The following is a 115464-nucleotide window of genomic DNA, read 5'->3' on the forward strand; positions in this document are numbered from 1 at the left end:
AGCTGGCCTGGTGTCGGGGGCTCTGCTTGAGGGCTTCAAACACAAAGTAAGTACCTTCCGCACCTTCACGGCCAACTAGTCCAGGTGATGCAGACCGATCACAGTGTGAACGGGTCACGCACAGCGTCCCGGGGCCCCTGAGGTGCTGCAGCAGCCGAGGGGGGAGGGCAGGGCAGCCTTGACCTTGTTCACAGCCCTGCTATCTTCTCATTACTCATTTCTAAACCACCCCTCCCCACCATGGTTCCATTCATCTTGGCATTCACCGAGGAAATACGAGATTTTAAGAGGCCTGCAGAAAATTGGAGTGGAGCCAGTGACCAAGTGGCCCAATTGTTTGGACTGAAGCTCAGTTCCCTGAAGGTCGAGAAATCAACCTTCAGTGTTTCAGCAACAAAATCCAAGCTTTGGAGCTCTAAGCCACAAGGTCTGAGAACTGGGAAGTTGCCCCATGTATAATAGGAAGTTGTTGCAGTTTCATTTCTGTGCCAAGTTGCTATTTGGATTGTAGAAGGTAGACAAAGCACCTCTTGGTTAACGTACTGCCATTCTCAACGGCCGTTCCCAAAGTGACAAGCGAGTTCTTACCACCCTGGCCAGTTTCTACCAGGGCAGTGGATTAAAATGTCACAAAAGACAGCAAGGTGGAGATTCCCATATGGGCATCTGGGCACCTGCCAGAAACCACCCCCCCTTGTAGAGTGACCAGCCCATTGTTTGAACAGCCTTGTAACTGGTTCCTCTACCTCTGCCCGCCTGTTCCCTTTTTGCTTCCAGAGTGATGTTTTCTAGAACAGAATCTGTCAAGATCTCTGAGAGAGACACAAGTGGTTCCCCTCTTATCTCCAGCTCTTCAGCTTCCCTTAGGAGAGCCCCCTTGACTTGCCCCTTCCTCCCTCCCACCTGGTTCCTGTCTCCTCTCAGCCACTCATGTTGGCTCCAGCTTCAAAATACATCCATATTCCAGCTACTTCTCACACCGCTGCTGTAACCCTGCTAGTTCATGCCCCCATCGTCTCTGAAATGAACTGAGCTGCTTCTGTGTTCTCCAGAGAAACAGAGCTAATAAGATGTGTCCATATACATAGTGAGAGATTCATTATAAGAATGGGCTCACATGATTATGGAGGCCAAGTTCCCATATCTCCAGTCAGCCAACTGGAGACCCAGTGTTTCAGTTTGAGTCCAAAGGCAGCAAAAAACCAAGCTCAGAGGCAGTCAGGCAAGGAGTTCCCGCTTACTGAGCCTTTCTGTTCCAGTCTGGTCTTCAACTGATTGGATGAGGCCCACCCACTCACACTGGGCAGGGCAGTCTGCTTTCCTCAGTCCACCAGTTCAAATGTTCACCTCACCCAGAAACATCTTCACAGACACACCCAGAATAGCACTTGACCAAATTTCTAGGTACCCTGTGGCCCAGTCAAGTTGACACGTAAAAGTTAACCATCACATCTTCCAAACCAAGCTTCTTGTTGTCCCCTGCTTTAGTCTGTTCTCAACACAGCAGCCAGAGTAACCTCTTAAGGTATGAAAGCAGGGTTGGGTAAACAAAGGGCCACAGGCCAAATCCAGCCCACTGAAAGTTTCTGTACGGCCCACAAGCTAAGAAGAGCTTTTTTACATTTTGAAATGGCTGGAAAAAACCCAGTGACAAGTAAAAATTCCGTCAAATTCAAGTTTTAGTGTCCATAAATTTTATTGGGACATAGCCACGCCCATTTGTTTGAGCGGCATCTATGGCTGCTTTCACTGTACACCCTCAGAGTTGAGTAGTTACAATGAGACCCAATGGTCACAAAGCCTGAAATATTTACAATCTGGCCCTTTAGGAAAAAGTTGGCTGACTCCTGTTTTTAGGCCCCAAACCCTCCATTGGCTTTTCATCCCACTCAATAAGAGCTATAAGATCCTCACAGTAAGTTGAGGCTGGCCCTCGACTTCCTGACCTCGTCTCCTGATGTCCCCTTGTCACAAGGCCTCCTACCTCTGAGCTTTCACATGTGCTGTTCTCTCTGGACCACCCATCCTTCCCCCCACCCCCAGTGTCTGCAGGGCTCATAACACCTATCACCACCAGCTCTATCAACTCAATTGAGTTTCTGTCTCCCAAATTGAATGAGAACAGGACGGGAACTTGACTGTGGTATCCCTAGATTCTGGCATATGGTGTTAATAAATACTTGTTGAATGAGTGAATTGAAAATATAGACATTATTATCTGAGATGGGGATACCTATTGGATCATCTGGGCAACAGTGCTTTGCTTCCAGATTATGACCCTCCCCTGACCACAGTCCACCCCAGGCTGGACCAGCAAGCCCGCCACCTTCAGTGCCGGCAAATCTGAGTTCTCCTTTACAAAGGCCTGGGATTTGGGGGTGCAGGGAGCTAGCAGGCAGGCAGGACAGGTACCCAGTGATGGAGAAAGCGCTCTGGGTCCCTTCTGCTCCCTAAGTCCGTGCCCGAGATCCTGCTGCACGAGTGACCCCAGGAATCCTACTGCCACCTAAGCCGGTTTGAGTTGAGTTTGTCTGCGACCAAAACCGCTGCCTCGTGCAGCTCTGTCTCCCTCGTCAGAGCCCCTTGAGTTCCGAGGTCCAGAGTTCTACGTCTTCGTACCTTTAGGGCCAAGCCCAGGCCCAGTGCTTGGGGTGGCTCCTTGGAGGCATTGATTTCTTCAGCTGCTGTGCTCCTTGGAAAAATCATGGAGTCTGGAGCACTTTTTTAGATTTGACTGCCGTCTGGCCTTCTAGGCCTGGGACCAGCGCCTGCGCTGGCCACTGTCCACCCTAAGCTGACCCAGTGAGCCCTGGAGAGTCCCCGTCCACTCTGGAGGACTGGCTTACTTTGCAGGCTCCCATCCCAGCAGCCAGCTCCTGAGAGGCAGCCAGAATCAGGCTGAATGTGAACTCCTCAAAGTTCTGTTCCCATTTGAGAGGGGAATTGTTGCAGGAAGGGGGACCCCTTCCAGGGCCCAAGAGTGGACTCTTGTCTAACACTCAGAAATGAATTGTCCGAGGAGGCACACGTGCTGACAAAGCAAGAGACTTTATTGGGAAGGGGCGCCCGGGCCGAGAGCAGCAGGGTGAGGGAACCCAGGAGAACTCTGCCACGTGGCTCACAGTCTCGGGTTTAATGGTGATGGGGTTAGTTTCCAGGTTGTCTCTGGCCAATCATTCTGACTCATGGTCCTACCTGGTGGTACGTGTGTCACTCAGCCAAGATAGATTCCAGCGAGAAGGATTCTGGGAGGTTGGTAGGGACATAGGGACCGGCGTCTCCTGACCTTTCCCGAATTCTTCTGGTTGGTGGTAGCTTGTCAGTTCTGCATTCCTTGCCAGGAGGTCCTGTTGTCAGCTAACTCATGCAAGTGGTTACTATTGGGCCTTGCCAGGGAGGGCAGTTTGGGTCATTGGTTCCCCTAACAGAATGACGTCCTGGCTGTGGTGGCCCCCAAAGTGGCCGTTTCCCCTTCGGACACTCAAATCAACCAATGGCAGCCTGTGAGCCCTCCCTTGGGCCAAAGAGGGTGTGTGGGGAGGAGGAAGGGAAGGGCAGGCATTTGGGTTTGGTTCCCCTCTGCCTCTCCAGGGCTGGGCCTTTTTTTTTTTTTCTTGTGGGTACGCGGGCCTCTCACTGCTGTGGCCTCTCCCGTTGTGGAGCACAGGCTCCGGACGCTCAGGCTCAGCGGCCATGGCTCACGGGCCCAGCCGCTCCGCGGCATGTGGGATCTTCCCAGACCGGGGCACGAACCCGTGTCTCCTGCATCGGCAGGCGGACCCTCAACCACTGCGCCACCAGGGAAGCCCAGGGCTGGGCCTTTTATTAGAATATCTCTGTTCTCTGTTTCATGAGACCTTGGCTTTCACTTGAACAAAGGGTCCTGTGGGTAAATTTGAAAACTGCTGTGCTGCCAACTGGACTCCTGTTTGTCTGAGAGGAAGCCACAGGCTTTGCGGTCTGGCCTACCTGGGCCCTTCCCTGAGCCCCAGCTTCCTAGGAGGCATGATGGCCACTTAGGAAGGCAGGCATGATTCTATGGGGACGCCACCCCCGTTTTCCTGCAGTTTTTTCCATTTTCGGGGAAATGGGCATAGGGTCCTACAGGAAGTGGACATCTTGTGAGGGAGGGGCCCCGCGGGTCCCCAGCAAATTACAAAGATGATTGGATCTCAGCTACTCCTGGCCTGTCAGATACAGTCCTTGCCTATCCACATATTTCCAGAAGTCCACAAGTGTTTTTTTGTTTGTTTTTTCTCGTTTTCCTCAATAACTGACCAGCTTATGTCTGGTGAATACCACGATGGAGCTAAGCTCTGCTGGCTTTGGGCACCTAATGCTTCCTCTCTTTGTCTCTATGGTATTAAGTTTCATAAGAATGGTTTCCCACCGCACTCCACAACCAGAATCGACTAAGGAGCAACAACCAAATAGGCCTCTGCACAAGCAGAGCTGTACAGGCAGTGGTGAGGCCCACTGTGAGGCTGTGACCATCACCATGTGGCAGCTGCAGCACTTTCACCCATCAGCTGACGGAAGCACGACCGCATTTAGCGCACAAATGATCATCTAGGAGGGTCCGAGTATAAGGAGGTTGTGGACTGTTTGGATATCAAATCCTTAGTCGTCCAGTTGGTGCCCAAGGAGCCACGCCATTCCCTTTAAGATGAGGCTGCTCCAGCAGTAACAGGCTTTAGTTAATGCCCAGGACCACATTTTCCCAAAAGGCCCATAAGTGAACCTTTGTTCCCAGGCTAGCCCACCACCGGACTCTGATAGAGAAAGGAACTTAACACCCATTGGCTTTGCTGATTGTAAATCCTGCTCCACACCCCAGCTGCTCACTTCAGGTTAGAGGGTGGTGGGGAGCGTTGCATCCATTCCCTTGGACCAATCATCACAGGCAGGGCCAGCCAGGAAAAGCTGGAATTACTTACATATTTATTCAATAACCTTTTATCTGATTGAATGCAGGCTCTGTAATCAGACAGCCTGGGTTCAAACCCTGGTTCTGCCACTAACTAGCTGTGTGACCTTAGGCAAGTTACTTAAGCTCTCTAGGCCTTGATTTTTCTCATCTATAAAATGGGAATACTAATAGTACCTATCTCATGGGGCAATTGTGACGATGAAACAAATGAGCATATATCAAGAGCCTAGGACACTGTCTGGCACAGAGAAGCACCTGATAAATGTTAGCAGTCTTTATTCCTATGTGCCAGGCTCTGTGCTTGGCCCAGGATATGCCACAGTGAACAAAACAGACACGGTTTTCTCCTGGGGCTTCCGGGAAAATAGACATTGATTAGATAATCCCATGTACATTGGAGAGGGGCACAGGGACTGCAGAATGGGGCAGGGTGGGCAGGACAGGCTTTTCCTGAGGAGGGGGCACATGAACTGGGTCTGAAGAGTGAGGAGGGGTTACCCGGGTGATGACCAGTAAAGACTGCTCCAGGCAGAAGGAACTGCGCATGCAGAGACCCTGTGTCAGTGGGGGAAACATAAAAGGAGCTAAAAAAGAGCCGGAGAAGAGAACAAGGGGGCATGTGAATGAGATGAGGCCAGGGGTGAGGGGGGTGGTTAGGCATTGCCAGCCATGCTGGTGATTTGAGTCTTTATTCTAAAAACAATGGGGAGCCATTGAATCCTGCATAGGGAGAGAGTTCCTGCACTTGGAGCAAAGAAGGGGCTTCTGCTCTTATTCATTGAGGAATGGCATCCTGAACCCTATGGCAGGTTTTGCTCTTGAGTTTTAGGGTAAATGGACTCAGGGAGTCAAAGAGGTGAGGCAGTTAGCCTCTGCCCATATTGGCAGCCCCACCTGTTTACTCTCAGGCCTTAACTGAGTCCTTCCGTTGTTTTGCACTAAGCCTTCAAATCTCCATTTTCCAGATGAGCCAACCTCAGAGAGCTCGAGAGAATTCCCTAAAGCCACATAGAAAATGTGAAGCAAGGACCCAATTCTCCTGATTCTTAGGGCTGTGTCTTCTACCCGGCTGCATTCAGTGGCCCTACCTGGTAGCTTTTGGCCTGACCACTAACTAACCTGAAGGCCCCAAGAGGACAAGGACAGTGTATGTCCTGCTTGTGGCTTATCCCAGTGCCCGGCGCTTGTCAGGGCTCAATAAATGTGCCCTGTACTGAGAAAGCCAGCAGTGTAGTCTTAAGGGGACCAGTGTCTCTTTCTGCCCATCAGTGGGGACCAGGTGGGTCCCTTTTCCAATCTCGTTCTCCTCATAGCCAGTGACTCCCATTTTTCTAGGTCAGGAGTCAGCAAACTGCAGCCTGTGGGACAAATTCACCTGTTTTTGTAAATGAATTCCACCTGTTTTTGTAAATAAAATTTTGTTGGGACACAGCCATGCTCATTCATTTACATATGGACCATGGCTGTTTCCATGTTACAACTGCAGACTTGAATAGTTATTGACAAGATTCACAAAGCTGAAAAGATGTGCTCTCTGGCCCTTTACAGAAAAAGCTCCCTGATTCTATTCAAGGGAATGCGTTGTTCTCTGAGAGTTTAGTCTGTGATATGAGCAGGTTCCTAAACCCCTCCAGAGAATCTTCCATGGAGATCTTCCATAGTCAGGCTGAGGAGCATTTGGAGAAGTGATATCATTGGTCCCATCGCTGTGGCCAGGGGGCATTGGGAAACCGTGGCTGGCAGCCCCGAAAAACACAAGCTTAGGGGGTGGGAGGTGCTGTCCCCCAAAGACCCCATAAGGATAGAAACAGACAAAAGCAGCAGATTGTCTAGCCATCCTGAAATGTAGGGTGTCTGTAAAGTCCTCGTAGAATTTAAAATCTGTTTCCTGATAATAAAGCTGACATATGCATCATTATATACATTTTTCTATTGAAAATTATAGAAAAGGAAAATAGGAAGAAAGGGCCACTGTCATGCTTACAGGGCACTGTAAGCTTTTTTTTTTCAGTCCATCCTCTAAGTCCATCCCCTGAAGTATGGTGTTTATACATTCTTATACCCTGCTTTTACACCTAACAAGGTGTGAATGCTTTACAAGCATTCAGCATAAATGTGACTTTAACACCTGCGTCTTATCCCATTAAGGGACAGGTTTCCATTGTATGGGACTTGAATGTTTCTTCCCAATATTTCTTAGGTGAAATATCATTGCTTCAGTCTTTGAAGGCATTCTGGAGTACTTTTCTGGGTTCCTTTTGTGGAAGTGGAAACCTGCTCACTTTGAATGCTTGCATCTTACAGGTGTTTATGTGCCACGAGGTGTGCTGTGCTTTTATGGTCTTGGCACAGGCGCCAAGAACCAGCATCCTCTTAGCAATATTTCCTCCTCTACAAGGCAGATTTAGCGGCACAAGTCTTCCCTTGACATAGCTTTACCTGCTGCTAAGTTATTGCCTTCCCCCTTACATAGAGCACTTGCTGGTATAGAGAAGATTCACCAGCACTCAAATACTCAGCCAGCACGATCCCAGGCCAGGGGTGGAGGTTGGGGGCTTTTTTCTGGCTCCCTGGACTCTGCCGCTGACTCTGTGTGACCTTGAGCAAGGCACAGCCTCGCTCTGAGCCTCAGCATCCTCACCTCCAAAGGCTGCTGTGAGCCTACGAGAGGATAGATGCATAGCGTCTGGCGCATAGCAGAGGCCAAGGAAATGTTAAGCGTTTGTATTACGAGGCTTTGCAGGTGAGGAAACTGAGGCTCCAGAAAAGTGACTTGCCTAGGTCACGCAGCTTGTAAAAAGCCAGTTACGAGGCCCCTGGTCTTGAGAGTGGTCCCTTCCAGGGCACTGCTCCTGGATGGTTCTCACAGCTCACAGGGGCATAAGGGACTGGGGGCTGGACAGTGGCAGAATTAACTTTTCCCCAGGCTGTGCCCAAATCTTCTGAGAAGCAGCTTGTAGCTGCATGGGGGTCAGGGAGGAAAGGAGGCATCTGGGAGATGCGGGGCTCTGCATCTGCTTGCTCTGGACCCCCTGGCCAGTACCCCACCCCAGTGCCGCAGGTGAAGCTAACCAGCCTCTGATACCCCATTCAGAATAGAACAAATGACCAGGTCCCCTGGCCCTATGGCCTGGGAGGGGCTGGACCCTGCTCTAGGACAACCAACTCATCCCACTTTGCCTGGAGCTGACCCAGTTTTAGCACTGGAAGTCCCGTATCCCAGGAGCCCGCTCAGTCCCAGGCAGGCCGGGATGGTCAGTCACTCTCTGTGTAGACTGTCAGCCCAGAGCTGGACTCTCACTGGGTCTTGCCTGCTGCAAAGTCATGACTGTTCCCCTCTCCACCCCGACAGGTGGGCGATTGGCCCACTGGAAGTTCCTGTCAGAGCCGCCCTCGTGCCCCTCTGACTTGGCCATCAGCATCCTCCCCAGTTCTTGGAGAACCTGCCGTCTTTGGAGGTTTCCTATTTTATAGATAGAGAACTGGGACCTGGATGGGGGGAAGTCACCCCAGGGTCACACAGGTCCCTGACTCCTGGTCCGCTCGCTCTCCTTGACCGCTGCATCTTAGGGATCTTGCCCTCAGCTTCACACCTGCGGGTCTGGTGACGGGCTGTGGTTCAGGATGTGCTGGGATTCGGGGTGGACATCCAGGTCAGATCCTAGCAGAGAGACTGTCCCGCCCCCAAAGTGCTTTTGAACCCAGGCTAGAAGAGACGTACCTGGAATGCTTATGATCGGAGATGAGAGGAGTGGCCTTCCTCTCCTGGGTAAGGCTTTCAGAGTTTCTCAGCCCCTGCCCCTGAGGGCTGGCTCTTCCCCCACCTGCTGGGGAGGAGCGGGAAGCTCTGAGGGTCTCCCTTCCTCTTTGGGGACTTCAGTTTCCCTGTCTGTACAGACTGAGTTTTGGGCCCCTTCCAGCTGTAGCTTCCTAAAGTGATCAAGGTTCTGTCTGATTTTCAGTTTAAAACAACCTGTGTGCAAGGCAGGATGTGAACCTCTCTCTGCATGTGTCCTGAGCCACACCTTGTACAAAGCCACTGGCCAGACCCTGGGAGACAGCTCTTCCTCCTTGGCTTCCTTGAGAGTCCTTGAGAGTCTGTGCGTTCTCAGGCCTCCCAGCCTTGGCTTCTGCTCTGTGTTCTCCTTGGGCCGCTGCTTTCCCCCTGGGCTGCCCGCCCAGCCCTACTTGTCAGCTCAAGGGCCACTTCTCCTTGGAAGAGTCTCCTGACAACTCCCCGCCGACCCAGGGTGGGTTAGGGGCCCCTCCCTGGTTCACCCCGGGGTGACCTGACTACATACACTGTGTCCTAACGGTCTGTTTACTTGTTTACTTGCTGGCTTCCCCACCATCCTCCTTTGCATCTGGTCACTCCCTCCCTTCCAGGACGGGTGCCCTCTCACCTCCACACTCCATCCCCGTGGAGTAGTGCTGCGGCATTTCTCAGCTTGGGCCGCCCCCCTCCCCTACCAACTACCCCTCCCCTGTAAGTTTCCATGTGGTTCTAGGTGTTTCCGTGGTTACAGGAACCCAAGAGTGACCTTGGGCTCAGCAGAGCCCTTTCTCCTACTACCCACCCAAGCTTGATCAACGTCCCCAGAGCTGCAACAAACAAGGAGGTGTGGGCCGTCACGTGGCCTTGAGTAACCACACTTTTGCTTCCTTCTTTTACACACGGCCGTTGGGGGTTGGAGCGGTCTGAGACCACGGCAGAGGTGCCACAGCCGTGCTTGGCAGCACGGGCTGGGTCCTTATCGCTAAAGCAGAGACGCCGCTTCTCCTGGGCCCACGAGGCAGCCATCTCATGCTCTGCTGAGCACGGTAAGTGCCAGCTTGCAAAAACCACAGGGAGTGGCTGGGTGGCAGGGTCTCCGGGGACCAGCGGGCCTGCCTGACAGCCAAGGGCGGGTTGGGGGGGAGCCCCGGGCAGAGCCTGAGCTGCAGCCCCTGGAAAGGACACCCCAAAGCCCTGGGCACTCGGGATTGAGGTCTGCCTGGAGTTGGTAGCCTTATTCTGCTGTCTCTTCCGGATCCTGCTCCCCTCACTTCCACTCTGCCTTTCCTGTCAGGTTTGCCAGCAGCTGTCGGCTTGGGGGCTACTCTGAATTCAAAAAACTGGGGAAATCAGGAGCATGTCCCTAAAAATCATCCTCCTACTCCTTTCATGAGAGGTGAAGGGATTTGCTCAGGCTATGGATCCATAAAAATAGTGTTTCCAGGGCTTCCCTGGTGGCGCAGTGGTTGAGAGTCCGCCTGCCGATGCAGGGGACACGGGTTCGTGCCCCGGTCCGGGAGGATCCCACATGCCGCGGAGCGGCTGGACCCGTGAGCCATGGCCGCTGAGCCTGCGCGTCCGGAGCCTGTGCTCCGCAACGGGAGAGGCCACAGCAGTGAGAGGCCCGCGTACTGCAAAAAAAAAAAAAAAAAAAGTAGTGTTTCCAAAGTGTGTTCTTCACATTCTTATAGGATTGAGAAAGTGATGCTTGTCCACAGCAAATTATTAAAATATTAGTATTAAGATACTACTGCTAGCAAAGGAGAAAATAATAATGATTAGAATACTCATTACTTTTGTATCTGGGGTGCTTTAGGGGCATAAAAGACAATGGTGGGGGGCTCGTAGCTAAAGCAGTGTCCCCTTACACACACACACACACACACACACACACACACACACACACACACACACACACACACACACACACACACACACACCCATAGGCAAGGATCAGGGCCGGCAGGCTCTGGTCTCCTAGAATTCTTTTTTCCTCAGGAGGTGGCTCCCCAGCCTCCGGGCAGGCCACACCCTACGTGGTAGATGCCTCCCTCACTGGGCTTGGCCGGCAGACAGGGGAGATTGAAACTCAATGCAATGGGCTGGGATGCCAGGCTGAGCACTCCCTGGGAACCTAGGCCTTCAGAGGGGCCGGGGAATCATCTGAGAACCCTGCCCCCTTTTTACAAATGAGAAAACCAAGGCTCAGAGCGGGGAAGCAGCAGCCCATGGCAGCATGGCTGGGAGGTGGCCGAGCTTGGACTTGTGGTGGCCCCATCTGGCCGCAGGACCCTCATGGAGCCCACAAAGACCCAAGGCCTCTGTCTCTCAGTCTCCTTTGCTGAGCTGGAGCAGGAAGACAGTGGGGGTGGCCTCTGGCTAGAAGGAAATTTGATTGTTACCTGTTGTACTTCTTGCTGCAGGACAGGCCACTAAATCAAGAGACAAGGTGTTGGAGCAAGGAATAGCAACTTTATCTGGAAAGCCAGCAGACCGAGAAGATGGCCCACTAGTGTCCCAAAGAACCTTCTTACCTGAGTTAGAATTCAGGCTTCTTGTATACTAAAAGGGGAGGGGGTGTGGCTGGTTGTTGCAAACTTCTTGGTGCTGGAATCCTTTGTTCTTGCAACTGTCCACATAGTTCTGGTCGCAACGTTCCTGTAAACCTCCAACAGGACAGTTGTTATTTTCTGTTCTGCAACTTTTTAATCTCTAATAGAGTGGAAAAGTGTTATACCTTTAAAGGTCAAGCCCGGGAATATTTCAAGCTATAGGTGACATTCTTTTACAAAGGTGCAGAGCCAGTAGGACTAAGCAGAGGCAACAGAGCACAAAGGTTAGAGCTAAAGGAATAGATCCAACATGGAGTCAGCCTTGTTCTTCTCTGTTACAATTCCCTACTGTCAACGTCCATTCCACAATCTTGTGGGATAAGGGGTGATGACCACTCTGGCTATTTCCTGCTGAACGGGGGCAAGGAGGGGGTGATGGTGGAATGGAATTTATCAACTTGGAACTGGAAGTATTCCCGAGTCCTAGGCTGGATATAAGCAGTTTGCGTTATGAGGACACTGCTCCCCCTTTTCATGGCCCTGTCACAACACTTAGACAAGCACTTGAACATATATAGAAACTCCAGCACTTGGGATGAGGGCACCTAGGCTGCTCTGCCCTGAGCTGTCGTTGCATGTGTCCCCTGTTGGCCACACAGTTCGCTTTATTAAAGCATTTCCTTTCCAACAAGTACAAGTGAAATGGGGGAGTAGAGTCATTGTTACCTATCTGGTAGGAGGCTGGTAGGATCTTAACAGCAGCTTAAGATCTTCTGATGGCTTGCAAGTCCAAGTCTGCAGACCTATCGGCTACAGATTCTCCTGCCTGGGCAGACACCTGTAATGGCCTACCATCTAATATTTCAAAAGGGCTTAATTTAAGCTTGCTTCTGGGAGCCGCTCTAATCTGTCACAGGGCAACTGGCAAGGCCTTATCCCAAGGTAAATGAGTAGTTTACAATCAATATGATACCTGTTGGGTTATACTTGTAGACAAAAGCAAGCCCATTGTCACTTTGGTGTTAGGCAATCCAAATTGAGGAATAATTTGCCTTTCCTGGGGCACCATCAGCCCCCACTTCTCATCTTACCTTTCTGTAGACCTCAGGGGGATCAAGTTCTGTCTGTTTTTCTGAGTTTTCTAGGAGAGCCCTCTGTAGGTGTTAAAGCATGTTCTGGTGGGACTCTGATATCAAGTTGTCCTGGTGAAAAAGTCACTTGAGCATTTAGTTTACAGAGGCAATCTTGGCCCAGGTGGGGGATAGGGCATTCAGGTATGTACAAGAAACTGTTTTTGGTTTGTTTGTTTGTTTTTGCGGTACGCGGGCCTCTCACTCTTGTGGCCTCTCCCGTTGCGGAGCACAGGCTCCGGACGCGCAGGCTCAGCGGCCATGGCTCACGGGCTCAGCCGCTCCGCGGCATGTGGGATCTTCCCAGACCGGGGCACGAACCAGTGTCCCCTGCATCGGCAGGCGGACTCTCAACCACTGCGCCACCAGGGAAGCCTGGAAACTACGTTTTAATATCAGATTTCCTAATTGACGCTCCAGTGGTTTGAAAATGGTCGGCTCTGTACTTCCCCTGATACCCCAGTGACTGGAGTAGACTGGGATGTTCTCTGTGCCAACTTAGTGTTTAGCATGGAATACGTTGCCCCTGTGTCTACCAGAAAGTCAATCAGTTTGCTTCCCACTGCCAGTTTTACCCAGGGCTCCTGTGGGAATATTTGAATTGAGTGTCATAAATCCAGAGGAGCCCCTGGGCCTCTTCATTCATCATGTAAACATTCTTCCCTCTCTACCTAATCTGAGAGGCCCCACTCCTTTCCTTTTTTAGCCCTCCTTTTTAAAAAAATTTTTTTTTAATTGAAGTATAGTTGATTTACAATGTTGTGTTAGTTTCAGGTATACAACACAGTGATTCAGTTATACATATATTTATATCTATTCTTTTTCAGACTCTTTTCCCTTATATGTTATTACAAATTAGTGAGTATAGTTCCCTGTGCTATACAATAGGTTCTTGTTGTTTATCTACTTTATATATAGTAGTGTGAATATGTTAATCCCAAACTCTTAATTTATCCCTCCCCCACCCCTTTCCCCTTTGGTAACCATAAATCTGTTTTCTATGTCTGTGGGTCTATTTCTGTTTTGTAAATAAGTTATTTTGTATCTTTTTTTGAGATTCCACAAATAAATGATATATGATATTTGTCCTTCTCTGGCTGACTTCACTTAGTATGATAATCTATAGTTCCATCCATGTTGCTGCAAATAGTATTGCTTGGTTCTTTTTATGGCTGAGTAGTATTCCATTATGTGTATGTACCACATCTTCTTTACCTATTCGTCTGTTGTTGGACATTTACATTGCTTCCATGTCTTTAACCCTCTTGTTCTTTAATTTCAGGCATTCTCTTTCTCAGTGTCCTTTCTCTTTACAGTAAGTGCATTGTTCTTTACCTAGTGCTGGCTTCTCTTTCTCAGAGCCTCCTGTCTTCCAGGAATCCAATGCAACAGTTAGAAAAGTACATTTCACCTTGTGCCTTCTTTTTCTGTTTGTGTTCTCTGCTGTTGAATACCTTAAAAGCAAAGTCTACCAACTGAGAAAGACTCATTCCAAATGTACCATCTAATGTTTGTAACTTTCTCCTGATATCTGGGGCACTTTGGCCGATAAAGTTCATGTTTACCTTTCTAGTATTTTTAGGGCCCTTGGGATTGGCATCAGTATAATGTCTGTAGGTCTGATAAATCCTTTCAAAAAATTCAGAGTGGTCTTCATTCGATTTGTGCTGAATTTCTTGAATATTTTCAAACTCTTTTGTTTTAGGACCCCTTTTCGAAGCCCTGCCAAGATGCACTTAGGGCAATGCTCTAATAAGGGCATTGCTGCCTCACTGAGGATCCCAATTTGGTTCAACTGTGGGTGCTGCCAGGTGGGCTTTGGGTGTACCATTTGGGTCCATTAAGTGGAGCTGGTACGCTTCTTCCCTGGCCTTATCAGTGACCATTCTCCTTTCATCTCCTGTAAGGATCATGTTGAGAAGAACGTGTATGTCTGTCCAGGAAGGGTGATGGGTGGCAAAAATGGAAGCAAACAATTCTGTCATTCGGAAGGGACTCTCCCTATAAGGAGGATTGTCCAATTAAACAAGTCCAAGGTTGACAAGGGACTGTGCATCCATAGACACCCAGCCAGCTGGCCATTTTCATTTATGCACCCTATGGGATAATTGCCATGCTCTGGGATGGCTCCCAGTCCAAATTGGGTGCCCTGTTGGGTCTTAGATGGTGATACCAGACAAGGTCCCTGTGCCCAGGAAAATAATTGATCCCTATAAGGAGAGGGAGCCAGTCTGACCACTACCTGAGCCCCAGGGTTGGGAATTGGGGCTGGAGCAAGAAGAATGGGAGGCAGTGGAAGAGGTGGAGGTACTGGCATAGTGGCTGGAGTGGCTGGGACCCAGCTCAGCCAGGGGAGCGTTTAAGGTTTGGAGCAATGTATCCTCATTCTTGTTCCCTTCCTTTTCTTCCTGTGTGACAGCTCTTGCCTTGGGTTTCTTTTCAAGCCTTTATACCGTAAGGCGACAACTGTCTGACTTTTTCTCATCCTGATGTAATAACACAAATGCTTGCATGCAGGGGATTTTATCATTCTCCCCTGCTTCTTCGCAGAATAGCTCTAATTTCAGGATCGTATTGTAATTTAGAGAGCCATTCAAAGGCCACCATTCCTTAGATCCTAACAGGTACTGTGGCCACACACTGTTACAATAAAATATCATCTTCCTCTTACTCATGGGTTCATAGCTGTAATCAGACCACTTATCCAACATGCACCCCAGAGAACTTTCTTTAGGGATAGTTGAAACATTCCCCATCTTTTAAAGACAGAAATACAAGATGGAGTCAGGTTTGTTCTTCTCTGTTACAGATGGCTGGTGTGTGTCTGTGTGTTGGTCCCTCTGTCTACAGACAGACAGATATCCTCTGAAAATTGTCAGTCGTTATACTAAAACCAGGTGTAAGTCTCAGTGAATTCATTTGTGAAAGGACCTCACTTCCTCTGTACCAGGCCAGCAAATTTGGGTACGACAGTTGAGAGTTGGGTTATTTGGAGGGTGGGAGGGAAGGCAAAAGAAATCTTAGCTATCACTATGGTTTGTGTCCCTGTAAAGGGTCACAGAACATTCAACAGATATATCTGCAGTATTAAAATTTCATGGGGGCGGGTGGTAATTAGGGAAAGTAATGTCCGGAAAGGCTCCTTGATGGGGCTGGGGTAATTGATTAGAAAAGGTTGGGAAGTGCAGGATGCCAAATGTGAGGCCAGAATCCTGCAGATGGCACGTGCTGTGCAGCTGTATGCCTGTTTCCCTGCCTCACTCCTGTGTCCACTCCTGCAACTCGCCTTTAATGAGCCCCCAGGACGCCAGGCCTGTGAGGGCCAGGGATCCTGTGGAGACTTGTGGTCTGGTGGGGGCAGTAGAGCAGCCACAGTGCCTGTGCTCCAGTGGGCCAATGTCGCAGCGCCCACCAAGCACCTGCCTGTCTGCTAAGCCCTGGGTGTGTAGCGTGAGCCGTAAGGTGTCTGTGGTTCCTGTCCTCTTAGTGTTTATGAGCTGATGGGAGTGAATGTTTTGAAAGTAAACAAACATTTTTAAAAACAGGTTTAAACAACCGGACTAATGATGCCTGGGCAATCTGGGAAGGCTTCTTGGAGGAGGCAGCATTTGCTTCGGCTCCGGAGAATGGCCAGGTCATGTTCACAGGTGGTACAGAGCTGTGACTATGAGGTGGGCTCTGGAGCAAGACCAACCAGGTTTAAGTTCCTGCTCCTTCTCTTACTGGCCATGTGACTTTAAGCACCAAGTGGACCTCAGTTTCCCCATCTTTCATGTGGGGTTAATACGAGGAGGCTGTGGGGCCCAAGTGAGCTAATAGTTCATGCAGAGCTCTCAGAACAGTGTCCAGCACATTGTCTACACTTGATACACAAACCAGAGGAGGCCAAAGCTGTGTATGGCACCCAGGACTTACTGTGGAGACAGGTTTCTGGGGCTCCTGGCCCCAGCTGTCTCTGACTGACAAGGTCAGAAGTGTGTCAAAGCTGTCCCAGGGTTGTAGATTTTTCAGGGATGTGGCCTTACATGCAGAATGACAATGACAACACCTGGCCTTTATTGAGCACTTACTTTGCGCTAAACGCTCAACCTGGATCAGCTCGCTTCAACACATAACAATCCCACAAAGTGTAGGCGCTACTGGTATCTTGTGCTCCAAGTGAAGAACCTGTGGCTCAGAGAGGTGTGTTCAGTTGCCCAAGATCACACAGCTTGTAAGCGACAGAGCTGGGACTGGATCTGGTTTGTTACTGGATTTGATCCTGAGCTGGGCCAGGTCCTGTCTGTTACTAAACCAAAACTGGGGTCTGCTCGCTTGTGTGCAGTAAAGCCAATCTACTGACACCATGTTGTGGTGAAGGAAAGTGCAGTGTTTATTGCAGGGCGCCAGACAAGGAGTCCAGGACAGCTAGCGCTCAAAAAGCCCAAACTCCCCGATGAGCTTTAGCAAAGCAGTTTTAAACGCCAGGTGAGGGAGGGGAGTTCCAGGGACTGTGATCAGCTCGTGCACAATTCCCTGATTGGTTGATGGTGAGGTAACAGGGTGGCGTCACAGGGGTTAACATTATCAATCCTCATGCGCCAGGTCTGGGGTCATCAAGTAGTTAATTCCTTCCATCTGGTGGGGGTTTTAGCATCTGTAAAACAACTCAGGAAATGTGCATCAGATACTGTTATCTAGGTACTTCAGGAAGGAGCTAAAGCAGAGGAGATGGGGGAGGGGTCTGTCCTGGGAAGGCCCCACAGGGTCCTGCTGGGTTACATGTCCAGTGCAGCAGGACTCAGACCTGTGCTGCGATCTGGGGGGACACCTGGGCCTCCGCTGGATCCCCTCTCTCGAGGCTGCTCAACCCACACCCTGAGACGCTCAGTCTTTTGGATCCTGAGATTTCAAGCTCTTGAACGCTGGGACTCCTGGGATTCAGGATTCCAAATGGGAGGTCCCAAGCTTCTTGAGTCCTACAAGCACCTTTCCTGAGTGGTCCAGGGCAGCCATGTGGCGCGGTCTCCAGAGCTGGGGTGTGGCCCCTGGCAGCTCGCTCCTCCACACAGCCTGGGTGGGGCTTGGGGCAGAAGCACCCTGGTTTCGGGTGAAGACGAAACGGGCAGTGTCTGACCTCCTCCGTTAAGCAAGCAACAAGAAAGATAGGATGTGGCATCTCCTTGCCCCTCTCTCTGAGCCCTGCCCAACCCACTCCTGTGGTAAGTGACTGTTTTCCTGCCATCAGAGGAGAGAAGAGGTGAAAGGTGGGGCCTGAAGGAAGTGACTTCACCGCCCTGAGCCTTGCTTCCCTAATCTGTGTAATGGGAACCATAGCAGCCAGTGCTGGAGTGAAGATGAATGAGGCCCGCAGATGATGAGATGATGAAATGATCCATCCGCAGTGGGGGTTTTATAACGCATCATAAATGTGTCTTAGCAGAGCTTGAAGTGATTATCCTACCTGCCGTACACAGCGCTTACACTCTGCTCCTCTCCTTGTTACCTGCGTGGCTCTGTGGAGCCACAGAGCCTCTGGGAGCCATGTGGGTTTCAGTCACATGGGCTGAAGCCTGCCCAGCCACGGCCTGGCTAGAGGCTGCTGTGTCCCTGGTCCCTTCCCCTTGAAGCCCACAGTATGGCAGGTACTAGGCACCTGGATTGCCTGAGACTGACTGGGACGAGGGATTTTCAGTGCTAACACTGCGGATGTCTGGGATAAGCTGGTCGCCTTAGACAGGCCCAGGCAGGGAGATGCCGGTTTTCCCAGTGCTCACGGTTGCATCCCAAGCAGGAGGGGAGGTCTCTGCTCTCACACAGGTCTTTGCAGCTTCCCTAACTGCTTCCCTAATGTAGGGAGGTAGGGAGGTCGCCATCGCTGTACTCTCCCTGAGTTGGAGGCCCCCCTCTCCTCTGCGCCTCTGTCCACAGCGCCCCCTGCTGGATGCCAGCATCTGGGGATCTTCCCTGCAGCATCATTCCATTCTCATCTTTGAGATGGTATCGCCCATTTTACAGATGAGGAAACTGAGGCTCAGACTTGGTGAAGCGATCTGCTCAGGTTACACAGCGGCTAAGTGGTCTCTCCTCCATCCCAGGCTGCCTCTGTGTGCAGGGGACTGTGGGGATGGGTGCATGGGGAGAGCCCACATTGGGGAACACAACCTGGTCCCTTCCATAGTACCCTCCCAGCCTCCGTGACTCGCCTAGTTACCTCCCCGACACAGGAACTGGTGGGTTGCGTCTTTTGTTTTTGTTTCTCCCTCTCTGCTTCCAGGAAGTGACTGAGGGCTCTGCCTTCCAGGAACCGAGAACTGCCCAAGTGGGGGGGGTGGGTGTGAGTCTTCATAGTTACGAAATATGTCCCAGAGCTGGTGGCTTATTCCTAAAGTCCCCCACCTGCAGGAAAGTGGGGCAAGGTTAGGCCATATTCTCTTCCCCCAAGAAGGAACTCGACCCCCTGTGCAAAACAGTCTACCTCCCAAAGGCAAGTTCAGAGGCAAAGAGTGTGTGTGCGTGTGTGTGTGTGTGTGTATAACACACTTATTAAGCACCTACTGTGAGCCTGGAACTTTTGAATCCCTCATCTCATTGCATTCTCCCAACAGCCCTGTGAGATGGGTAGTGTTTGTTGTTCCCATTTTACAGATAAAACTGAGGCTCAGAAAGGCAAAGATCTGGGTCAAAGTCATTCCTCTTGTAATGGACAGAGCTGGGACCTGAACATCATTTTGTTAGACCCCACAATCTGTGCCCTCAATCTTGTGCCCTTCATAGCACCCAGTACAGAGGGGGCTGACCCTTCTGGATGATATGGCCTTCAAGGTCCTCCTTAGTCTTACTTTGCCCTCCATTCCCCAGCTGGGTCCCCAGTAGCAGCCACAAACCCATCAAGCTAAGCTGTTTTCCAAGCCTTTGCTCCTTCTGCCCCTCCAACTAGATCAGGTCTCTCCACAAAGCCTTCCTGAGTCCTCGCTGGCTTTGAATCTGATCTCTGCCGCTCGGCAGCTGTGTGGCTTTGGGCAAGTTGCTCTACCTCTCTGAGCCTCATCCCTCCTCAGTAAAGTGAGGACAACTGTGAGAGCCAGATGTGTCTGGTGCAAATATCATCAAGATTGGTTTAAGAAATGATTTTAAGATAAAATCAGACTGGCATTTTAGAAACCATCATAATTCTAACTAACGTGAGAGGTTGGATTGAGCCTAGAAGCTGAGGGATCTGTGAGTGAGTTACAGTCACTCAAAGAATGATGAACAATTGCTCTCTGCCCCGAATTACATGAAGTGCAAGGAAAGGTATTGAATAAATGGAAAAGAATTTGAAAAAGAATAGATATATGTATCAATATATGTATACCTGAATCACCTTGCTGTACACCTGAAACTAACACAACATTTAAATCAACTATACTCCAATTAAGAAAACAAACAAGGAAAGGTACTGGAAATTATCCAGGCTCTGCCCCAGACGCTGTGCCTGGGACTGCATATTGCTGAAGGGTGCTATGTCAGGGAATCGAGTGATATATGCATCCTGCCCCAGGACACAGCTGTTGGTCACCACAGGAGTCTCAGCTGCAAGATTTTGAATCCCACAGATACCAGCCAGTGCCAGGGGAGTGTAAGGGGAGAGAGGGAAATCCAGAAGGCATGAGCATTCACAAGGCCAAGTAGAAAGATCAATGAGATGTCCAAAGGGAGAGGCACTGCCCTTTCTGGCTACCTGTTCGGGAGACTGAGGGGTGATACCAGGATGGACAGTGGCCCTCCCTACTCACAGGCAAATGAGATGACTGTCAACTTGCTGAGGATAGCCTCTTCAGAAAAGATGTGAGTTTATCTCCTGGCCCCAGATAGAGCAGTTGATGGCTCTGGGTCCTTGAGGACTTATGGGATAGATTTACTGCAAGAACTGAAGTAGCTGCCCTTGGTGGGAGCTGGAGATGGGAGCAAAGTGCTGAGGGCTTTGCAGATCCCACCTCATGTTATCCTCACAATAGTCTCTGCATAGGTGCTGTCATTCCCATCATGTAAGTGAGAACCCGGCCAAAGGGAACTGGGCCAAGGCAAGACACCAATAAAGGATGAGAAATCTGAGAATCTGAGGGACAGGACAGGGCTGTGTGGGATGGGAGCCAAGATAAGGGAAAGTGGAACAGAACGATGTGGAGAGAGGAGTCAGGATCAGACTCTGAGAAGCCTCAAAGGGCCAAATGAACAGCTTTATCCTGCAAACCTGCAGCCACCAAACTCTTGCTCACAGACCCCATCAGTGGACAATATAGGAACATTGATCTCTTTAGTAATTGTATAAAGTACCACTGCATCCATGATATATTATAAATGTATACAAAAATAGAAATTAAGAAGTGACATAAAAGTTAATATAACTAGAAGATCTAATATTATCTTTCTGCACCCCAATAGATTGTCTTGCCCACAGATAAAAAGTTTTAATAAAAAAGAATAAGGAGGCAAACACATTTCTATGCACCATGTAGAGGGAGTTAAAGGGCTACCCGCCAGATGGATTCATTGATGTTGACAAGTAATAATAGCTGCTATTTGCTGAGGGTCTTCTGTGCACCAGGCATGTGCTGGATCACAAGGATGCCCCAGGCCAGATGAGCTCCCAGCTGTGGCCGTTGAGGGTGCTTGGCAGGTTCAGGGGTACAGCTATCCTGACATCCCTCTGTCCGTATCCCCCTCCAGGTGCCATGTTTCTGAAACTCCTACTGCTTCTGGCCCTGCTGGGCCCTGGCAGCAGCCTCCAGCTGTGGGAGACCTGGGAGGATGGAGCCGAGGAGGCCCCAGGCCCCCTGCTTGTCCGCGGCCGGAGAGAAGTGGATGAGGACGACTCCGACATATATGACTATGACATGCAGACGGACCCTCCAGAAATGCTTAACTATAGCACCGAGGCCCCCAAGCTTCTGCCTGTGATGGGAACATTGGAGCAGAGAGAGTCTGCAGGGCCTTTAACACCTGAGCCAATCACTCTGGAGGTGGCCACAAGGGACCCTGCTGTCCTGGATGCAGGAGGGGCAGCCACTGGGAATCTGAGCATGGAACTGGTCATACGGGTCACTCTGACCAAAGAACCAGCCACTGTAATCCCTCCCGTCATGGAGGATCCATCTACAGAATCAGCTGCAGTGGAGGCCCTGTCCACAGGGCCAGCAGGCAGAGTGGCACTGGCCACAGAACCTGCAGCCACAGAGGCTCTGTCCACAGAGACCCTGCCCACGGAGCCAGCAAGCACAATGGCACCAGCCACAGAACGCACAGCCATGGAGGCCCTGTCCACAGGGGCCCTGTCCACAGAACCCACTGCCACAGAGGCCCTATCCACAGAATCCACTGCCACGGAGGCCCTGACCACAGAACCCACTGCCACAGAGACCCTGTCCCCAGAGCCCCTGACCACAGAACCCACTGCCACAGAGGCCCTGTCCACGGAACCCACTGCCACGGAGGCCCTGTCCACAGAACCCACTGCCACGGAGGCCCTGTCCACAGAACCCACTGGCACGGAGGCTCTGTCCACAGAACTCACTGCCACAGAGCCCCTGTCCACAGAATCCACTGCCACAGAGGCCCTGTTCATGGAACCCACAGTCATAGAGGCTCTACCCACTGAACTGGCCGCCACAGCAGTTCTTTCCATGGAGCCCACTACCACAGGGGCCCTGCCCACAGATCCAGCCACTGTGAAGACCCTGCCCACAAGACCTGCTACCACAAGGGGCCTAACCACAGCCCTTGCTGTGCCCTCTGATCCTCCCAAGAGCACCATTGTGGCAGTTGGCAATTCATCTGATAAATTGATCTACAAATGGAAAAATGGTCAGAGTCTTTTCCCCCGGAGCTCCATGGCCCCAAGCCCCACAGAGGGCCTGCTTGACCCCAGCTCGGTGAAGCAGTGTCTGCTGGCCATCCTCATCCTGGCCCTGGTGGCCACCATCTTCCTCGTATGCACCGTGGTGCTGGCCATCCGCCTGTCCCGCAAGAACCACCTGTACCCCGTGCGCAATTACTCCCCCACCGAGATGGTCTGCATCTCGTCCCTGCTGCCCGAGGGGGGCGAGGGGCCACCTGCCATGGCCAACGGGGGCCTGCCCAAGGCCAAGAGCCAGGGCCTGAAGGCGGGGTCTGGGGAGGACCGCGAGGGGGATGACCTCACCCTGCACAGCTTCCTCCCTTAGCTCCCGGCCCGGCTGCCTGAGCAGGACAGCCCCCCAAGCGGCCTCCACAGCCTGCTGGGCCACCACCCATACCCAGGCTCTATGCCATGGGTCCAGGCTTCCTTGGAGCCCCCCTGGGGATGGGAATGTTTAGGGTGGGAACCCTGGCCGCCCTACACAGGACTGAGAGCAGCCAAGGTCCAGGCACCAAAGCAGGCCTGGCAAACGGAGCCCCCAGTGGAGGCTGGAGAGGCCGCCTCCACCTCCCTGCCTCCCATGTGTTCTTTTTTTTTTTTTTTTCTCCCATGTGTTCTTGGCCCCCTCTAATGCCTCCTACGGCTGCTGGAATCTCACCCCCATGTGCCCAGGAGGACTCAGGGTTCCCTGCCCACACCCCCACTGCCACTTTCTTCTGGTGGCCATGGTCTCTGCACAGGAAGGGGGCACTTTTGGGGGGGAGTACGCCATTCCTGAGTTCATTTCCTGTCACTCCCCGTTTGGGGTATCTCTCCCAGGAGCCCAGGGTGAGGGCTGGGCAGGCTTGGAAAACCCAAGACTACGGGCTTCTTTGGGACTTTGTGGACAAATGAACTTCCATCTGGTGACAGAGTGACCCCCGTCCCGCCCTCCCTCGCCTCCCTCTGTGGCCTTGTTTTAGGGTGGGCTCTGCCTTGTTCACCGAAGTCTCCCAGGGCCCAGCTCGGGGCGCGGGAGAGCAGACACTCAGTAAATGTTTGGTAAACAAGCGATGGCTGAACGAATGCTTCAAGGTACCAAGGTGCCTCCTTCAGGTGGGGAGTTGGTCCTTTGCTGTTCACGCCCAGCCCCAGGCCCCTCAGGAAGACCCCTGCACGGGCTGTTGCGGTTACTTCAGGGGGCATCTTGCTGTACCCTTGGGCAGCTGGGAGGCGGGGTTCAGGCTGTTGGAGGGCAGAGGGTGCTGGCCTCGGGAACCACTTTTTTCAGCGCCTCCTGTGACCCAGTTCAAGCCTACAGAATTTGGTTCCCCCCCACCAGATCTCAGCCAGATACCCCTCTAAACATCAGTGCCATCCTCCCCAGAAGCCCACCCTGACCCCTCTGTTCCACATGGGGCCCATCTCCCGTTAACACCCAGCGGCCCCTCCTCACAGGGGGAGCCTGGCTACACCCTCCAAGGCCTTCCTACAACTGACCACTTGTCATGTAGAGTTGGGGGCCAGTAAACTTTTTCTTAAAGGGCCAGACCATAAATATCTCAGGTTTGGCGGGCTGCGTGGTCTCTGTTGCAACTTCTCGACCCTGTCGTCATGGCATGAATGCAGCGATGGACTCTGTGTCATAAATGAATGGGTTTGGCTGAATTCTATTGAAACTTTGTTTACAAACAGGCAGCAGGCTGGGTTAGGCTCTATAAGTTAGCTTGTCCCCGACTTAAGTGTAGAGTGACCAGATGTCCCGGTTTGTTTGAGACTGCCCTGATTTTAGCACTGAAAGTCCTATATTATGGAATATAAGACTTTCAGCTCCAGCAATCAGGACAGTGGGTGGCCCTATTTAAGCACTGAAACCCACGTGGACACTGAGGGTCAGATCAGGAAGCCAAAGGCTTAAGAGAAGTGAAGAGCCTGGCTTACTTCCTGACAGTGGTTGAGCTGGGATTCAAACTCTTGATTTTTGCTTCCCAATGCCTTTTAGTCATTTTTGTACAGGGAGAAGGACAATACACACACACACACACACACACACACACACATTTCTACCTTCTAATACATTCATCTCAGGGGACTTTTTCTCTTCTAGAAAAATACCTCCAGGGGCCTCTTTGGGAATGCAGGACCCCTCCACTCCAGGGCATAACCTGCAGAGAGAGTTCAGAGAAAATGTTGAATCTGAGAGGTATTGGCTGCAGCTCGGAGAGGCAGGTTTGGGGAACCAGGAGAGACTGGGGAAAGGCAGTAGGAACACGAAAAGCATCAGGGCCGTGGGGGACAGATCAGGGATAAGTGGAGAATTGTCTGCTTCTACCCTACCCCACCCCACCCCTGAACCTCTAGAACAAGTGTGATACACAGGAAGTTGTGTTCAAGGTGCTTTGGCAGGGGCGCTGGTGGAGAGGGTTATCTACCGTGGGCGGGAACGGCTGACCCTGCAGAAGGCCGGTTCCTAAGGGAACAACAGGAGTTCACTTCGCCTTTGGCGGTGATCAGAAAAGTCGGGGGGGAGCTCCACATCACGGCGGTAGGGACCCAGAGGCTGAAGGACTTGGGGGCACATTTGGGCAGTCCCTCTGGGGTCTTGCTTCCCCGTCCACCTGGGCAGGGAGCAGGTCTCCGCGTTCCCCTGTGGGCTCCCGGAGCGCCTCTGCTCCAGGACGTCGGTTCTCCGTCTCTAGTGGAAGAGGACCACCCCTCTGCCGCCCTCTCTTCAAGGTGCAGGATTTGTCAGCAGCAGGGATGGTGGGTGCTTGGAGCAGCCACCAGGGGGCGCCCGACACCAGCTCTTGGAGCCAATGGCAGCCTGGAGCTCCGTTGGTCCAGTCTCTGAGGATGAAGGAGGGATGGTTCAAACAGGACGAGGCTCCAAACCCAGTGGAGTGCTGGTATATATTTAACAACTGGCTCCTCGGGTGGATTGGTGCCCAAGGTATGATTTGCAGTGCTTGCCAATTTCCTGCTGTAAATGCTCTCATGGCTGCTTTTGAGAAACCAACCATTTATATGGTAGATGATACAAAAAGGTAAATAATGCCAACAGGGTAGGTAATAGTAGGATGTAGTAAAATCATGAAGAAGTGATGAGTTTTGAGTATTGAGGACCTTGGTTTTTAATATAATGTAATTTAACTGTGAAACAACTGACTCACAAAATTCTGAAAATTTGACAGCTGGCTCTCAGAAACTGGTATAGGCTGCCAGTGTGTCCTTCCCCTTGTCCAGACCTCCCCTTGCCCTTGAACATCACCCCCTGAATCTCCCCATCCGTCCACTGAGCATGAGAATCTGCCACATCTCCATGGGTCCCCTCAAACAGCCTAGGAAGGAGGAACTAGGATTCTCCCCATTTTACAGAAGAGGAAACTGAGGCTCAGAGAGGTGAAGTCACCTGTCCCAGGTCTTACATGAGGATCTGAGATTGGAACCCAGACCTGTATTAGAAAGCCACGTTCTTACCACTAAGTTACTATCCTTGAGATCACAGCGGGGATCTGGGAGAATCCCATGCCCCAAACTCCCACCCCTGCAGACCTGTCCTGGCATCTGGAAGTCCCCCGTCAGTCACCCTTTGTGGCTCCTGGTAGCTGAGGGAAGGCATTGGGACTCGGGAGAGTGACAAAGCCGAACCCAGCTTGCAGAGAGCAATGACACAGCAGAGCTGGAACCCAGGACAGAGAGAGATGGCTGGGACAAGGAGCTGGAATTTACTGGGCACTGAGTCCATGCCCAGCCCCACGCCAAATGCTTTATCTGCCTGATCGTATTCAGGCCTCACAACAACCTGTGATGTTGAGACAATTATTATCCCACTTTACTTCTATGGAAGCTGAGGTTCAGAAAGCTGGACCGTTGGCTCTAGCAGGTCGCACTGCTAAGAAACCAGACTCTGCTGACTTCAGCTCTGGTGCAGGGAAGGAAGGAGGGTAGACAGGAAATGGGGGTCAGGAGGTGGCATGCTAAGTTTACTCCAGTCCCTTGTCCCTTTGGAGGGGGGACTGCCAGCCCTGCGGGTGGTTCATCTGGCAGCTGATCTGGGCGAAGGCTCCCCAAACCCTCCCTCCACATCCCACCCCCACCTGCCACTCAGCCAAGCCTTACCTGATGCCTGGGATGGGGTCAGTGCTCCATAAACCATAGCTATTAGGATTATAAAATGCAGAAAAAAGACTGGAAGGAAATACACCAAATTATTGAGAGATTAGCCATCGAGTGTGGGATTATAGGTGAATTTTATTTGCTTCTTTCGATGTTTTCCTAATATTTTTCAATGTATGGAACAAAACCGTAAGTGTTTAGGAAGCCTGGGGGTTCCGGGTCTCCCCAGCTAGTGAGTAAAGCCGTCGGTCTTTAGCTATTAATGCCCACACAGGAAGGCTCTGAGCTTGTGGTCCTCACCTGGGGGCAACTTTGCCACCCCAGGGGACATCTGGCGATATCTGGAGATACTTTTGATTGTCGCTACTTGGAGGAACATTGCTGGCATCTAGCAGGTGGTCAGGGACCCTGCTAAACATCCTGCAGTGCACAGGACAGCCCCACACAGCAAAGAAGTGTCTTGTCCGAATGTCAGTGGTGCTGAGGTGGAGAAACCTTGCTTTTCCCACTCGGCAGTGAGGGCCCCATGGAGCTCCCCTTCTCAGAAGTTTCTGGAAACCCAGAGGGGCCTCTGTGTAGCCATGAACTTGGTTGTTGAGCGTCGTTTTGGTGGCTGGAAGGCTGTAGCCCTAGATGCCCAGGCTCTTGCCACTTGGGGGGCCCGCAGAGCCAGTGCCCCATGCCTGAGGCTGGCAAAATAAGGATGCTGTCACTGAGCCTGGCAGGGGGACAGCCTTGGAACTGTTCTCCTAGGAAGGAAGGAGAGAGGAACAGGTCCAGTGCAGGAGACTGGAGAACCAAAGGGGCAAAGACTAGTCTCTTTTCCGGGCACATGAACCCTGCGGGGGGGCGGAGCATGGGCAGATGAATCAAGGTCCTCTCCTGTCTCAGCACTGCTTCTGGGCTGCCCCCTCCCTTGGGGAAGTCCTTCCAGGAGCCCCTGTTGTTCTGTCTTGTGTCTGGCCTCCAGGCCCCCTTGAGGGACAGGCTTCAAGGGATTTCCCCCAGAGTTTCAGTGGCCCCTCAGCACATCAGTGGATACAAATGAATCTGTAGGACAGTGGGGTACCTAATTCCACCTGCTGAAGCTCCTGGAACACGACTCCTGCCCTGCTTGGACCCCCATATCACCTGTTGACAAACGTGTTGGCTGAATGAGTGCAGGAAAGCCGTCACCTCTCATTTGCACTCTGCTCCGGCCCCATGAGACTTCTTGTTCTTTCTTCCTCACATGCTCCTGCCCCAGGACCTTTGCACTTGCTATTCCTCTGCCTGGTATCCTCTTCCCAGATGTCTGCGTGACTGGCATCTTCTCATCCTTTACGTCTCAGCTTGAATGTCACCTCTTCAGAGGGGCCCTCTCTGCATCCCTGCCCCCAGTTTTTCTTGAGGACACCTCCATTTTCCCCTTCCAGGTACAGGTGACCATCTGGAGAGACGTTATTGATATATGGATTTTTGCTGTGCAGGGGCGGGGCCCTCTGTCCCTCACGTTCACTCTCTCCTTTTCACTGCACAGTGCCTGGCACACAGCAGGGGTTCAGGAAACATTTACTGAATGAACAAATGGGCAAGGAAGGTTAGCGAGGGTGTGAGAATGGAAGAAAGGCCATGTGATTGGCAGAAATCAAGGGAAGCTTAGGTTTGAGGCGCAGAGTGAGGCAGACTGGGCTCGGATCCCCGCTCTGCTGTTTACAAGTTGCTGGATGTTGGGCAACTCTAACCTCTTGGAGCCTTAGCTTCCACACCTGAGAAATGGGGAGAACAGTCCTTGCTGTTCGTACGGCTCTGACATGGCTGGCACACTGCAGGGGCCCAGCTGGGGCCTACCCTGGAGGGATAGTCCCTGGCTATGGGGCAGTCGTGGACCCTCTGAGGGGAACTGTGGGGCCTCCACGTCCCCCCAGGCCTGTCCCCCGAGCCCCTGTGGTTTGCCTAGCAACCCCCACCCTGCTGAGCTTGCCGTCTTTTGGCCTAAAATTAGCTCACAAATTCCTTGGCTGCCTGGTTGGTGCTTCCAACCGACAATTCAAACCAGATGTTTCCAGCTGTCAGGGGCCCTTCCCCCATGGCCAGCGCCTGCGTGTGCCCCGGGGAGGTCGGACCCTACCCAGGAGAGATCAATCCGCTACACGCACTCAGGGCCCCGGCAGCGGGGCAGGTGCAGGAGCCAGCCTGGCCCTCTGGGCTCACCCCTCCGAGGATGGGGGCCTCCTCGCCGGCTGGCCTGCTGGTGGGTGAGGGCTGCGGTGAATAATTGCTCTGCCCTTTTCCGTCCAGGAAACTTATGGAGCACCTGCTGTATGCCAGGCCTCTGTATTCGCTGCTGTCCAATGCTGTGAGAAAGATTGTCAGTCCGAGGTGCCACCTGTGTTGCTGTTGTTATTATTAGTGTATGTATTTAGTGCCAGGTACCAAGGCTCATTGCATTCTCACAATAACCCAAGGAAGTGAGTGTTACTATTACCCCCATTTTACAGATGAAGGAACTGAGGCCCAGAGTGGTGGGATGACTTAGCCCAAGGTCAGCCAGCTCTGAAGCAGCAGAACCCAGAGGTCCCTGAAGGGCAGGTGGTCTCAGCTCACCCTGGGTGCGTTTTGCCTCCTTGCCGTCACCCCCATGTGGCCCTGTCCCTCCTGGTGGATGGATCTGGGGGTTGTGGAAGACCCTCTCTGTCAGGCTGTCCCTGGGCTCAGGTGCAGAAGGCTGACTCATGGCAGCTGCAGGAGAGCTGGTTCATTAGGGAGCCCCGGGAGCCAAGTTTCTGGTCCCAGCTGAGTCAGAAGCCAGTGGCCAGGGGAGAGCTGGGGATCTGCATGGGCTTCACAGGGGCTTTATGTGGAGCCCCTTCCCCTCCCCAGAGGTGGGACCCAGAGCCCTCTCTTGGTGAGGGTCCTCAAGAGAAAGGGTACGTGTGTGTGTGTGTATGTGTGTGTGTGTGGCATCGGGGATAAAGAGGAGAGGGGATTGATGCAGGGGGAGGAGAGGGTTTCACACACATGGGGAACCATGGTTGGCCTTCACTCATAGAGCCAAAGCCCCTGCAAATGCCCACAGAGGCCCTATCTGGCCCTGGTGCCCTCCGACCTCACTTCCTCCTACTCTCCCGCTCACTCACTCTGCTCCAGCTTCATTGGACACTTCTTTTCCACGCCTTGAAAATGCCAGGCGCCCCCTACCCCAGGACCTTTGCACTTGCTCTTCCCTCTGCCTGGACTGCTCTTCCCCTGATCATCTCCCTGACTCACTCTCTCACATCCTTCAGGTCTCTGCTTGAACATTACCCTTCCCCTGCTTTATTTTCCTCCATACCCCTTACCACCATCTTCCATACTTACTGTATATAATTACCAAGTTATCTTTTTTTTTTTTTTTTTTGAGGTACGCGGACCTCTCACCGCTGTGGCCTCTCCCTTTGCAGAGCACAGGCTCTGGACACGCAGGCTCAGTGGCCATGGCTCACGGGCCCAGCCGCTCCACGGCATGTGGGATCTTCCCAGACCGGGGCACGAACCCGTGTCCCCTGCATCGGCAGGCGGACTCTCAACCACTGCGCTACCAGGGAAGCCCCCAAGTTATCTTTTTAATCATTTTCCAGTCCCACTAGAATGCAAGCTCTGTGAGGACAGGGATTTTCATCTGTGTTGTTCTCTGCTGTAGCCCCAGTGATTGGCACATAGTATGTGCTCAATAAGGATTTGCTGAGAGAGAAGGAGGAATGAGAAGGGAAGGACAGGAAAGAAGAAAGGAAGGAGGGGAGAAGCGGAAAGATGGGAGAGAGGGAAGACGGGACAGACGATCTCAGTGTAAAGTGAGGGGACAGAGAGCAGGGGACTCATGAGACGATGTACTGAGTGTTTGGGGGACTTAGGGGCCCTGAAGTCCAGCTCCAAGCCCTCCCCACTTTGCCCCTCTGCTCAAAGACAGGCAGCCTCCCCCAACCCAGTTCCAACAGTGCTGCAAAGACAGTTCAGAAGAATCATCTCAATTCCTGCTCGTGATGGAGGGTGGGGATGGGCAGCGGGGGCTCCTGGGGAGTGCCCGCCCGAGGGCACCCTGTGGGCAGCTGGCAGAGCAGGAGAGCGAGGCCAGGTCTGCAGCCCCTGGTGCGTGTTTACATTCCTGCCCTCCGAGGTGGCTCCCATGTGGGGTGCACGGAGCTGCTCCGTGCAGAGAGCCCTGGGGAATGTAAATGTTTACAAGGCAGCTTGCAGCTGGCCAGGCCACCATGGCCACAGGAAGCCAAAGATCCTACTGGCTCTGGTGCCCCCCCCGCCCCCTAAAAAAGAGAGAGATGCAGTGTTCTTAATTTTTAAAGAAAACTTTGAGTCATAACCTACGTAAAGCACGACCATCTGAAGTGTGCAGCTTGATTTTTCTGTGTGCACGTGCCCACATAACCACCACCCAGACATTGTACATCTGCAGCCCCAGAAGTTTCCTTTGTGTCTCTTTCCAGTGAACACCCCCCAAGGGTAACTGCTTTTCTGACTCTGTCCCCATAGCTTAGTTTTGCCTTTGTTCTAGAACTTCCTGTAAATGGAATCACCCAGTCTGGGTTCGACTGGGTCCATTTCTTTTGCTTGGTGTGTCTATGAGATTCATCCAAATTGTCCACCTCCCATCTTTTCCTTCCACGGGGGGAAAGTGTCCACTGCATGGACCACAGTCTGTTCATCCATCCTCCTGTTGGTGGACATTTGGGTAGTTGCCAGGTTTTTTTGCTATTATGGATAAAACGACTATGGACATTTTTGTCTTCGTGTGAATGTGTGTTTTCATTTCTCTTGGGGAAATACCGAGAGAAGAGCTTTCTTCTTCTCTCATCTGGGAAGCACATGGTTAACTTGATAAAACCCACCAGACTGTTTTCCAAAGTGGCTGTGATATTTTTCTCCCCCCGTGGTGGTGGGTTGTTTGCTGGGGTGGGCAAACAAGTGGAAAATTCACTTAGAATCACAGAGAGAGAGGTTGGAGGGGCCTCCGCTGACCCTTCCTGGTGCAGGAAGGGAAACTGAGGCCCAGGTCACACAGTGCTTGAGGGGCAGAGCCCGGAGCGAAGAAGGCAGGTCTCTCAATTTCCAAGCTCGAACGACTCCTTGGTGAGAACCGATCCGTACCCCGTCTGGTTTCCCTGGAAGAGGCCTCATGCCAAGCCCTTTTCCACCACAGGGCCTTTGCATGTGCTGTTTGTTTCCTTGGCCCAGGAAGCTGTTCCTCCTGCTCCTTGAGCGCTTGATTCCTCTTATCCTGCAGATGTCAGTGCTGATACCTCTTCCAGGAAGCCAGCGCTGACCACAATTGCTAAAATAGCTGCCCGGACACCTGCCCCTGCCTCTTCCCAAGCTACTTCCTGTCTCCTCGGCCTTTTAATCTCCTTGATAGCATTTTGCAGGGTTAGGTTGTCTTTCTGAATTGCCAGCTGACTTGCTTCTCCACTGTCTCCCCTGATAGGAGCTCCCTGAGACAGAGCACAATTATGTCAGTGAATCCCCTCCCTGGGCCTCAGTTTCCCCATCTGTAACATGGTCAGGTTGGACTAGAGTCATTCAGCCAGTGGAGGGGCATTTACGGAGCACCTACTGTGTTCCAGGCACTGGTGCTGGGGATACAGTGACAGAAAAAGCCCTCGTTCTGGACCAGAGAAGCTGACAGTCTAGAGGCACATGGAAACAGGCCCTTACAGGCCAGTGTACTCTAGGCAGGGAACGGGGGTGCAGGAGCATAGAAAAAGCTGCCGATCTCCCTCCCCAGAGGCTGGGGTTCAGGGAGGGCTTCGTGGAGGTGGTGATGACTGAGCTACAAGATGTGCAGGTGGGTCAGGCACGGGGGCCCTTGGAGGGCAGCACTTCAGGCAGAGGGAAGAGCCCGAGCGGAGGTGCATCAGCATCTGTCTCATTCACAGCTCTCTCTGGGCCTGGCACAGTTCCTGGCACATGGAGACCTTGGGAAAGAGCTAGGGAATAAAAGAACATCTCTAGTTTACAGATGGGGAAACTGAGGCCTGGGGAGGTTTCACACACACTCAGCCTCTTTGGAGCCCCCGACTGGAGGCCTCTGCTCCATGGGTGTCCCTCCGAAGGCCAGGCCTGTGCTGTGATGGAGCTGCAGCCTGGGCCTCTCAGCCACATGAAAGGCTTGGGATATTTTTGCCCGGAGAGCAGGCCCCAGTGGCCTTGGGGGCTGTATAATTATAAGTGGCTCTGAGCCCACAAGAGGCTGGAGCTGGGGGCTGCGGTGGGCCAGGCGGCCCTCCCCAGGCTCAGCCCAGGGAGGACTCTGGCAGAGACTCAAGTCCGGGTGAGGTTTTCCCTCCTCGTCGGCCCTGGCTGTTCAGCGGTGGCGGGGGGGGGGCACGGTGGGCACAGGGTGGGGTCTCTGAATCGCTTCAAGGCTGGGCAGACGACCCATTGCTCTCTGCCTCTGAACATGCAGGTCGCAAGCAAGTGGCCTGGCCCCCTCCATGCCATAGGCCTGCCCTTGCCTTGGAGCCATGGTGCTGCGGACTATGGGGGTCACCCGGGCCAGACCCCACAACAGGTCCTGGAGCTGGAGAATGTGGACCGTGAGTCCCTCAGGACGGATGAGGAGTGGCTAGAGCCTGGGAATGTGGAGGGCAGAGTGGTCATTGACATGGCATCAAGCATTTACTGAGCACCTACTGCGTTCCAGGCACTATCCTAGATGCTGGAGTTACGGCGGTATTCAAAACAGGCAAAGTTCCTGGACCCCATACACCTAGTTCATCTATTCAATAATCTTCAGGAACTGCTCTGAAGGTGCTGGGTTCCCATCTACCTCAGGGCCTTTGCACATGCCATTCTCACCGCTAGGAATCCTGTCACACCCTTGCCTTCCTAAATACCTCCTCATCTTCATGAGTGACTCTACTTTTCACCTCCTCACGGAGGTCCCCAGGAGCTCCAGGACCAAACTAGTCCCCCCAGACTGGCCTCCCATAGCCCCAGAAATGCCCCATCCCAACTCTTAGCTCAGTTTGCAGTCAGATACTCATTTCTTTGTTTACTTGCTTATTGCAGGTCTCCTTTCTTGGTGCCTGTGTTTGCTCATCACTGATTCCAGGGCCTGACACTGGGCTGGGTGTAAAATCGATGCTCAGGAAATGTTTGTAGAATGAATAAAATTTAGAATGTTACAGCGTTGGAACCTTATCGCTGGCAGGCTTGTGGTGGGCATCTAGACTGACCCCACATTTAGCTGCAGCCCAGAGAGGGGCAGAGGTTTGCCCAGCCACCCACAGCTGATGCATGAGGGGGTTGGAACTCAGGGATCCTTCTTTCTCCCATCAGTGACTGACATTTCGCTCTTCTGTCCTCAGGTAGAAGGTTGAGATGTTTGGCTTAAGGAGATCATTTGTGTCTTTGTGTGTGTGTGTGTGTGTGTGTGTGTGTGTGTGTGTGTGAGAGAGAGAGAAACATGGTTTGATAGCACTTGAATGGGGTCACTAGCCTGGCAATTTCACTTCCAGCTAAGACACAGAGGGGATGGTGAGGAAGCAAGGGCTCTGATCCCCAACAGGCTGTTGGATCCCAAGTAGGTCACGCCGCCATGAACCTCAGTTTCCACATCTGTTGAATGGGCTTTACTTACTCATTCACCTCTCTCCCCCCAAGGTCTTCTGGAACCCGCTGGGTTTGACGCACAATGATAGGTTCTATGGGGGGAGGAAAACCCAGTGCTTTGGAGGGTGGAGGATTCCAGCCAGCTCTGCAGGGAACAAGTAATCACAGGCAACCGTGGTGTGAGAGGCAGAATAATGCCCTTCCCCCCAAAGATGTCCACATCCCAATCCCTCAAAACTGTAATATGAGTATATGTCACCTTACCTGGCAAAAGGGATTTGCAGGTGTGATTAAGTTAAGCCTTTTAGGGAGCTGATCCCGGATTATGTGGGTGGGTCCAGTATCATCACAAGGGTCCTTAAAAGTGGAAGAGGGATTGGAAGAGAGAACCAGAGAGGTGGCAGCGTGAGAACTCAGACCCTGCAGCTGATTCTGAAGATGGAGGAAGAGGACTGTGAGCTGAGGAATGCGGGCAGCTTCTAGAAGCTTGAAAAGGCAAAGGCTCAGCTTCTCCCTGTGAAGACTCTGGGATAAACAAAGCTCGGCCGACACCTTGATTTTAGCCCAGTGAGACCCCTTTCTGACTTCCAGCTGCCAGAACGCTAAGATAATAATGGTGTGTGGTTTTAAGTCACCAAGTTTGTGATAATTTGTTATAGCAGCTGTAGGAAACTTATACACTTGGCACCTGGCCAGTGGTTTTGTATTGTCCAGCACGTTTACACCCTCTGACTCCTGATTTTCCCAGCAGCCTTGTGAACAGAAGAAATTCTCTATCCTCATTTTACAGATGATGAAAGAGGCTCCCCGTGGGGCAGGACCTGGTGAAGGCAGACCTAGAACCTGGGTCTCTCTGTCTCCGGTCTGGGGCTGCTCTGGCCCCAAAGGAGGAACACAGAATGGGACCGCGACTTAGTCTGGGGCCTCTGGGCCACCCGTGCTGGAAGCAGGCCCTGTTCAGGTTGGTTGTACCTCTGCCCCTTGATCTCTTGGGATCCGATTCCCCTCAGCCCTCAGACTATTGGGGCAGGGGCTCCTCCCCAGGCGGTGGGCCCTGGGGCAGGCCTGGCCACTCCTGCTCACCTGCCATCTGGTCTAAGATGGGGCTGGGACACCCCCTGGCCGTCTTCAAGAGGGCTCAGCTGTTACAACATGGCTGTGGGCGGCCACTTGCCCCAGGGGGCCTGTGTGCACATGAGTGTGTGTGTGTGTGTGTCCATTGGTGGACGGTTCCCCATTCCCTTAGGATGCAAGGTTTGGGGTGATCTCAGAGGAGATGGGAAATTTTCTAGTTTTATTTTCCAAACAGCTGCCCCTTCTTTGAGCCAGTGAGTCGGGGCTGCTGGGATCATAGAAGGGAATAGCTGCAACCTAGGGCCCTGGTTCCTAAAGGGTGGTCATGATCTGTTCGTTCACATACTCCCCCTGCTCCAAACCTTCACTGGCTCCCTACTGCCTGGTGGATGAGTGCCATTCTGAGACTGTAATCCTGCCCTGGTGACTTCTCCCGCCCTAACCATCAGCTCCTCCCTTTCGTCCACTTCATGCTCCAGCCCAGTTTAATGACAGCCCCTTGTCCGTGCGTGGCGTTCCCAGCCACCTGCCTTTATCCACACTGGTCCTTCCTCCTGGGATGCCCTTCCTGGGTGGGTCTCCTCTTGCTGCGACTGTGCTCATTCACAGCCACATCCTCTAGGGCGACTTCCTTGCCTCTTTCTCTCAGGGGATCTCTCTCCGTCCTGGGGTTCCCCGAGCCCTTGACCTCTCTCCTGCCACAGACCCATTTCTGTTTTGTAAAAAAATAATTTACATACGTGTGCTTCTCCTTGGAAGTCTGCGAGCATCTTGAGGGCTGGGCTGTGTCTGATTTGTCTCTGAAATCTGCTCAGCACAGGGCCTGGTGCTGTACAGGTGTTCATTAAGCATTTGATAGATGAATGAATGAATGGTGCAGGAATGAATGAATGCAAAGGACTACTGTCCCACTGGATCCCTCAGGTCTGCCAGAGGGCCCAGTACCCTGGGTGAGCCTCTTGAATTCACCCTGCCTCACTTTCCCCATCTGGGAAATGGGGCCACGACTCCTGCTCTGGCCATTTCATTGGGGTATCACGAGGCCACAGATCTCACGATGTTAGAGCCATAGGGAACCCAGAGGGCTTCCCACCCACCCCTGCAAATGGGGAAACAGAGGCCTGTCGAAGGAAAGGGCCTGACCAGGGCCAGACAGTGGGTGCCAGGACTCGCTCCCTGCCTCAGGCCTGACCCTCCATGCATCCCTTAAATGCAGCCCGGCTCCCACTCTGCACCCTGAGCCTCGGAAAACCTGAGTCACAGCTGGAACCAAGTGCGGGGAATTTTCCTCCTCATTTTCAGGGACCTCGGAACCTCCCTGACCTCATCCCCTTCAGAAGGCGAGGCAGGATCCCAGCTCTCCGGGCCGTGGGTTCTCCACAGGACGGCCCTGTCTGTGTGTCTGTCATCTTCAGACTGTCCTGGGGACCGGCGGTCAGGGAGGAAATGCCCCATCTGGTGTCCCCGGGGCGTGGAGGGGACGCCCACGGGTGTGAGCAAGGGGGGACTGTGTGTGGCCGAGCTTGGCCCCGCCCCTGCCCCTGTCCCCACCCCAAACCCACTTAATGAAATCAAGCTGGCCCCGCGGAGGGGAGGGAGGGAGAGGCGGGAGGAGGCGGGAGGGAAGGGGCGGGCGGGCGGCAGCCCAGAGCCGCGGCCACAGGGCACTGCCACGGACTTGCTCAGCTCCACCTGGCGGGACACACTGTGTGCAGAGGAACTGGTGAGTCCTGGGGGCCCCTCCTCTCTCCAGGGAGCCTGGTGTGTCTTGGAGTTTAGGGGGCCAGTGTGAGTGCTTTGGGGGGCTTCTCTAAGTATGTGTGAGCTTTGAGTGTGTGTTGGATGCTACCTACTTGTGTGTGATCTGCACTAAGGGGGCGGGTGGTGGGATGTGTGTGCACCTTGGATGCCTCCTGAGTGCGGTGCTGGGTTGGCCGGAGTGTTGCGTGTGTGCAGTTGTGTGTGGGTCGTTGGGGTCTTGCTGTAGGGGATGTGTTGTTCTTGGGGAGTGGGCACCAGGGTAGGTGCTCCCGGGGTCTGCGGGAGGGTGGTATGGATGGGGGTGGTCCCATCCGTGGGGATACACGGGGGGTGGTCAGGGGGTGCATATGTGCACATGTTGTCAGAGAACCAGCCCGTTGTGTGTCCACATGTGTTCTCTGTGTATCTGTGTTGGTGGGCAATCTGGGGTGTCGAGATGTTATGCGTCTGTGTCTTTGTGCCTGTGTTGTGTCTGTGTATTGTGTGCCCGTGCTGCTGCTGCTCGCGCGCGCGCGCGCGCGCGTGTGTGTGTGTGTGTGTGTGTGTGTGGATTTTGAGCCTTCAGGACCCCCGTCCCTCCCCAGGCCTCCCATCCAAGGGGCCCAGGTCCCTGTCCTCGGCTGCCCCGGAGCAGGGGGTGCAGAGGTTCAGCCAGAACCCGTCCCCACAAGGCCACTAATTGAAGCCAGGTTTTTGTGGGCCACCCCTCCCCCTCTGGCCACCAGTCTCTGAATGGGGGTGGGGCAGCCACTCTGGCCCATCAGTCTCAGGTTCTGGGGAACTTGGCCTTAGGGATGGATTTGCCCCATCTGCCTATTCCCGACCTCAAGTGGGGCTATCACATTTGAGAACAATAAACTCTGAGTGAGCTGGGCTCTGAAGAGAGTCCCTGCTCCCAGCTAGGAGTCCTGGATAGTCACGTGGTGCCACTAATTGCCATCTACACTGTGCCAGCCATCGCTATTTCTTGTCCTAACAATAGTCCAGGAAGGTGGCCTTATCCCCATTGTACAGATGTGGATACCGAGGCTCAGAGAGGTGATCTGCCTGGCCTCAAGACACACAGCTGGGAAATGACCTCCTCCCAGGTATTCGGAGCCGCCTCTCCAGTCAGGCTCTGCCTTGACTGGCTGTGCGACCCTGGGCAGGCCTTTCCCAGTGTTGGGCCTGGGTTTCCTCTTGGGTTAAACAAGAGGAGATGGCCTGACCCCACCTCTTAATGGCCTGTGAGTTTCCACATCCTGGAAAAAATGAGGACGCAGGGAGGAGGTGGGGGCAGCTGATGGGCAGAACGATCATTTCAGAGCAGCCCAGTTCAGGGTGCCCATTCTACAGATAGAAGACTGAGGCCCAGAAGGGTCAGGGGGCTCGTCAAGCAGGGTCACACAGCCATCTCCTGTGAGGCCCGGCCGGCTCCCGCACTTTGCCTGCACCTTTCCCCCGGAGCCCTGTGGGGACGGTTGTGGTGGGTGTGAGGGACTCTGAGAGTTGGGGTCTCAGCCTTTCAGATCCAGAGGTAGTTTGTGTGGCCTCTTTCCTTATCCTCTGCCCCCACGGATCCCGGGGAAAGGAGGACTTTTCTCTGTCCGACTCACTGCCGCACATTCGTGTGTGTGCGTGTGTGCATGTGTGTACGTGTGTGTGCGCGTTGCGTGTGCATGTGTGTGCATGCGTGCGTGTGTGTGTGCGTCTGGTCCTGGATTCCTCACTGGCCGCTCAACGAGATTTCACTCAACGAGGTAAAAGAGTTGCTCTTTCCTGGAGAATGGGGGGAGACAATGAGCAAATTTACACATCAGGTGAGGATAATCATCATTTGTCAGCTTGGGGTGGGAAAATTGGCTGGTCCTACATCTCTGCTGGGGTAGAAATTCGGCTGCTTCTGAATGTCACCTTCCCTCGGGGAGCAGCTGCTCTGCGCCAGGCACCTTCTGAACTGATCTCATCCGGTCCCAACAGCTCAGCGAGGCAGGCCCTGTGTTCACCTCCTCCCCCTGCCCCCAGTCTACAAATGGGGAAAGTGAGGCCCAGAGGGCCCGGGCAGCAAGCTAGACCCAGATGGAGCTAGGGTTCTAATCCTGGCCTAACTGGCCTTATCACTCTGCTGCCTGCAGGGCTTCACAGCCGTCCCCCCAGGAAAGGCCCCTGGTCTTCAGGCCCCGCTGGTCAGAGTTGCCGTCTATGGTGAGAAGTTTCAGCTGCCGCCATGAAAGGTCTCTCCCGGGCTTGACACAAGACAGAAGGCAGGGAGGTGACTGGCAAGAGACAAAAACCCCAAAGATCAAAGCTCTTTGTAGGAACCTTTGCTAACAAGTGTCAGAGAGGGGAGGGCCCAGGAAGGCTCCTAAACTTTGTGGAACATCTCAAATCCTGGTTCCAGCTGACAAGTGATGTCAGCCAGAGATGTGAGCCCGTTCCTGGGCCAGCCTGAGGCACATGAGAGAGAGTGTGCAGGGTGTGTGTGTGTGTGTGAATTCTCAGAGTCACAAAGAAGAAGGTTCAAATCCCAGCTCTGACACTTAGCATCTGTGTGCCCTTGGGCAGGTCACTGTCTGTCTCTGAACCTCTGTTTCCCCATCTGAAAAATGGAGACAATGTTAGTGGCCAGGGCTTCTGTGGAATTGCACCCACAAAAGGGGCTCAGATGAGTAACCCGTGATAAAAGTACACGGTGACCAACTCATTGAAAATGAACCCCTGGGTGAGTGTTGCCTCATTTGATGTCCTGGGAATTATCTTTTGTGTTTTGCCATCTGAGCCAGTTTGTCCAAATTTGTGTCACATCAGGAGGCCCCGGGTCACTTGGAACAAGCCACTCGATGGCCCCATGTCATTCCTACATCACCTTCTGAATCCCCAAGTCAGCGTGAGTCGGTATTGTCACCCACTTTATGGAGCTGGGCCTGAGGCCTGGGCACTCGAGGGGACCTGCCGTCAAGACACTGGGCACCTGACTTCCTGCTCCAGCCCAGGAACTCACTGTGTGGCCTGGGGCCTGCCCCTTGCCTTCTCTGGGCCTCTGTCTCCCCATTTCCATCCCCTGGAGAGGGCACCTCAGTCAGGGGATCGTGAGGCTTTTCCATCTTGGCGCTTGTAGCCCCATCCAGAGTCCTGTGCCCTCTGCTGGGTCGGGCAGAGGCTCTCAAGGGGCAGCCTGGGGTGCGCAGGAAGGGGTTCCTGGGTTTGTCTGAGAGGCCAGGCTGACTCGCACTGGCTGGGAGATGTACTGCTTTAGAAGCCGGACTCCTCCATAAAGCTGGGCCATAAGGAATTTATTAGTCAGCCGGGCTGTCTGGGCTGGGGAGGGTCTGGGGGGTTCACGTCGGCAGCAGCTTTCCAGCGGGGGGAGGGAGGTGCGGGGTTCATCTGGATCCCATTTGGTGGCAGCCATAGGACTTAGGCTCCAGCTTTGTTCCAGGCATGAGGGTTTCCTCTGGGCCTCCAGGCCCTGCTTTGAGCCTTGAGGTGGGGGTTAGCCACAGGGCACATGCTCACACAGGCCTCTGCTGAGCTCAGAATCTGGATGCTTCAAAACCTATGAATCTTCCAGAGACGGGACCGCAGAGGAGCTGGGAGCAGCGAGGATGGCTTCCCAGAGGAGGGGGTCAGCTCTCTCAGTTACTCTCTGAGCCCTACCATCCTCTCTCCCTCCGTGCCTGCATCCAAACCCCAGCTCTTCCTTAGCAAGTCACTTAATTCCTCTGAGCCTCAGTTTCCTCACCTGGAAAATGGGGCAGAATGTAGTACCTGCCCTACTGGGCAGTTCTCAGGATTCAATGAGAAATTCCATGTAAGAAATGTAAAATAGTGCCTGGCACATGGCAAGCAATGAAAGGGTAAGCTCTTATTCATTCAGCCAACTCCATCAAGATGCATTTATTGAGCACTTGCTGTATACCAGCTATGATGCAAAACCCTGAGGGTGCCGAGATAAATAAGATTTAGCCCTTGCCTTCCAGAAGCTCAGAGTGAAGTCGGGGGGACCAGTGTAAACCCCGGGATGGGGTCCATTGTATGGTGGGGAGGCTCAGGCCCAGGGAAGGGAAGCGACTTGCTGGAATAGGCTCTGTGTCTGCTGCGCCTCCTCAGGGTCCCCTGAGGCTGGGGCCCCGCCCTGACGTCTCTCCTGCCTCGCCTCCCCACAGGCTCCAGGCAGCATGGTTTCCGCGGCGGCCCCCAGCCTCACGGCGTCTCTGCTGCTTCTCCTGCGGGTGCTGCCCACGGCATCCTACTCCGTGTCCCTGCGGGCCACCTTCCTGGAGGACACGGCGGGCAGCGGGGAGGCTGAGGGCGCGTCGGCCTCCTCCCCGAGCCTCCCGCCACCCCGGACCCCAGCCCTCAGCCCCACATCAGTGGGGCCCCAGCTCACGCCCCTAGCGGGCCCCAAGCCCCCCACCAACTTCCTGGACGGCATCGTGGATTTCTTCCGCCAGTACGTGATGCTCATCGCTGTGGTGGGCTCCCTGGTTTTCCTGCTGCTGTTCGTCATCTGTGCCGCTCTCATCACCCGCCAGAAGCACAAGGCCTCTGCCTACTACCCCTCATCTTTCCCTAAGAAGAAGTACGTGGACCAGAGTGACCGGGCCGGGGGCCCCCGGGCCTTCAGCGAGGTCCCTGACCGGGCCCCTGACGGCCGGCCCGACGAGGCCCGGGATTCCTCCCAGCAGCTCCAGGCTGACATCCTCGCCGCCACCCAGAACCTCAAGTCTCCCGCCAGGGCCGCCCCGGGCATGGGAGATGGAGCCAGGATGATGGAGGGCAAGTCAGAGGAAGAGGAGAAAGGCAGCCGGGAGGCAGACCAGGAAGCCCAGGGACATGGGGTCCCGGCAGAGAAACCAGAGGCGCCGCCAGAGGAGCCCTGCTCAGTGCAGGCAGATGGGGCTCTGGCAGCCACTGAAGGTCAAGGGGAGCCAGAAGCAGCTCCCTCATCAGCCCACGAAGCCGGGGGCCCAGCTGGTTCCCTCGGAAACCCCTGTGCTTGTGGCAGTGTCCCCCCCAGCATCTAACAGGCCTCTAGGGCTGCCGGCCCTGATTGTCGGACCCCTGGTGGTCACCTCCTTGGGCACAGAAAGGTCCTCGGCCCTTACCGTGCTCTGACACCCCCTACTTGGCCACTGCCCGCTGCAAATCCCGGCATGTCTGATCTTACTACAGCAGGCAGAGATGCTGGTCTCTGTTCCACCCTCAGGAATCTCATCGACTTCGAGAACATTTGTCCCCGCAGCCCCAAGGGCTACATCCCAAAGTACAGCTCCTCTGGGGAGATGGAGCTGAGAATGTGTCCCCGTCACAGCCACGTCCGCTGGGAAACATATGTCTCAGGTCCCTTGTGACAATGCAAACATCGCCGCTTTCCATCGAGGTAGGAAAGAGAAACAGAATAACTGGGAGTTTTGGAAGAGGTTGAACAGATGGGAGATGCAGAGGTGCCTGGGGTTGAAGCAGGGAGAGGTACCACAGAAGATCAGTCGGGAAGCTTCCGTGAGGGGTCCTGCACCGATCACGACAGGTTCCTAAGTGAGCATTTCCCAAACTGGGTTCCCTGGAGGAAAGATTTTGAGGTCCAGTGAATGAATTGAGAAAACATTGCTTCTCTGCTCTGCGTACCCTCCTTGGAGCCCCCCAAGGCTCTGACAAGTCCCGCAGTAAAGGTGCCCATGGAATCTGATTTCGCTTAGCCTTTCCCCAAAAGCTTTTGGCCGCGGAGTACTTTTGTTTTTGTTTTACAGCTACAGAGTAAAATCCTGAAGAGAACACTCTGAAAGTTACAGCTCCAGATGTTCTCCAGGGCGCCCCCTCACCAGTTCCTGGTTGGTCCGGGGTGAAGGCTGTGGAGGTGGAGGCTTAGTCTCTCAGGCGCTGCCTCTCATCCTGCTACTGCTGCGGGCATGGGGCAAATGAATTGAACTTTCTTGCCAGGGCCCCAGAGCAACCTAGAAGTGGTGGGGGGCAGTGCTGTGTGTGAGGGGACGCCACTCTGGGGGAATCTGAGGGGATCAGGGAGGGTTTCCAACAGGCTGGAGCAGGGGGATCCCGACCCCCTGCCCTTCACACACACACACACACACACACACACACACACACACACACATATCTGGCAGCCTGTGCCCATAGCATTCTTTAGTCTTCGACAAGGGAGCCTGAGCTCTGTCCTGATTTGGGGAGGCTCTGGGTGGGGACTCCTCTTCCCCATCCCTCCGTCCGCCCTCCCCCCAACCGCTGCACAACTCTCCAGGTGCTAGGATATAACAAACTAGCACAATAAACCTTTATTCTGGCCTGAGCGTCACTGGTTTTCTTGGGGCGGTAGTGGGGGAGGAATGAATCTGCTGGGAGGTGGGGAGCATTTCCCCTGGGCTGTTCCATGGAGGTGGGGCAACTTTCTGGGGCCAGGGGCTGAATGGGCAGATTGGTGTGGGAAATGGAGGGAGGGATGGATGGATGCCCCATGGGAACAGGGGCCGGAGCTTGTGCCCCATCAGCCCTGGGCTTGTGGCCACAGAGGCAGGTTCCACGCATGCCTCTGCTACTTACTGTGTCTGCAGGAGAACCACCACCTCTCCGTTTCCCCTAAGGGGCAGTGGAGGGGCTTGGGGCTGAGGTTTCAGTTTCCCCTGACCCTGCAGAGTGGCGAAGGACTGGCCCGGGTCTTAGGGACAATGCCACACTCGCCACACCCTTGGCCAGTGGTGCGTGGGGGTGGAGGCAGCCCTGGCTTGTGTCTCCTCGCCCACCAGCCTCCTCCTCGCCTTTGATGGCCATCCCTGCGGCCACTGCTCCCCCTCCGTGCTGGAGCTGCCAGCTGGAATCCAGATGCGGCTGGGCTGCGAGCACGTGCTGGATCCCTGGGGTGATGGGGGCAGGGAGGCCATCCTCCTGCAGCCCCTCTCCTCCGCCGACCCCACATCCATCCGGAGGGGGCCGGGGTTTGGGTTTCATAACACACAATGGCCACTGTCTTGCTCAGTAGGGAAGGGCCCTCCCTCTCTCAGCCCAGACAGGCTCCTGCCCAAGAATGCAGGGAGAATCGAAATACAGATACCGAATACCCGGATGCTGGGTGGCTGGGACCACGTCACTCAACGTCTCTGGGTGGGACAGGTTCTCTCCTTCTTCCTGAACTCCTGCGGGGGTCCTAAGCGCTGGGGTGTGGCTGGGAAGTGCATGAAGCTTCCTCATGACAGGCAAAACCCAGGTAAGACAGAAGCGGACATTGGTGATCCCTGGAGAGCAGGCAGGGAGACATCTCCCAATCAGCAGCATCCTGGTCAGTGGCTCCCCATTGGTGCCCAGTGGGCCCTCCAGAGAACGTGGAGTGTGTGGCCTTAGCCACAGCCTGTGTCCCCAGGTTACTGCTGGGGGGGATAAAGGAGGTGGTCTGAGCCCCAGTGCAGGAGTCAACCTCTCCCTCACCTCTGAGCTTTTACAGCTACTATTCCCTCTGCCTAAGACACCCTTCCACCCCCCTCCTTGCCTTGCTAACTCTCATCTTCTAGCTTCTGGCTTAGATGTCCCCTCCTCCTGGGAGTCTTCCTGGACGCCCCGCACCCAGCCTCTCTTCCACAGTCCCCTGGGCTCAAGGATGATAAAAAATTGTTTACAATTAAGGGGCATCTGTTATGTGCCAGGCACTGCTCTAAGCAGGGGACAGCATTAACTCATGGCAACCCTACGAGGTGGGCACTGTTATTATCCCCATGTCACAGATGGGGAAACTGAGGTCCAGAGAGGGGAAGTCAGTTGCCCAGGTCACACAGCCGAGATTCCAGCCCTGCAGTCTGATTCTGGAGTCTGAGTTCTCCGCTGGGCTCTACTGCTTTTCTGATGAATGAATGAGTGACTGAATGAAGGAAGCGCTTGGGGAGGGAACAGCAGGGCCCCACTACCACTGAGGCTTAGAGCCCCTCCACTCTGCTCCCGCCTCTGTGATGGAGTTTCCCCGGAGGGACACACATCTGGCTGGCACCAAGCGGGGAGTGAGCCGCGGAGGGAGACCATGGTGGGAGCGTGTGTGGCTAGGGCCAAGTGGGGGTGCGGGGGGGAAACGAGAAACGAGGCTTAAGCGTGTGGGTGAGGGGTTCCAGTGTTCCCAGGTATCCGGGGGGCTGCCAGGGCATGGCCAGGCCCCCACTGTCCTCACGGCAGCCCCCAGCCTGGGAGTCTGTCCTGGGGCCAGGCCCACTGCCGCCGTCGAGGGGGAGAGGGAGGGCGAGCAAAACCACCCCGAGACATGAACCCTAGCTCGTGTGGAAATGGGGCTTCTGGTGACGTGTGGTAGGGTTGGGGGTTGCTGAAGAGCCCTCTTTCCCATGTCCTGCGCTGCTCTGATCGCTTGCCAGGCTGGGCATAATCTGGCTGGGGTCATGTCCGGGGTGTGGGCAGGAGGGGCAGAACCCCCACTTCCCAGGCCGTTGTGTGCTGAGCGCATCATCCTTAACCTTCTGGGGTGCTCGGAGTGGTTTGGGCTCTGGGGTGAGACCACTTGGGTCAATGCCAGCTCCAAGCTTTCCTGGCTGTGTGACCTTGGGTGAATCACCTCACCTCTCTGGGCCTCTGTTTCCATGTGTGTAAAGAGAGGATGATCCTACCTCACCTGGCAGGGCTCTCCACCTGCACAGTGGGATTACCTGGGAGCTTTGAAAAATCCTGACTCCTGGACCCCACCAAGACCAATGAAATCATCATGTCTGAGGGTGCGTCCAGGCAGTTGTCACAGCCAACATTCACAGTCCACGAGGAGAGGGGCCTGGGGGTCTGTCCACCACTGTTTCCCTAGCACTCAGCACGGTGCCTGGCACATAGCAAGTGCTCCGTGTGTGCACGCATGTGTGTAAGGCTGAAGGAAGGCATCGTGCCCACACATCCATAACCACATTTAACCCTCCCCACACTCTTTATAGAGAGAGGAGCAATATCATTACCCCCATTTTACAGATGAGAAAACTGAGGCTCAGAGGGGTGTAGTGACTTGCCTGAGGTCACACAGCTGGGCATAGCTGGGATTCGGACCCAGGTCTGTGGCTCCTCAGCCTGGACTCTTCAGCGCTGAGGCTCCTGCCTCATTTTAGAACTTTGTGGTCCAAAAATAGAGCCCCTCTGCTGATGGTAGGGTGGACATGTGCGTTTTGTATCCATTACATTTCATCTTGGGTCTTTGTTCCAACACCACCCTGCCTCCCGGGGTGATGACGGTGACTGCCCAGTGCCTGTCTCTGTTTTCATTCATAGACACTTGGAATCATCCAGTTTTCCTTCATTGGGATTAATTAAAACTTTGGATTCCAAGGTGGCCCAGGAGTGAGTAGCAGGTCCTAGATCTTTTGTTTTCCAACCGTAATTCTTTAATGAGCACCTACTCTGTGCCAGGTATTGGGGAGAAACTGTTAACAAAACAGATCTGAGGCTATATTCTAGTGGAGGAGATGAAACTTCATAAAAGAATCATCCAGATGTAAGCACAATGATTAATAACAGGAATAGCTGCCGTTTAAAAATGGACAGTTATTCACTTCTGGTGCTTTACCCATATTACTTTTTACAGCTTTACTGAGGTATAATTGACACACAATAAAATGCACATATTCAAGTGTACAGTTTGATAATTTTGACATATGTGTATAAAGCCATCACCACAATTGAGATAATGGACATATCAGTCACCCTTTGTAATCTCTCCTTACTGTTCCTCTCCATCCCCCACCCCAGTCCCCAGGCAACTATTGATCTGCTTCCTGTCACTATGAATCATTTTTATTTTCTGGAGTTTTGTATAAATGAACCATACAGTGTGTACTTTTTTTTTTTTTTTGGTCTGGCTTCTTTAAGTCAGCATAAATATTTTGAGATTCATTCATGTTGTTGTATCTATCAATATTTCCCTCTTTTTTATTGCTGAGTAGTATTCCCTTGTATGAATGTATGAAGACTTATCTGTTCACCAGTTGATGGATGTTTGGGTGCTTTCCAGCTTTTGGCTATTACAAATAAAGCTATGAATTACTGATATTGTTTTATCTCTTCCTCCCAACCTTCTTAATGAGATGATGGTTAGTTCTCCCCATTTTACAGATGAAAAAAATGGAGACTCAGAGAGGTCAAGTAATTTATCCAAGGTCACACAGCCAGTAGTTGGAGCATAGAATCTTAAAGAGTGAGAATGTTTGAGCTACGTGCCTTTAGGGAAACGCTAAAGTTCAGAGAGCCTCAGACCAGCCCCTCATTTTATACTTGGGCATCTGAGGCTGGGTCTCGTCCAGAGCTGGGTGGGAATTTGGGGCTCCAGTGGGCAGTCTTGTGCTGTGTCTGGCTCTGCTCTGCTTTATCCTGGCTCTTCATCTGGTCTGGGGGAAGGATCTGTCTGGAGTGGGGTAGGGATTTGACATTTTTTCAAGAGGTTTTAATTTCAGGATTCCTCCGGCTGCTCAGAAATAGCAGGAAGGATTTGATGCTGGCTCCAGGGCCCAGGAGCTTCCCCCGCAGCTGCTCCACCTCCCCAGGCGGGTGCAGGGTTTATGGCGGCAGCTGCAAAGTATAAAATAGTCCTGCTCGTAAATCCACTCTTGCCAGGGTCCCTGATGCCAGAGGTCTCTGCGATGCTCAGCATGGAGTCCCACCAGCCGCTGGGGACCTGCAGGGACACTGAGGGTGCCCTGGCAGGCTGGAGGGTCCAGGTTTAGGGTGTCTACCTGCAGCCTCTCCCTTAGGGTTTGGGGAGCCCGACTCAGCTGGGGGGGCTGGAGAGGGGAAAAGACTGGGGTTGCATACGGGGGATTGGGGACAGCGACGGAAGGGGGAGGTAGTGGACACGGACATAAGGAACCAGGAGACCCAGTTAAGGGTCCTCCTAGCTGTGTGACTTGGGCATGTCACCTTTTTGAACTATGGGTTCCTCACTTTTAAAGCTGGGGCCACAGCCCTTGCCCCGTCTCCCCACAATCCTGTGAGGTTAATAGATGTGAATGCGCTTTCCAAGGTGCAGGGCAGGGTCGCCTGATGGTTAGGGGTTCAGATGACCCAGGATGGAATCTCAACTCTGCCACCACCCAGCTGTGTGACCTTGGGCAAGTCACTTAACCTCTCTGGGCCTGAGTTTCCTCATCTGTGAAACGAGACCTTGGAGGGAGTTGAGTTCATTCCGTTAAAGGGCTTAGAACAGGCCCCCACGAGTGCTCAATGAATGTGAGCTTTTGTTAGCTGTAAACTGTGAAGTGCGGTGTCCCACGAAGAGAAAAGAGGGAAACTTCTGTGTCTAAAGGTCTGGCTGTTCTGCAAGTTACCTCTTCTCTCCAGGTCTAGAAGCTTCAGAATCATAAGATCGGTGATTCTAGATTCTTGGAACTTTAGAGTCTAAACATCTATTCTTGGGGGGCAGGGCAGAGGGTCCTAGAAGGGTTGGTGAAATCTGAGCACTTCCAGCAGCCAGGGAAGTCCCGTGAACTTCAGGGAGGGGGTGACGGACGCGGCCAGAGACAGAGACAGGCTGCTGTGGCCCTTTGGGTGGAGAAAAGTCACCCTCACCCTGTGGGCCCCTCTGCAGGGGTTTGGCGACCAGTGGGGGCTAGGGGTCATGCTGCAGCTGTTCCCCGTATCCCCCTGGGGTGCGGTGACCCCAGCCAGGGCTTGAACGTTGTCTGGCAGGCACAGCTGGAGGCGTGGCCAGCAACATGGGCTGGGGAGCCCAGGGACTGGGGCCCATCTAGGGCAGGCACTGGGGCTATTTCTAGGTTGGAAAGGGGAGGGGGACCCAGTGGGATTAATTGCCAGATGACCTGGAACATCTCTCCTCCCCTCTCTGCTGTGTTTCCCTCTATAAAACAAACCAAATGCTTAGACTGGCCAGAAACTCCTTCAGGCACTGTGGGGGAAGGGCAGAAGGTGTCTACATCTCCGAAAGGCTGGGGTTCGAATCCCGGCATTCAAATCCCACCTCCAGGCTGCGTGACCTTGGGCAACTTCTGCCCTCTCTCGGAGCCTCAGTGTTTCACCTGTGAAACCACAGGTGCTGCCCTGCTGTGAGAATCAGATAAGAAAATGCTGCTTGAGCATGTGGCCCACGTGAGAGACCCCCTGAGCCCCCACATCTCCCACCTGTGCCCTTCCTCGGGGTTTAAATCCCACCGCGAGGGCCTGTTTCCATCACTGCTTCAGCATGCACTGTGTAGCAAGTGTGGCACTGAGCACTTTCTACACACTGCGTCCTCACAAAGCTGAGGGCAGTACAGATATTATCCACCTTCTACAGAGGGAGGCACGGAAGCTCAGACAGGCCAAGTGACTCGCCCAAGGTCACACAGCCAGAAAGACCCTGAGCCAGGCTTTGAACGTCCTGCGCTTGTCGTATCCCATAGGAAGTGCTCTAACCACAGCTCCACATGGCCTACAAGCCTATTCATGAATGAATGAGCGCATGAATGCAGAATAATGGGGTTGGAGGAGGGGGCCCAAAGCCAATGTGTCCAGACTTCCATGTGACCCCACAGCTCAGCGGGTGGCAGGGGCGTCATCACAGCTGCCGGGGGCTGCATCCACTGCAGTCTGCGAGAGGAAAGGCACGAAAGAGGGCTTTGACCACAACGGGCAGCGGACTCTGGCCCCTCCTGTTCACAAACTGCGCCTGTGCGCGCCTTGCGTGGGGCGGGCACTCCGCTGGGGGGAGGGTGGCACCCCAGCCCCTTGCGCCACCACCCAGCAGGCGGCCTGTCTCCCCTCGCTACCGAGTGTGCTGAAGGGGTCTGCGAGGCCACGTGGCCCGGGAATGACCAAGCTAGTCTGTCGAACGCCAGCCAACGCTTTGCTCCTGCCCCGGACGCTGCATGGAGACGACGCCGAGAGTCCACCGGGTCCAGGGTCAAGCTCACAGCCCTGAGCTCTCTGGAGGCGTGAACTTGGAGGTGGGGACCCAGGCAGGCCCTGGCCCTGGGTCTGGAGCCCCGGGGTGGAGGTCTGGCTGTGCCCACTCCCTGGCTGTGCCGCCTGAGGAAAGTTGCTCATGCTCTCTGGACCTCAGCTGCCTCTCCCACAAACGAAAGAAGGCGGCTTGATCTGGATTTCAGATTCCACCCAGCGGCGGGCCTCGAACTCTGCTCCCGTGTGAGCCGTTATTGTCAGCAGCTGGGGCAGGAGCTGCAGGACGCCATTTTTCCTGAAGTAAGAAGAATCACTCAATTCTTGGACGAGACGAGCTTGGAAGAACCTGGCTTTTTTACCCTCTCGAATCCATCCCCAGGGAGATCAGCCTCCCCCCACGTTAAGAGACCCCAGGAAGAGTTCTCCCAGCTCCTTTGACGCTCTCTCCAGCATCTGAGCAAACCCTCAGTCTCAGGAAGCCCTTTTCCATCTAAGGTAAGTTGAGCCGGTTGGGCCCGAGGGCCGATTTCCCTGCAGCCTGGCCCGTAGCACGAGCTCTGGCTGGAAGGACCGGGCCAGCCACTGGGGAGCCAATTAGAGACACTTCTGAATTTTTCCCCTGGCCTCTCACAAGAGAAGAACATCTTATCTTTGTCCGGATCTGATCTCCGCACTGTCTGGTTTTGAGTAGACTGCGGGGAGAGAGAGGGGCCCTTTTGGAGGGTCGTACTGCAACATCTACCAAGGTTGTCAATGTCCTTGTCCTTTGCCCCAGAGATTCTCTTCTGGAATCTGCCTACAGAAATACCTGTGTGTGGGCCCTGAGATGGGATGTTCGTACCAGCGTTGTTTAGAATAAGTGACAAAAAGGGAAACCGCTTACGTGCCGATTGCTGCGGGAGGCTTAAGGAGACGGTAGTCCTGTTGAGTGGGGGGATATTCAGAGAGGATTCGCTTCTGGGGAAAAGGGTCTGGACATAAAAACTATCGTCAGCATTTCCCAGTTTGCTTTTCACATAAATGATTTCATGTGAAAAATCACTACGAAGTCGGTTTGATCAGCTTCCTTGAACCAACGAGGGAGCATCCCTGCGCAGTAAATTCTTGACGGATGCGGTACCCCAGGGGCGAAGGGACTTGTCACACAGCGGGTGAGTTGGGAGAGGGCTCAGGTCCTGGGTCTGGCCTGGCAGCTCATCCTCCTTGTGGTCTGTTTTCTATCTTATGTTAGGGGAAAGGGCGGCCCTGGCGTAGGGGACTCACACCTGGGAGTCACCTGTTTGAAGTGTGAGCCCAGACTTCTGCTACCCAGGCTTCAGGCATCCCTAGAACAGAACCCGTTCAGGGTGCCTCTGGGTCAGGTGTCGGGCAGAGTGGGACCTGGGTGAGCTCGAGAACGGGGATCACAGGCCGCAGAGCTGGACAGCCCTGAGTCATCACATGTTTCCCAGGCCATCCTGCACATGGGTGTCTTTGCAGACACCAGGTCCTACTGGGGGGTTTGCCGAGGCAAAGGGTACAAGCATCGCGTTTTCAGAGTTGCTGCCAAATGACTTTTCCAGAATGCGTCACCAATTTCCATTCTTATCTTGGTCTAAGGGTGGTTCCGTTTCCCCACACCCTTGAAACTCACACTGTGAGTTTCCAGTCGAAGAGAGAAGTGGTATTCCATTGTTGTTTTCGTTATGGTTCTCCGATTACAGGTGAGAGGAGCTTTTAACCTCATGGAGTTCCTCTCCTATGAATTACCTGTTTCTGTCCTTAGTCTCCACGTGTATTGGTGGGGTACCCACTGATTTTCAACTTTTTTGAGCTGCAGAATCCTTTGTTTGAACAAACTCTTCCTAGGAATCCTAACTAAGTTAAATGAAAGCAGAGCTGCATCCTGGAAGGGGGGGTGGGATACCCAGAGGGCACCTGTTTGCCCCTTTTCCCCCTCTGCAGGGGCCCCTAGGGCTCAGTGGATCAGAGTTTGCAAACAACTGGTATAGTCCTACCACTCCAGCTACAAATGGGGAAACAGACCCAAAGCCACCCAGAAAGGTAACGGCCGAGTCTGGTCTCCAGCGCAGATCACCTGACTCTGTCAGTGTTCATTCAAGAAGGATCTCTAGGGCTTCCCTGTCGGCGCAGTGGTAGAGGGTCCGCCTGCCGATGCAGGGGACACGGGTTCGTGCCCCGGTGTGGGAAGATCCCACATGCCGTGGAGCGGCTGGGCCCGTGAGCCATGGCCGCTGAGCCTGCGCGTCCGGAGCCTGTGCTCCGCAACGGGAGAGGCCACAACAGTGAGAGGCCCACGTACTGCAAAAAAAAAAAAAAAAAAAAGAAGGATCTCTAGGTAGGTGATCCAGCCATGAGTGACAGTTTCCTCACTTCCTGTCTATGCCCTTCACTTGTTTTTTGTGTGATGCTGGTGGTAGAGGTGGAGATGATGGCGGTGGGGATGGGGTGGTGGAGGTGATGGTGATAAGGTGGTCATGATGTTGGTGGGCGTGGGTGCAGATGTTGGTGGTGGAGGTGGCGGAGGTGATGGTGGAGGTGATCATCCTTGCCTTGTTCCTCATCTTCATGGGAGTGCTTCCAAAGTTTTCCCGTGGGCACGATGTTTGCTGTAGTTTCCTGGTAAATGTCCTCTTTTCAAGTTAAGGAAATTCCTTTCTATTCTTAGATTGCCAGGATTTCTGAGTTGCAGATGGGTATTGAGTTTATCAAATGCTTTGCAGTCTCTACGAAGATGAGACAGTTCTCTTCTCTCACCGTGGGGCACAGGATGGAGACGTCCCTGGGACCATCTGGGTGAACTGATTTTGCCTCAAGCCCGGAACCTCGCTCTCTCTCGTCCACTTTCCCTGTCCCTTCTTTCTCTCTCCCTCAACACAGACACTTTTCCAGGCCCGAGGAGCCTGACGGTAGAGGAGGGTGAGGCATCGGAATAGAAATGATCTCCCTGTGCTGGGTCAGCGCTTTCCGCCTGCCTGACTTCTGCTGCCGTTTCCTGTGCTAATCCCAGGGGGGACCAGCCCCCCTCCCCATCTGGTTCCAGACATAGCTTGAGACATTCTGAGGGTGCATGAAAATGCTGGTGGCAGACAGACAGGGGAGGATCTTGAAGCCCCGCATTCCTCTCTGGGGTGCTGGAGGAGGGGTGGGCGCGGGGCGGGTGTGTGGTGAGGCAGGAATTTGTCTTGGTGGGGGCAGGGTTGGTCCGGGGTGTGGGGAGAAGGGCTGGGTTGCTAGGCAAAAGCGGCAGAGATGAATCATGTTCTGGCGTGAGCTGGTTATGGGCTAAAATGAGAAGTTATCCAAGGATGTGGAATCTTTTTGTTTGAGCTGGAAGGGAATATGGAGGCATTGGGTTCAGCCCCCTGGTTTTGCAGACAGAGGAACCGCAGATACAGAGAGGGAGAAAGGTTTGCCCAGAGAGTAAGGAACGGGCATCTTGCCTCCTAGCTTTTTCCACGGACTGTGGCCAGAATAAAGCTTTGGCACCAACTCCTGTATTGTACACGGTTACCATTCTAGGCATCCGAGATTTCATGAATCCTCAGGCATGCTTTCCCTGAGGAAGAGAAATCCAGAGCGATACACTCTGAGATGGCTATGAACAGTGTGATGTCAGGGTGGATGGGGGAGGCCTGTCTGGGGAGGTGGCATTTGAAGTGAGACCTGGATGCAGGCGGCAGCCCTGGGAAGCTCTGGGAAGAGGGCTGCAGGCAGAGGGACCAGCCAGTGCAAAGGCCCTGCGGTGGGAATGAGTTTGGTGAGTTTGAGGGACAGCAGGGAGGCCAGTGGGCTGAGGGAGGCAAAAGCGGGGACAGGCAGGGCCTTGGAGGCCGGAGAGAGGCTTGATGGGAAGCTGTTGCCTGACATTAATCAGGGGGCGTGATCCCCCTCGTGATTCCTTCTCCTGCCCTGTGGTGCCTGCTAAGGGCCTGCCCTGTGGATTAATGAGCATTTACTAAGCACCTACTGTGTGCCCGGCTGTCCTGGGCACTCCGCCTGTATGGTCTCATTTCACCCTGCGACGGCCCCTCCCAGGCTGACCGTTGGAGGAGCACATCTGGGAGAGGCCCACACTTGCCCATAGCCGCTCTGTGCAGGCCTCGCTGACCCAGGCTCTGTCCCTTGAGGCCCTCTGCTCAGCCAGAAAAGGACTGGCCTGCACGAGCGGCTTGTCCTTTGGTTCAGCTTCTTAAGAAAAAGAGTGGGAAAGGTCGAGAGGAGACTCAGATCCCGGCGGCCGCCCCAGAAGACTTGCCAGGAAGCAGGGCCACGCTGGCCCGAGACTTCGGGGTTGGAAGGGATGAGCACCCACTCGAAGGGAGATGGTCCCCAGGGGCCTGCTGTGGTGGGAAAGTGAGTGAGAATCCGGGGCTGAAGGGCAAATGGGACAGTGTGAGAAACTCCCCCAAAGCTCCTTTGCCGCCAGATGGTAAGCCCAGCAGACGCCTGGGATTCCACCATTAATGATTTACACTAAGCCTGGCTTTTCACTCCTCTTCTTGTAAGATGCAAATCTCCTTTGGAAGAAAGAGTGAGAAGATGAAGTCTCAAACCCAATATTGTGATAAAATTCAGAGATAATAAGTGATAGGGGCCTGAATGCTGGACAACTCCGAGGGGCCATCAGATTTAGAGCTCCTCATGGGCTCAGCGGAGACTTCTGGTGGGGCTGCCCCACTGCGCACCTTCTCCCTCTGCCCAGTCCTGCTTTCCAAACCAGGCTTCCACAGGTGTTGATCCCAGGAATACTCCTGGATAAACACCCTGCACGGTAACTCCATCTAAGAGTCAACTTTCTGGGGAATCTGACCTGTAACAATGAAGGTGATGATGTTGATGATGATGGTGTTTATAAAGTTGATACTGATGATAATGACCATGGGGATAACGATGGTGTTGATGATGACGGTGATAATGTTGTTGATACTGGTGATGATGACGATGGTGATGATGATGGTGATGGTGGATGAATCAGCCCGCTCGGGCTGCCGTAACAAGATACCACAGGTGACGTGGCTTAAACAGTACGAATTTCTTTTCTCACAGTTCTAGAGGCTGGAAAGTCCAAGGTCAAGGCTCTAACGGGGCTCAGTTTCTGGTGAGAGCTCTCTTCCTGGCTAGTAGATGGCCGCTTTGTCCTCGCATGGCCTTTCCTCTGAGCGTGTGTGGAGAGACCTCTGCTTTTAAGGTCTCACTTAACCTTAATTACCTCCTAAAGACTCTGTCTTCAAATATAGTCACAGTGAGGTTTGAGCTTCAATATATGAATTTGGGGGAGGGGGGTGCAATGTAGTCCATAGCAGTGATGTTGGTGACAATGATGATGGCAATGACCACGATGGTGACAGTGTTGCTGCTGTTGATGTTGGTGATGATGATGTTGCTAATTATTATGGTGATGGTGGTGGTGATGATAATGACAATGACAACTGTGATAGTATTGAGGATGGTTATGGTGATGGTAATGATGGAGTTGATGGTGATGGGGGTGATGGTGATGATGATGATGGTGGTGGTGTTGATGATGGGGGTGATGGTGGTGATGGTGATGATGATGATGAGGGTGGTGTTGATGATGGTGGTGATGGTGGTGATGGTGATGGGAGTGACGGTGATGATGATGATGATGAGGGTGGTGTTGATGATGGTGGTGATGGTGGTGATGGTGATGGGGGTGATGGTGATGATGATGATGGTGGTGGTGTTGATGATGGGGGTGATGGTGGTGATGGTGATGATGGGGGTGATGGTGGTGATGGTGATGATAGCTAACATTTATTGAGTGCTTATTACATACCTGGCACTGTGCTTTTTTTACTTTACATGGGATCATTCTTTTAATCCTTACAACAAACCTCTGACTTAGGAGCTAGTATCCTGCTGATTTTTCAGGAAGGGAAATCAAGGCTCAAAGAGGTTAGGTACCTGCCTAACCTCTAAGCTCATGGCAGAGCTGGGATTAGAACCCATGTCCCTAGGTCCCCATCCAAGGTTGTACCTTCATATCCTGTGGTTTGGTTCAAAGGGCCTGTGTGTGATGGGAGGTGTTTGGGAGGGTCCAGCCTGATTTCCCCACTGGGGCTCCCTCTGATCCGTCAGCCTGAGGTCCCGGGGGGCAGGATGGAGGCCCCTGGAACCTCTTTTGCACCAGCAGCTCTGGGGCATTAAGGGTTGTCCTCACCTGGGGGGACTTCTGAAGTTATTCTGGGATCTGGGCTTCTCTGAGGTGAGGCCAGGGACTGGAGTGTCTAACACGACATTTCCAAAGATAGCTGGGCGGGGAGGGTGCTGGTGGTATTTGAGGTTGTGCCCTGTGTCTGACCAAGCACTGTGGAGTGAGCTTGCCCATCAAGCCACATGTGACAGAAGTCATGTCTGTGTGTCCCCTGCACAGGGGCAGCCAGACGACGACTTTGTGTACTTTTGGAGGCCTTGCTGGGAGGGTGTGTCTCAAGGCAAAGACATCATAGATTGGAAGCCTGAAAGTTATAGTATTTTACTTTACATTTACTTTATTGTATTGTATTAATTTCATTTAATTTTTAATTTAATTTTATTTTGTCACGCTGTGTGACTTGTGGAATCTCAGTTCCCCGACCAGGGATTGAACCTGGGCCCCGGCAGTGAAAGTACCGAGTCCTAACCACCGAATCGCCAGGGAATTCCCTACAGTATTTTAAAAACAGTAATAGTAGCAGTAGTAGTGACAATAGTAGTAATAGTAACAGTTGCTACGAGGAATGGTAATAATAAGACCAATGCTAATAGTAATAATGATAACAGCAGTAGAGAGAATAGACCAGTCGCAAGCTGAGAGCTTGGGCTGGAATCCTGTTGCATCCACTTCCTGGCTCTGTGATCTTGGACACATCCCTCTACCTTTTAGTTTCTTCATCTGTAAAATGAGATAATCATAGAATTTTAGGATTTTTGTGCAGAATAAATGAGCTAATCTATATAAAACACCCAGCAACTGTGTCTGGTATGTAGCTGGGGCTGAAGAGTCATGTGTAATTATGACAATCCCCGTAACGTCTATGAACTCTTCTTTTTTTTTAATTTGTTTATTTTATTTATTTTGTTTGTGGCTGCGTTGGGTCTTTGTTGTTGTGCATGGGCTTTCTCTAGTTGTGGCGAGCAGGGGCTATTCTTCTTTGCGGTGAGTAGGCTTCTCATTGCAGTGACTTCTCTTGTTGTGGAGCACGGGTTCTAGGCGCGTGGGCTTCAGTAGTTGTGGCTCGCAGGCTCTAGAGCGCAGGCTCAGTAGTTGTGGCACATGGGCTTAGTTGCTCCACGGCATGTGGGATCTTCCCGGACCAAGGCTCGAACCCGTGTCCCCTGCATTGGCAGGTGGATTAACCACTACACCACCAGGGAAGCCCTGCACTCTTTTTTATTTATTTATTTATTAAAAATATTTTTTTTTTTGCAGTACGCGGGCCTCTCACTGTTGTGGCCTCTCCCGTTGCGGAGCACAGGCTCTGGACGCGCAGGCTCAGCGGCCATGGCTCACAGGCCCAGCTGCTCCGCGGCATGTGGGATCTTCCTGGACCGGGGCATGAACCCTGCATTAGGCAGGTGGGCTCTCAACCACTGCGCCACCAGGGAAGCCCTGCACTCTTTTTTATATGCCACGTGCTTTACATGCTTCATCTCATTTAATGGTCATGTCAACCGGACCAGGTAGGTACTATTATCATCCCATTTTGCAGATGAATACACGGAGGTTTGGGGTGGTTGAAGTCTCTTGTTCAAGGTCACACGGGGTAGGCGGCGTTTGAACCCACCGGCTCTGACACCAGCGCGCCAAGCTCACTCTGCTGTGCCCTGCTGCTGGGCAGAGACAATCCTCTCTGGGAAGGTGGCTCTTTGAGGGTTGGCTGATGTCATCTTGAGGGATGGGGGAAACAAGTGGACAGGCCCCAAAGCCACAAATGAGAGATGTGCTCCACATCCATCTTCCGGTTGGGGCTGGGGCTCGTCTGCAGGGTCCCCCTAACTCTGCCAAGACTCAGTGGGACCCGGAAGTCTTCTGTCCCGTCACGAGGATGGACACAGAGTCTACCCTCTTGTCTCAAGTTCAAGGGGCCTTAGTCATCAAAAGGCACCCCTCATTTGCTTGGCCTTTTAAGAAGATGCCATGATAGAGACAGCTAGTTTTGATAGGATAGTTCTTAATGGGAAGTTGTGAAAGTGCATTTTGATGTGGTCCCAAGTGGCCAGAATCCAGGAATAACATCTAGGAAAGGTTAAATTCGAGATGTGGTCATAGCCATGGTGGGGGTGGGAGGTGGGCAAGGACCTCAGCTGGAGTTCTAACCTACCACTTCCTTGCTGTGTCGTCTGAGGCAAGCCGTTTCACCTCTCTGAGCCTCTGTTTCTCCATCCAGCCATCCTCCCACCCACTCGCCCATCCATCTACCCACCCATCCATCCACTCACATACCCTCCATCCATCCATGCATCCATCCATCATCCATCCACTCAGTAAGCATTCATGGAGCCCCTAGTAAGTCAAGAGCTGTACCAGAAGCTGGGTCCCATGATTGAATTGCTGTCATCAGTAGAAGACTAAATTATGAACCATCATACATGGAATGCTGGGTAGCTATTAATAAGAATGAGGCAGGCCTGTAGGAACTGATATGGAGAAATACAGCTAAGAGGAAAACAGAAAGATATAGAAGTATATGTAGTATGCTACCATTTGTGTAAAAAAGAAAACAACAGAGGGTCTGTTTAGACACATGTATACTTGGATATGCCTAGAAAATTTCCAGAAGGACACCTAAGAAACAAGTACCAGAGGTTGCCTCTGAGGAGGGAGATTGGGGAATTAGTAGGGGTGGCAAGGAAACTTATATATCATCCTGTTCCCTTTCAGGCTGTTTGAATTTTTGAAAATAGTATATTACCTGTTTAAAATTGAAAAAAAATTATTAAAAAAAAAGAGTGTCTGAGAAATGATATAGAAAGATAAGAAAAGAGCAAAGTCCAAAACCCATCCATGATATTTACAGGTTCAGGGAAGGACAGGAGACTGTAGGAACAGAAAGGGCACCTAGCTCAGCCTGGGGGAATCAGGGGAGACTTCCTGGGGGAGGTGGGATCTGAGATGAGGCTCCTAGGCTGAGTGCAGGTTAAGGGAAGATGCCTGGCGAGGGCTTTCCGGGCGGGGGCTGCAGCATAGGGCCTGAAGGGAAGGCTCAGTGTGGCTGGAGCTAAGTGATCCATGTGGTAGGAGGTTTGGAATTTTGTCGGAAGGGCAACGGGCAGCCATGGACAGGTTTCAAAAAGAGGAGGGACAGGGTCCGAGTGGGGAATGGATCCCAGCAGTGAGGCTGGAGGCAGGGAGGCCAGTGCGGAGGCTAGGAGAGAGACGATGGAGGCCCAGACTAAGGCAGATGTGTGGGGTGGGAGGGGCAGAGAGGGAGGTTGGAGATGGGAAGTGACACCTTCTCACAGGACCGTGAGTCCCCACGGAAATCATTTCAGCAAACTGCTTTGCAGACTGCAGAGCATCTCACAGTGGTTCTCACTCAGGGCTGCACCCTGGAAACTCCTGGGGAGCTTTGAAAAAATGCCACTGCCCAAGCCCCACCCACACAGCATCAGATTTAATCAGGCGTTGGGGTTAAACTGGGCTCCTGGATGACTGAGGCGCAGCCGGGGCCGCGGCGTGTGGAGGTGAGTTGGCCAAATGAATGGATCAGGGCTCACCCTGCGTGGGCGTTCACCTTCCCGCCGATGCTCAAGGCACAGGTGAGCCTCCGATGGTGTTGAGTTCTGCCAGAAGGAGATGAGGCAGAAGCATGGCCTTTGGGGTCACCCAGCCCAAGCCCAACCTCGTGGCTTGGGAGTAGCTGACCTCCTGAGCCACTTTCCTTGTTTGAAATAACGCCCACCCCAGGGGGCCATCCCGAGTCTGGCTCAGAGCACGGGTGTGTGAGCCTGCTGTAAGTTACATGGCGGGGTCCCCCGTGGAAGTTTATGTGGAGGTGCTGAGATCCATAGGATGCCAAGATCTCTAGACCTGAGCTCACCCAAGGAAGGGGACACGGTGCCCTCGTGTGGTCGAAACTAGCTGTGTTCTTAATGGAATTTCAAACAAAATATTCATTTCTTTTAGCTGCACGACCGCATATTTTGAGGTTTGGGCTATTCTGGTAATATTGCCGTGGCTGTTTACGAGCAGCTTCTGATGTGTAAAATTTAGCGTCAGCTCTCAGAGGATGTAACCGGGACAAAAATATCTCATTTAAAAAAGTTACAAAGTACAGCAGTGGGGAATTGCAGGGCGGCCACATATAATAAAGAGAGAAGCGCAGCCTTAGAGGGACTGTGAATTAAACAGTAGAACATGCCACATGGGACAATGTGACATGGCTCCACCCAGCAGCTCTAATTTGAGATTCTGATGAAGGCCCTGCTCTGTGGCCTTCCCCGCGGGTTGGCGGGGGGGTGGGGGAAGGGGCCTTTGAAGTTCAGTGTCCTTCCCCAGAACCCAGAGGAGTTTTTTGTTTTTTGCTTTTTTTTTTAAACAAAGAAGGTATATTTAAGAGAAGAAGCAGCCAGCCTATGCCTGAACATCGGGAAAAACAAAGCCATCTTACTTTTGAAGTTGGAGATTTGAGTCTTAGCTGGCATTTTGAGATCATGTTTCACTAGAAAATTGGGCCTTTAGTGGGGCTTTTAGCTGTTGCATGACTGTGGGCGCCTCAGCATGGCACCCCCTGCCTGTCCACCCTGGGGCCAGATGGGGTAGGAGGAACAGTGATTAGAACAGCTGTTATTTGTCCCTGAGCCAGGGAGGTATGTTTTTAAACTTGAGGTCACTGTACACGTACACAGTTCACAGTGAACTATTTAAGTGTCACAGCTGTGCAGGTGTGGACAAAAGAAGGTTCTTCCCAGGGGCTTGGCTCACCCACCTCCACACAGAACCACCCAGGAGGTTCTCAAGAGTCGGGTATTGGAACTACTTGACCAGACCTACAGCAGAACCCTGGGTCTACGAGTTGACATCTAAAACTCATCCCTCAGGCCTCTTTGTGGATTTGGTCCACAGCTTTAGGGTAGCGTCCAAGCCAGTGTTGCTCAGATTTCAGGGTTTACAAACTAGTGAAATTACAGACAGAATCTTTTGGACTGACTTTGAGTTGTCAGCCTGTTATACTGTAAAGAATGAAAAGTGATGGCCATCTCCTTTCATCTTCCGCCTTGTTTCAGAAAACATTATTGACATCTGGCTTTGTTAAAATCTCCATGCCTGGTCTTTACCGCCCAGTTTGCTGGGAAAGGTGCACGAGTCATCACCGTCCAGCATCTGTGAACAAACCCCAAGGGGCTGAGGGCAGCCCTGTGAGGTGAGTGAGGGACCCAAGAGACAAGGCTTACCAGAGACAAACACTGCCTTATATTCCTTTATTGATTATATATATGCAAATCTGTTTTATGTACAATATTTGGTCCTACCAATAATCTTACCAAGGCATTCTACTGGTAATCTTCCCCAAAATAGATTCAGGTAAAATTAGATATTTGTGCACTTCACGACTACCCAAACCTACTGATTTCAGTTTGGGGGCCATATGCATAATTCGAAATAGACATACACTAGATTAAGGCGATGAAAGTGAGCTGCGGGAAACCAAAGGATTCAGAACAACTAGACTGTGTATTTTGCTTGCATTAGAATCACAACGTGAACAGCAAATGCTGTGCGGATCTCATAGTGCTTTTATTGTAGTGCGAGGGCTTCTGAACACCTACGTGACTGCACGGCGTGGCGGGGGTGGGGGGGCGTGTAAGCAGCCCACGTGACCTGCAGGAAGCTTCGCCAGGAGCTCATTGCTTTGCCGCCTCTCCTTTCTTGGGTTCTTGTTTCAGTTTGAAATCAGCCAGGGCGGCCTTGATGGCATCTTCGGCCAGCACTGGAAGTAAGAGAACGAAAGAGAGCCTAAGTTTCTAGAATCTGCAGGAACAGTCTTAGGAAGAGAATCTTTAAGAGCTGAGGTAGCGGTGCTGAGACAGGCTTAACAGAGTCACCTCACCAGGGTGCTGGGTGAGGCGCAGGCCTGCAGGCCGACGGCTGTTTCCTGAGCCGGATCCCTCCTGCGGGGCGGCTCTGGGGACAGCCTGTGCGGCAAGTACCCGAGATTCTAGGTTAGTTCCTTAGCCTCTTGGACGATCATGTTTTCTTGCTGTGATAGGGTGAGGACTTTGTACATAAAGTGTCTGATGCACAGGAGGGACACAACAAATGTTAGTTCTCAGCTGCTGTCAGGGAAGGCGGGATAAATGCGGTGGACGCTGGTGACACTGGATGGCATTACTTAGGTTGTGCCAGTTTGTGGCTGGGATGGCATTTGCCGGCACTCTCTAGTGACCGCAAGTGTGGAAACTTTTATTTTGGAGTCGATATTAAAAGGGAGGCTTTGGGGAAAATAAACACTGAGAGAGCTGGAATGACAGCAGAGAGATTTGGCTAAAGGTTTCAGTACCCAAGAAGGCCTAATGAAAAGGCGGGGGTTCCTCTGAAACCATGCGAAAAGGTTTACAGGCTATGGCCTTTATTCACGGGTATTTGAAACTGCAGCGCACGTGGAAAGAACTCGGGTCTCAGCAGACCTCCATCCCTGCCGCGGCACTCACTTCTTCTCTTGTGAGTCCTACCCTGGCAGGAGGCCTGGCCCTCTGCTGATTTTTAACTAATTTGGTCAGTAAATCTCCATCAATAAGTTTAGGCTACTGTTTCCCATAACCTCCTTCCCCTAGAAGGTTGAGATTTGAAAAGCTTTAGACTGAAATGGAAAGCCAAGTATAAGCCTTAAGGCATCTGGACTTTCTCTTAGGGAGAGTGCAGAGGGGGATATTGCACAACTGGGCTTAGTCATTGCATGTACACAGATGCAGACCCCGACAGTGATGGCATCTGGAAAGGAAGTGAGGAAACGCACAACAAACAGGATTATGGTGAAAGCGGCATTTTCTCCTTTACTGGTCCCAACTTCACCATAGCCGGGTGAACAGCACAGGTAAGACTGGGGTTTAGACTCTGGCCCTCCCACTGAGGAGCTGTGTGACTGGGGGGCTTTAACCTGAGCCCTCGTTTCCTCCTCTGTGTGGGCAGAGGTAATGACACCTCTGGGGACTGGAGGACGTTCCTGAGGGTTAGAAGTGAGGCCACAACGTGCTCGGCATGATGCTTGGCCCACACCACCCGCGCAGGACTCCCCTGGAGGCCGCGGTGAGACCCTGGGCTCTAACCCTCTGGAGATTGTGAGAATGGACTCCATGAGCTGTAACCCTCGGAGGCTGTAAAGGTGGACTCCACTACCTGAAAGGACTTGCCGTTCCCCTGTCACAAATCAAGTGGATGCCATTACAAAACTGCCCTAACTGTCCGAGCCCATCGGCATCCTGGAGGGGGACACTTACTGGAGCAGTGCAGTTTCACAGGCGGGAGGCACAGCTCCTTGGCGATGTCCGTGTTTTTGATGGTCAAGGCTTCCTCCACCTGAGAGGCAGATGGGACAGACGGGAAGTTTTAGTGATGCTCTGTCTGGTGGGACAGAAAATAAAAAGGGCCGAAGAGGCCCCCACGACAGGGTGGTGGGGGACGATTTCCATTTAATAACCCCAGACAGGGGACTCCCACTTCCATGTCCAGGCTGCAGCTGGGCTCCTCAAGTACAAAGTATACGCACCTGCATTGCTCAGCTGGGGTAAGCCAGGCCCGCAGAGAGGCTGCCACGAGGCAGGAGTGGACCCTGGGAGGAGTCTCTGAGGGATCTGCTTGAGGCCGCCAGCAACTTGAGCCTTTTTTAAAAGGCAGTGATGTTCTATGCTGGTTTTGTGACTCTCAGCTTCTCTGGTGTCCTTATACTAAATGTTCAGAATAAATCCCGTCAACTCTAAGTGCTAGATGGCGTCAGGGAGGCGGGAGGGGTGGCACCCAGGCTGGCAGCACCCGGGCCAGTGGCACAGACAGCTCCTGGAAGGAGAGCTCTTGGGGCTCATCCCCAGCCCCAAGGAGAACCTTTCTCCTCTAGGTGGACTAAAAAGGATGCCTGGGGTTTGTCGAGAGCCCAGGGGCATAACAGGAGGCAGGCCTACCTGGAATGGAGCCCCGCTGCCTTAAGGAAAGTGATTTCCCCCCCTGCCCCCCAATCTCCCAAGTCCACTAACTCCACTGAATTATGCTTCAACTTCTGTGGCTGGAAACTCAGATGGGAGTCTCTCAGGGTCAGAGAAAGGCCCTCTCCCCACTTTCTGATCACATTCACGGGGCCAGGCCCTGGGAGCACAGGTGCCCTGTCTCCTCATTTCCTCTTTCCCTGAGGATAGTTCTGGACAAATCACTTCACAGCCACCTCTGGCCCGAACAGGTTAGGTCTCTGCTTCCCCGGCCCTGAGGACCTTGCCGGCCAGGAGGCCCTGAGCCACGGGGAGCCGGCGGCACGTGGCCTGGTACGTGCCTCTGTGACTCAGCTCCCAGAACCTGGGCCCGTGGGGCTGCAAAGGTGAGCACCTGCAGTTTGGTTTTTCTGAGAGGTTTGAATGGCGACAGGATTTTAGAAAGGCTAGTTTGTTATTTCATGAATCCTTGTAAGCCACCTGCACTCCCTCCTGAAGCAGGATGGGAGGAAACAAACAAAACAAACCACAACGGAACCGCCCCCGGAGCAGACTTAGACTTCTAAGAAATGATAACAGCGGTGACCCTGGAGAAAGCCAAAGATTTCTTTTCACTTCTATTGTGTTAGAGGGGGAAGTGAGGATCTTTTTTCGATTTAGTTAAAAACAAAACACCATCAAAACCCCCAAACAAATAAAAATGATCAACAACAAAAAACTCCAAACTAAAAAACACTTAAAATTATCTGTAATTCCCAACGTGGAGAAGAATTTAATAAAAACCTCGGTAAGCAAAATTAAAAAGAAAATTCTTAGCATATTTAGAAAAAAAAATCATAGGTTTTTGGTTTGTTTGTTTACACTCACTAGACCCTTCCCTTAACTGAGAGCCAGGTTTGTGGAGAATGTGACTTAATTCTAGTTTGCAGGAACCTACCGTCTTCCCCTTTACCCATTCGGTGGCTAGCGAGCTGGAGGCAATCGCAGAACCACAGCCAAATGTTTTAAACCTGGCGTCCACGATCTTCCCCTTTTCATCCACTTGAATCTAGAAAAGAGGCAGGAGTTAGCAGAGGTTCTGGTGTGCCCCATAGAACCTGGCGCTCATGGAGGGCCATGGGGCGCTCCCGGAGAGCTTTGGTCCTGCTTTCTGCACTTAAAAGTTTGGGTACTAATTACTGAGTTTCCTCTATTCCAAAGAGCTCAGTGACGAGAAGATAAAAGCAGGAACAACTATACAGAATTATACAGGCCTAGCTAGTAAAGATCGACCAAAAAATATGCCTCCTGCCGCCCCCAACCCTAGCCTGATTTTTGGCTATGAGGTTCTCCTCCCAGCTGCTGGGTCAATGTGCGTCTTTAAACACTGGGAGAGTCTGCAATAAAGGTCTCTGGATAATGCTTTTTCCTTTGGCGCCAGACTGCATGTAGTAGTTCCCTCTTGCCTTGTTTCTGTTTTCCAAGATAGTCATGAAGGTGTCTGGCAAGCTGCCCACCACAGTGACGAAGGAGATGTGGAGAAAGCTATGGTTCACCCAGAGTGCCAGGCACTACCTGCATGTCATCTCCAACGTGGGGGAGGTTTGATATATTGCGTTTCCTGTCTCTTTGGGGATTGCTAACTGAACAGCTGTGGTTTTCCTTTGATTGGTGAAATTCACAAAAGATTTCACTTAGCTAAGTTGGAATTTAGGCTGGTACAGTGAGCACAAAGGTGAGATCAGTTCACTATGTCAGAAAGGGTCAGCGTAGTTTACCAGTGTGACTAGCATTCAGCCCCTGCTCGAGTCATTTATAACACTGACTTGTCCCATCTCACAGGAATCGAGATGGGGACCAGATGCAATGCTATACACGTAAATGCTCTGTCAACTACGGAGCACTGTACAAGCAAAGGGGTCAGCGTTACCACCAGTAAAGATGGGAACCAGGAGTACCTGTAATTTCATGACATCACCACACGCTGGAGCTCCCACCAGTCCGGTTCCAACATTTTTAGATGTCTTATCAAGGGACCCCACGTTTCGGGGATTTTCATAATGATCAACAACCTGAAACGAAAGGGTGAACAGAAATCACAGTCACTCTTTTTTGCTGTTGGTCTCCCCGACTTTGATGGCAAGGTCCTTGAAGTCAGCAAGCTGAACCTGGCAGGCCATCACTAAACACCAAATTTCACCTTGGAATGTATTCAGAGATTCCAGATAGTGGCGAAAAATCAGCAAAATCGTGTCTTAATTCCGCAGGGTTTTGAACCACAAATAATTACTTGACCTTTAACCACCCAAGTCACCAGAGTTGGGCTCAAACAGCATTTTTGTAATTTCCAAAGAAAATCCGTTCTCAAAGGATGATGATTATTCGAAAATCCTAAAAGTAAGTATGGTCCAGAAATGGAAGGGTTTCCCAGAGCCTCAAGGAGACTGTTACAGGAGGAACAAGGCTATGGAATACGTCCCTTTGTGTGCGAAAATAATAAATATCTCATTACTGTATTTCAGGGCCCTGAAATCTCTCTGGTGCAGCAGCGCACCCTGGTGGCGGAAAGGCTCGTGTCAACAACACACATCCCTGGGTCGGGGAGGAGTGAAGTCCGTGGGGAAACGCGCGGAAGCCAGAACAGAATAAACATCTATTCAAACTGGCACACGGAAGGCTTTAAAAACCTTGACGTTTGTTTACCAGTTAGCAGTAAGTATCCCGATCTTTCCAGTCCCCTCCCCCACCTCCACCCCAGCTATCCAACCACGGATTTTGACTCCAATCCCAATGACCTACAAGATAATGTCCAATCTGGACTTTCTGCCCCGGCTTGATTCACCGCATTCTTTAGTCAACCGGTTCCCGAGTGAGAGAGTCTCATGTTTAGGGACTTTCCACCCCCAGAAGGTAAAGGCTGCAAACTATGCACCTATCTCTACTCACAGCTCACCACCACTCCACACAGAAAACAAAAATTAAAACGTTATGACTGTTCGTTACATGTCCATCTCCACTCGGAGGCTCTGAGCTCCTGCAACAGTAACATCACCCTAAGTGGCCTCCCTGTGCCAGGCACCCTGCCGAGGACTCCGCAGGCATGGTCTCGAGTACGGGGGGCTGCTAAGACCGCACATGACAAGTGGGGAAACAGGTTCTGCGCAGGGCACTGACTTGCCCAAGGTCACGTGGCCAGGGCGGTGGCCTTGGCTGAAGCCGCACCCCGCGCCGCTGTGTGTCGGGCTGGCAAGTCACCGCAGTACCCTGCTTCCTGAGCTGTTGGGGGTTTAAAGGCTGGATGCACGAGATCGCGGCCAGAGGCCGGGCCCACGGGCAGTGGCCACTAGATGAGCGGGAGCTGTCATTTTTATTTCAGGCACGGTTAGTGCCCCTGCGCAGGGAGGGAAAGTCCAGGCGGATTCGCGCGAGGGGCGGCCCCTCCGTTGGGGCCAGGGGCGGCCCGTACCCTGGGTCGCAGTGGGGCCTCCCGGGCCCCGGAGTTCCCGGGCCCCGCAGAGTCTTTCCTAGGCCGGGCCTCCGCTAGGATGCCCGCACTCTCGGTTGTCCTCGCACTCCCGCTCCCGCCCAATCCCGCCCGCTCCTACCTTCTTGTGATAGAGCCGAGCCGGAGCTGACAGCTCCCGGACCGGCAGACGCGGGGCCCGGAGCAGCAGTGCCGAAGTCGCCCGCCTCAGACGTCCTGCTCCAGCTGCCGCCATCTTGCGGGCTTGCGCCTGCGCAGGCCGAGTGCGAGACCGAGGTGGAGGACGCGCGTGCGCAAGTCGGCTCCTAGCTTGGAGCGCGCTCCCTCTAATGTCCCGGCGACTTCGCGCCTGAGCCCTCCCGCTCCGTGCACGTGTACGCGCTTTGGTCCCGCCTTGGCCACGCCCCTCCGGGGCGGGCGGGGCGCGGAGCCCGGGCTGGACGCAGAGCCCAAAGGTCTGGAGTCGCAGGAGGGTTTGTCCTCCGTGATGGGTTCTGGATCTGAGGGGCTTCGGGCTGGAGTTCGGGACCCAAGTGTGCGTTCACAAAGTCCACCGCCGGGATGCGCAGAGGATCAACCAGTCCACCTTTCTTAGCCCTGTTTTGCAGCTTAAGAAGTTGAGGATCAGAGCGGTGTAGTAGCTTGTCCTAGGTTGCCCGGAGAGTTAGACTCAGTTGGGATTCAAACTTGAACAATCCTGAGTTGGAATCCCGTTTCTGCTCCTAACTGGCTGTGTGATCCTAGATGAATGACAGCATCTTTCTAAGCCTCGATCTTCTCTTTTGTACTAATTCAAGGACAGTTCTTTCATCCATTGAGCAAGTATGTGTTGAGTATCTACTTTTTGTCAAGGTGCTTTGGGAATCTAACGGAAAGAAAAACATAATTTCTGACATAATTAAGCTTGCTAATGAGTGAGAAAGGCAATAAATAGACACACCAAGGCTTTCCTACGTCAAAGTGGAAAGCTTAGCTAAAAGAATACTTTGCCCTGATTTTAAAAAGTGTGTATGTTTGTCTCTATTTCTCTCTCTATAAAAAAGCAAACTGTCACAATTTATATGAAAAGGCATGGCAATGAAGAGATTCTAAGTAAATGTTTACTAATGTAGTTTATTAATATTGGTTTGCAGAATATGATCCTATAAAACCAGAAAACGCACATGTGTATTTAACTGCTAGGCACCAGGCATTACATAAAGGGGAGGAATCTCTTTGGGAAGTGAGTTTTTCTCATGAATGGTGCAGTCGATCCTTCCCCGAGGACTTACACTTTTCTCTGCATTTGAGGCTCAGTTACTGGGGAGACTGAACCACGCGCCAGGTCAGAATAGGCGGTAAGGCATTATTAATTCCAAGAATCATTTTGACCTTCTCAAGATGGCGGCAAACCCTTAATGTCAATCATCACGCTCACTTCCTCTATGGCTTCCACTTCCTGTCTAAGGACCCAACTTCTGTCCGAAGTTGTGGCGAAACACATGCCCTGTTAGTGAGTTCTTTTTTCCTCCGACGAGAACTATTAAAAGTATATAAAATAACATGAGTTTCGTGTATTTCGAAGTTTTGCCGTCATCCGTGGCTCACAGTTTCTCTCTAGGTGGCAGGAGAGCGCGGTTTTGATCAGGCGCGCGCCGCGGGCAGCTTTTACTTCAGTGGGTCTTCAGCGGCAGAGTGAGGACCCGGGAGTCACTGTAAGCGCAAGATGGCGACGGCGGCGGCAGCATCGGCTTCGGAAGCGGAGGCTGAGCCCAAGGCCGGGCCCAAGGCGGAGGGGGAGGAGGTTGAAGCTAAGGAGGCTAGGACGAGGAGGAAGGTGTTATCGCGGGCCGTGGCCGCCGCGACGTACAAGACCGTGGGGCCGGAGTGGGACCAGCAGGAGGAAGGCGTGAGTGAGAGCGATGGAGATGAGGAGTACGCCATGGCTTCCTCGGCCGAGAGCTCCCCGGGGGAGTACGCGTGGGAGTACGACGAAGAGGAGAAGAACCAGCTGGAGATCGAGCGGCTGGAGGAGCAGGTGAGCGCGGGGGTGGGCGGCGGGCTCCTTCCCTCAGGTTCCCGGGCCCCGGCCCGCCTCCCTTGTCCTCGGCGGTAATAAAGCCGCCAAGGCCGCCAAAGCGCAGTTCATCAGCGCGTCTCCCGTCTTTCGAGCGCTTCCTGCTCGCCAGGTGATTTGCAACCGTTATCCCATTGAACCCTTGCAAGAACCCTTTGAAGGAAGTAGTGTATTTCCCGTTTTATGGGAGGAAACTGAGGCTTTTGGTGGAAGGGATTCTTTTGCTCACGATTACACTTCCTGCAAATGGCGAGACAGGCTTTTGGCGAGACAGGCTTTGAACTTTGAAACGACTTCAGAACTCCCGCTTTTAGCCACACCGTTCAGCTGTCCAGCACGAGAAATAAAATTTTATTTCTAAAAGAGAGTTATTTGCCTGTAGGAATGACGACGGTGATGAACTATGGCGTGGTCGAGAAAATATTGACCGTGACGGTGATAATAGAAATGGAAAGGGAGAGATTTCAGCGTCTGGAGCCTAAGGCCCCAGTTCTGGCTCTTCCACCCTTGCGTGCGCTTGGGCGAATTTCTTAATCTCTCTCAGCCTCGGTTTCCTTATTTGTAAATTGGGAGAAACGATTTCCGCACATAGGTTTGTTATAATGCTAATTAAAGCCCGGGGCCTGGCACTAGTAGCTACGTGATTTCTAATCTGTAACCTTATGAGTTACAGGTGGTGGTATCTCTTGTGTAATCTAGGATTCCAGCAGGAAGTAGGTGACACATTCAAATTAGGAAAGTTTGAGAAAAGGTCAGTAAAGGGACTACTGTGTCTAGGGCAGGGAAATCAGAAGTGAAGGTTCGGTACCCCAGGGCTAGTAGTAGCAGGACCTTTAGGTGTCCACCTTTAGGCCTGAAGAGGCGATGGGAGGGACTGGTTTTCCAAGTAGTTGTGTGGAGCGAACACCTGAGAGGAGGTGAGACGTTTGTTCTAGGGGTGCGGCCCCAGTTTCCCATCAGGGATTGGGGTGGGGAAGAAGTACCCTGACCTACCGCTTTGCCTCTCTCCAAACAGTCTGCTGGTGCCGTCTGCTGGAAGCAAGACAGCCAGAGACCTCATCAGTGTGGTCCACACGGTGGGTCACAGGACAGGGAAGAGAGAGGGTGGAGTGGATTTGGAGGGGCAAACAGATGGAGCACATTCTCATTTTACAGATGAGGAAACCGAGGCACAGAAGGAATGATGAAATGCTTTGCTTAGTCACTTGTAAGGGGTTTTGAACTTTTCAGGGTTGTCTGTGGACTGAATGCCACACTGGCTATGAAATTACTTAGTGATGTGAGGTTGTTAGCCTGGGTTTCTCACTTAACTTTGCTGGGTGTCAGATTCCTTATAACGTCCTCCCTCGAGGTGATGTTTTTGTTAAGTTGTGAAACAGTTATATTATCTCTTGGTATACCTGTCGCACTTGTCATCGCTTCTGAACCAGCTGGGGGTAGGCAGGTGGTTACCATTTCTGCTTTTTATAAATAAGCACGCCAAAGTCCAATCAGTCTTTTATTCATTCAGCAGTGTAATACGAGGTGCCAGGCGGACTGTGTCCCTGTCCTGGTGGAAGGAAATCTGTTCTTCTGGCCTTGGGCCTTTCAGTGAGCCATGAGCTTACTCGGTAGGGGAAAGAGGATTACCTTTTTAAGGGAAGGGGAGGCTTGGAAGCAGAGCGATTAAGTCCGTGATGAGGGTACCCAGCTTACTAGAGAAGGATGGGTCAGTGCAGAGGCCACCGGTCTACTGGTATTGTGCAGTTGCCAGTCCTGCCTCAGGCCACCAAAGGTGACCACACAGGATGGGATCCGGCAGGTGATGGTGAATTGAAGAGCCTCTGGCTTTATCCTCTTTTCCGGGGGGTCTAGAAATGGACTTTTCCAATTTTTCCAAAACTCCCTCCCACCTCCTCCTAATCCCACAGCCTCTAGTTCCTGCTGTAACGACTTTCCTGGTGGAGCATGATGGTCAGTAACTTCCAGAGAGGGCTGTGAAACCCTCGGCCTTGTCGTATTTGCAAATTCCAGTTCTCGCCCTGAATGTGTTTATGAAAGCTCACAGTTAGTAGTGTCTGTCCATGTAACAAAAGCGGAGATTTCCCACCATTTGTGTTTGTGGCCTGAAACTAAAAGTGGCACCTCATGGTGTCTTACAGGTCATGTCAGCGCTCTGAGCCTGCTGTCCCAATTGGTAAAGGGAGGGTTGTAGTAGTGCCTCCCTCACCGGGCTGTTGTGGAGCTTAAGTGACAAGACGTGTGTAAAGCTCCAGGCACAGTTTGACACACAGTAGATGCAGTGATGGGACCTGGCTCCCTTCTCCTTCCCCCGCCCTTTCCTGTGATTGCAGCTAAGTGTCCTCTCCACCAGGCCTCTCTGTCACCTCTCCGCCCCCAGTCCAGGGTCAGGTTGTGCTGTTAGGGAGTTAGGAAATCAATTCTCAGAGCACTTGCACGTTGGCTAAGCCTCCTCTTTCTTCAAAGCATCCTTTGTCGTTAACAGTGTTCTGAGACCAGACTAGACCGGCACATGTGCTCATTTGTCAGTGCTGGTTGAACACTCTGGAAAGTCTCTTAAATGCATGTCAGTGTGCATTTAATGTACATGCTCTCAGAACACCTCTTCATATATAGTATCTTCATTATTTGGGCCTAAAAATCAGAAATTTAGATCAAGAACCATCCTAGAGACAGTTCCTTTACTTCAGTGAGTTTTGTACGTTTCTCTTCTGACCTCCCTGTGGTGTTCACGGGAGGGCCGCTTGCATAGACATTACTCAGGCTGGCTAGGCAGGACTTGCCCACCCCCCTTCACACTCAGGAAACACATTCAGACCCAGGTGAGTTGCGAGTGATGGGGTGACAGGGAGAACTGTGCCTGCTCCTTCGCGAGGAGAGTACATCTTCCATGATCTTCAGTTCTTTCACTGTGGTTACTTGTGTGACACACTTGACAGCCAATTTTGAGACGTCAGTGCATCATGGCAGTCCACTTGAGATGCAGAGGTGTACTCCAGTGCTTTCCGGTACAGACGGGGAGACAGAACCCGTGGACGTTAGAACACTTGTGTCCTGACCTCGTCCTGTCCTTTTTCAGCCTATCACATAATCATGGGGTGGGTTCAGCCTGTCAAGTTTTATAAATCATGAGCAGGAGAACATTGCTAAAAGATTTTTTTTTAACTTATAGGTCATGGGCTGACCTGATATTGATTCTTCTTTGTTATCTATTTGTGTGTAATTTGATACATACAAAGCAGTTCACATCTGTAAACTGTAAAGGATGGTAATGAGATGAACACCCTTGCTCTACCCCTTGCTCTAAGAGTGGGGATTCATCAGTACTGCTGCCCGTCCCTACGGCTTCTCCCCGGTTCCAGTGCCCTGCCTTGACCCCATCCCCTCCTCAAACCCAGGTAACTGCTTTTTTGAATCTTGAGTGCTTCCTTCTCTTTTAAAACATGTACAGTTTTATCCTCTAAGTATGCATTCCTAAGCATATATTGTCCACTTTTGTTTGTTTTTGAGCTTTTAAAAAAGTGTATCATGCGATGTGTAATCATCCGGGACTGCTTTCCACTCAGCAGTGTGTTTCTAAGATTCAGCCGTGTTCTCGCAGTTGCAGGTTATCCATTTTGACTGCTGTGTGTTCAGTACACCAGGGTGTGAGTAGCCCACAGCTTATTGGTTGTTCTGGCATTTGAATTGCTTACAGGTTTTTTTTTTTTTCCTATTACAAACAAGCTACAAGGAACATTGTTACTGTTAAACTGTGCCAGTCTCAAACCCTCTAAGAGTTTCTCTAAGTCAGTATTTTTCAAACTGGGGCCATGGTCATGGGTCATGAATTCATTTTAGTGGATACACCCAGTGTCCCTCTGTGATATACTTTCTGGTTGTGTGGGTCTGTTTCTGGGCGCTTTCTAGTGTTCTGTTGGTCAGTTTGTCCCGTGTCAATTCCGTGGTCTAACTCATTACTGCTGAGACTTGCTACCTGCTGAGACAGATCCTCCTGTGTGCAGTTTAATGCAATAACTAGGGTCTAGATTACTAAGAGTACATTGTCAAATGGCAGTGTTAGTCGAATGAATTATAGGTCATCTGTCATCTCTGGAGAGGGAAATATTTATTGCTGAAATGTGGCAGACGTTGGAAGAGTAGATACTAGTCTAGTCTTGGTGTATAGACTTAATGTAACCCCATACCCCAACTTGTTTGAAAGCTTTTTTCCTACCCTTAAGATTTATTTATTTATTTGTTTTTGGCTGTGTTGGGTTTTCATTGCTGCGCGCAGGCTCTGTCTAGTTGTGGCAAGAGGGGGCTACTCTTCTTTGCGGCACGCGGGCTTCTCATTGTGGTGGCTTCTCTTGTTGCGGAGCACGGGCTCCTGGCGCGTGGGCTTCAGTAGTTGTGGCTCACGGGCCCTAAAGCTCAGGCTCAGTAGTTGTGGCGCACGGGCTTAGTTGCTCTGCGGCATGTAGGATCTTCCCGGACCAGGGCTCGAACCTGTGTCCCCTGCATTGGCAGGCGGATTCTTAACCACTGCGTCATCAGGGAAGTCCCTGAAAGCTTTTTTTAAAAATTAAACTTTTCATTTTGAGGTCATCGTAGGTTTCCCTCCAGTTGCAGGAAATAATACAGAGAGATCCTGTGTACCCTTTACCCAGTTTCCCCCACTGGTGACCTTTTGTAAAACTATAGTACAGTCTCACAACCCAGGTATTGACGTTGACAAAGTCAGCACACAAATCGGCTCTGTCACCTCAGGATCCCTCCTGCTGCCCTGATAGAGCCACAGTTCCTGACCTCTAGCACCCACTAATCTGATCTCCATTTCTACAATTTTATCATTTCAATAATGTTATGTAAATGGAATCATATAGTATGTAACCTTTGGGGATGACCTTTTTTCACTCAGCATAATTCCTTCAAGATTCATCTGAGTTGTGTGTTCATTTGTTCCTTTTTATGGCTGAGTAGTATTCCGTGGTATGCATTTCCATGGTTCGTTTACCCATTCACCCATTGAAGGACCTCTGGATTCTTTCCAGATTTAGCTGTTAGGAATACAGCTGTTATGCACAACATAGGTTTTATTTCTCTGGAAAAACACCCAAGGGTGCAGTTGCTGGGTGATATGGTACTTGTGTGTTGAATTCTATAGGAAACTGCCGAAAACAGTTTCCTGAGTTGCTATACCCATTTTATATTCTCATCAGCAATGTATGAGTGATCCAGTTTTTTTGCATCTTCTCTGGCATTTGTTAGTGCCACTGTTTTTCCTTTTGGCCGTCTGATAGGTGTATAAGGATAGCTCATTGTGGTGTTAGTTTGTGTTTCCCTGACCGTTATTCATGTGCACTCACTTGCCATCTGTGTCCTCTGGATATATTGGGTTGGCCAAAAAGTTCATTCGAGTTTTTCTGTAACATCTTATGGAAAAACCCAAAAGACCTTTTTGGCCAACCCAGTACATGTTGCTTCATGTCTTTTGCCTACTTTTAATTTTATTTGGATTGTTTGTTTTTTACTGTTGAGTTTGGAGTTATATCTTTTAATCTATTAGTCCTTTGTCAGATATGTGGTTTGTAAATTTTTTTTTCCAGTCTGTAGCTTGTCTTTGCATCCTCTTAACAGAGTCTTTTACAGAGCAAAAAGTTTTAATTTTGATAAAGTCCTGACTTTCTGAGTGTTTTTATCATGAATGGTTGTTGGATTTTGTCAAATGCATTTTCTGTATCAATTGATACCATGATTTTTGTTCCTTAGCTTGATATATAGTGGACTACAGTGATTGCTTTTCAAAGATTGAGCTAGCCTTGCATACCTGGAATAACTCCCACTTAGTCATGGTGTATAATTCTTTTTGTACATTGAATTTAGTTCTGTAAGTTTTCCTGTCCACTCTGTGCTAGCTGCAGTCCACTTATTTTTATTTGCTGTGTTTGCATTTTCATTCAGTTCTGTGTATTTTAAATTTTCTTTGAGAGTTCCTCTTTGACCCATAGATTATTTAGAAGCGTATTGCTTAATTTTCAAGCATATAGAGATATTCCTACAGTAATTGATTGTTGTTATCGGAAAACATACTCTGTATGATTTAAGTTCTAAAAAATTTGTTGAGGTTTGTTTTATGGCCCAGGATATTATGGTCTCAGTGAATGTTTGTTGGGCACTTGAGAAAAATGTGTTATTCTGTTATTGTTGGGTAGAGTGTTCTATATATATCAATTAGATCATGTTGATTAATGGTGTTGTTGAGTTGTTTTATATTCTTGCTGATTATCTGTTTGGTAATTCTTTTAGTTGCTGAAGTGGGGGATGTTGAAATCCCCAATATAATTGTGGGTGTCTCTGTTTCTTCTTTTAGTTCTATCAGTTTTTGCTTCATCTATTTTGAGGTTCTGTTGTTTGGTGCATGCACTTTTAGGATTGTTTTGTCTTCCAGGTGGGCTGATCCTTTTATCATTATGTAATGTCCCATTTTATCTCTGATAATTTTCTTTGCTCTAAAGTCTACTTTATGTGATATTAGTATAGTCACTTCTGCTTCTTTTTGTTTAATGTTTGCATGCTATATCTTTCCCCATCCTTTTACTTTGAACCTACCTACATCCTTGAATTTGAAGTGAGTTTCTTGTACTCAGCATAGAGGTGAGTTGTGTTTTTATCCACTCTACCATTCTCTGTCTTTTAATTAGTATGTTTAGATCATATACTTTGAAGGTAATTATTGATATGTTAGGTCTAAAGCCTGACATTTTATTATTTTCTGTTTGTTTCCTGTGTTGCTTGTTCTCCTGTTTCTCTTTTCTTGCCTTCGTGTGGGTTATTTGAACATTCTTTAGTATTCCAGCTTGATTTATTTATAGTGATTTTTAGAGTATTGCTTTATATAGTTTCTCGGTGGTTGCTTTGGGTATTTCAGTATATTTGACTTACATGGTATCTATGTTTTACCCCTGAGTGAAGTGTGGAAATCTTCCTATTTAGGTCCCTTTACCATTCCTCCTTTGAAATGTCATTGTTTTGGGTATCAGTTAGCCTTAAAATTTTTATTTCCATTATCATACGATTTAGAAGACTCATGAAGAGAAGGATCATCTATTGTATTTACCCATATTTCTGCTCTTTCTTCCTTCCTGATGCTCCAAGATTTCTCTTATCATTTGCTTTCTGTTTGAAGAAATTCCTTTAGCTATTCTTTAAGAGTAAGTCTGCTAGTGACAAGTTCTTTTAGTTTTCCTTTGTCTCAGATGTACGATAGCTTTGGAAGCAATTATCTTAATTTATTAACTTTTAACTTGAAATATAAAGATAAACCTTTTTGTACCTATCACTCAACTTCATCAGTCTGTTGCCATTTTTGTTTCTCCCGATAGGGATTTTCATTTGTTTGTTTGTTTAGTAAAAGAAAAGAGCTCTTACTGATGTACCTGGCACGTGCTACAGCGTGATACTAAATTACCTTTCAGTGGGATAACAAGGATAGGAGGGAGGCTCAAGAGGGAGGGGATATGGGGACATGTGTATGCATATGGCTGATTCACTTTGGTGTACACCAGAAACTAACACAGTATTGTGAAGCAATTATACTCCAATAAAGCTCTATTAAAAAAAAAAAACCTCACAAGAACCTTACGAGCTAGAACCTAGTGGTGTATCCCATTTTACAGATGAGGGAATGGAGGCTTAGAAAAGTTAATAACTTGCCTCAGGTCATACTTTGTGTTTATTTATTTGCTTCATTAGAATGTTTTCTGTATTTCAGAGAGAACACACGTGTGTTCTGACAGGAATTGTAACATATTTGAGAGAGTGTTAAGTTTATTATAAAAAGCTCTTTCTTGTGGATTTTTCTCCCTCTTCCTCAGGGTAAACCTTGCCTTGCTCTTTTCGTGGCTCTCCCACATTGCACATGTTTTGTGCTTGTGGCAGACGTGTCGTCACCAATGGTGAAAAAAGCTGAGTTATTTTGATGATGCCATTCTAAATTTCAACTTCTGTTCCTTTTTCTTCTAGCTGTCTATCAACATCTATGACTACAACTGCCACGTGGACCTGATCCGGCTGCTTCGGTTGGAAGGGGAGCTTACCAAAGTGAGGATGGCCCGCCAGAAGATGAGCGAGATCTTCCCTTTGACCGAAGGTAAGGCTTCCGCAGTTGGGCTGCTTTTATAAACACAGAGAATTGAAGAGTGTCCTTTTTTTCCAGTGCTGAAAGTGGGACATGGTCCTTATAGAAAATTTGCAACATGTAAGTATAGTGGAAAGAAGAGAACCCATCATCCAAAGTCAGCGAGTTTTAGTTCATCCTCTTCTAGTTTTTGCTAAACGTAGTTGTGGTCATGCGATACTGACTCATGTTTTGAATCCTTATTTCTTTATCCTAACTTTATGATAAAATATTTCTATGTAATTAAACTTTTCCCCCGTTCCCTTTCTGTTTCCTGTTCTAGTATTTGTGTATTTAATCCATTCTCAGAAACAGATAACTGTAAATGTATTATAACTAAACTTTCATAAATAATTTTTAATTTAAATGTTTCATACCTTATTTGTTCCACAGTAGTTGGGCATTTAGGTTATTTCTGCTTATTTGAAACATAATTACACTGAGCATCTTTGTAGTTAAATCTCCGTGAATGTACATGATTGATCTTTTAGGGACAAGTTGGAAAACAGGTCCTAGATCCAATTCTGTCCCCTTCTCCCTCCCACAAAGCATAACTGCAGAGCATAGAAGCTGAAATCACATTGCCTGGCTATATGTCTTTCTAGCTGTGTGACCTTAAACAAATTATATAAACATTCTAAGACTCAGTTTTGGAATTCTCTGGTGGCGCAGTGGTTAGGAGTCCGCCTGCCAGTGCAGGGGATGCAGGTTCGAGCCCTGGTCCGGGAGGATCCCACATGCCACGGAGCAACTAAGCCCGTGCGCCACAGCTGCTGAGCCGGCGCTGTAGAGCCTGCAAGCCACAGCTACTGAAGCCTGCGTGCCTAGAGCCTGTGCTCCACAATGGGAGAGGCCACCACAGTGAGGGGCCTGCGTGCCGTGGCAAAGAGTGGCCCCCGCTCCCCGCAACCAGAGAGGGCCTGCACTCAGCAACAAAGACCCAGTGCAGCCAGAAATAAATAAATGAATAAACAAATTATTAAGACTCAGTTTTCCCAGCAGTAAAGTGGGGAATAACAGTAGTTTCTGCCTTGTAGTATATTGATTGGAAGAGACATTCTGTGCACAACACTTATTAACACATGCTTGGCATGTTGTAAATGCTTAGATAGATGCCATTGTTATTAATGTCCCTGTCACCTGCCTCATAGGTTTTTGACAAAGATTGAATGAGAAAATATATCAGTGCTTTTGCAAAATATAAAATGCCCAGCCACTCTAGAGATATTATGACTTTAGTGATTGATCTTCTTTGGAAGCATAAGCCTTCTATGTGCTTGGTGCAGGTTTTAAGAATTGAATTTCTGTGAACTGGGCCAGGTTGTATAAGGTGGATGAAACGTTCTCGTGCTGATGCCTCACGGTGCAGTCCCTGCTTTCAGCCCGCCCTTTGGTGCGGGGGGTGGTAACGCAGGGGACCCTGGTGTCTTGCAGAGCTCTGGCTGGAGTGGCTGCATGACGAGATCAGCATGGCCCTGGACGGCCTGGACAGAGAGCACGTGTACGACCTCTTCGAGAAAGCGGTGAAGGATTACATCTGTAAGTTCCCTGCGGGCTCTTCCGAGGGTGTCAGGTGGGCTCATCTAGCATCACTCTCTGCCGCCGTGGATTGTACTGTGAGGTGTTGCTACCCAGGAAAGAGCATTCATCCAGCGATTGGAAAGATTGGAGTTCATTTATTATTATCATTGTGGTTTTCAATTGAGGCTTTAGGTTTTAAAATACAAGTAGAAGAAATATTTGAAGGAAGGAGGTGAATATACTCACCCCCACCATTTATCTGGCAGGGAGAACTTACCTGGTATTTCCAGATGACTAAAGGTTACCTTTTACACATTAATTGGATTTTTAGAAGCTTTGGATGGAAGGCTTTTTTTTTTTCCCAGTACTAAAAAACTTAAACTTTGAATTTTGACATTTTTATAGATTTATAGGAAATTGCAAAGATAGTACAGAGAAGTCCTATGTACTTGCTTGATCCAGTTTCCCCCAATATCTTATGACTATAGTACAAACTCAACACCGGGAAATGGACCTTGGTACAATGTGTGTGTATATAGTTCTGCGATATTTTATCCCACCACTGCATCAAGATGCAGAATCTTCCATTACCTCGGAGATCCCTTGTCTGCTGGTCTTGACATTTTACCAGTGAAAGTGAAGTGTGGACGCCTTCCCTCCCTTAAAATCCCGTTTGATGGTATAAGTCTCTAAATATTTTCTCTACATACATTGAGGACTATGTCACACAATGCTATGGACAGAGTGTTCTTAAAAATTATTTAAAATGTTTCCCCATTTTTAATTAAATATCCTTTTTTCCTATCTGATTTTCCTCACTCCCTCTGTGGGCATTTCCCCTAGTGAGAAGCATAGACCCTCTGTAAACTAGACTAACCCTCACTAAGGGCTTCAGCTCCAAGAGCTAGTTCATTTCCATTTTCATTTTGCAGCCCATATGGCAGCTCTGTACTGGTGAGCAAAAACAGAGTAGCTCACAAACCTTAGCTAAGTTCTTGGAAATGACTTATTTCATTGAAAAAGCAAGCCTAAGGAAAACATACAGTAATTCTCATGTTGGCTTTATCTTTTTAGTATTTTTATTTTACAAGGTTAGTGTATCAGCATCAAAAATTATTTTCAGATCTCTGAAAAGTGACTTGATAGGCACAATATGTACAGTAAGAATCGACGCATTCCTAAAGAGTTTAATTCATTGGTCTTAATGCTGCAGGAGTGAGTATATAGAAGGTTTAAAAAGTGAAAGAAACAGGCAACCAGGTCTTTTTTGTTGTGTTTTAGAGATTTAAAATATCAGTAACAGGATTGGTGCTTTTAATTTTGTTTTTTCACTTTGATCAGAAGGCTTAAAAATGAATCAAGACTTAAAAGTTGAAAACTTCTAGGCTTCGCAGTCTTTCTGAAAAGTCACTCATATTTGTAACTATTTTCATTTAAATATTTACTAGGTTTCTTCAATTTTAACAAATGAGCTCTATAATCAGTCGTATTACATATTACCACGTGGCATGTACTGTTTATGGAGTCAGATCTCAATGGTTATACGTAGTAGGGCCATTAAGATAGACTTGCTTTTCGGGCTGCAGTGTTGGTACAGGGAACCTGGGATACTTGTTGGTGATGCTCTTCCCTTTCTCCATGAATGAGTACTTTTTTGGTGGGCTCATTTCTTCTCTTGTTCATCAGAACAAAAGTTTTGATGTTTGGGCATTTCATATCCTGAACCAATAGGACACTTCTCATTTTTAGGTCCTAACATTTGGCTAGAGTACGGCCAGTACTCAGTCGGCGGGATTGGTCAGAAAGGTGGCCTTGAGAAAGTCCGCTCTGTGTTTGAAAGGGCCCTCTCGTCCGTCGGGTTGCACATGACCAAGGGACTCGCTGTCTGGGAGGCTTATCGGGAGTTCGAAAGTGCCATCGTAGAAGCTGCCCGGGTGAGTGACCAGTGCTTGCCTTGGCCACCCAGGGCTGTCCTCGTAAGTGGTCTTGGAGAAACATAGTTAGGCAGTAAATAAAATCACGAGTCTTTGTGGAGTAGCAAGAATGTCTTCTTTGACTAAAAAACAGATGACCCTACAATTTTTTACTGATATTTAAACATACTGCTGTTCTAGTTACTGGTTCCGGGTGAGAGTACAAGGATAACGAAGTCATTCCAAAAAAAAAGATTTTATATGTGTGTGTGTATACATATGTATGTGTACATATATATGTATATATATATCATGTCCCATAGTAACTGAGAGATTTAATCCCATCATAATTGCATTTTTTAGACTAGACTATGATTTATAGAATTTTACAGTCCCCTCCCTAGTGTCTCTTTTCCACTCTGTGTGTGACCACAAAGTTGTTGTTGGTACACCGTGGAGCCCTCTCCTTAAGTTAGATCACTGTGGTTAAAGTAGCCCAGTCCCGTCTTGATTGTGTCCCTGTTGAGAAATGTGCGGTGGTGCTCTCCCCCTACCCGGACTAAGGTGTTGGGGCTGAGCCTCTGGCTGACACGTGTGGCCGTCTCGAGTGTCAGTCGTGACCCCACGTGGAGTCTGCTCCCACGCTCCCCTCGGTGTTCATGCACTTTCTGGCCACTGTACTTGTACTCTTGCCCTCCCTTCATCTGGGAGTCTGTTTTCCTCTCTTGCCAGCTCCGGAGAGCCTGTAGGAGCATCCCCGGTGCCAGCTCCTCCAGGAGCCTTTCCTTGATTCCCTCCCTTCATAACAAACTCACAAACTCAGCCCTGAAAACCAGCTTGAAGCAAGCCGCCATCCTCTGATACTTGTGAGGCTTCGCTTTTGTGATGTTTATGCTGTATCTTGTAGTCATTTGGGTACATTTCTTAGATTCCTTCTTGCTCTCCCCTCATAAACACTTGCTAGGGAAAACATTCACTTTTGAGCCTCGTGCAGCATTTGGCACAATACCTCGTGTATGAGAGGTCCTATGAATTTTTTTAGTGTGAACTAAAGATGTGCTGAAATATTTTTTGAAGTAGGAAGAACCAGAGTTTGTCATTTACTACGAATTTGCTTCTTTAGCCCATAGCTGGCTTCCTTTCCCCTTTTGACCGGGAACAAACCTTTGATTCACAGCTGGAGAAAGTCCACAGTCTCTTCCGGCGACAGTTGGCGATCCCACTCTACGGTAAGAGAAAGTGACCCATCCACAGCCAGTCCTTCGTCGTTCTTAGAATGCTTTGGAGCATGTCACGTGATTAGGCCTTTCCCAGCATCTTGTGAGGCGAATGTGGCTGGTGTTCATATTCTCATTGGACAGTATCACTGTGGACAAGGCCCTGGGGAAAAACATATCTTGAATTGTTTATGCTCAAGTGGGTTATGAGGGTCAGGAGGGGCAGGACTAGAAGCAGACTTCCTGACCCCTAGTTTCCTATGTTAAGACATTGTCAGGGAGGCAGAGAGGGGGTCTCTGAAAGGAATAGGGAAACTGACCCCCTGTGTTTTCTGGGGGAACTTTATTGAGTAAGAGCTCCATTATGAGCATTTTCTCTTCAGAAGTAACCTCCATAACAGCGTGGGGCTTGTACGTGGGCTAATATCCTCCTCCTGTGGAGGTGAGCTGGTGGTCCAGGAGCGCAGTTGATTGGAAGTGTTCCTTCCTGAATTTCTTGGGGCTTGGAAAGGAGTCTCCTTTTGTGTGAACATATTTTGGCAAGCCAAGCCTTTGAGCTTGAACATGAGCAGTGCTGGGAGGACTTCTGAGCATGGGAAGAATTGGGTGCTGCCATCTTGTTTGTTCCCCAGGTGTGGTTATGTGTTGCACACACTCAGAACCTCTGGCCAACTTTTTTTTTTTTTTTTTTTTTTTTTTTTGCGGTACGTGGGCCTCTCACTGTTGTGGCCTCTCCCGTTGCGGAGCACAGGCTCCGGACCCGCAGGCTCAGCGGCCATGGCTCACAGGCCCAGCCACTCCGCGGCATGTGGGATCTTCCCGGACTGGGGCATGAACCCATGTCCCCTGCATCGGCAGGCGGACTCTCAACCACTGCGCCACCAGGGAAGCCCCCTCTGGCCAACTTTACTTGAGCCCAGGTGTTATTTCTTTTTACTTCCTGGTTTATTTGGATTGGATTTGACAAATTATGAAGTGGCTCTCCAGTCGAATCCTTGGGTGACAAGCAGAAAAGGCTAGAGCTGAGCTGGCTTCTAGGTTTCATCTCACATACCAGTGTGAGGCAGTACAGCATGGTGAGCAGAATATGAACTTGAGCCAGACTGCCTGGGTTCAAAGGCTTGTTCTCCTGTTAACTGTGGCCAGTTGATGTAACCCTCTGCTTATGTTTCCTGAACTGCAAAGTGGGAATCATGGTAGAACCTCCCTCGTAGAGTGGTGGGGATCGCATGAGGTAATGGATGTGAAGTGTTAGAACATAGGGAGCAGTAGGTAAGTGTGGTTAGAGCGTTGCTATTTCATTTACTCTGATTGATTAACTAGGTGGTAGGGCTGCCCAGGATGGTGCTTTGAGACGGAGTCTAAGACCAAGTCAGGGCTCAGCAGAAGAGCTCAGGATTCCATCAGTAAGAACCCTGTGGCCACAGATGTGGGAAGGGCCAGTGGCACCTGAGTCTCAGGGTTTACTCTGTGTTTGAGTTGATAAAACCCAGTGGCAAGACCCACGGGGCTGAATCCATCTCTCAATAGATATGGAGGCAACGTTTGCAGAGTATGAAGAATGGTCAGAAGACCCCATACCAGAGTCAGTAATTCAGAACTATAACAAAGCACTACAGCAGTTGGAGAAATATAAACCCTATGAAGAAGCACTGGTAAGTGTTGGTCTCTTTTACAGTAAACGTCTCTCTACAGACTTTTCCCTAATTGATAGTTGCAAGTAAAACAGTATCTTTTAACATTTGTTTTATTGTGAAATATACTATAGAGTGTATAAATGTGTACATTCAGTTTACATCCTGATAATAAAGTGAACATCCATGTACCCACCACCCAGGTTAAGAAATAGAGCATTGCCAGTACCTTAGAAGTCTCCTATGTGCCCCTCTCCGATTGCCTCCTCTTCCCTCTCCCGAGAGGTAATCACTTTCCTGACTTTTGTGATAATCATTCCCTTGCTTTTCTTTATAGTTTTACAACCTATGAACGTATCCTTAATTAATTATGGTTTAATTTTGCTTGTTTTTGAACTTTTATATAATGGAATCATGCTGTATATTTTCTTTCTACATGTTTTTTGGGTTTTACTCATATTGATAAGTATAGTTACAGTCCATTTGTTTTCACTGCTGTAAAGTTGTCTGTGTATAAACAATTTTTTTATCCATGTTCTTAGGTGGTTGGGTTGTTTCCAGTGTTTTGCTAGGAGGAGTAGTGCTGCTCTGACCGTTCTTGGACGTATCTCTTGGTACCCATGAAAAAGAGTTTCATTCCATTACGTCAGAATGGAATTGCTGGGTCCCGGGGTGATGCTGAACTGTTTTCCAGGCTATCAGCTGCTACTCCCGCCTGCAGTGTCTGAGAGTTTTCATTGCTCTGCCAACCTGGGGTATTGACATACTTAAATGTTAGGCAATCTGATGCATCTGAAATTATAGTTTTAATTTGCACTTCCCTCATAACTAATGACGTTGAGCATCTTTTCACACCTATTGGCCATTCAGATTTCCTTAAAAAAATTTTTTTTTGAAGTGCCTGTTAAAGTCTTTGGCTCATTTTTCTTTTGGTTCGTCTTTTTTCTAATTGATGTATAGGAGTCCTGGGTCTTAATCCATACTTTTGGTTGTATGTATTACAGTTTTTTCCTCCCAAGTTTGGGGCTTGTCTTTTCCTTTTTTTTTTTTTTTTTAGTGGCATCTTTTGAAGACCAATTCTTAATTTTAATCTAATTGGATTTGTCATTCTTTCCCTTAGGGTTTGTGCTTAATAAATCTCTCCATACTCCGAGGTCACTAATATACTTAGTTCTGTTTTTCTTCTGAAAGTTTATAGTTTTGTCATTCATCTTTAGGTTTCCTTCTGGAATGGATCTTCGGGTATGGTCTGAGGCAGGGTCCAGTTTCGTTTTTCCATATGGAGAGACAGTTGTTCCAGTGCTGACTTTGATAACTCCATCCACCCTCACTCACACGCTGCCCCACGTCTGTCATGGATCAGCTTTCCATTTCTGTGTGGGTCTATTTCTGGGCTCTCTGTCCTGCCCCACTGGTTTATATTACACTGTCATAATGATGATAGTTTTATAATTGTTTCGATCTTTGGTAGCATGAGTCCCATCCGTGTTGTTCTCCTTCAAGAGGGTCCTGGCGTTCTTTAGCTCTTAGTACTTCCATTAAATAGAGAATCAGCTTTTCAGGTTCTACTAAAAAAACAAACAAAAAAAACCTTGATTTTTTTTTTTTTTTTTTTTTCCTACACTGCACCACATGCAGGATCTTAGTTCCCTGACCAGGGATCGAACCCGGGCCCTTGGCAGTGAGAGCATGGAGTTCTGACCACTGGACTGCCAGGGAATTCCCTTGAATTTTTGATTGGAATTGCATTGAATCTGTAGATCAATTTGGGGAAGAATTTATATCTTTTAAATATTGAATCTTCCAATCTGTGAACATGGTATAGACCTCTGCTATTTAAGTCTTGTCTGTAAAGTTTTATAAATTTATCCAGTGTCTTGAACACATTTTTAGATATATTTCTAAGTGTTTTTTGATGTTATTATAAATGGTATCTTTTTAAAGATTTTCTTTTCTAGTTGTTTGTTCCTGGTATATAAAATGAAATTTTTTTAGTATTAATTTTTTAGTCAAACTTGCTCAATCCTTATTATTAATAATTTATAGATTTGGGGAGATTTTATGTGTTGACAATACACACACAATATTATTTGTAGATGGCATTTATTCCCCTTTCTTGTTCTTAGAGTACTTTTAACTTCATTTACCACCCCTCAGACTTACGCTTTGTTTTCTTGTATTTCTTGTCTTTTAGCTGACCCACAAGGCATCGTTATTAATGCTGCATTTTGCAGTTCCAGTTTGTTTACATTTACTGCATGCATTTCCCATTTTCTTTGTTCTTTCTTCTCACGTCATAGATCTTTCACCTGGAATCACTTTTCCTTTGCTTAAAGTCTGCCCTTTAGCATCTCCTGCACTGGATATTTGCTTGTAACAGATTTTCTCAGTTTTTGTTTGTTTTAAAAGGTCCTTACTTTGCTCTCCTTGAGAGTTAATTTCTCAGGATATAGAATTCTAGGCCGACAGTTCTCTTCTCTCGGCAGTTAAATATATCTTTTTGTCTTCCGGCTTCCGTTGTGCTAAGTCAGCTGTCTAACTCTTGCTTCTTGGAAGGAAATCTTTGTTTGTTCTCTGGCCAATTTTAAGATTTCATTGGTTTGGTTTGATGTCTGGCAATTTCATTGCAGTAGGTCCAGATGTGGATTTTTTTTTGTATTTATCCTGCTTGAGGTTTGTTGGGCTTCTTGGCTCTGTTTTTGGTATCTTTCATGGCCTGGTGAGTGAGAACCCAGGCTCTGAGAGATGGGCTGCCTCAAGTTTGAATTTTAGCTCTGGGATAGTACTTAGCCTCCTTGTGGCTCAGTTGCCTCGAATGTAAGATGGGTATAGAAATGATAGCTGCTTCCTAGGATTGTTGTAAAGATCAAATTCTTTAAATTTATTTATTTATTTATTTAATTTTTGGCTGTGTTGGGTCTTTGTTGCTGCGCGTGGCCTTTCTCTAGTTGTGGCGAGCGGGGCCTACTCCTCCTTGCAGTGCGTGGGCTTCTCATTGTGGTGGCTTCTCTTGTTGCGGAGCACGGGCTCTAGGTGTGCAGGCTTCAGTAGTTGTGGCTTGCGGGCTCTAGAGCACAGGCTCAGTAGTTGTGGTGCATGGGATTAGTTGCTCCACGGCATGTGGGATCTTCCCGGACCAGGGCTCGAACCCGTGTCCCCTGTATTGGCAGGCGGATTCTTAACCACTGCGCCACCAGGGAAGTCCCAAGATCAAATTCTTAATATTATCTCTTAAATTGGCAAAAGCTTAACCTTCCCTTAGCTTAACCACCTTCACTTAGATTTTGTTTGCAGTATTTCTTGTTTCTTGGCCAGTTTGTTGTTGATTTGCAAGAAGCTTTTTTAAAATATTTAATCTAGTATTTTCAGTGGCACAGTGTGTCTGGGTAACTGATTTTGTCATTATTAGTAGAAACTGAGTCTGTCCAATATCATCTTTCTAAGTTCAGAGCATGTGTGCTCTCTCTCTGGTCTGCATGTGCTCCCTCTCCCTTTTTCACCTGTAAATGATTGGTATTTAGCTGCATTTCACACAGCTTCATTCATGAAATCCTCAGGCAGCTGAATTTCGTTTTGACCATCAGCAGAGTGTGGCTGAGGAGAAAACAAGTTGAATAAGAGGATTTTGTTTAAAAAGAATTTTAACTGTATGCCTTTGGATCAGTAAACGTTGAGCATAGCCTCCTCCATCTCCTGCATGTACCTGTACTCTGGCAGGAGCTGGTATTTGGAGTGACGAACCTGAAATAGCACAGGGCAGCAAGTAACTTTGGTATGGTTGCATTCACCCCACTCAGTAGGCCATGAAAGTGATATCTGTTTTGAAAGGATGGTTAGCAGTGGTCGTTGGCAAAGGTGTTTCTCTTTCATTCAGTTCCTAATTGATGGGAGATTTAAATTCCCTGTGGTCTAGGGATGGAGTTTAAAAAGCGTTTACGGAGCCTTTGTAACTATTGCCATGAAGAGGCACTTTGGATTCACTTTCTGCTCATCAGTTTATAGACCTGATATGCAGAGGTTCTGAGAGTGGGGATTGGTGATTCTTATCTTGTTGTAGCCGTTCTCACCCAAATTTACTACGGAGTTGTGTGTGCTTTCTGACAGTGTCACATAGTTCATTCCAATTTCATTGCCATTCTCCTTTGCCCCAGTTGCAAGCCGAAGCACCCAGGCTGGCTGAATATCAAGCATACATCGATTTTGAGATGAAAATTGGAGACCCCGCCCGCATTCAGTTGGTCTTTGAGCGCGCTCTGGTCGAGAACTGCCTTGTCCCAGACTTATGGATCCGTTACAGTCAGTACCTAGTAAGATAACCTACCTGTTCTAATCTCACTTTATTTTTTACCAATTTAGGTTCCATTTAAAGAAAATCAGAAAGAGTGCCAGTAGTTAGCTGCATGCTGCTCCTCTCTGCTTGACTCACTAAGGAAGTCTCCTGGTGTTTTAAGTTACTTTAAACTGATAACTGTAAAAAAAAATTTGCATAGCCTTACTATTGAGGACTTTATAACAGATTAATTTTTCTTTTAATTTCTTATCATGGAAAAACATAAATACATAAATGTATACAGATTAGTAAAATGAAGCTGCAGTTAACCATCACCCAGCTTCAACACTTAACTAATGGCACTAGTCTAGTTTCATCTATAATCTTACGAGGTTCCTTACCTATTTTCTTCCCTTCCATGTTACTCTGAAGCAAATCCAGAAATCACATTTTGATGGTAAATATTTCAGTGTGTATGTATAACAGATTTGAATCGGGATCTAAACGAGATCCATACATTAGGATTGGCTGATGTTTCTTAAAGCTCTTTGATCTGTAGGTTCCCCTCTCCACCTCTCTCTTCTTTTCCCGCAAAACCCCTTGTGATTTTTCTGTTGAAGAAACCAGTCATATTAAGGAAGTGTCTTTTGTCGGTTGTGCTGGGAATGTCTCATGGATGGTGAAGTCTTAACAATAAAATTTTCTCTCCTGACCCTGGCATTCTTTATCATAGGATCGGCAGCTGAAAGTAAAGGATTTGGTTTTATCTGTACACAGTCGCGCTGTTAGAAACTGCCCATGGACAGTTGCCCTGTGGAGTCGGTACCTCTTGGCCATGGAAAGACATGGAGTTGATCATCGAGTGATTTCGGGTGCGGATGTTTTTGTGGGAAGACTTCTAAGCTTTTTGTCCCGAGTCAGAAACATTGAGCTGTGACAAAAGTCATTAAATCAGCGTTCCCCAAGCAGTTACTTTGGGATATTGGGTATTAGTGACAAGAAGGGCTCTAAATGGGAGGTATGAAGTAGTTGTATTTTTTGACTTATTAGAACTTTTTAACGTCTTAATATTCATTGTGATTTTCCAGGGAGTCATGGTCTTTTCTCCAACTTACTTGACCTGGAGCACTTTAATGCAGGGCACCTTGTGGGATGTGCCCTTTCTAGAACACAGTTCGTACACCACTGTAGTAGCCTTTCTTTTGAACATTTCTCTTTAGCTCATTTCACTTTGTTGCATCCCATTATTACTATTACTATTTAAGCCATATGGAATTTTATAGTCAGTAGCGGTTTTTATAATCATCTTGATAACTTCTTTTTGAATTGGCAACAAATCCTGGCTTTTTCTTCAACCCCAGTGACCTTCGAGAAAGCTCTGAGTGCTGGCTTCATTCAGGCCACTGATTATGTGGAGATTTGGCAGGCGTACCTTGATTACCTGAGGAGAAGGGTCGATTTCAAACAAGGTATTGAAGTTTATGTGTTTCCTATCAGAACTGAGTTTTTCCTTAACATGTGTTTTGGTAGGATGTCCCAGTTGCCCAAATATCTCATGGTGGGGCAGGTGATATTGGTAACTTTTTTTTTCTCAGAAATTTTAGCTATTTCAGTTTGTAACGAATCATGCCGTTTATTGTAAAGGGAGAGAGTAATGGTCCTTACGGTTTACACTGGCTCCTGCCAACTTCTTTAGTCTCATTTCTCCCTTCTCTCCCTTCTGTGTATCCTAAATAGTTCTTTACGTGGGACTGCTGTGTTCCTTTTAAATCATTGAACCTCCATGGGATCCCCTGCCTTCCTCTCTCCTCCTTCAAAAAAGAAAAAAAAAAAAAAGAGCGACCAGAACCACATGCCCCCACCCCTAATTGGTGCTTGCTTCCTCATGCAGGGGGCTTTTAGCCATTCTGCTGGCTCGGGGAGACCCCCTCTGCTGTGGTCCGGCACATGGCGCCCTTGTCACCTTTGTCCTCGTACTGTCTGTGATGTGCTGTCTTCCTGTATCTGCCTCCCCCCACTGTGTGATGAGGGCAGGGACTGGCAGTTTTATTTCCGTGTCCCCAGCATGCCAGGGAGCTTCAGTATAGGATTGAAAAGAACAAACAAGACGTGGCATGTGGCTTCCTCGAGCCGAACCTCTCTGCACTTTCTCACAGACTCCAGTAAAGAGCTGGAGGAGCTGCGGTCTGCATTCGCCCGCGCCTTGGACTACCTGAAGCAGGAGGTGGAGGAGCGTAAGTGGGCCTCCCGCCTTGGCCGCTCGTGCTGCCTGTTATGCTCCGTGTACCTTTTTAGTCAGAGGCGATTTGCCTCTCAATTACTTTCTGATTTCGACTACTTCTGTTCTTCAAGGTTTCAGTGAGAGTGGAGATCCAAGCTGCCTGATCATGCAGAACTGGGCTCGGATTGAGGTAAATGTTTTTGACACATTGTCCGTTTCATCCCCCTTTGAGGGACCTTTGTCCGATAGTGTGACCGAAGCTGAGTCGGGATCCCAGGTGACGGTCTAGGCCCTGTAGGGATTCATGTTTATTTCCTTGCTCGACACACATTCGTTTCTGTCTTAGGGAGAATCCTAGCTCCCAGCTCGAAGTTGCGCAGCAGCTGTCTGAATGCCAGGCACTCACTTGTGTGTTACTTCTTCCCTTCCCGTGCTGTGCCCCATTGATGAGCACGTTCCCAGCATGAGTCGTTTGCCAGGCCTTTCCCTGTGTGCCGGGGGACGAGATAAACCCTGTCCCTGTGCTAGTAAGGCTTTAATCTAGTGTGGAAGACAGACAGTTTCACAAATAATCAGAGGATATAATGAGTTGAATGTTATTGCTGAACCAAGGACCCCAAGGTGAGTAAGACGTGAACCCTGCCCTTAATCAGCTCGTAGGATTGTAAAATTCTAATGGTTTGTCCTCTAGGGGAGAGTCAGGTATCTGGTAGTTGGTGGATGGGATGGTTGTGTTGAGACCACGTTAACGATGCAGCAACTGCGGCTCAGAAGTTAAGAGCCGGCATCTGCTCCTCGATCCATCTTTCTTTCACTGCCTTGTCCTTCAAATAAAACACTTACAGTTAATAAAAAACACCTGGCCAGTACTGTCGTGAGTGCCTGTGGGCTCCCAAGTGTGGTTCTCGAGGTGAACATGGGCAGACAGCCTGAGGCTTGTCACTGCAAAAAGGCTGACATGTTTGGGCCGGGCTGTTATCATGGGGGGTGGCCTGGGAATGTCCAGGGAGTTAAGTAACGCTGATAGTTTTGGGGTGGGAGGTTTTTAGCCATGTGCATCTGAAGTGTGTTTTGTAATGAGTGTCACCATCGTAAGGTCTGAGTCCTCTCCTAACTCAGTCTGCTAATGCGTGCAGGCTCGCCTGTGCAATAACATGCAGAAAGCCCGGGAGCTCTGGGACAGCATCATGACCAAAGGGAACGCCAAGTACGCCAACATGTGGCTTGAGTATTACAACCTGGAAAGGTAACTGGCCGGGGTTGGGGGTGGTGCTTGTCAGGTGTGACCCGCATGCCCCCTGCCTCTGCAGCCTGGGCCTGCTCCGTGCAGTACACTGCTTCTCTTTACCGTCCTGTCTCTCCTCGGTGGCGGGGGTTTATGGGGCAGGGCTATAGAGAACCAAAGATGATATTCTGTGCCTGGGCTCTTAGAGCCATGCATTACTTTTTTTTTTTTAACATATTTATTGGAGTATAATTCATTACTTTCAATTTATTTTGGTTTTGATTTTTGGACATGAATGTTTTATTTGACTTTTGGGGGAGCTGTTTATTTTTTGTATTTGCTTTGTCTATAAAAGTAGGAAATACTAAAAAGCAGAGAGGAAAAAACCCAAGTTTTTTTGCAGTGACAGGCCCGCACACAACCACCGTTAGTTAATGGTTTGGGTATGTTCTTTGAGACTTTCCTATGCTTAAATTTTTAAGAAATGATGATGCAGTTATAGTATACACTTTCTAAACCTCTAAAATTATTTTAAATAATGTTTATAACATGGAGAAGGTATAAAGAATATGACCAGCTTTTAAATTCAGTATATCTTGGACATTGCATGTCTATAAATACATCTTTTTTCTGTTCTGAACATTTTGTTTTTTTTACCCCTGATTTAAAAAATAGTATGTGCTCAAGTTAAAATTGAACATTTAAAAAAATGTGAGATAGAAAGTGAAAGTCTTAAAATCCTTCCCCAGAGAAGATCACTGTTAAAACTTCTTGAATATTCCTCTAGATCAGCAGTTCTCAAATGTTTTGGTCTCAGGACCCCCTTTACACTCTTAAAATTTGAGGACCCCCTCAAAAGCTTTTGTTTATGTGAGGTATATTTATTAATGTTTACCATGTTAGAAAATAAAACTGAGAAATTAAAAAATATTTTTATTCATTTAAAATTCACAATAAATTCATTACATTTAACATTTTTATGAGAAAGGACTGCTTTCCAAACTCCAAAATAATGCAGTGAGAATGTGGGCTGGTTTTATACTTTTGTAGATATCTTTAGTCTGGCTTAGTAGCAGACAGCTTGATTCTCACGTCTGCTTCTGCGTCCCCTCTGTTGTGACGTTTTCATTGAAGAATATGAAGGAAATGTGGCCTCACACAAATAAGAGGTTAGGAAAGAGAAGGGGGTATTTTTTCAGATAATTGCAGATACTCTTTTACACTACAGCAAAATTTAACAAGTCATAGTCATTTGCATTCTGGAATCTGAAGCCGTATCAATGAACTTTTCACTCTGTTGCATTAATATCCATTGGTCTGTTTTGCACTGAGCAGACCTTTTATCCACACATGATTCCGTGACATGCGTTGTGTGTGTGGAAAATGCTGACTCATTAAGTCCTGCAGCTCTTCCAAATATTGATGCGTTTCATTATCCCATTTGTTATATCTGCACTGATCTTTGTAGAAAAGCCTTACAAGTAGGAAGCTGTCAGACTCATGGTGACAGATACAAATTTTCCAAAGCTCTAATTTTCACTTGAAAGCTCCAGTCTTATCACCGTCAACAAAAACTCTTAAGTGGTTTTCCTTGAAGTTATAGCCTCACTTCATTAATTTTTGAAAATGTCTAGCAAATACCCAGGTCTGAATCACCATAGTTTTTGTCACTCGGCTGTTCTCTCAAGTGAAAATGATGTTCCATGAAAAAAAGTAACTAGTCCAGCTTGCAACTCAAACAGTAACCCATTATCTTTGCTACAACCATTGTACGTCAGTATAAAGGAGGTGCTTTGATGTGTGCATCCCATTTGTCACACAGAATATTAACAAGGTGTGCACTGTCTTGATTTGTGCTAAGAGCCACTGTAGCTTTTGCACTCTCAGTGCAAATGTCAGCACAGTGGAACAAGTCCAATAAATGTTTCGGTATTATTATGAAAGTAGTTTTGACTTTGCAGACCTCCTGAAAGGGTCTTAGAGACCCTCAGGGGTCTGAACTGCTGCTCTAAATTTTTTCTGAGTGTCCTAATACGCATTTACAATGTTTATGTATATTTATAAAAAGTTTTAAAACAGAAATGAGAACATAGCATCTCATAACTGCTGGGATGAACAGAAAGTTGCTTTTTTAGATATACTGTCCTGATGAGCAGTATATATTTCCATGTCAGCGTAGGAAGATCTGACTCTAGGCATGAAATCTGACAGTCCCCTGTGTCAGTGACTCTCCCCTCGAGTGGGACCGTGTCCTAGAATTTCTCTAGGGACTTTATCAAGTCACCCACAGCTCTTGGGTCCCCCCATGAGTTGCACATGTGAATGCAGTAAAGGCAGAACGCCTGGCTGAGGACCACTGTCCCCAGGTGCGTTTTCCACTAGCACTGACTTGCTAAGGGAAAGAGTGGCTTAGAAGAAAGCCTTCATTTTTGACTAGAGGGGCTCTCTGGGAAAAGGAGAAAAGCATTAAAAGTATCAGTAGCACAAAGAGCATGGCATTTCAGAAGCGGTGGGCTTTGATGCCGTGATGTCAGCTGTGTGAAGACAGCCCTCCCTGTGCGCCTTCCGCTTTGTGTGCTGGTAGCCTCAACTGTGTGTTTTCTGCCTTAGGGCCCACGGTGACACTCAGCACTGCAGGAAGGCTCTGCACCGGGCCGTCCAGTGCACCAGCGACTACCCAGAGCACGTCTGTGAGGTGTTGCTCACCATGGAGAGGACAGAAGGTGGGGACCTCGGCGCGCTGCCTCTGGCTTGGGGTCTGTCCCTTTTGCCATTTGGTCTCGGGTCTGTAGGCTTAAGGACAGACTGTGTTTACGGCTTCAGCCCCTCAAGGGGCCTCTCTGATGCGACCGTCACGCGGTGCTCGCCAGTGAGAGGGGGGAGTCCTGCAGCCCTCCTCAGACTCCACGTGCCAGGGGGCCCGTGACGATGCTCTAGTGCAGGCCTCTCAAGACTCTCTTTGGTGGGGGCTGTTGTGTGCGGCATTCCTGGCCTCCCTCTACCCACTAGGTACCAGTAGCACTTTTCCTGCCCCCAGTCCTGACCACCAGAACCATCTGCAGGCGTTGCCAAGGGTTCCCTGGGAATCAGGAGAGACTGTGCTCCAGCACAGCGCCGAGAGGCAAACGGCAAAACGCGCTCCCTTGTCACGTGTGCCTCCCTTGTGAATTTCAGAGCCTCAGTGTTCAGTTTCCATGGGCGTTAGTCTGGATTTTGGGGTATGAACCCCTCAGAACTGGAGATAGACATACAAACAGCAACAACAGTAAGAAAAACACCCCAGCATTTATCATTTCAGGAGCTCTTAAAATCTTTCGGTCTTAGTACAGATGTCTTGTACCTTTTGCATTAGAATGTTTTCATAATCTTTGCTACAGAGAGCCCATAAAAGAACCTATTCTGGTTTTCAAGTCTCTTTTCTAAAAGAGAACGGATGTTCTAAACACACCTGGAAGGACTATTTGAATTCTGAAACTTGAAACCTATAGAAATGAAATCTTCTTAAAATGGGGAGCCGATTCTCCAGTTGTTACTGTTTGAAGGAAGAGCTTTCTTCTGGAGGTGTGGGACGGTAAGAAAATTTTATATTATTATATCCTTCAAAATCTGAAGAAGTGAAAGTTTGCTTCTCTTCCTCTCAAGGTACTTTAGAAGATTGGGATATAGCCGTTCAGAAAACCGAAACTCGACTGGCTCGCGTTAATGAGCAGAGAATTAAGGTAACGATGCTCTTTATTTCAAGTCTTTGAACCTCTGAAAACTATTTTAACTGTGTTTGGAATGAATGTTCCTTGTCAGAACCTTTGGGGTCGTCCTGAGAAATGTCTTTTACTCGGAGTATCAACTATGAAATGTTTGAATCAACGTTTAAGCCTGTCATCTTTTTAGATCGGCTTAAAACTTTAGCCCCAACGATAGATACAAATCCAAAACAGAAATTTTGGCCCTAAAGGTTATTGGAATAGACGAAGAAGCTAAAAGAGGAGCCTGACATACTTAGCCTAGCGATTGGAGCATGAACACCCCCAAATAAATCAGGGCCTCAGTTTCATAGATTTTTTTTCTTTCTTTTGGTGAGTCATCATGGGGATCTTGTGAGACATACCGTAGACTTGAGATGCAGCTCCCAAGAAGCCTGAAGAGGCTGGGGCTCGGCTGGGGAGATTGGGAGCAGCCCTCCTCCTCTTCCTGGTCTCCTCCCTTCTCCCGGGTGGTGGCCATCCTCCCTGTGCCCCCACCTCTTCCATCACGAGTCAGTAGACTTCATGTAATCGCCACATCCAGTGATGCTTCATATCCCGATTTTCCAGGCTGCGGAGAAGGAAGCAGCCCTTGCCCAGCAAGAGGAAGAAAAGGTTGAACAACGGAAGAGGGCCCGGGCAGAGAAGAAAGCGTTGAAAAAGAAGAAGAAGACCAGAGGCTCGGACAAGAGCAAAGCTGATGAGGATGATGAGAAAGAGTGGGGCGATGATGAGGAAGGTAAGGCCTGGTAGGACTTCCCGGAGCTCCAGACAGGGCACAAAGCAGCACGGAGAACTTTCTTGCATTTGAGAATAAGTTGCTTGCGAGGTGCCCACCACCCTCCCTGTCCCTGCCTGCCCTCTACGTGGGTGCCGTCTTCCCCGGCTTGACTCCAAGGCCCTGTGCCAGGTGCCACGCCATGTAGACACACCCCTGCCCATACCCCCTGGGCTTCGCTCTCTACCCTGTTGCTGACACCACCGCCCCCTTCCTGAGTGGTGCCTCCTCTCTTTCCGTGGGCTCCCACACCCCACCCTGTCCCACCACTCCCCGAGCATGGACACTGCCTTATCCTCAGGCCCTGGCGCCCCGCACCGCTGCTGCAGCCGGGCCCTGCAGTGACACCAGCCTTACTTGTCCCCACCTGATGGTTTTGACAGGTAGAATTTTCCAGCCAGTGTTTCTGTCACCCCTGCCATTTCAGGCGTGGGCAGGTGTGGGTGTGGGTCAGATTTGTTTCAGCAAAATCAGTCAAGGTAAAGAATTGTCTCTAGACACTAAAGGACACTAAACATTTTTCTAGTTCAGAGTTGTCAACCAGAGGGAAATAGTAATGGAGTCATTGTTCAGTTGACCAAGAATTTCTCCCCGAGTCTTTTTGGGGCCTTCAGAAATGACCGTGGGTAGCTCACTGCGCTTTAGGGCTTCTGGTTTAGCAGGGGAAGGCAAACGGGACCTGTGACTGCAGTGACGTGTAATAGGGACTCGGGGAGATGTAGGTGTGAGTCATGGTGGAGGCTAGGGAAAGCACTAGGGGGTCAGCGGCCTACAGGAAAGACTTCGTGGGGAAGTGACGCTGCACCTTGGCATCTGGGGGAGGAGTGACTGACTGTCAAGTGAGAAAGAAGGGAAGGGGCAGCCAGCCAGGGCCAGCAAGGCACAGGGCACAGAACAGCCTGGCGTTTTCTCCGAGCAGCAAGTGTCTGGCTTTGGGCCCTGATGTATGGCAGAGGGCTGGGTGCTGGGGTGGGTGAGGCTGGGGCAGCAGGCAGGCCAGCAGACCCAGTCAGGGCACCCTGGAATGCAGCGTGCCACGGTCAGGCTCCATCGGGAAGGCAGTGGGAAACTGATGGGGAAGGTCTGGAAGCAGGGGGCCCTCACCAGTTGGGTTCCAGTATGGTCCCCCTGGAGGCAGTGGGAAGAGCGGGTTGGAGTAGAATGTTGTTAAGTTCTGTTGAAGGACATGACAATCGTGAACATGGGTAGGAACTGTAGCACTTTGTACTCCTTCCAGGGGTGGCCCGGGGAGCACATACATCAGTGTCACCGGAGGTGCTTGTTTACACGTGGTCCCCAGGCTCTATCCTCCCCTCGCTGCCCTGGGCTGTCTAGGATGGGGGTCCTTGGGATTTGCCAGCCCAACTTGGAGACCCACTGACCTCTCATATGATTAAGCATGGCCGATGAGGACTTAGGTTATCACTTGCACCTGAGTTCGTCCCCTCACACGAATGTAACGGGGGCCCAGAAGGGAGTGGGACGAGTCGGGCGGGTCAAGAGAGACCTGGCAGAGGGCGGGGCGTATAGGGGGAAGAGAGCCCTTTCCCTGCCAGCCACTCCCCTTGCACAGCTCACCGACAGGAAGGGGCAGTTAACTAATCGTCACTGCTTTTCTCCTGACCTACTGTAGAGCAGCCTTCCAAGCGCAGGAGGGTGGAGAACAGCGTTCCTCCCGCTGGGGAAGCTGAGACGGGCCCAGAAGCCCACCCTGGCCTCTCTGGGAGCAGCGCCCCTGCAGCCGCAGAGCCTCCCTCTGAGCAGAAGGAGCAGCGGGCGGCCGCCCGAAGGAGGGATGCGCCCAAGGTGCTGCACGACAGCAGCAAGGACGGCGTCACCGTCTTCGTCAGCAACCTGCCCTACGGCCTGCGGGAGCCTGCCGCCACGCTCCGGCCGCTCTTCGAGGCCTGCGGGGATGTGGTCGAAGTCCGCCCCATCTTCAGCAACCGCGGCGACTTCCGGGGCTACTGCTACGTGGAGTTTAAAGAGGAGGCGATGGCCCTGCGGGCCCTGGAGCTGGATCGGCAGACCGTTGAGGGGCGGCCAATGTTTGTCTCCCCCTGTGTGGACAAGAGCAAAAACCCAGACTTCAAGGTAGGTTTGTGGAATAAAGCACGCCTTTATGTAGGGTTGCGGTAGGACGGGGTAAGCGCTCTTTTCCTGCAGCAGCTCATATTTAGAATACACGTGGAACATTTGTTAAGAAGGAAACTTCCGCGTTAACCAGGTCAGTTCTGTTCTGAGCTGTTTCACTGAGGTCTCAACTCGGGGCTGGGTCACTTCGAACGGGCACTACTTGACACAGGACGGTACAGTTAGGAACTGTGTGATGGCTGCTTGATGGCTGCTTGCCGTTGGATGGTTAGGAGTGACAGGGGACTGTGCCAGGTGTTTTGTATGTTACCTCATTGCGTTGTCACCCAGGCTCTGGGAAAAGTGGCTTCACTTGCCATTTTACACAGGAGGAAGTGGAAGCTCCGAGAAGTTGAGTGACTTGCCCAGGGCGAGTTAACAGTTCCCAGCACCCGGAGCCGGCTCTGGGCTCTGGCTGGGCCAGGCCTGCGGACGAGGCCTCACCCCGCGTCGTGGGGAGCTGGGTTGGGCCTCGGGTCATGATTTCCTCTCCCCACTCCTCCCTGTAGGTGTTCAGGTACAGCACTGCCCTGGAGAAACACAAGCTGTTCGTCTCAGGCCTGCCATTCTCTTGCACGAAAGAGGAACTAGAAGAGATCTGCAAGGCCCACGGCACTGTGAAGGACATCCGGCTGGTCACCAACCGGGCCGGCAAACCCAAGGTCAGCGTCTGAGCAGACGGCAGTTGCCTCCCGGAGTCTGGGCGAGCCTCTGTTCAGAGGTTACTTGGTTCTAGAGTGGGTTCTGATCTCTCTACTAGGAAGCAGACGAGAAGTTAACAGAAGGATAGGTGCGCTAGGCTCTTTTTCCATCTGGAGTCAGATGAACCTGTATGTGGCTCATTGTACTAAAAAGAATAGGGTGTTTGAAGAAAAACTACCACGAATTAGCAGGGGGTCCAGTGCAGCTCCCAGGCTGTGGGACCTTGGGGTGAGGTGCCCCCCTTTGCAGTCTCTTCCCTCCTGCCTGGACCCCTCTTTTCACTAGGCCTCTGGCCATCTCCCCAGGTCCCTGCACTGGCTTCCCCCTTACCACGTCCTCCCCTTCTCTGGTCCCCTCAAACTCTTGTGAAATCCTTGACCACGTTTTGAGTAGTTGTTTAAGAAGAGTTTGGTTGACCTCTCAACCCCTGCCCCGTTTATCCAGGTTAATCGAGATTTGAAGAATATGAATAAGGGCGTCCCCAGGCACAGGGACATCGGGGCTCACCTGTGTCCAGGACACCTCATCCATTTGCTAGATTTATGCTGGTCCATCTCTCTCCTTCCTTTCTTTTTTTGGCTGGAGCAAGCACAAAATGCATTGAACTTAAAAAGCTATTTGAAGTTAGTCAGTTGCAGAAATAGGGAGGGAGACTAGTGCTGTGAGACCTATAGACAAAGGATGGCGGTGGTGGGGAGGGAACCCAAGGGTCGAGGGCCCACCCTGAACCGGCGGTGGACCTCAGGGAGGAGGTTGTGCCCTGCAGCACTCACCTGGCCGGGCTTTTGCAAACTTTCAGGGCCTGGCTTATGTGGAGTATGAAAACGAATCCCAGGCGTCTCAGGCCGTCCTGAAGATGGACGGCATGACGATCAAAGAGAACGTCATCAAAGTGGCTATCAGCAACCCGCCTCAGAGGAAGGCTCCGGAGAAGCCAGAGGCAAGGAAAGCCCCGGGGGGCGCCATGGTGCCGCGGCAGATCTACGGAGCGTAAGTGTTGTGTGTTCGTTGGTGCAGACTTCGTCCTGGCCTGCACCACGGTGACCGAGTTTCCCCTCAGCGCAGTGAGTGCAGACTCACTGAAGGTCAGGGCCTGGCGTCCCTGGGGCTCTCACGCTCGTTCCCAGGGCAGGGTGTCTGCAGCAAGTCCACGCTGACGGCCAGTCTGGAAGTGGGACCCTCTCTCGTGTTCGCCGGTTTACAACGGTGATTTATTTATTTATTTTATTATTTTGATTAAGACAGTGATTACGTTAAAGTCCCCTTTGGCAGGTGAATCCATATGTGTAGGTTCCAAACCTGACAGCCACGTGCTTGCCGTGCTGATCTCTATCTCCACCTGTAATCCAGATAGAAGCTCTGTTCTCACCCGACAGGGATCAGGCAGCAGGGTGCAAGGTTCTTTGGTGAGGTCTGCAAGTTTACGGCCATTTTCATCCACCCTATGCGTGACAGTATTACACAGGCACGGCCCTGGCCAGAATTTTGGAAAAGGCAAAGTTGGGTAAAGTGATTTTTACCTAATAGCCGAAGTCAGGGAGAACAGGGCTCGTCTTATTACCCTTCTTGTTTCTTGTTTTTCACCTTTTACCTTGGGGTGATCTAAGACCGTCCTGGCTTATTTTCATCAGTTGTCGCCTCAGAAGGTCCGTGCATTGTTTGCTCTTCCAGGCGGGGGAAGGGGAGGACCCAGCTCTCTCTGCTGCCCCGTGCCCTGCAACGCCCAAGCGCCACTGCGGCCCAGGCTGAGAATGGCCCTGCCCCACCGCCGGCGGCCACCGAGGTACCCAAGATGTCCAATGCCGACTTTGCCAAGTTGCTTCTGAGAAAGTGAGTGGGACTGTGTGAGAAGGGAGATGCCTTACTTGATGCTGGCCGGGAAGATGCCCGGAGCCCAGCTGCGCCCTGGCTGTGCAGGACCCAGTGCAGTGCCCGTGACCACACGCTTGCTCTGGTTTAGGTAGGACGGGAAAAGGGTGTCCAAGGAAAAAAGAGGCTTTAAGTGCTCCCTCATATTGAGGGCGAGAGGACGAAAACGGTCACTCCACAGGCTGGGCGCAGGGTGCAGTTTCCTAAGATGTGTCTCAAAGAGTGAGAAACAGAAGTGAAACGCGAACACACCGTTTTGAGACCCCCTTGTCCAAATATTTTTCGCCACCTCTGGTCCCCTTTTTATAAGACACTTCTCTTACACCCTGCACAGCACATGTGCCCGTCACTCTTAATTTTTAAAAGACAAAATGGCAGATGTTAGTAATTCACCAGAATGGCCTATTTTAGTAAAGGGGTGGGGGCAAGGGGCATCACATAAAAAACATCTGATGGGCTTTTGTTCACGGGGGCTGTGCATTTTTATATTACGTATTTGTAAATGACACGTCAACCCACTGTTTCGTTTCCTAAAAGCAAAATACTTGTGACATTTTGTTTTGTATAGGAATTCTGTGCGCCATCTGCTATGGATGTTTTTCTTTGCCTAGTGACTAGTGAACTGTGTTCTTTGTCTAAATACTGAGTTTCAGCCCTTTGGTTTTGTTTAAATAGCATTGTCAAGTGCAAACTTAATTCTCCCCATTTAGCTTTATTAAACTGAAGTTCTCTTAAAAACTTCTTGTCGAAAGGTACTCAGCTGTGCATTCAAATATGTATTTTGAAATGGGTGTACCTTGGTTTACCTAATGGGTGTGTAAATAGAACTTTTGTAAGTCAAATCCGCTTGGCACTTTGATTTAAACCATTTCTGCTGTGATATCTTCGGTTTAAAACTTCAGTTTACAGCAGTTTGGCGCTTACAGCTTTCAAGCTTTTTTACCCACATCTTTTATCCAGTACTTATTGCTTTGAAAGTGACATTGGCAGTTCAGTAGGGAAACTGACGTTATAAAAGGCACTCTGGGGAAAAAAATCGGAATTCTTTCCTATGTCATGAAAATCAGCTCATTTATCTGTTTCTAAAGGTTTTATGCATCATTCAGGCTTTCCTCTATTTTTTAACTTAACATTTTTAATGGACAATTTGAAACAGATAAGTAGACAGAATAGTAAACCTAAGCCCCGTGTGCCTGTCATTGAGCTTCAGCATTGCTCAGCTCGTAGCCAGTCTTCATCTCCACCTCCTGCCCCTCTTGTATCCCCTGGGTTCTGGAGGGATATCCCAGACATCATTAGTGCTCACCCAATAATACTGTAGCACGTATCTCTAAGGACTTAAAGGCCGTGGTTTTGTCATTTCTAGAAATATTTCATGTTGTTTTGTAAGTAAGTTTTTTAATTGATAGGTTCTCTGTACCTCATCTTTATCTTCTGTACAGAACGTTTGTTAGGTGTTTTTGAATTCAAGCAGCGGCTGTGGAGCAGTCAGAAGAACCTGTGTTCTCTGGGATGGCCGGCCATCCACTTCCCTGCAGAGAGGCCCGTTCTGTGGGTGAGAGGATGTGGGTCAGTCGGGGACCAAGGGGCCATGGACCTTTCCTTAGCAATCCAGGTCACGTGGTGGTAAACGGTTTTGTTCTCTTGCTGTTGCTAATCCTCTGACCTCACTTCACCCTCTCAGATGTCCACAGGGGCTTGTTACAGAGGTGGACCTTTCAGACTTGAGCAGGACCCGATTTAGGTGCAGGGTGTTGACTGTTCTAGAAATAGATTTTCAGGAACATAGGAGTGGGTTTATGTAGTCCTGGGGGGGGGAACTGATGGTAAACAGATATATGAAAAACCATTTCAGCTACTCGTGTCTTAGTGCAAGATCAGCGATACATCCCTGTCAACATAACCAACCAGTTCTGTCTCGTTGTCTTGCTGAAATAATTAATTACCATCTTGGATCTGTTTTTCTCCCAGAATATAAAGAATAGGGCTAAAGTTCTCTGAAAGAATCCCTTCTACCCCTAGATGGGAACATCTCTTGTATAATAAGGTAGCAAAGTCTCAGGCATTTATGTAACAAAATACTTTATTAGTAATTTGTTAAAATAATACCCTTCATATAGCTAAAGTGCAAATTTCTCCCTCTAGTACAAAGCAAGCACTTCTGTCAGGCTTCCTTGGTGTGCTTATAAAGAGCAAGACGATTAGAAGAGTTAAGGTTTAAGAAATACCTTATGGCAGCATACAAATACAAAAATATTTTTTATCAAGGTTTGAATAACTATCACTTGGGGCCATTTCATACATCTTTTCACGTACTAATCTTTCAGAAAATTACTCCATGCTCCATTCAGACTAAACAGCAGCAGCCAACTTGGAAACTTGGCTTTGTTACATGTAACATTTTATCTTTTAACAAGTTGCTGGGAACATGAGGCCACTCCAAGGCAATCTGCTCTGCTTCCCCGAGGGGACAGTGGCTGTGGGGCAGGTGAGTGGATTAAAGGGATGCATCCTGGCTACGGTCAAAAGTGTTTCTCGGCTCCTGTGAACTGGCGCTCTGACTCCTCACAGATGCTTGTTGGGTACTGACTAGGTGTCTGTCTTCGGATGTGTCCTAATGCCTGATTGATTTGCAGCAAGATTTAATTGTTAGGTGACAAACCCAGAAGAACCTTTAGACTGAAACATCTGGTCTGAATTGCTGCAACAAACCCAGAAGAACCTTTAGACTGAAACATCTGGTCTGAATTGCTGCAAATTTGAGAAACATCCAATACAAAGAACCCAGGATAGCCATGCCCCTGTTCTTAATTAGAGAAACGGTCGATGTGGGAAAACAACAGCCTCTGGTACCGGAGTTTGCAAACTATGGCTCAAAGAATCTTTTCTTGAAATAAGCGAGGTATCTAACTAGATATATTGTAAACGTTCATTTCGTATCTCAGAAATTTGCTCTACCAGTAAGGATTAGTCACAACACTAACCTCTTGGTAGGGGAGCCAACATCTGTACGAAAGGAAGCTTTCAGTCACTTCTCACAACTGCGACCGGGTTCTCCTCAGCCGTGCGGGCTTCTCTCAGGTAGTCACAGACCCTCGCGGCGGGTTCCAGAAAGGGCTGCAAGGGGTTACTCCTCCAGACCTCATCCCACAGCTCCCCCACCTCAGTGCAGATTCTGCTCCAGAACCTGTGTTCTGGTCACACAAGGAGCACTGGTGCCCCCAAAGCCTGCTGGGGCCACCCCAAGGATCGGGGCCACCAGCACAGACAGCTGACAGCACACATTTATTTACCAGCTCAGAGGGAAATAAATAACTGGGCTCAATTATAAGTTATCTTAGGGACAAGGCTTAATAACTTACTTTTCTTCTTTAAAGAAGCATTTGGAGGTAAAGAATGTTTAAGTTCCTTACCCATCTCCTTCTGCTCTGGGAGATGACTAGGTTTCTAGAAATGCCGAATTTCTTGGATTTATCCCCCCCGGGACATCCTTTGTCACCAAGGGAGGATTTAGAGCGTTAGGGCTTCACAGGCAGCGTCTCCTTGAACCTGGAGTGGTTGGGTATGGCCTCTGGCAGTGCCACAGGGTACTCCGTGGTGGCAAAGAGCAGGGTGTCCAGGGTAGTCTCCGTGCACTTGGCAATGAAGCGGATGAACGGCCTCACGTCGCCTTCGTTGGCCACCTCCAGCACGTGGTAGTACTCGGACCTCTGCTCCTTGCGGATGGTGATGGGGGGGTAGCCCGCCTGCATGAGGATGAGGTTCATGAGCAGGCGCGAGGTCCTGCCGTTGCCGTCGATGAAGGGGTGGATGTAGACGAGTTTATAGTGGGCCAGGGCCGCGGACTCCACCGGGTGCAGGTTCATGGCGTCCTCCGAGTTGAGCCACTGTATGAACTCCTGCATCTGCTTCTCCACCTCCTGAGGGTGGGGCGGGACGTGGTGGCCCACCAGGACCTGGGTCGTGCGAAAGCGGCCAGCTTCCACGGGATCCACGTACCCCAGCACCCGCCGGTGGATCTCCAGCACGTCGCCGATGCTGACAGAGCCGATGCGGGAGAGCAGCGTCGTGTTGACGTACTTCATGGCCGCGTGCATGCCGATGACCTCATTCTGCTCCTCCAGGCTCTTCCCCGGCACAGCGTAGCGGGTCTCCAGGATGTGCCTGATCTCGGACAGGGTGAGAGTGTTGCCCTCGATGGCCACTGTGTGGTAGATGTGGTGGTAGTACGTCTCCTCCATGACCCGGCGCAGTGCCGAGTTGCCCTTGGGGATGGACATGACCTTCTTCACTTTGCTGTCGATGATGCTGAAGTACCGCTGGTCGATCTCCTCCACCAGCGGCAGCGTGCGGTCGCGGTTGACCAGCGCCTTCTTGTAGTCGGGCGCGATGGTCAGTGCTCTGGTGTACAGGTAGTCAGCCTGGATGATGTCCCTGTCTTCTTCTGAGAAGATGCCGAACTCATTGAGCGCGTCCACGAAGCCCGGGTCCATGTTGAGGGCGTGCAGGAAGAGCTTGTGGGCTTTCTCTCGCTTGCCCTGGCGTTTCATTTCCAGGGCTTGGTTCAAAGCTGCTTTGGCTTCTAACTTGCTGGCTAGAAAAGAGTCAAAGAGGCGTGGGTGAGGGAGGGGCAGAGGACGTTCAGGGGAGGTGTCACCCCTGACAGCTGGTCTCCTCCATGGCCTCAGGGGGCTCAATCCAGCCATACTGTACATGCCCTTCCGCATACCTGTATGTGCAGACAGGTTTGTTCCCTACAGCCCAGTAGGGCCCTGTGCTGGTCACTGTCCACTCAGCCCCAGAGCCATTCTCTACCGTGGGGGCAGCAGCCGGGCTCCCCGGCCCCCTCCTCTAACCTGCCGTCGTTGAGTGGCTGTGTTCTCCTACAGCTGCAGCTGTCAGGCGGCCCTCCCCTACCTCTGCTCCAGCTCGCAGCCGTTCTGGTGATTTCTTCTGGAGGTGCAGGTCCCTTCCCCCTGCCTCCACCCCTGCCCCTTTAGGCCCTGGCTGCTGCTAGACCCTGGGGGCCTCCTCATCCCTGGGCCTTTAAAAAATTCTTTTAATCCAGTGGTTTTCAACTGGACCCTGCTGTACCTCTGGCCCTTTTCTGCTGGCCCTCCCACCCCCAGTGCCAGCCACACCTCCTATAGACTTCTTTTAGTTCCTCAAGTGCCCAGGGCTCTCCTACCCTGTGGTCTCTGCCTGGAACACTCTCCCCTCAAACCTTTTTCCTTTGGGTCTCTCCTCAGGCATCCCCTCCTCCAGGGAGCTCCCTCTGCTTCCGTATCACCACATGTATCTCAGCTACCCATCGCCTTGTCTAGCTAGGAGCTCAGGGCTGACCCTGTGCCCCGCACACACGACATAGCTGGCCCTCTAAATACTTATGGGATTAACGAGCGTCGAGGCGACGTGGCCATTCTTACCTGGAGAGGCCTTGGTCTTGACCACCAGCGGTGCTGCATCCCTGGACGTGACACTGAGCTCCGTGGATGGGCTGCTGCACTTGGTGACGGCAGGCTGGGCCCTGTCCAACTTGCTCCTGAGCAGGTAGAAGCCTTTGAGCACAGCCAGACACTGCTCCTCCATGGCCCCCAGCGGCAGCAGCAGGGCCAGCAGGGAGCCCAGCACCATGCTCAGCAGTATCACCCACAGGAAGCGGCCCCAGACTGAGACCCATTTTGGTTCAGTCACCGCCATCACTGAAGCCATCGACATGAGTGTCATCTGGACCCAGGGGTGGGCCCCTTGCACATGTCCACAGTGGCCTGGGAGAGAGGAGGATCTGCAAGGAACCAGGAGTTGCAGGAGGTGAAGCAGGGTGAACCAATACCCTGATGACACATTTCTGGCTTCAAGGGAGGCTTGGAGACCCCACGGTTCTTAATTCACTGTGAGCAGGGAGGGGGTGGGGGTGAGGCAAGGATCAGGTGCCGCCTCCAGGGCGGTGTGACTGCAAAAAGCAGTGCTGCCACCCCCCAACTGCTATTAAACACCTACTGTGTGCCAGACCCTGTGCTAAACCCTAAGGACCTCACACGTACCCTCCTGCAATCTTCAACAGGAGCTGAGGCTGCCCCATTCTCCAGCGGAGACTGGCTCAGAGAGGTGAAGGCCCTTGCCCAGAGTCACCCAGTGAGCAAGTGATGGCCTTGGGTTCAGGAACCCATGGCTCAAAAGCCTCCCCACTTAAGCATAAATCTGTGGCCTCTGACCCCAAACACTGGGTGCCCTAGACACATAACACACATGTCCAGAACAGCTAAGGTAGTTCTGAGGCTCATTCTTTGGTAAGTACAACTATTTGGAGGCCTGATTTATTGCCTGTCCAGGAGGCATCCCGCCTAGAGTTCGGGCAGTCTGAGCATCTCGAGAGGAACTCAGGTTGTGGGCCACTGGAGGGGGTGACCACTTGCCCTCTGTGACAATGAGCAGGTGCTTGGGGCTGGCAGTGGGAGTGCAGGGATCGGCTCTGCAAGCACCATCATACTAACAATAAGCATTTATTAAGCAACTACGGTGTGCTGGGCATTGAGCTGAGTGCTAGCAATGCCTTATCTCACTTACCCGTCACCACCTCACGGAGGAAAGCTGCCCCAAGGCTCCACTTTACAGGAGAGAAACTGATACACAGAGCAAGTCAATTCCCAGACAACCTACAGGGAATAAACAGAGGCATTCGGGAACGAATTCCCAGTGCATCTGGGTCCAGAGTACCCAGGTCTTCACCTCTTTTATTCATAACCAGGGCCTAAGCACCCGATCCCGTCTGCTCCTGGTACTGGACCAAGACCCAGAACTGATAAGATTTCTGGGGGAGCCTGGCTGGTTGATACAGAACATCTGAAAAGGCTTGGTACGAGCTCTAATGGGGAGGTACGGAAGAGGGTGTGGTTCACTGCTTCGTCAGGTGGTCGGCGCGGGCTCCTCGGCGGGGCTGGAGTTCTCCGAGGAGGACGGGCGTTCTGGGGGGCACCAATCTCAGCCCTCGCTAGCTAGGGAGGGGGAAACAGAGGCTCCAAGAGGCGAGGACACTGGACTAAGGTCATTCTGAGGAGCCGCCCCTTTCCGAACCCCACCCAGGGCTCGCTGCCCCGCTGCACCCTTCCCAGTTCACCCCCTCCTCACCTGGCGCCACTACCCGGCCCTGCTCTGCTGTCGCCTTCTCAGCACTCAGCACTCGCAGTCTCGTCTGGCCGCCGGCTCCGGGGTCCGTCAGACCGTGGCCCCGCCCTCGGCGACTCTCCATTGGTCGGCCCGCCATCCTCTTCGCAGCGTATTGGCTTCCTCAATTTGTCTGCACTTCGCATTTCCGGGTTCCCGCTCTGCCTCCGCTTTCCCGGGAAAGACGCGCCGTGGGCCACTCCCATTGGCTGACTCCTGTATTGGTCTCGTGCCTGAAAGGACCAATAAGCAATAGGAGGGGCGGGGCGTGAGCGACAAGCGGGAGCCCCAGGTGCGGAAAACCCCCGCCTATGCGGTTTTGGGGCGCTCTGGGTACGGCCTGGAAACTCGAGGTTCCGATTGCCTTTCCCTTAAGTTTCTTCCTTCCGCGGGCCCCTCTCGCCGTCCCCTGGGCCTCAGTTTCCTTAGGTGTAAAGCGAGAATGCTCATGGTTCACACCTGTCCACCCTGTTAGTCTGACTTAACACCCCACGTTCTCAGCCTCCTCTCTGTGCTACCAGGGTTGCCCTCTTGCCCCGTCTCTCACCTTTTTCTCCTGACTTTTAAATTTACATCCTCTTGAGAAGAGCCTGGCTGGTTCTCTTGCTTCCCGGTGTGGGCAAAGAACGTTGCCTGCCATTTCAGCAAACAAAGAACTTTGCCTGCCATTCTGGTAAACAATGGATTATGGCCATCCCTCAAGCCATCCTAGGTTGCAGCTGCCCAGAGGGTTTGTGTGCCCTAGGTGGAACTCAAGATGGAAAAAAACAGGATACTGGTACTAGATAGTTAAGATGCATATCAAAGGAACAATTTCCATGAGCCTAGATTCTTCCGTCTTCTTACAGAAAGGCACTAAACTCATTCACTTGAGATGCTTTTTGTGATTAGCAGTAATCTTCCGAGTGTTCAATTGCACCCCCCCACACCCCCCGCAAAAACTCATATCCTGGCTCCTCCCTTACCTCTTTGGAACAGTTCTTCAGAGTTGAGAGGGCCCTGCAGTCGTCAGTAATGTCCCTGAACAAAAACAATTCAACTTTCAGGTTGTATGCTTTGTTTTTCAGTCGACAGTGAGAAGTTTTCTCCTTGAAGCAGAGAACTGAAAGCTCCATTTTAATTCACAAATATTGACAGTAAACATCCAGGACATGCCCAGAAATGCTAAAGTACATGAGTTAAAAAATATATATATTAGCAGTACAGATTCTGTAGTCAGGGAAACCTGGGCTTAAATTCAGACTTTGTCACCTTGGCTGTGTGTTCCCTTGAGCGAGTCGCAGTTACCCCATCTGTAAAATGGGGGCAAACAGCCTACCTCACTTTTGTCCTCAAGTTTGGGATTTGCAGAAGGCCTAACACCAAAGCAAGCTCCTTTTGTCCGATGCACAGCAAGCCAAAATGCTGAGAAACTGAAGTTCGCAACGAAGAGGACTGATTCGCAAGGCAGCCAAGCAAGGAGATAGGAGAACAAATCTCAGATCTGCCTCTCCTTGAAGGCAAGGGGCTCAGGGTATTTATGAGATGAAGAATAAAGCTGCAGGGCGGAGGCGTGGGGAGCAGGGGCAGGTGATTGGAAAAAGGTGCGATAATTATCATTCTGCACAGGCATAAGCTACAGGCCTCTGCATTCAAAAGATGGACCCCTGCCCATGCCCAGGTGAATGGTGGGTGGTCCTATCCAGTCTCAACCAGCTCAGCTGAACTAGACACAGCTGACTCCAAGTTCCTAGAAAACAACTTGGGCAAATACCTTATTGTTTAGCTATGGGCTGCTTGGAGGACAGGCAAGTCTTAAACAACCTTAGTGGAAACAGGTGAGATGGATTTAACTCACGGTTGCAGTTCCCCCTATTTTTGATCATTCCTTAATCTTGAGGAATAAAGGCAAAAACCGTTCTGGCTACTTCCTGCTGATAAGGGGTGCAGCTTATGGAATCAAACTGCTTAGTACTCACTTGAAAATATTCTCTTACTCCTGGATTCAAGTTAACATTTTGATTTTAATAAACAATTACTACCTACACACCAGTTGTCAAGGCACTTATAGGCCCAAGATTGGTAACTGAAACCACAGACGAAGATGTACCCTGAGGGGGGCACACAGAATGTCAGACATCTGACATTCTTAGATATTAAATATGGAAGGGACATAGCCTGGGAAAATTAAGTACAGTTTCTACAATATCCTGACAAAGTAGAACCTTGCCAGGGGTAGACACCAGGTCTTTAAAAATCCAAGGACATGAGGAGAGGACCAAATTTCAGCTTAGTCAAGGAAAAACAGGGGACAGGAAATTCTATTAGCCTAATCTGATATGTTACATCTGAAGACATAGTGAAGATAGGGAGAGTCAAAAAATTAATGACAGGCACAGTCAAGGGATCAGCATGGTCCAATACAGAAAAAAGGTTTTGGATGACAAGTCCAACAGCTAAAGGGATTAGCACTTCTCAAACTTTGGCAAAAGTAGGTAATCACTGAATTGTCCTTCCAAGCCTGGGAGGTTAGAAGCCAAGAGAAGGCATAACAAAAGAGAACAATCATTCTGGTAATCTAACAAGTTATTTAAATTGCCTTCTGAGAATTACCAAAGCCACCACTGCAGCAATCCCGCTCACCTTGATTTCTTTCTTGCAGCTTCTTTCTGAAAAGAAACTTAAGATACATGAAGGGGTTCATTTGCCCCCTTGGAGAAGTCACTGTTGGGGGTCTGGAACCAGCCAAGGTTTGGATGATCTTGGTCCCAGTTTTTCTTCTGCAGCAAGCATGGTTTCTGTTTCCCCATCATGTTCCTCATAAGGTCTGGTCCAGTGAGGATGGAGCTGGTTTTCCAGATGTTTATTCTTCCAAGATTCCAGTCTAGAGGTTAATCGTCTCCCCTAAGAGCTTCCTAAAAGGGGTTCTGCTATGAGTCCAAAGTTGGGGATCCACATGGGGCAGAACCCGGCCACCCCCAGGAATCCCTGGGGGTCTAGAGTTTCCATTCTGTCGGGGAGCAAGTCTCTCTATCCTTGTGAGAGTTCAGAACCCAAGTATTTAACAGAGGGCTGAGAACTCTGCCTTTTTTTTGGACCCATTTTAGCCTCTTTCAATCAAGAAGTTCAAAGTCAACACTGTATTCTGGTCCTAGGTGTTTGTCTTACTGGTAATCAGAAGATCATCCACAATACTGGAGCAGGGATCCCTTCTTTTTTTTTTTTTTTTTTTTTTTTTTTTTTTTTTTTTGCGTTACGCGGGCCTCTCACTGCTGTGGCCTCTCCCCCTGCGGAGCGCAGGCTCCGGACGCACAGGCCCAGCGGCCATGGCTCACGGGCCCAGCCGCTCCGCGGCATGTGGGATCCTCCCGGACCGGGGCACGAACCCGCGTCCCCTGCATCTGCAGGCGGACTCCCAACGACTGCGCCACCAGGGAAGCCCAGGGATCCCTTCTTTAGTGGAAGCTCCCTCAAATCTTTTGCCAGGATTTCTCCAAACATCGTGGGGGAATGTTTAAACCATCCCCCCACCCCCCAGGAAGTAGTGTCCAGGAGTACTGTTTCTTAACTCTTGTATCTATCTAGACCATCCCATTTGCAAGCAAACAACTCTTGGGAGTCAGAACTCAAGGGTATGCAAAAAGAAAAAAAAAAAAAAAAAGCCATCCTTCGACTCCAATATGGGAAACCAACAAAAATCTCCAGACAAAGTAGTGAGCAGGGTGTATGGGTTAGGGATCACTGGGTGAATATCTTAGGTGTAGCAGTCTTTGCTCTCTTCCCAGACCCCCATCCCCTCTCACCTCCTGGCTCACCTTCTGCAGTATCTCTTCCGGAATGGTCACAAGCTGTCTTTTGGGGTTGGAACACTAGAGTCCGCAAGTGCGCAAGCCTGCTCAGGGGGTACGTTAATGTTTATTTGCTCAGATGCAAAGGTAACCCTGGTATTTAGTGAGTCTTGTCCCAGAAGGGGAATGGGGCATTCAGGCATGCGTAGAAAGCCATGCTTCAGATGGGTTTTCCCCATCTGACAGTCTAGTGACTGGAGAAAGGGCTTTTTCAAGGTTTCTCTCAACACCCCAGTCACTAACAGTCTCAGAAGAAAGTTTGGAAGGCAGGTGTTTAAGATAAAGTAAGTGGTCCCCGTATCAATCGGAAAATCCAAAGGCTGATTCCCCACATGGGCACAGTCATCCGGGGCTCCACATGGGAGATACTGATGGACTCGATGGGATTTAAAAGAACCTCTGTCATTCTTTTTTTTTTTTTGAATTTTATTTTTTTATACAGCAGGTTCTTATTAGTTATCCATTTTATACATATTAGTGTATATATATCAATCAACCTCTGTCATTCTTGATCACCTGGCACACCAACTGTTTACCTTTAAGTCTTATTGAGGATGGGACGCTTTCCTGTTTACAATATGCACGCTGGTGGGGTCCCACTATCGGATGCACCATTCAAGTGGGAGCTTGGGGCCTCTTACCTTTTGCTGAGTCCCTTGTGGGGGACTTTGGTCCGGCTCTTCCCTGTGTCAAGGTGGTCACCAGTGGAGTGGCCAGTTTTATTCTCCGTCGTTCCCTTTTCTCCTGAACCTGGTCCCTGCCATGAAAAATTCTGAAGGCAATTTAAACAAGATGAGACATAGGCATCCCTAAAGCCCCTTCCACCTTTTGTCATTTCCTCTGTATATCAGGGGTGCTCTGACCAATAAGAGTTACATTAGCCATCTTTAAATTCTGTGGAGCCTCAGGGTCTATACCTGTATATTGCCTGTAGGCTTTAAAGATCCAGTCTAGAAATTCTGGAAGATCCTCATTCGGTTTCGTTTTTACCTCCTGTACTTCACTGAGGCTTCTTTGGCTTGGCACCCCTCTTGGCAACCCTCCAAGAATGCTGTCTCCATGACGTTCAAGTTCTAGCCCATCTCCAGCATTCACCTCCCAACTGGGGTCTGCTGTTGGTACAGCTACGCTTGCCATGGCTCATACTGGGTTACCAGGGATTTCTGTGTGCAGCTGATCTGTCTCTCCCGTGGCTTTATCCAGCACCATTCTATGTCCTTCTGAAGTGAGGAGGGTATTTCATAAACTTTGCCTGAACCTTTTTTCTGGGTGGGTGGGGGCCATGCTGCGCGGCACGTGGGATCCTAGTTCCCCAACCAGGGGTGGAACCTGTGCCCTCTGCAGTGGGAGCGCGGAGCACCCTAACCACTGGACCACCAGGGAATTTTGAACATCTGCCCAGGTTGGGTTGGGGGTTGCAAAGATCGGTGAAAGAAGATCTTCCATTCTCTTTGGGTCGTCTCTGTAAGCTGGCATATGGTTCTTCTAATTAAATAAATCTGAGGTTGAAAAGGGATAGTGGACCCATATCCATCTCATAGGCTACCCAGTCTCAGCGTTCACACCCCCAGTGGGGACCTAGCTTAAGGGATATTGCCCCACCCGAGTTGGGGTAGCTCCCTGGCAGGTATGGGAGGGGGAGACCATTCCTATTTGTTGACTTTTGGAGACCAGGGGGCGGAACTCGAGCCTGAGGCTGTGGCTCAGGCTCGGGCAATGAAAGAGCAGGAACACCATCGTCTGGGGATAGAGAAGGAGCAGTCGCAGTGTCTGACTGACTTCACAGCAAGTGGTCCTCCCTTGCGTTTGAATCAAGCAAAAGAGGTTTCTCTGTCTCCCCTTCCTGTTGGACCATAACCCTGTATCTCCTCTGCATAGGTTTATTCTGATACAACATCATCAGAGACTGTATATAATGCATTTCATCCCGTTCTTCTTCCCATTTACAAACTAAATCTAGCTGTAGAATTGTAATTTTAGGATTCTTTTTCAGACCATTTTGCCTCAGAGTCTAAGGGATATTGTGGCCATGCAGTGTTACTAAACAAACAAAACAAACCATTTTTTTCTTTTCCATGGATTCATTACTCAAAGTCTCCCAGTTTGGGAGAATGCAGCTAGAGGGCTGCACAGGGGAATTGAGTTAACATTTCTCATTTTGGAGGGGCTTTGCTTCCAGGTGGTTACAGCAACAAAATCTTTCTAAGGGTCCTTGCTACAGGCACCAAGAAGCTCAGTCCCCAATAGCCCACCTTTAACAGGACAATCAGACATAGACGGACATAGATAAGACCAGACCAGAACAAACAAGACCAAAAACCAGAGCCTCAGGCCTTTCACCCAGGTATGGAGTACCTTGTAGCTGTGAATCTTTTATGTTGGCTCCAAAATGCTACCAGGTGGGCCTCCAACCCGTGACTGGGTGATCATGCAAAGACAATCCAGGCACAGGTGTGTTTCTTTAACAAGATTAATCACCCCAAAGATGTCTTCCAAACTCCCAAGCCCCCAGACCATCTCTTTGTTGCAAAACAAAAATAAGCACCAAAGGTCAGTGGCACCTTGCTGGGGAGACCCAGGGGAGGGCCCCTGACACGAACAGACTAGGAGCTGCTGGGACTCATCCACAGGCTCCCAGTACCAGTGAGGGGCTGACGAGTCACAGGTAATAGGTGTGTTTGGACTCACCTCCTGGATGGTTCCCCAAATTTGCTTCCAAACCAGGTTCTCGCCCGACACACAAGAGCCAAAACGCTGAGATGCCGAGATGTGCAGCAAAGAGAGAGCCCTCCTGGGTACAGAAGCCTTTCCGTGTCCCTCATTTCTTATGTGTAGGAAAAAGGTTTCAGCCTCCTAGACCTTCCCGAATTAGAGGAAGAAGGGAATGCAGAAACAAGGGAGGCTCAGTCAAGAAACAACAGTGCAGTAAACAGAGTCCTTGTTCCTCCTCAAGGGATACACATAACACCCTGACACATACCTCTGAGTTCTTCTACAGGAGCTAAGGCCCCCACCCCGGCAGAGGATGGGGCTTCACACTAAGCACAGGGTCCCTGGACCACCTCGCTGTGCACCCATCAGAAGAAAGTCGTGCACCCTGTAGGCCTCCCCACTAAGGTTTCCTTTAAAAACTCTTCCCTGAAAACCATCAGGAGATGGGATTTTCTGAGCATGAGCCGCCCATTCTCCTTGCTCGGCTCGGCAGTAAACCTTCTTCTGCTCCAACCTCCCGACGTTCTGGCTTGCTTGGCCCCACCGTGCATCGGGCACACGAACTTGGGTTTGACAATTTCTTGCGAGGCAGTCAAGCAAGGAGGTGAGAGAACATATCTCAAATCTGCCTCCTGCAAAGCAAGAGGCTCAGGGTGTTTATGGGATGACGAGCAAAGCAGCAGGGCGGCTCCAGGTGTGGGGAGCGTGGGGAGAGGTGATTGGAAATAGCTGTGATCATTCTATGCCGTTGTAACTAAGCTACAGGCCTCGGCAAGTTCAAAGGGGCCCTCACCCATCCCAGTTGAAGGGTGGGTGGTCCCATCCAGTCTTAACCGGCTCAGCTGGAACTACACACAGCTGACTCCAAGTTCCTAGAAAACAACTCGGGCAAACATATTATTTAGGCTCTGTGCTGCTTGGAGGACACACAAGTCTTCCAACGGTCTTGATTAGTGGAGGCATGTGGAGTGGATTTAACCCACAGCTTCACCTGGGGCTGCTCCCCTGGGCCTCCGTTTCCTTAGGTGTCAAATGAGGATGCTGATGATTTACACCCGCCCAGCCTGTAGTCTGACTTCACAGCCTGGCGTTCTCAGCCTCCTCTCTGTGCTA

General features: G+C 50.4%; 5 protein-coding genes across 12 annotated transcripts; 3 read left to right on the plus strand and 2 right to left on the minus strand.

Annotated features, from left to right (window-relative positions):
- The first annotated feature begins 9112 nt into the window (after nucleotides 1-9112).
- SELPLG (selectin P ligand) lies at nucleotides 9113-23578 on the plus strand. Of its 2 annotated transcripts, none has more exons than XM_081252591.1 (2): nucleotides 9113-9751; nucleotides 21079-23578. In XM_081252591.1, the coding sequence occupies exon 2, from the start codon at nucleotides 21084-21086 to the stop codon at nucleotides 22569-22571; it is 1488 nt and encodes a 495-aa protein (XP_081108717.1). In that variant the 5' UTR covers nucleotides 9113-9751; nucleotides 21079-21083; the 3' UTR covers nucleotides 22572-23578. The 2 variants fall into 2 exon arrangements, with proteins under 2 accessions (XP_081108717.1, XP_081108716.1); XM_081252590.1 differs by lacking the exon at nucleotides 9113-9751 and adding an exon at nucleotides 17480-17588.
- A 13053-nt stretch (nucleotides 23579-36631) lies between these two features.
- Nucleotides 36632-43044, plus strand: TMEM119 (transmembrane protein 119). Of its 3 annotated transcripts, none has more exons than XM_081252419.1 (3): nucleotides 36632-36722; nucleotides 39548-39626; nucleotides 40906-43044. In XM_081252419.1, exons 2-3 carry the CDS (start codon nucleotides 39588-39590, stop codon nucleotides 41764-41766), a joined length of 900 nt encoding a protein of 299 aa, XP_081108545.1. In that variant the 5' UTR covers nucleotides 36632-36722; nucleotides 39548-39587; the 3' UTR covers nucleotides 41767-43044. The 3 variants fall into 3 exon arrangements, with proteins under 3 accessions (XP_081108545.1, XP_081108547.1, XP_081108546.1); XM_081252420.1 differs by lacking the exon at nucleotides 36632-36722 and adding an exon at nucleotides 38926-38944; XM_081252421.1 differs by lacking the exon at nucleotides 39548-39626.
- A 17972-nt stretch (nucleotides 43045-61016) lies between these two features.
- On the minus strand, nucleotides 61017-67510 carry ISCU (iron-sulfur cluster assembly enzyme). 2 transcript variants are annotated; one of them, XM_081251801.1, is made up of 6 exons: nucleotides 67333-67510; nucleotides 65686-65799; nucleotides 64686-64796; nucleotides 63050-63128; nucleotides 61663-61747; nucleotides 61017-61542 (listed from the first exon to the last, which is right to left on the minus strand). In XM_081251801.1, the coding sequence occupies exons 1-6, from the start codon at nucleotides 67444-67446 to the stop codon at nucleotides 61506-61508; spliced, it is 540 nt and encodes a 179-aa protein (XP_081107927.1). In that variant the 5' UTR covers nucleotides 67447-67510; the 3' UTR covers nucleotides 61017-61505. The 2 variants fall into 2 exon arrangements, with proteins under 2 accessions (XP_081107927.1, XP_081107926.1); XM_081251800.1 differs by lacking the exon at nucleotides 61663-61747 and having other exon boundaries at nucleotides 67333-67499.
- Nucleotides 67511-68794: 1284 nt separating this feature from the next.
- On the plus strand, nucleotides 68795-101403 carry SART3 (spliceosome associated factor 3, U4/U6 recycling protein). 3 transcript variants are annotated; one of them, XM_081252295.1, is made up of 19 exons: nucleotides 68795-69228; nucleotides 77272-77398; nucleotides 78860-78964; nucleotides 80696-80880; nucleotides 81983-82088; nucleotides 83607-83731; nucleotides 87862-88017; nucleotides 88714-88852; nucleotides 89342-89449; nucleotides 90137-90214; nucleotides 90333-90391; nucleotides 91338-91447; nucleotides 94037-94149; nucleotides 95069-95145; nucleotides 95737-95905; nucleotides 97578-98038; nucleotides 98587-98739; nucleotides 99579-99769; nucleotides 100451-101403. In XM_081252295.1, exons 1-19 carry the CDS (start codon nucleotides 68917-68919, stop codon nucleotides 100611-100613), a joined length of 2937 nt encoding a protein of 978 aa, XP_081108421.1. In that variant the 5' UTR covers nucleotides 68795-68916; the 3' UTR covers nucleotides 100614-101403. The 3 variants fall into 3 exon arrangements, with proteins under 3 accessions (XP_081108421.1, XP_081108422.1, XP_081108423.1); XM_081252296.1 differs by having other exon boundaries at nucleotides 68798-69228; nucleotides 82037-82088; XM_081252297.1 differs by lacking the exons at nucleotides 68795-69228; nucleotides 77272-77398; nucleotides 78860-78964; nucleotides 80696-80880; nucleotides 81983-82088 and adding an exon at nucleotides 83914-83995 and having other exon boundaries at nucleotides 83644-83731.
- An 80-nt stretch (nucleotides 101404-101483) lies between these two features.
- FICD (FIC domain protein adenylyltransferase) lies at nucleotides 101484-107867 on the minus strand. Of its 2 annotated transcripts, none has more exons than XM_081252304.1 (5): nucleotides 107777-107867; nucleotides 107216-107304; nucleotides 106075-106433; nucleotides 103379-105242; nucleotides 101484-103327 (listed from the first exon to the last, which is right to left on the minus strand). In XM_081252304.1, the coding sequence occupies exons 3-4, from the start codon at nucleotides 106373-106375 to the stop codon at nucleotides 104167-104169; spliced, it is 1377 nt and encodes a 458-aa protein (XP_081108430.1). In that variant the 5' UTR covers nucleotides 106376-106433; nucleotides 107216-107304; nucleotides 107777-107867; the 3' UTR covers nucleotides 101484-103327; nucleotides 103379-104166. The 2 variants fall into 2 exon arrangements, with proteins under 2 accessions (XP_081108430.1, XP_081108429.1); XM_081252303.1 differs by having other exon boundaries at nucleotides 101484-103320; nucleotides 103371-105242.
- Nucleotides 107868-115464: the final 7597 nt, after the last annotated feature.

The sequence above is a fragment of the Mesoplodon bidens genome (genome assembly GCF_964165515.1).
Source record: "Mesoplodon bidens genome assembly, chromosome: 13".
Classification (NCBI taxonomy): Eukaryota; Metazoa; Chordata; class Mammalia; order Artiodactyla; family Ziphiidae; genus Mesoplodon; species Mesoplodon bidens.

Bases quoted from the DNA above. Each gene is read 5' to 3' on its own strand.
- SELPLG (XM_081252590.1), top strand. From the start codon at position 17,537: ATGTGGCATCTCCTTGCCCCTCTCTCTGAGCCCTGCCCAACCCACTCC. The intron at 17,589-21,078 runs GTAAGTGACTGT...ATCCCCCTCCAG, and splicing joins CTGCCCAACCCACTCCTGTG to GTGCCATGTTTCTGAAACTC.
- TMEM119 (XM_081252419.1), top strand. From the start codon at position 39,588: ATGTCATTCCTACATCACCTTCTGAATCCCCAAGTCAGC. The intron at 39,627-40,905 runs GTGAGTCGGTAT...GCCTCCCCACAG, and splicing joins TTCTGAATCCCCAAGTCAGC to GCTCCAGGCAGCATGGTTTC.
- ISCU (XM_081251801.1), bottom strand. From the start codon at position 67,446: ATGGCGGCAGCTGGAGCAGGACGTCTGAGGCGGGCGACTTCGGCACTG. The intron at 65,800-67,332 runs GTAGGAGCGGGC...CTTTCGTTTCAG, and splicing joins CTCGGCTCTATCACAAGAAG to GTTGTTGATCATTATGAAAA. The intron at 63,129-64,685 runs GTAGGTTCCTGC...TCTGCCTCTCAG, and splicing joins AATGGGTAAAGGGGAAGACG to GTGGAGGAAGCCTTGACCAT.
- SART3 (XM_081252295.1), top strand. From the start codon at position 68,917: ATGGCGACGGCGGCGGCAGCATCGGCTTCGGAAGCGGAGGCTGAGCCC. The intron at 78,965-80,695 runs GTAAGTTCCCTG...TCTCATTTTTAG, and splicing joins AGCGGTGAAGGATTACATCT to GTCCTAACATTTGGCTAGAG. The intron at 90,215-90,332 runs GTAAGTGGGCCT...CTGTTCTTCAAG, and splicing joins GAAGCAGGAGGTGGAGGAGC to GTTTCAGTGAGAGTGGAGAT.
- FICD (XM_081252304.1), bottom strand. From the start codon at position 106,375: ATGACACTCATGTCGATGGCTTCAGTGATGGCGGTGACTGAACCAAAA. The intron at 105,243-106,074 runs GTAAGAATGGCC...ACTCTTTTCTAG, and splicing joins CAAGACCAAGGCCTCTCCAG to CCAGCAAGTTAGAAGCCAAA.